The 144,179-nt window shown below is 27.9% G+C and overlaps 13 protein-coding genes and 1 long non-coding RNA gene across 18 annotated transcripts in view; 7 read left to right on the plus strand and 7 right to left on the minus strand.

The window, feature by feature from the left end:
- The window catches only part of LOC109805403 (uncharacterized), a 3,189-nt gene extending 383 nt beyond the window's left edge, over nucleotides 1-2,806 (minus strand). The window contains exons 1-5 of the mRNA XM_083073822.1: nucleotides 2,779-2,806; nucleotides 2,523-2,612; nucleotides 1,164-1,267; nucleotides 924-1,049; nucleotides 509-777 (exon numbers count right to left, since the gene is read on the minus strand). Coding sequence (XP_082929948.1) covers nucleotides 509-777; nucleotides 924-1,049; nucleotides 1,164-1,267; nucleotides 2,523-2,612; nucleotides 2,779-2,806 — 617 coding nt within the window. The remainder of the gene's footprint in view (nucleotides 1-508; nucleotides 778-923; nucleotides 1,050-1,163; nucleotides 1,268-2,522; nucleotides 2,613-2,778) is intronic.
- CRS1 (maize chloroplast splicing factor-like protein) lies at nucleotides 2,165-7,700 on the minus strand. Of its 2 annotated transcripts, none has more exons than XM_020368938.3 (9): nucleotides 6,902-7,700; nucleotides 5,692-6,187; nucleotides 5,257-5,387; nucleotides 4,010-4,354; nucleotides 3,771-3,927; nucleotides 3,218-3,510; nucleotides 3,050-3,109; nucleotides 2,713-2,882; nucleotides 2,165-2,612 (listed from the first exon to the last, which is right to left on the minus strand). In XM_020368938.3, the coding sequence occupies exons 1-8, from the start codon at nucleotides 7,607-7,609 to the stop codon at nucleotides 2,832-2,834; spliced, it is 2,241 nt and encodes a 746-aa protein (XP_020224527.2). In that variant the 5' UTR covers nucleotides 7,610-7,700; the 3' UTR covers nucleotides 2,165-2,612; nucleotides 2,713-2,831. The 2 variants fall into 2 exon arrangements, with proteins under 2 accessions (XP_020224527.2, XP_020224525.2); XM_020368936.3 differs by having other exon boundaries at nucleotides 5,227-5,387.
- An 18,239-nt stretch (nucleotides 7,701-25,939) lies between these two features.
- Nucleotides 25,940-27,771, plus strand: LOC109806467 (bidirectional sugar transporter SWEET9). The gene is made up of 6 exons (XM_020368886.3): nucleotides 25,940-26,087; nucleotides 26,327-26,363; nucleotides 26,468-26,678; nucleotides 26,876-27,037; nucleotides 27,158-27,277; nucleotides 27,381-27,771. The coding sequence occupies exons 1-6, from the start codon at nucleotides 26,039-26,041 to the stop codon at nucleotides 27,582-27,584; spliced, it is 783 nt and encodes a 260-aa protein (XP_020224475.1). The 5' UTR covers nucleotides 25,940-26,038; the 3' UTR covers nucleotides 27,585-27,771.
- A 135-nt stretch (nucleotides 27,772-27,906) lies between these two features.
- On the minus strand, nucleotides 27,907-33,867 carry LOC109806242 (Core-2/I-branching beta-1,6-N-acetylglucosaminyltransferase family protein). Its single transcript, XM_020368616.3, is given in 4 exon segments — nucleotides 27,907-29,082; nucleotides 33,331-33,429; nucleotides 33,432-33,581; nucleotides 33,745-33,867. Coding segments are annotated over 4 exon segments (1,020 nt in total). The 3' UTR covers nucleotides 27,907-28,434.
- A 6,422-nt stretch (nucleotides 33,868-40,289) lies between these two features.
- Nucleotides 40,290-46,986, minus strand: PGLCT (plastidic GLC translocator). Its single transcript, XM_020368026.3, has 13 exons — nucleotides 46,676-46,986; nucleotides 45,938-46,052; nucleotides 45,630-45,697; nucleotides 44,835-44,967; nucleotides 44,657-44,756; nucleotides 44,458-44,570; nucleotides 43,859-43,952; nucleotides 43,215-43,368; nucleotides 42,602-42,748; nucleotides 42,441-42,514; nucleotides 41,433-41,521; nucleotides 41,204-41,318; nucleotides 40,290-40,644 (listed from the first exon to the last, which is right to left on the minus strand). Exons 1-13 carry the CDS (start codon nucleotides 46,803-46,805, stop codon nucleotides 40,462-40,464), a joined length of 1,515 nt encoding a protein of 504 aa, XP_020223615.1. The 5' UTR covers nucleotides 46,806-46,986; the 3' UTR covers nucleotides 40,290-40,461.
- A 5,270-nt stretch (nucleotides 46,987-52,256) lies between these two features.
- Nucleotides 52,257-53,234, plus strand: ZFP6 (zinc finger protein 6). Its single transcript, XM_020367485.3, has one exon. The coding sequence runs from the start codon at nucleotides 52,513-52,515 to the stop codon at nucleotides 53,041-53,043; it is 531 nt and encodes a 176-aa protein (XP_020223074.1). The 5' UTR covers nucleotides 52,257-52,512; the 3' UTR covers nucleotides 53,044-53,234.
- A 3,018-nt stretch (nucleotides 53,235-56,252) lies between these two features.
- LOC109805998 (Peptidyl-tRNA hydrolase family protein) lies at nucleotides 56,253-59,666 on the plus strand. Of its 2 annotated transcripts, none has more exons than XM_020368320.3 (9): nucleotides 56,253-56,528; nucleotides 57,056-57,272; nucleotides 57,350-57,434; nucleotides 57,542-57,609; nucleotides 57,853-57,903; nucleotides 57,994-58,067; nucleotides 58,710-58,768; nucleotides 58,857-58,933; nucleotides 59,155-59,666. In XM_020368320.3, exons 2-9 carry the CDS (start codon nucleotides 57,060-57,062, stop codon nucleotides 59,269-59,271), a joined length of 744 nt encoding a protein of 247 aa, XP_020223909.1. In that variant the 5' UTR covers nucleotides 56,253-56,528; nucleotides 57,056-57,059; the 3' UTR covers nucleotides 59,272-59,666. The 2 variants fall into 2 exon arrangements, with proteins under 2 accessions (XP_020223909.1, XP_020223908.1); XM_020368319.3 differs by having other exon boundaries at nucleotides 56,256-56,519.
- Nucleotides 59,667-64,039: 4,373 nt separating this feature from the next.
- On the plus strand, nucleotides 64,040-65,012 carry LOC109806552 (uncharacterized). The gene has a single exon (XM_020368994.3). The coding sequence runs from the start codon at nucleotides 64,087-64,089 to the stop codon at nucleotides 64,705-64,707; it is 621 nt and encodes a 206-aa protein (XP_020224583.1). The 5' UTR covers nucleotides 64,040-64,086; the 3' UTR covers nucleotides 64,708-65,012.
- A 346-nt stretch (nucleotides 65,013-65,358) lies between these two features.
- On the minus strand, nucleotides 65,359-71,407 carry TRM22 (DnaA initiator-associating protein). Its single transcript, XM_020368404.3, has 5 exons — nucleotides 70,638-71,407; nucleotides 70,432-70,487; nucleotides 68,535-70,325; nucleotides 66,410-66,521; nucleotides 65,359-66,279 (listed from the first exon to the last, which is right to left on the minus strand). Exons 1-5 carry the CDS (start codon nucleotides 70,786-70,788, stop codon nucleotides 65,537-65,539), a joined length of 2,853 nt encoding a protein of 950 aa, XP_020223993.1. The 5' UTR covers nucleotides 70,789-71,407; the 3' UTR covers nucleotides 65,359-65,536.
- An 11,154-nt stretch (nucleotides 71,408-82,561) lies between these two features.
- On the minus strand, nucleotides 82,562-84,221 carry LOC109806494 (uncharacterized). The gene has a single exon (XM_020368917.3). The coding sequence runs from the start codon at nucleotides 83,719-83,721 to the stop codon at nucleotides 82,915-82,917; it is 807 nt and encodes a 268-aa protein (XP_020224506.1). The 5' UTR covers nucleotides 83,722-84,221; the 3' UTR covers nucleotides 82,562-82,914.
- Nucleotides 84,222-90,509: 6,288 nt separating this feature from the next.
- Nucleotides 90,510-92,592, plus strand: LOC109806116 (small ribosomal subunit protein mL104 (rPPR9)). Its single transcript, XM_020368484.3, has one exon. The coding sequence runs from the start codon at nucleotides 90,697-90,699 to the stop codon at nucleotides 92,371-92,373; it is 1,677 nt and encodes a 558-aa protein (XP_020224073.2). The 5' UTR covers nucleotides 90,510-90,696; the 3' UTR covers nucleotides 92,374-92,592.
- Nucleotides 92,593-97,541: 4,949 nt separating this feature from the next.
- Nucleotides 97,542-101,438, plus strand: LOC109805411 (RNA-binding (RRM/RBD/RNP motifs) family protein). Of its 3 annotated transcripts, none has more exons than XM_020367467.3 (8): nucleotides 97,549-97,754; nucleotides 97,855-97,952; nucleotides 98,460-98,511; nucleotides 99,450-99,520; nucleotides 99,794-99,884; nucleotides 99,975-100,050; nucleotides 100,665-100,743; nucleotides 100,931-101,438. In XM_020367467.3, exons 1-8 carry the CDS (start codon nucleotides 97,610-97,612, stop codon nucleotides 101,276-101,278), a joined length of 960 nt encoding a protein of 319 aa, XP_020223056.1. In that variant the 5' UTR covers nucleotides 97,549-97,609; the 3' UTR covers nucleotides 101,279-101,438. The 3 variants fall into 3 exon arrangements, with proteins under 3 accessions (XP_020223059.1, XP_020223056.1, XP_020223058.1); XM_020367469.3 differs by having other exon boundaries at nucleotides 97,616-97,754; nucleotides 97,878-97,952; XM_020367470.3 differs by lacking the exon at nucleotides 100,665-100,743 and having other exon boundaries at nucleotides 97,542-97,754.
- A 3,394-nt stretch (nucleotides 101,439-104,832) lies between these two features.
- LOC109806101 (peptidase M50B-like protein) lies at nucleotides 104,833-109,359 on the plus strand. Its single transcript, XM_020368465.3, has 10 exons — nucleotides 104,833-105,128; nucleotides 106,026-106,121; nucleotides 106,984-107,068; nucleotides 107,417-107,538; nucleotides 107,648-107,672; nucleotides 107,772-107,855; nucleotides 108,303-108,332; nucleotides 108,430-108,535; nucleotides 108,830-108,894; nucleotides 109,153-109,359. The coding sequence occupies exons 1-9, from the start codon at nucleotides 105,039-105,041 to the stop codon at nucleotides 108,891-108,893; spliced, it is 702 nt and encodes a 233-aa protein (XP_020224054.2). The 5' UTR covers nucleotides 104,833-105,038; the 3' UTR covers nucleotide 108,894; nucleotides 109,153-109,359.
- Nucleotides 109,360-111,162: 1,803 nt separating this feature from the next.
- LOC114916333 (uncharacterized) lies at nucleotides 111,163-112,056 on the minus strand. The gene is made up of 2 exons (XR_003804738.2): nucleotides 111,613-112,056; nucleotides 111,163-111,436 (listed from the first exon to the last, which is right to left on the minus strand). It is a non-coding gene; the product is annotated as an uncharacterized LOC114916333 (long non-coding RNA).
- Between the last annotated feature and the right edge of the window lie 32,123 nt (nucleotides 112,057-144,179).

Here is a 144,179-nt window from a genome sequence, read left to right on the forward strand (position 1 = left end):
AATACATTCTAAGATTGAAGAAAAATGTTTTATTGTGCTACTTTAATGTTAATGTAACATTTTCTTCAGAAAAAATAGTCCAAGTTTTTTATTATTATTATTATTTAGATTATAATAGTTAAAGACAATCATGTTTAATCGAGTAGAACGAACAATAATATTCTTCCTCAGAAAATTTATTACATCTACATATCTAAGATTTGAACTCGAAACTACTAATTAAATTAGAACAATTTATATACTTGATAGTAAAAAAAATAAAATTAAGTTGATGACAAATAATAAAATATTAAGAAATGTTCTCAATGAGATAAGGCTCATAAATAGTCCAAATTAAGCAACATTCAAGGGTTTTACTTTTGTGACAAAATAGATGTAATGGCATTGACCATTTATTTAGCCACAAATGATAAGCCTAAGTTGTCATCTTATTTTATGGACCACAGATTACATCTGCTTTATTTAATAATAATCTAAAGCTCAAGCATATTACATATAATTTATGTACCCGTTGAGTTTGCAAGCAATATCTGACTCCACAAATTGCTGTGTACTTAGTAGACCTAAACATTCGCAAAGTCTGCACTGTTTCTGGAGAAAGAACTTCTGATACTGTTTCTCTGCCATGACAAATTCAGATACCAGTGGTGTGATTTTTGTCACAATCCTCTTGTTTAGCTTCATCTGCTTTCTGATCTTAGACCGTTGTGCTTGCTTCCTCTCTATTTCGGTGCAGTAGAATATGGCTGATCTTTGTTGAGTATCTATTCCAAAATTCTGCAACACTTCAATTTGTCCTCTTAATTACTCAAAAAATAAAAGAAACCAAAAATAAATAAATAACAAGGAAGACATCAAAATTAGGAAAATAAATTAAAAAAAAATGCACCGTTTGACTAAATAAGAGGATAAATGGCAATTACGAGGAACTCCTTTTTAGTAGGATCATGGGTTTCCCAGAAAAGATCACACAGGGATTGGTACGAGACTTTTCTTTTGTCATATATCACTTTCACAGCTTCAGTGAGGCCTGTTTTTCCTTCACAAACCTGTTAATTTAATTACAATGCCAATAATAATAATAATAATAATAATAATAATAAACCACAATAGTCTTTTATTTAACATGTTAGGCTCGTAAAATTTAATTTTGGATTTTTCACCTCTTTGAAAGTGGGCCTTTTCAGGGTTCCTCCACAATACCCTGTAGCTGTTCTGATTACACCATCCACTCGTCCATATGCAGCTTCAATTCCTTGGAACTTATCTGCAAAAATAAAATTATACTTATATATATACACAATCATACATACATACTAATATATATATATATATATATATATATATATATATATATATATATATATATATATATATATATGCTGTGTAACTAAAGACTATATAGAGACACCTCCTGCGAACACAGCTTCAAAGAGGAACTCAGCAGAAGTATTTGATGCGGATTCATGAATATCACCATCATCATGATAGTTTTTTAGTTGAGGAAGTAGTTTATACATTGAGTTGTAAGTTGAATTGAAATTGTACATTGGTTTGAAATTCAATACCAGTAATGGTTGGTACTCCTCAACTTCAACACCAATATTGCTTCATACACCAAAGTGATGATGGTGTGGTTTACTTTAAAATAAATTTAGAACTCAAATACGAACACATCGACATTTTGTCATTTTCCCTGTTGCCGTCTTGAATAAAATATGCAACATTTTGCAGGTTAGCTACAATAAGCACGGAACGAGAAATGTGTAAGAAAGCGACTTTCCATTTGCTTTGTTTATTTCTTCTCAAATATTTACTAAAATAAATTGTCACTTCAGCCACTACACCTTGGTTTGACTTTTGAAGATAAGAAACCATAGTTATCTAATATTATCAGTCAGCTTGTGCTTCCAGGACACTTAAGAATCAAACTTCACATTGAAATTGCAATACTATTTTTATATTTTATTTATTTATGAAGAAAAATATTAAAAGAGTGTGTTATAGTGTATATTTTTAAAGTTTAATTGACGTGTACTAGCATAAAAGTTTTTACACTATGGACAAATCAAAAATTATATTTGGTATGATTTTTAGACATTTTCTCACAAGGTAATGTGACTGCACTAACAAGTTTTAAAGAGAGTTACCACTCAATCAAATAGCACACTTGAATAAAAAATTATTTTATACTATACATTACATGTCCGTAACAATAATTATCTGTCCTGCATCTTAAGCAGCTTCTTAATTGTATGCTAAAGGCTATCAAGTTTCTCTGCTCTAAAAGTAATAGAACATTTCACGGTCGGTTCAACCTTGTACAAGTATTATGGAACTTCTACATGCAAGCTATACCTCTTCAAAGGATTCAGCTTCAATACAGAAAGATGATAGTGATTGAACATGAGTGAAAAGCACTTCACTGTCATGAAGTAAACATTTGATTTCTGCGAAAGGAAAAAAAATAAAATAAAAAATTGAATTCCACAATCTACCCAGCACAAACATCCAGGATTTACATTTGTGCATGTGACTTCCTCCATCCATGCAGAACTGCTGTGTCAAAGTTTTCCAGATCCATACTGCAGCAAAGGTGCCACTTCGATTCTCTGGAAAGGAAGTTCGCGTATAACCAATGAGTTAAACAAGGGACAGTTTGGACAACTGAACTCAAACCAATTATTCACAATACAATACTGGAAAGCTTACTTGCAAAACATGTTGCAATGATTACTAATGCTTGTTGAATTTCTCATGTGTCTTGTCCACAGTCACCGAGCAGACTAGAGAGAAGTTGCAGCATGATACGTGTCTTAGACATGCATGCATTAATTTTCAGATTCTCTCAGCTCAATTTCCTTTCTCTGCTGCAGATCAGCCTAAAATTGCAAAAAGAATACCACCAGTTATACAGTACAACGAATAAAGTTATCACATTGAAGTCTAAGTTTTCTGGTCAAATGAAAAAGACACCTTGAAAGATTTGTTATTTGTTAATATTGTTATACATGAATGCTAGTTGCAAGCATAGATTGTTGGGATTTACCAGTTTCAGCTCTAAATTGGAGATTGACTGCTCTCTCTGACGAGCAAAAAATTTCAGTGACTGAAACAATATTAAGAAAATCAGTCTTGAATGGAAAATACAAAATTCGATATGAATTTCCCAAAAGAACTAGGAGAATAATGGATGCAAAAGAAAGCAATCACTTACTCCAGCTCTTTGCATTTCAAGAGATCTACGCAATGCTTCTCTTTTGGTTAGAAGATTTTTAGCTAACTTTGTTGAAGGTCTTTTATAATTTTTTCCACGGTAAATAATAATAGCATGGCCCTCTTTTAGTTTATCAACTGAAACTAAAATTCCACCACTTTCTGTCTCCAGTAGTTTTGCAGTATACATGACTTGATTGAATAGTTTCTGCTTCGTAATGACCTTCACTACTTCTCTGTGTTTCCAATGCTGATGTAGGCCTTCCAACACACCATCAAAGACTCCACGCCTGCCTGAATTCATTTGAAAATATAAATTCTTATTAGATTAGGAAAAAGTTAATGCAGTTTTCCAACTAAAAGAGACACCAGTGAGTATTTATATATGATAGCATCATTTCAGATATTAGCAATTAGTTTTGAAATTGGAACCAAGATTGTGCTTTCCTATTAAGGGAGGTGTATTGGATTCAGATTTTGAAACAAAAAACAAATCAAACAGACAAAGGAGAGTCCGTAAATCCAATTAAAATTGGAGAAGTGGAATTTCTTACCAAGCACTAAGCAACTTGGCATCTTCAACCCTATCTTCCGTAAACATTCTCTCTCTTCATCTGTCATTATTTCCAAGTCAGTATCCTGCTCATTAGGTGTCCATGCAGCATTCAACTTTGATAATTCCCTCATTGATCTCTCTATTTTCTTGCTAAGCTGCAGAATCCAAACAATAAATTTAAGAGAGTATCAACATATGACAAATGCAAAATGAAAAATTCAATAAATCAAATCTTACAATGAATGCTCTGCGCTGTTCCTCTTTCAATTCCTTCTCCACTCTAAATATGTCTGCTTCCAGTTGAATGTTTACTTTGGCTTCTTTTGTATCCTCAAGCTTTGTTTGGATTTTCCTAAACTCTGTTAAAGTTCCACTTGTACTAGTGTCTTGTGGCACTTCATCAATAGAAGAAAAGGCTTGAATTGCTTTCATTCGTGCAACTTCTTCATGATGTTGGCAACTTCTAAGCTCCAATTCTCTCTTTTCTACCAAAGCTGCAACTCTTGTTGGAAGGAAATCATTTCCCCTATAGAGTATTATGTAAAACTTGTTGCGCAACAACAAAACTCCTCCAGTGAGACACTGCATTAAATACACCAGTTATTTACTCCTGTTTCTGGATGCATAAACCAAAACTGGTACAAGAACTATTATTCAAGTTACAAAAGAGGAGCCCAAGTGGCCGAGTCCACCAGTCTCCTATGAATGACTATTAAACATAGAGCATATATGCAAAATAATCTGGAAAACTATTGTTGATGCAACAAGCTATTTTTGCTTCCAATAGGCATTGTGGAATCTTTCCCAACCATTTTAAATTTAATTATTATAGGCCCTGATGTTTGCAGTAATTAATGCAGTCATTCTTGTATCAAGCTACATTTCAAGTGAGCACAACCAAAGTGACAAGTTCTTCCTCAAAAAGTGAGTCAGGACAATCATTCAACAGTTTCCAACTCAACACAACATGAAAAAGTCAAGCTCATTCATAATATTGTTGATAAAAGCTACATGCCTACATCCATGATTGTCAATCTCAAGTGATAACTTGTAATAACGACCGAGTTTACAAGATTGGTCAACACTACCTGTAAACTCAAAAGTAAACTCATTTTTGAGCAAGCTCGTGCAATCTCAAGCAATCTTGTCCCCTTTGTTGCTAAAGGCAAAAATTAGTCTTTTCTTAATTTTTTATTAGTTATTCCAAGAACTTGTGTCTTGTGTGAAATTTTGTATGATTTGCTACTTTAATATTGTAATTTGCTATTTTACTTTAATATGGAGTTGAAATGTTGAATTATTATGTTTTTTATAAGTATTATAACATAATTTATATATTAAGTAAACTCTTACGAGTTTACAATCCGAGTTTATAGGACCTCAATGAGATTACGTAAACTCTCAAAATTGACAATCTTGACTACACCTAAAGTCTAGGATGTCTTGCATCTTACATTCATGGATGAATTTTCTATCAAACTTGCCTTCAGTTCATTGGCCATCATTTCATTGTCAGTATTTGGAACTCCGTACTTGATAGCTATTTTTGCAATAAGACTCTTCTCCCACAACTTTAAGATAGCAGCAGCTAAGCCCTTAAGTCCTTTGTTCCTTCCTTCATAATAGAGGCAAAAATGAATTAATTAACCTCATGCATCAAACATTACAAAACAGAAACCAAAGCAGATAAAATATATATATATATATATATATATATATATATATATATATATTTATTTATTTATTTATTTATTTTATTTTTTTATTTTTTATTTTTATTATTATTAAGCTGGTTTATACTGGTAATTTTTATTTTTATTTTTTTTGTATAAATTGCACCTATTAAGGAAAAACAGGAAAAGAAATATGTATTCTCAGTCTGAAAAGATATTGAAGGATCGCACGAAGCAGGAGAGTACCAAGGACAAAATGAGTTGGTAAAGGGTAAGCAAGCTTCCTGAAGTATGTTAGCTCATAATCACTTAGTTTTGCACTAGAATGAGGTGGACAAAGCCTAAATGGAGGCTGAAATCCAGGAACCTCTTCGGGAAGTAAGTCAGCATCTACTGGAAGTGGCTTGTGCATCCACCAATCAATGAACCGAGGTCCTAAGCCATCCAATAATCTATCAGTTTCCCTCTCATACAGTGACCTATTGACCAGTTGAGTATCCATATCTTGGATGCCAGTTGGTATAGAATCCTTATGATCAGCATTCCAGGTCAGCATCTCACTCGAACTGTGGTTGGATTCAACTGCACAAAGACCCCCTTTTGTAGCTGATTCCACTCTATTCATTTCATAACGATTTGTTCTTAGACTAGGAGAACCTTTAGTGGTCAACTGATGATTGCTTCCTCGGTAAACCACATGAAAATCCTTCTTAGTCAAAACAACCAAGCCTCCAGTCTTTGTCTGTTCAAACGGGAAATGAACACTAATATAGTCATTGGATGACAGGAAGGATACCATAAAACATGTATAACATAACAGAAATAATTATCTTTTGGTCAAAAGTCAAAACAATTTGATTAATATTAGAACATTGATACAACTAATTCATATATATAGCAGTATATCTGAGTTATACAGCACAGCAGAAACAAGACACTCAATATTAGATATCAATAATTACTCAAAGTCAAACTGGCTCAAATCAACTTTCAATATTGAACATCCATAAACATACTAGCAAAATCAATTTGCTTTGAAAGCTCAACTTTAAAAGTTGGAAATTCTATTAAACCAAAACTCATGTTTAACTAACCAAAACACGCTACATTTTTTTTTTCCTGAAAGATTACAATGACGACAACAATATTTGAAATTGAATCTAACATCTTATACATACTATCCCAACCTCTTCACCGCTACCCGACACTAGTGATTCCTACAGAAAATATGTATGACATCAACATATAAAAGTAGAGTATCAGCGGGGAAGAAATAAATATATTAATATACACAGTTACACACTACATGGACATGTAACCCGTCTTTCGGTCATGTACAACTAGAAATCACTAACAAATTAAGTTAAACAAATCAATTCAAACATCCAGTAATATAACAATTGCAATGCTAGCAGTTTAACAAAATTCCACTTGAAGAATAGGAACAAGCCAAAACCTCAACAATTTCTCGAGCTCTATCCATATTGCGGCATAAAGGGATATCAAATTTGATCATCACAAGCTCATTTCTCCTCCAAGTCCGTTTAATTTGGTCCACAACATCTTGTGTAACACCAGCTTTCTTAACCTTGATCCACGTTCTCATTATTGCAGCTTCACCCCTCAACCTCCGAAGCAGCACCTTGTCAAGAGTCAATTCCGCAGCAGTGGCAACCTTTTCCCTTCTGATTTTCACAACACCAAACTTCTCATCATCCTTCACCCATGGCATTCTCCCCTTATTAGTCCTGACCTCCTCCTCGTTTTCCTCCACACTTTCAAAAACCCCACCAAAGTCTTCATTTTCAACATTGGGGGAACCAATTCGAGTCTCGGACGAAGTGCGAGTCTTGTAACGAAGCTTTTCGACCCTCTTCACGATTTTCTTCATGAACCTCTTCCCTCTGGCCTCTTTGCCCATCAAAGCTTTGTCAGAAAGTTCGTGTTTTTCGACCTTGGACTTGTTATCTTTGGGGTTGGAGAGGTCAACGAGCTCGTGGGGTTGGAGAAGAAGAGGAGCCTTCATCCATGGAGGAGTGGGGGCTTTGATGGGAATTGGAAGGGAAGTGGGGTTGTTGCGATTTGGGAGCAGTGAAGAGAAAATGCGAATGCGAGAAAATGATGAAGTTGGAGATATATGGGGATGAAGGGAAACGAAGAGCATGATTGCTGCTACCCAGAAACACCATGCGATGAGTGATGAAGCTTAGCCATAACAACTCAACATCTATTTTCTCAGTAACTCAATTGTGACTTTAGATTTTTATTTATTTATTTAGTCTTTTCGTTGCAACACTTTCACAAATTTTAGTTTTTAATTTCTATAATTAAAAATGTTTATTTTTTTTCCTTTATACTCTTTTTTCTTTTTATCGATCAAAACCAAAGGAGTTTTATGAGTTATAACTCACATATATTCAACCTAGAACATTTTGATTTTTATAATCTCCTCTAATTACAAATTTACAAGTATATTGTATTAATTTTTATAATAATTATCTTTAAAATATATATGTATCATAACTTTTAGTTATATGACAGAAAAAAATCAGCATATAAAAGTTAAATTCAACTTTTATTATTATTATTATTATTATTATTATTATTATTATTATTATTATATGAAGGTTATGATATCATTGGTGTAATTTTTACTACGTATTATATCGCTTAATAACTTTATATTAATTGTGAATTTTGTAAATTTAACTATTCAATTAAAAGTTCATATCACTCTATATGTATATCAAATTTTGTTAAAATTGAATAATAACTTGAAGATAATCAAAATGTTCATATTTTAATATATTTTATATTACGTCAATTTTGTTTTATAAGAATGAAGAATCAAATTATCTTAGATTAATATAAAATTTTATATATATAATCTAAAAATAAAGAACTTTCAATCTAACAGTTAAATTTATAAAATTTATTAAATATAAAATTATTAAGCGATGTAATACTTAGTAAAAATTACACCGATATTATTATAACCTTTCTCATAATTAATATATATATATATAGAAAAAAACCGTTTAATAACTCATATTCTATATTAAATTTCAACGATCTAACCATTCAATTTAAAAATTTTAATACATAGATTAAATTTATAAATTTTTAAAAAAAATTAAAAATTAATTAATATTTCATTACATTAATTTAAATTAATATATAAAATAATTTTATAATTATCCGTAAAAAATGCATACTTATTTGGCTTGCATATATTTTTGGATGTCCATATTTGTAAGAAATGAAATACACCTTTGAAGTTATATTTGGAGCACCCATATCCATATTTTGTGAAGATTGTGGTTTGCGGGTTCCATGGAAAGCACGTGTACACACCATCGTTAAAAAATATAATGGACCATCTTCCCTTATTTTACGCGAACACAATACACAAGAGTCTCGAATTTCAACATATATGTCAAAATAGTGAAGGTGTTTTTGATTTGGCCATTGGAAGCTGCAAAAATAACAATGTGGATGAAAAAAAAAGTTCCTATGAAAGCTAAAATTATATGCTTCTCCAACGACGAGTGCGTGAAATCCCAGATCGTCATTCTTGGATTTGCAATGCACAGTGAGATTTGTTGGTGGGTTTTGCTAAATTGTTGGTGATTAATACCGTTATTCTTGGATTAATGGGATTCACCTCACCAATATTCAACCTCAATGTAATGACAACTGTGACCAAGAGGAATGATATTATTTTTTTGGATGATAGAGCCATGGATGCAGAATGATATTCGAAAATATAAATCAGTATAGAAAGATTATAGGTAGCATTTATTGAGAAAAAGTTAAATTCTTACATCAATAAAAAATAAAATAATTAAAAGAGTATATAAGTGAGAAATAATTTTAACTTTATAAATCGATTTTTTAAAGTTGAATTATATTCAAACTTACTATTTTAAGATGATATACATCATTCTAAAATGAACATTCATTTGATACATGCATCAAGTCAAATAATATTAAGTGTGAGAGGATATATTGAAAAAAAAATTCAACTTTTACGTATTCTATATCATTAAAAAAGGTCACTTATCATTTATATTCGTGTATCAAGTTCAGTAATATTAAGCGTGAAAAGTGTATTGAAAAAAAAATCAACTATAAATAAGATGATTAAAAAATATATAAGTAGGGAACCAACAATTTTCTTATAAAACAATTTTGTAAGATTGAGTTAGATTCAAACTCATTATTATAAAAATATTTGCAAATAAAGCAAATTATATATATATATATATATATATATATATATATTATATATTCTATAAGCCGTAAACTAGTTTTCCCTTTATATGTAAATCATAAGCATTGGTCTATACGAAGTACAAAGAAACAACATTAAGAACTCACAAAATTATTTACAACTTAATAATATTTAGAAGTATCAACCAAATCAAATTGATGAATGGAATAAATTTAAGATTGAACTATATTGGATGACTTTAAAATAAAGCATTAATTCATTTATGATATATTAAAAATGTGTTAAAAAGTAATTTATCCATAACTTATTTGATAAAAAAAATCGTTTAGTCCATCTATTAATTCTTTTTAAATTTTTATCTTCTTAAAAAAAGTAATCATTTTTTATGAATGAATATCCAACTCACCCATTTAATATATATTTTATTTTATTTAAAAAATAATATATAAAATAAAGTTCAATGTTTATCTACATTCGTGTATCTAAAAAAAACTGGTATAATAAATGAATAAAATTGTAATATTATTTAAATATTTTATCATTAAATTTTACATATTTATCATGATTAATAAACAGAAGTATGTGAAATAATAATTTATAGCGATTTTTTTTTATTTGTGTTTTTATGATAAAGATTAAGCCTTTTTTTATTGAAACAAAGTCAATTCATCATTTCAAAGGAAATATGAGAAGCAATACAAGTTGGATGTAAGAAAGATATTGAGATTAGGTAGATTAATAGTCGTCCTCAGTCTCACTGGCTTATTAGCAACTATGTTTCCTTCACTCTTCAGTCTTCAGAAACACAAATTTAAAGTTTGATTTAATATGTAAAAGACTAAATTTATTTAATTTGACTAGGTTTAACAATTAATTTAACATTATATATCTTCCACACTCTTTGAATACGAAACCATTATTCTATATACCATGAAATATAAAATATTAATTACAAAACCAAATGAATTTGAATATGAATTATGATGTGTTCACATCAGAGCTAGCTAGAAAAGAAAATAGAGGGGAGAGAAAATATAAATAATGAATTAATGATATATTTTTAATTAATGAAAAAGGAAAGATCATAAGAAAGACAAAACATGAGTTAAAAATAAAAAATAAAAGTTTTTTCTTTTCTAATTTTTAATAAAATTTCATCGTGTGATTATTTAAATCAACAAAAATTAATTAGATGCATATGATTTCCCTTTGTGGATTTCGTATAGGCTAATGGTTATGATTTACACATAAAAGGAAAACTAGATTAAAGTATTGAGAATATACGGCCTGAGCTTATTCTGGTTTTTCTTTAATTAAAATTTAAACATTTTTCTCTTCTCTCTAGGTTTTTTTTCTCTCTCACTCTATTTAAAACATTTTAGGCAAATAATTGACAGGAAACTGTGTTTAACTTGTTTACGTTTTACAAATGCACACACACACACACCTGAACCCTAAATAAAACCCTTAACCTCCGTCGAGCCCTAGTGTTTTGGCATCTCGCCACTTGTGGTGAGGATGGGACCATTTATTAATCTTTTACCCACAATAGCAAGTGCCCTTGTTCAGTTGGTTTATGATTGTTTAAAGTTATTATTATTTTTAAGTGAACCTTCTCTTATTAAGTACACTTTTTCTTACTATTTGTAGTTCTTATATATAATTCAGTTCATGCTATAATTATTTTCTACCTAAAATTTACAAATCCTTGTTCTTACTAAAATATAAAAAATAAATCAGGAATTTAAGACAGATTTAAGATATATGACTATTCGAAAGATTTAGATACCAAATTATAGTAGAAACTTGAAGATCTTAGTGCAGTTATGCAAATGTTGATTCATGGTGATAGTGGTTAATTAATTTGTTTCTGTCACATAGGATTTTATTTCATATAGGTTAGAGTCTATTTGAATAATTTAAAAGGTTTTTTTTATTAAAAAATATTTTTTATTTTCAGTAAAAAATAAATGTTAAAAACATTTCTAACTTGTATCTAAACAGATTTTTAATAATATATATGTCATACATGCTTTTTTTTTTTTATGTATACAAGTAGCTAACAAGTCCAAAAACCATTAAAGAAAGAAACAACTCATAAATCAACAAATAAAAGGAAATGAATCCAGGAAGGTGGATTATTAAAAACTTGCGCACTAGTCGATAATGAGCAACCCCATTTTATCAAACTATCTACAATTTAGTTTGGTTCTCTATAGACATGGTAAGATGATATTTCATGATTATTTCTAGCCACATTTATCACTCTATTTACTAAATAATAGCATGAGTAACGCTTGAAACATCCCATTCAAGAACTTAATTTACTAATAAGGTAGAGTCTGTTTTCACGAGGATAGCACCACCAAGATTCCTATCTCGTGCAATCTTCAGACCATGCATGGTATACTGTTCAGAGTTCTGCCTCAACTACTAAACAATACTCCAAATTACACCTTGAAAAACAATTGTATTTCTCATGAACCATATAGAGTCTATATCTTGTTAGAAGAATATTTCTTATACTAGACCACAACCAAACCTGTTTGAATATGTTACAAGACTATATATCTTACTACCTGTCACTAGGCTTTTCCATGTTCTACGTGGTTAGTGGTTAATTTAATTATAAATGATAAAATATTTAATTCATTATATATTGTTTAATAATAGTTTTAAATAAATAAAAATTTATGTAGAAAATTTTAATAGCATTAAATTACATTAAAAATATTATAAAATTCAAAACACTCAATATAAAAACAAACGCTTCACACGATTATATATAACATGTATATTATCCTTTTTCGAAAAAATTATAATTAGCAATTAAAAGAAGTGAAAAAAAAAAGTTAAAATGAAAAATAAAACATACGTGCACGAAAAAAAAAATAGCTAACAAGAATTTTCAGGGAAAACAAAGCGTAAGAATTTTAATAAAATAAAATAGAGAACGAGAATTGTTAATCCCACAATAAATAAAAAATGCATCAGATAACAAGTGAGATTTAAAGTGGAATACTAAAAAAAAAAAAAAAAAAAGTTGTGCTCAAGGTTTGAGTTAACTTTTCCAATAAGAATTCATTTCTTTTATCATTTCTTTATAAGTAATAATCTAATTAAGAACTTTTATATAAATGTCTCTAATTCAACTTTTACTTATCAATAAAAATTTAAGTTAAAAATAAGTCGATTAGACTCTTTAATAAGCTAATTTAATATAATATTGTAGTATTATATATACCAAAACATATCATACAAAAGATAGACTACAGAGTTGATCATTCGGAAAGAGTAATTAATTAATAAATATTAAAAAAATAAAAATAAAAATAATAATGTTATACGTATAATAAAAGCTGTATAACAACTTATCCAATATGCAATTATTTTTGTCTCTCTCCGTCATTTCATTTATCATATAGAAAGATATTATTAGTGAAATTGTATTGATAATTAAGTATATCTTATAACAAAATCACGTTAGCAAAAGAATTTTTTTTAGATTAAATTTTATAATTAAAATTAAAAAGATGATATACCAATTCAAAACTTAGAAGACAAAAACTCTTAAATTTAAAAGAACACTTACAAATTACTTACATTTCCCAAAATTGAAGCTACATATAAAAAGAAATAGTTAAGATAGAAGATAACAAAGAATAGTTGAAATAAAAATAAATAAATAAATAAACATAAAATACATCAAAATTGATTTGTAGCAAGGAATGGGCAGTTTTTATTACTATAGATGAGTGTAATATATCATATAATCCATTTTATTAATCCGCTTAGCCAATACCTTAGACTTTAGATCCACTCAAATTTTTTTATCTTTGGATGATTTAGATCAACTTAAAATTAAACAATTACCGAAGAAAAAAAAACTCAAACTTAAACAAGGAAATTCACACACCTGTGAAACAAAATTGGATAGTTTAAGAAAAGTAATATATTATTTATAATCGTATCGATCAAGCATAGTTATTTGGCTTGCATCCATTGGATGCACATAATTGTTAGAAATGAAATAAAGATTACCCCTTCGGAGTTATATTGGGAGCACCTAAATCCTTATTTTGTGAAGATTGTGGATCCCATGGATAGCACGTGTAGACACCATCGTCATAATACATGCATGGACCATCTTTTCTTATTTTCCACGAACACCATTCACAGGAGTCTCGCGTGTGAACATATATGTCAAAATGGTGAAGGTATGTTTGATTCGGCCATTGGAAGCTGCAAAAGTATAATATTTTTGGAAAGAAAAATAAACTATGAAAGCTAAAATTGTATGTTCCTCCAACCACGAGTGTGTGAAATCCCAGGTCGTCATTCTTGGATTTGCAATGCACAGTGAGATTTGTTGGTGGGTTTGCTAAATCGTTGGAGATTGATACTGTTACGTTCGGATTAATGGAAAAGGCCTCACCAATATTCAACCTCAATGTAATGACAACTGTGACCAAGAGGAATGATATTATTTTTTTGGATGATAGAGCCATGAAAGCAGAATGATATTTGAAAATATAATTAAATTTGTGTGAGTATCATACAAAATGAGCCATGTATTTATAATAATCATATATGATGAAATTTTATTTTAAAAGTTGAAAAGAAACAACATTTAAAAAAAAAAAAAGCGTATGAATTCTCAAAATTATTTACACCTTGATAATATTTAGGAGTGTCAATCAAATAGATGAATTGAATAAAATTTAGATTGAATTGTATTGGATGGCTTAAAAATAAAGCATTAATCCATTTAATATATGTTAAAGATGTGTTATAAAAATATAGTTTTTTCCATTACTCTTTTGATTAAAAAATCATTAAGTCCATTTATTAATATATTAAGTTTTTATTTTTTTATCTTTTTCAAAAAGAAATTAATCATTTTTTTACTAAACGATTAATACTCTTCCATTTAGAGTATATTATATTTTATTCAAAAAAATTATTTTATAAAAATAAATTCAATGTTTATATACATTATTGTATCTAAAAAACTGGTATAGTATATCAATAAAATTGTAATATAGTTTAAATATTTTATCGTTGAAATTTGAAAATTTTTAAAAATGAAATACGTAAAATAATTAATAAATTTTAGATAAATTTTCTAATTTATGTTTTTATGATAAATATTAAACTTTTTTCTATCGAAACAAACAAAATTCATTTCAATAGAAATTTGAGAAAAATTACAAGTTGGGTGTAGAAAGATATTGAGAGTTGGTAGTTTAATAGTAGCTCTCACAAACTCAAATTAAGTTTAAATTTAATATGTAAAGGACAAAATTTATTGTAAAAAATATTATATATAATGACATACAGAAAATATTACTATAGATATAATATATATAGGCACTGACATATAAATACTTAGGCACAATTTTAATTATTTTGAATGAAATTCAACAATATAAGTTGTGTCACTATAGTCTTTTTTTATCACCAAGACTGCCAAAGCCGAAAAAGTATCACTATAGTTTATAATTACACTTTTTAACAATATATTGACATATATTATACTTATAATGTATGTAAAAATAATTTTTAGTAACAAGTAATATGTCACTATAGGATGTGTGTCGCTGCATTACATTTTCTTTTTGTAGTGGCAAGTAATGTGTCACTATATGTGTATGTATGTATGTATATATGTATGTATGTATGTATATATATATATATATATAGAGAGAGAGAGAGAGAGAAAGAGAGGGAGAGATCAACTTACTTCAATAGTAAATCTACCTAAGTTTGTTTCACTTAATAACTCATGTTCTACATCAAATTTTAGTGGTCGACTAATCGTTAACTTAAAAATTCTTGATGCATAAATCAAATTTGCATATTTTCAAAAAATTTAAAAATTAGTTAATACTTCATTTCATAAATTCTAATTGACGAATAATTTTAAAAATATTTTATACATTGATTTAAATTTATATAATAAAGTATCAAACAATTTTCAAATTTTACAAAAAATGTAGACATGGTTTATGTATTAAAAGCTTTTAATTTAACATTTGAATTAAATTTGATGTAAAACATGAGTTATTAAATAAAATAAATTTAAGTATATTTACTCTTAAAATAAATTGGTCCCTCCATATATATATATATATATATTTGAAGTTTAGGGTTTAAGATTTGTGATTTAAGAGTGTATTCCAACAAACAATTGTACTTATAATCTACTAACTTATTCCAACAAACAAGTGAGGGTGTAGGAGTGTATTTTAAAAATAATTGTAGTTGTAAGACTAATAACCAAGTGAGGACTAGGGATGTAAGTTAGCATATATTCATAAAAGTAAAAAAAAAAATAATCTATATAACATATACTATATGTTAATTTGGATCTATATATCAAAATATTATATAACTTTTACTTTATGTAAAAATTTGTATATTTGATTTATTCATTAATTTTTTTTAATTTAATAATTAAATTATTAAAATTTAATGTCAACCACAAGTTATTAAGTAAAGTAACTTTATAAAAACTTCCTCTTAGAATAAGCAATCCATATATATATATATATATATAGTTGTTAACATCCTCTCATCTATTTTTAGTTGGAATATGTAGTAACTTACACCAAAATTTTAGGATAACAAAACTACTCATTTCTTTTGATTTGATTAATTTGTATAAATATTATTATAATAATTTAATTTAATTTTTAAAATAAAATAGAAGCATTTTCTCTCTCCTGTTAAATTAATTCTCCAACTTAAATTAAATTAAATTACTATAATATCTTTTATATAAATTATTCAAATCAAAAGAAATGAGTAGTTTTCTTACCCTAAAATTTTGGTGTAGATTGTTAACATACTCTAACTAAAAAATAGGTGAAAGTATGTTAACAATATACATGCATATAAATAAATAAATAAATAAATATATATATATATATATATATATATATATATATATATATATATATATATGTGTGTGTGTGTGTGTGTGTGTATAAATATATATGCTAAATTATACTTTTGGTCTTTTGTCTTCTTTTTAAAATATATTTTGATCATTTATCTATTAAAATGTTCATTTTGGTCTTTTATCTTTTATTGAGTCAATTTGGCTATTTTAAAACAATGATTATTTTCAATTTTACAACATAATTTTGAATAATTTTTACTTGTTCAAAATGTGAAACTTGTAGAATTATATTCATCAATAAAAAAAATTATAAAATACAATTGACGTTTGAATCTAAAAGGGTTATGAACATAGAATCTTGTAAAAGATATATCTCATGGACAACTAGAAAACAATATGAGGTTATATATATATTTTTTAATTTTTAATTTTTGTCAAAAATTTGGTTTGAACTTCAATTGTATCATATAAATGAATCTTATGAGACAAGTTTTTTAAATCCTGAATTAGTTAAAAAATGATTAAAAATGACTAAATTGATCTAAATTTAAAAGATAAAGAACCAAAATGGACATTTTAAAAGATAAATGACCAAAATAAATCTAAAAAATAAGAAAAAAGACTAAAAGTATAATTTATCTTATATATACACACACATATAGAGAGATCATTTATTTTAAGCGTAACTATTTGATAGAGTTATTCTACTCGATAACTCATATATTACATTGATTTTCAACGATCAAACTGTTAAATTAAAAGTTCTTAGTAAGTAGATAAATTGTACAAAATTTTACAAATATTAAAAATTATTTGATACTTTGTTATATAGATTTTAAATTAACATATAATATGATTTTATAAATAAATATTGATTTGAATCAATGAAATAAAAAATCAAATAATTAACAAATTTTGTAAAAAATGTAATTAATCTACCTAATAAGAGTATTTAATTTAATAATTGAATTATTAAAATTTAATGTAATATATGAATTATTGTGTGAAAATAACTATATCAAGAGTTATTCTTAGAGTAAGTGAATATAATATAATATATATATATATATATATATATATATATATATATTAAAAAGAAATTAAGTCAAATTACTTTATATATAAAAAATTATTTTAATATTCTTAAAAAGTGGATATGTGTAGATAACATTTATCATATTCCTTTTATTTTTAAGTGAATACCTATTTAATTATTTATTTATGATCTATAACAGATATTATCTGTAGATCTATATGTATAATAAGGAGATCTGTCAAATGGGTATAGTTTACCCTCTAAAGCCCAATCCCACGTGGGTAAGGACCAAAAGTTTCACAAGGTTAAAAAGCCTATAAAGCCCTTAGGACTAGAGCTAGTCTATGGGTTTTTTTTTTCTTCATAAAATAATAAATTAACTATTAAAAATTTATCATAGTGCATCATGTAAATTAACTTATTCCATGTACTAATTAGTCTATTTAGTGAATTAACTTCTAATTTTTAATTTTTTTAAAACAAATCTTTAAATTATATTTTATGGACTAACTTTTAATTTTAATTTTTAAAATAAAACTTTAAATTAAGATAAATTATTTAAAAATAGAAATAATATTTAACCAACATTAATATTTTAAAAAATGAAATAAATTAATATTTTAACAAAAAATAAGATTACCACATTTTTTATAAACTTAAGATAAAATATCAATTAACAAAGAATAATCACCAATTAATTAATAATTACATTTAGTATTGTGTAAGGACCAAAATTGTACGATTAACTAATATAGTTTATACCAATTAAACATATCAAAAAATTAGAGAATGTTTAAGATTGACATGTAACGTTGACTCATGATCTTGCATATCAATTAGTTATATTATTTTAAATAATAAGTATAATTTTTAAATTTTTGTAAAATTTCATTACATTTAAAAACCTCGTAAAATTTCTTAGTTTAATAGTTGGGAGATGAAAAACATATATGATAGTTTGTAAAACAAACTTAACTATTTATATAATGTTAATGTAAAAAAATTTATACCATCGATTAAAAATTATTTCAAATAATAATATGTTTTTAAAATAATTTTTATTAAAATAAATAATTTTATCGTGAATATGATCGAATGAATGAATATATATATATAACTTATTTAAATTTTTATAAAATTGTATTGCATTTCAAAATCTTGTATTTTATTTTTAGTTGTTAATTTTGTTAAGGTGCATTGTATCATGTACCATCATATAAATATTATTTATTCCATATAAAAAAAATGATTTAAATTAAAACTAATAATATACTATTTTATTATTTATACATAAAATAAAAAAGATAATGTTAAAGTCTAATTTTTTTACTTTTAGTTTTTTTCTATTCTTAAAAATAAAACAAACAAAATTTCATGTAACGAAATAAAATAAAAATATCTAAATCAAACATATTTTGAGAATAAAATAAAAATGTATGAACATGAAAAATTAAATTAGAAATTATGTCAAAAAGTAAAAATCACTACTATATGATGGAAAGAAAAAAGTTTAATATTTGGTTATGTCGTGCCACCAGATTATTCTAATTCATTTGCACAATCATTGGAACATAATCATACTAAATTACTGAATCATAAACTAGTGTTTAATTTTGTTTAATGGTCCATTCAATTTTGAAAATATTGTAAAAAATAATATAAATTCATAATTAAAAAATTGTATAACATCATACATTATTTGTAAACTTTTACAGATTAAATTAAATTATTATATGAAATAAAAAAAAAATAGGTTAGCATGATTTTTCTTGATATTTTTCGTTAATTTTTTTTTATTTTAAAAATAATGTAACAAGTAGGGGAAATCTCCTTGGGACCTTGTCCTAACTTCTTTTTATTTAGAGTTGGGTGGGATGGGAGTTTTAAACCCCTCCTCCATTAAGTGAGACTAAAATGAATAAAACTATGAGTCAAATTGACACTTTTAGTATTTTTTTTTTATTTGTCCTTGGAATATCACCGCCGGTAGCAGTAACTAATCTTCTCGTTACGTTGAAGACACTTTAAAGGGTAAGATAATAATTGACACATTTAGTATGTGTGTGTTATAAGAACAAATGTGTTATAAAATGTTTTTTTTAATATAATTATATGTTTTAAATTATTTATTTTTAGTTTTATTTTTAACATTTTTATTTAAGACTTTACGTTTTAATTAATAAATATTAATGGATACTTACAAATATATATTAAAAGAATTCATGAATGGACACCTGCATTGGAGATATATTATTTAAGAAGGGGATTATATATTATTGTGCATACCGAGGATACAAACCGTTATTTCATGCTATGAAATATATAATGTTAATTACGGGACCAAATGAATTAGAATACATATGCATTATGATGTCTTCGTATGAGAGAAAAGGAAATAGAGGGGAGAGAAAATAAAAATAATGAATCAATGAAAATTGAAAATATAGGATAAAACATGACTTTAAAATAGAAGAAAAAAAAACTTTAAACCCACATAAATTAATTAGATGCATATGATTTCCCTTTTTGGATTTCGTAAAGGCTAATGGTTACAATTTATATATATATAAAAAGGAAAACTAGATTAAAGTTTTGAGAATATACGGCCCTTGACCTTCTTCTTTTTCTTTAATTCAAATTTAAACATTTTTCTTTTCTCTTCAATTCTCTCTCTCTCTTTCAATCATTTAAGGTAAATGATTGATAGAAAATGTAAAAAAAAAAAAAATGAATTAGATGTACCAACATAATTGATAGAAAACCGTGTTAAACTTGTTTACGTTTACAAAAGCAAACCACAATAAATTCCGTAAGAGCTTCATTTCTACAGCCACATTCTTATGCTGATAATTTATCTATTTACATATTTTTCTTATCATATTTTTTTAAAGAATTCAAATAATTTTATTCGTCAAATAAAATGACTATAAAAGAATACTAAAAATAATAAAAGTATCGTTTTTAATATTAAAATTAGTAATTAAGGTGGTAATAAGTTTGTAGACATATGTTAAGGTGGTATGGTGGTATTGATATTTGATGGATTGGTCGACTAGAATGAATATGTATTTTGTTATATGGATTAGGAAAGTGAATAAAAGCAAGGATGAAAAGGGTAATAAGATGAAGATACGTAGGTGTGTTATAAAGAGGGAGTGTGTGTGTGTAAGTGGTGATGACGAAATGACTGAAAATTGAGCTAAAAACAACCAAGACAGTTTCCAACGCCGTAAAGCTGCGACCACGTGCCCCATTCACGCAAATATATGTTAACTACCAACGCTGTTTGTTTCCATCATTCATATTTTTTTTTTTTTTTTTTAAGTTTAGGATATTCTTTTATCAACGGTGGAATACTAATCCCTTTTAAAATATATAAATTTTAATGAGATGAGTTTCTTTTTTCTCTCATGATAAAGGTTTTTTTCTTTTATACATACAAAATAATCAAATTTCTATTTACATACTTAAACAACTCAACTATCTTTTAATTGGGTTGAGCCTTGTTAGTCATTTGAAAAAAAAATTCATATTAATGAATATATAAAAACAAATTTATCTAAACTTACTCAACTTAATAATTTATATTTTAAATCAAATTTCAAGATTTAACCGTTGAATTATAAATTCTTAATACATAGGTTAAGTTTAAAAATAAAAAAAAAGATATTATGCTTTATTAATTTAAATTAACATATAAAATATTTTTATGACTATCCATTAATAGTATAATTTTCAAAATTTTAAAATATTTACAAATTTGACCTATGTATTAAGAATTTTTAATTCACTGGTTAAAATATTAAAATTTAATATAGAACATGAGTTATGTAAGTTTACAAAAACTTATTCTTTGAATAAATAAATTATTCCTCATATATGAGTGCATAAAGCTAAAATAGTTGATTTATAAGAGAAAGATGATTTTATCTCATAAAACAATTTTGTAGAGTTGAGTTAAATATAAATTCATATTCTAGTATGATATTAGAGTCAAAATAGTATATAAATAAGGGACTATCCTTACTTTATAAATCAATTTTATAAAATTAAAATTTTAACATAAACTCATATTATGAGATGTACCAAAGTTTATCTTAGATTTATTAAAAAGTCAAATAAAGTATATAAGTATAAAATTATCTTTACTTTACAAAATTTTGTATCATTGAATTAGGCATATACTCACATTATAAAATGATACCAAAGTTTATCATAAATTTATAAATAAATAAATAAATAAAAGAGAACTCATCATGTGATATATTGAAGAAAAAAAATTCAATATCACATTAATATAAAATAAGATTAAAATAAAATATAAGTAAAGTGAATAATGAACAAATAGGATAAAAAAGAATTAAATGTTACATCAATCATAAAAGACTAAGTGTTTGTTTAGAATCAAATAAAAAATACATATTTAAGACTTTCTATATTCAACAAAAGTAATAGAGTAGTTTTACCATGAATTAAACATACCGTAAGTTATATCTAAAGTCACCCTTTAAGATTAGTTTTCTATTATTGAGATGATACGTGTCTTTGTTGAGTGAATAATGGATTCTGACGATTTGTTTCATGTGTGTGCATAGATCGAATCGAAGTGTCTTTGTTAAGAAAGTGGTGGTGCTGACATGTTTGGCAGCAGCACAAGTCGTGTCCAAGATTGTGTTTTGTCACGTCAAGGGTAGTGTATCATGTGGTCGATGCTGAGTGCTTTTGATTTCTAGATGCATGTTAATGATGAATGATAATCATCTTCCACGTACGTTTGCCACAAACAACAAAGCCGAAAGCAAATGGGGAAAAGGATAAAAAGCAATTTTAATTGGATGAAATTGGTCTTGCCCTTAGATTACCCTCTCCCACGCTGCCACGTGCATGCGATTCGCCTGTTGCTCACATGCATGCTAATTCTTCATCTTTCTTTAACAAATACGTTAATTTTTAAAACGGAGAAATTAACAAAACAAAATTCGTCCACCATTAATTAGTTCAAGGTAAATTTAAATATAATAATACACGTTAAATACTTGCTACAAGAATTTCACTGTCAATAAAACAACATTTGTCTACTATAGAACAACTTATTTATTCAAGGATGCTATTGTACTAAGGTATGAATTTGCTTCCCACTTATATAATTTTGACTAATTAACAAGTCACTGAATTTAATTCTCATAAGTAAGATATTCAGTTCAAAATTTTGTGTAAAAAAAAAATGTGATTAAAAGAAGAAATTATATTAAAAGTAATCAATCAAATTTTTTGACAAAAAATTATTAATTGATAAAACCAAGAAATGCTTTATAATAACAAAATATAGTTAAAAAAATATAATTTTGAGTATATGACTAAATGAGATTTTTGCTTAGTGGATGAATTTTATTGATAGAAGAATCGAGAATAATAATAGGAAAAAAGGGTAAAAGGTAAAAAAGTATGTTGGGAAATCATGATGAATTTCGTGCATTGTTTGGTAGGACTAGAAATAGGGAAGCAGTTGGGAACGCCCTGAGAAGGAAGCCAATCCATTAGCCGCGGTAGGAATGTTAGTGTTGTCGCTTTTGCTTTGCTTTTGGTATTTGCTTTAAGAGTTAATTCCCTATTTATTATTAGTGTAAATTTATTTATATTAATAATTAATTATATCTTTTAATAGTGTCATGTTAATTATTTATTTAATAAAATAAAATAAAATAAAATAATTTAAAAGATTTGGTTGATTATCAGTGTAAAAAATTTTATACTGACAGTGTATAAATGATTACCTCTTGCTTTAATCATTCACGGAACCAACGTACGTCTTGCTGCTCATGTTCCCTATTTGGTGTAACTCTTTCGGACTCCCATCAAACCCAATGCAAAAAATAACCCTAATTTCTCCTTTCAATATTCACTTCAAAAATCGCCTTTATATCAGTAATTTTTCTGGATTCTGTTTAAACTTTAAAGATTTTTAACCCCTCACAAATCGAACTCGTCCAAACACCATACCCAGATTAGGATTTATGGGCCTTGTTTAATTTTTATAATCTTTATCCATTCAATTTACATTTTTAAAAAAAATTATTAATCAAAAATAGTCAAATACTTAATATGACAAAAAATAAATGTTTTGGTCCAAACCGACTAAATTTGTCCATTAAAATCCGTAACCTAACCCACTTAAACTGAAGCTGCATTCTGGCAGATTTTCATAAAAAAAAATTAAATAGTGAGGACTCGTTCAGATTAGAGTTTTTAGATCCAAACTTGCCGGATGTTTACCCCTACCTTTTTGGGCAGGTAAAGACTAGTGGTTCCTTAAAGATTAAAGTTTAATTTTTAAGTCAGATATAGATTTATAATCAAAATATTCCTTTAAGTTAATCATCCATATCCTCTCTAGTATAAATTTTTTTATATTAATAACTAATCATATTTTTTAAATTATTTTATTTTATTATTATTTTATTAATAAGTAATTGACAGTATATAAGTAATTACTTTACTCATTAAATATATTGACTTAGTAGTTGAAAATTATACTTTTTAATTATTAAAAAAATTTAATTTTTTTAACATTTTTAAATTAGGATAAATGTAGTTAATTATATAATATCAATTAAGTTTAATTTTATATTTACACTAACATACATTAATAAATAGTTTTTAATTATACTTTTAATAATAAACGAGTTGTGTTGAACTAATTTGTTAAATATATTTGTGAATAAAAATTACTTTTCTTTTTCTTTTCCAAATTTAAGGATAAAAAATGAATTTTGAATTAAAAAATTAAAAATATATTTGCTTTGTATATAATTGACTAAAAACACATTTAACAAGAAAAGAAAAGACAATAATACTACTCTATTAGCGTGTAGGCTGAAAGACCGAATAGTCTAGCATATGCTTAACATATTATTGTGGGATTAATTAATATATGCGGTGTCAAAAAAAAATTAATATATGTCAAACGGGAATGTTATTAATTAGTACGGACATATTATGAACTGCTAGATATTATGAAAGATAACAGTACGAATTGATTAGAAAATAACGTGATCATTGCTATTTTCATCTGTGCTTATTTATTATTTTTTTTAAGGTTGTTTGTGCTTATTTATGAAAAGCACCACCCATGTTTTTTAATAAATAACAATATGATTATTCATGTTGAAAGTTCTTGCAATAATGATTGCAATGCTCTTAATATATTTTACAAAATAATACATACACACAAAGTTCTTATGTTTTATTACACTTTATCATTTATCAAACTCATTCAACATTGTTGAAGGAATGAAGATTTATATTTCATTGTGTAACTTATTCACAGGAAATAAATTTTTAAAATAACAATTATGGATACAAGTGATATTAGATTCGATTTTTTGAAATAATATTTTAATTTGAATTTTATGTATAAAAAAAATGTAATTAGAAGAAAAGGACAAAAAATAATCAATCAAGTTTCATGATAAAGATAAGTGAGTGATCGAAATATCATTAAATATTTTATATTAAATATCATCAAAAAAAATTATTTTATATTAATAATATAATTAAAAAAAATTAATTAGCAAGCGTCTAAAAGTTGTTTGTATCCCCACGATTTGTTGTAGTTGCTTGGGTCCCTTGCTTTTTTGTCTTAGAATAATCATTTTAAAACAACTTTTGGGTCAGGTCATTTTGTAGCTAGAACTTTAATCATGAAGAACAAGCTTGACACATTTTTTAAAAATATATTATACTACATCCCACCTGCATGAACTTGCCCCTAATCCTCTCAATTACAAGGCACAAAGTAGATCCACTATTGTGACTATTTTGTCATTATATATGGACCACTACATTAAAAACCACATATTCATTTGCCCCTCTTCAGAGGTAAAAGATTTACTCCATACTGTTCTGCTATTGCATGAAATTGTGCCACAAAATGGATAGACACAATCGTAACTTTATCATGTCATAATCTTTAACTACTATCAATCATGTAGCAGACTAGCAGTTGTGAATGCTCTATGTATACACGGAAAAAGAGTAACGTTTTCACATTGCACTCAAATTAGTTAATACCTAAGCTTTCATTTCTGGTTATTTAACCTCTAAAACTTCAATTATGTGGCTGATAATTCATCATTGCTCTCTAAAGGAGGGTATGAGAAAAGAAAAAAACTAGGCACACCTGAGATGATGCAGAATGTTAGAAGTTAGCAACCTGATATTTGGTTGGCTTTTTTTATTGATAATTTGTTAGTGCTCTAAAAAGTTGGAGTGTACACGTGTCGGACAATGTTACAAGTTATCCAATATATATATGGAAGCTGGCAAGCTTGGTTGAAGTGCACATTGTGATTGTCCTACTCATACCTCACAAGGCAAAGCTTCTCCCAAGACTTATCTAGCAAAAACCTCTATAGCTAAAATGATTTCTTTTTCTGATCATGAGATGATCTTGATCTTTGGTCTCCTAGGTATTAATTAAACTTATAGTACAACTCTCCTTTTTCAACTTTGATGTCATCATGAAAATAATTTATATTTAGTTAGTCTTTAGCCATCTTTTTTTGAACTTTTTCATATAATCTCATTAATTAAGCTTTTTCATCACACGATGAGTGCAATGCATGTAACAACATTGCTTTCAGTTTTATCTACTTTTGTCTTTATATCCTTCGCTGATGCTCTCTGTTCTCTTCCTGTCTGTCTATAGGTAACATCGTGTCATTCTTGGTGTTCTTAGCACCCTTGTAAGTCCTGTCTGAAGCAAAAATAGTAATATAATTTGGAATGAATTCCATTTACTCTCACTTGAGATGCTGAAAAACTTTTGTCCATCTTTCTAATCTCGCAGGCCAACCTTCTATACAATTTACAAGAACAAATCATCTGAGGGGTTTCAATCAATTCCATATGTGGTTGCACTTCTTAGTGCACTGTTGCTTCTATATTATGGCTTCATAAAGACCAATGCTACATTGATTATCACCATCAACTGTATTGGATGTGCTATAGAAGTTTCATACCTAACAATGTACATTATATATGCTCCCAAGAAGCAGAAGGTGAAACCAACATGCTGAACTCTTTTCCATTTTGTTCTAGATAAACGATATTTAATTAAAGTAACTGCACAAAATTCTTCAATTTGAAACCAGCTTTACTGCTGTTAACAGTGTTCTAAATTGTAACTTGGTAAGGTAAGCTTAAGTTATTACCTAAAGGATGAACAAGGATGATTGACTTGTGATGGATATTGCAGATTTCCACTATGGTATTGATACTCATTTGTGACGTTGGAGGTTTTGGCTTAACCATGTTGATCTCCACCTTCGCTGTGAAGGGCATTAACCGTGTTCATGCTGTTGGATGGATTTGCGCCATTTTTAACATAGCAGTGTTCGCTGCTCCCTTAAGCATAATGGTATATTCTATATTTAAATAACATAGATCTTGTTGAGTTTGAAATGCAATCTGATTTATTGGCATCTTCTTGTATATATGAATAAAAAAAAGACATGTAAGATCTCTATGTTAATTGCAGAGGAGGGTCATAAAAACCAAAAGTGTAGAGTACATGCCATTTTCGTTGTCCTTGTTTCTCACCCTCTGTGCTACCATGTGGTTTTTCTACGGATTCTTCGACAAGGATTACTTCATTATGGTGAGAAATAACATATATATAATCTAACACTCATCCAACTAATGCTTTTCTCTTGTATGTTTGAAGCAAAACTGATGAATCTGTTGTTTTGATGCATCATCAGCTGCCAAATGTGCTAGGATTTCTTTTTGGCATCTCTCAAATGATCTTATACATGATTTACAAGAAGGCTGGGAAGAATATAAAAACCAATTGTACACAGCAGCAAGAAAGGGAGGGCACAGAGAACTCCAAGCAGCACAGCTGCGATGGCTATAAAATCGATATCCCTTCACTGGTGGAAATGAAAGAGAACCAACTCAACTAAGTTTGATGCTATTATGTTAATAAGTATCCAAGGTCTAGCGTTGATGAAGGACTATATATAGGCTTAGGATGAATGCTGAATAACTAATGTCTCGTTTCTAATTATACTATTGTAGTAATAACAACTATTGCCACTTGGCATGCATTGACTATGTAATAGATTAATGATTATAGTTCTTGTTAAAGTATATGCTTTGATTCTGATTCTGAATGAAATCCCAAAAGTTCTACATGTTTAAAGCAACACTAAAGTCTAAAGGCTCAATAATAAAAGTTGTTTCTCTAGATAAATAAAACTAAAAGGGAACAAAAACTGGTACTGATGGTAGGTAACATACTCTACATGATTTGATAGGGTGCAATATTTTTAAGTATGCAACACTTTTCTCAATTATGATATAATGGCCTGAGGTGTGTGGGGTTGATTTGTCTTAAATTGGTTATTATGGATGGCGTAAACAACAGGTTAGCCCCTTTTATTAATCAAAACAAAAGCAAACAAGTGGAGATGAGTATAAATTTGATAATGATGGCAGAAAAGATTTGTCTAAACTATGGTAGCTTCCTTAAAGTATATATTCTTAATGAATCAGATCTGTTCATTGTTGATCAATGAGGGTATAACAGTCCCATTGTAGTTTCCACCTATGACCCACTAGGGCCATTACCTGATGTTGACAATTCCAAAATCAAGATCCTTATTATTATAAAGCAGGATTATACATTGGTAAGCCAAAATAATTGCTCACATGAAGAGAAAAGTACAAAAGAATTGGTAGATGATTTTTCTCTCGTATGAGAGATTATTGATTCTCTAACAACACAAGTCACAAACCCTGTAACTGTAAGATCTAACTACCAAGCAACATGGGAGACAGTCTTAATAGAGGCTTCAATGTGTCAGGATGAAACTTTCTTGCAAAAAGGAAGCACATGTTGGTGGTGTTCCCTTCATAAACACATGTTGATCGAAAGCGAACGAGGTTCAGAAAGTCCTTTGAAATATCATTGCACACAAATGTTCGAGGATGAGCACCAGGCCATGACCAATCCACCCAAGTGACGCTACGATTGGAGCTTAAGTGAGGGTACTTCATATGCACCAAAGTTTGTTTGTAATGCTCTTCCAAAAATAAAATTGAAGTACTAAAACTTAGTTGCCGAAATATGGGGAAGTATTTGGTGTCAGACACAATGTGAATGGCAAGCTCACGATGCATTTCAAACCATTGAGACCCTTTTCTCCAATCGGTTATGTTAACCATAGGCCACAAAATTTCTGGCATGTATCTTCCTCTGCCATCTTTTCCTGGATCATCATAGGAGCTTAAGAAGCTAGTGTTTGAGTTCATGAGATAGTCATACACAGTTCTGAAGCCAAATAATGGGATGCAGGATTCTGAAAGCAACACAAAACGTTGATTGGACAAGTCCATTAGTGCATTTCCCAGAAGACGCCTCTCAGCCTCCATCATTGTTTCTCTGCCCCAGGTCACTATCTGCCATTAACAAAAAAGGATTTGATTCATTCATAAACATTCAACTTCATCCATTCACAATGTCCAGCATAATAAGCACAATGTCCACAACTGCACAACCAATCCAAAGAACTTAATATTTCGTCAAATTACATAATTCCCTGCTATTTTAATATTTACGATAACCTCTTTTATAAGAGAATTTATGGTAATATTGTTTAAATAATTAAGAAAAATTTGAATAATATATAAAAAAAACTATTAGTGTAATATTTTTTAAACAATTAATGAGATTAGCATAGGGATAAAAAGAAAAAGAAAAAAAAGTAAGAGCTTAACATGCAATTTGACAAAACATTTAGTAATGTCAGCGGTGACAAATCTAGTACTTTGAGTCAATCGGGTTAGTTAATTTAAAATAAAATAAATAGTAATTATTATTATATTTAAATATATTTTTAGTCTTAACAAAATAACAAATTTTCCTGTAAGAAAAATATTTTCAATCTCTTTAAAAGTTGAAACTATGTTTTTAGTCTATATTATTATGTGATCATTTTTAACTACTTCCATTATACCTATATATAAATAAAAAAATACTTAATTTTTTTGGACTAATATAAATAAATTTTAATTAAGCCAATGTTATTTAATGCTCTCAATAAAAAATACTTCTAAGACAATAAATAAGACTATAAGAGCACTAACTATCATAGATGTAATTAAAAATATTTTAATAAATGTAATATGTATTTTATGTGAAATCATGAAAATCAATACATTTAATAATTATTTATTTCGTGTGAAATTGGTTTTTTTACTTATAGATAAGTCCAAATGGAATACTTATATGTTACCAAGTGGTAATCATAAGTGGTACTCACAATTGGATGTGATACTTTGCTATGACACATCTAATTTTTTTTTATAAATTTTTGAAACAAATGTTATTTATATACCTTACAATGATCATTAGGGATAAAAATAGGAAGTTTAGATTTTAGGATGAGTAAAAATCAAAGAAAAATATTTGACAAAAATCAAAATCATTTTTTACTCATTTTATAAGGATAATAAACAATGTATATAAATTTTAAAATGATAAAAAAAATTTAGACCAAAATCAAACTCGCTTATTTAATATAGACTTAAAAATGTATTTAAATTTAATTATTATATATGTATATGAAAATAAAGACAAAAATATTAAAAAAAATAGAAAAACACTAATTATGAATGAAAAGTTAGCTCAAACGGATAAAAACTAAGAAAGAAACCATCTAATAAAAGAAAAATTTAATAATAATTAAGAAATTAGAGACAATGAATTCAAATTATAAATTTAGAAGAGTTAAAAAATTTATGATTCAAGCTTTAAGATCTTGAATTCAAATTTTGATTTAATAAAAAAAATAATATTAAAAAAATAACTTTAATGTAATTAATAGGTTGAGAGAGACTAGTTTCAGAAAAACAGAAAAATACTCTTGCAAAAAAAAAAAAAAAGGTTAAAGAGTACAAATGCATCCCTTTCATTTACATGTAGGTCCACCATTGAATGATGGTGTAATTTACTCATAATGCATGGAAGTAACAATTAAGTTTGCATTAAAATTTGTGCTAAAGTCATTTTAATATTTATCTCGAGCTTTCAATTAAGTGTTTAATTTCTCAGTAAAACATAAAATAAAATTATGGTATCCGATGGTCAGAAATTATAGTAGATATATATGATTTTTAAGATGGTTATATTTGAAATTTAACGACTTAGTTTAGATATCAGTTTGCAATTGAATGGCATACTATATCGGTGGATACATTATTAGAAAACTGTTTTTTTTTTTTAAATTATAAAAAAATATTTGCAGAAATTTTTTTGTAAATTTTCTTGCAAAATTAATTTTTCAAATTTTTTTTATGAATTTATTTGTGAAAAATAATTTATAAATATTTTTTTATAATTTTTTATATGAAAAGTAATCTACAAGAAATTTTTGCAAATTTTGTTACAATTTTAATGATCATAAAAATTATTTTCCATGGTAAAAATTTGCAAAAAATGTTATAGGAATTTTATTTTGTTTCTTGCAGATTTTCTTGTAAAAATAAATTCGTAGGTAATGTTTACTAAATAGTAAAAAAATTTCACAAGTAACTTTTTCCTTGTAGATTTTCTTGTCAATTTTATTCTGTAGGAAAAGTAAAAAAAAAAACGTTTAAATTTATAAGTTTAAGAATTAAAAGATTTTTAATTAAAAAATGTTATTTTACTAAATTATTTATAAATATATCAATATAATTAATTTTAATTTTCACTAAATTAAATATATAAAATTTTATAAATATGATAAATTAATGATAATGAGTTTTAATTTAATGATTATTTATAAAAAATTTAAAATTAAAAGTATTTACTTAATAAAATATTATTTTACTCAATTATTTATAGATATTTCATAAATAAAAAAATATATATTTTTATTTTAATTAAATGTATAAATTAATGATGATGAGTTTTAATTTAATGATAGTTTTTAAAATAAAATTATTTAATAAAAAAACTAATTTTTAGAATATTGAATATTTTAAAAGTTAAAATAATTTATAATAATATAATTTTGTTGTTCAATATAGTGAATTAATCATTTTTCTAAAGACATAATCTAATTAATATTTAAAAGAAAATTTCAAGTCTCACATCGATTAGAAATAAAATAATTAAAGAGTATATAAGTTAGGGCAACACTTACTTTATAAGTTGATTTGTATGATTGAGTGTTAGATTTATAATGTATAATTTAAGAGTTTAAAAAGTTATATATCACATGTTGAAAGAGTGGAAGCATTTAAAAGTTGATTAATTATTAATAAAATTCGTAGTAATTTCTTTATTTTTTTATAAGAAATTTTCCTGTAGAATTTCTTGCGAAAAATTTGTAGGAAATTTTCTTGCAGATTCTTTTCGTAGGAAGCTTTTCTTGAAAAAAAATTTCGTAGAAAAAATTCGCAGGAAATTTTTTTTTGCAAGAAACTTTGTAGAAAAATTTCTTGCAAATTTTAAAATCATATTATCCATGAAGGTATTACTTGGAGAGAAAGTTTTGCAGAAAAATTTGCAAGAATAATGTTTACTGCAAATTTTTACATAAAATTTACATAAAAAACCGCATATAATAAAAAAAATTTTAATAGTGATAACATATGTACTATTTAGGATTATTTAATTTTATTTAATTTGATGGTCATAATATAAGATATGATACCAAAGTAAAATATGAATGAGAGTAAAATAGAATAAAAATAAGATATATAAAAGCATAATAATTAAATGTTTGATCCACATTGAAATAATAAATCAAATACCAAGTCAAATAATATTATTTTATTTATATGTCTTGTATTTATTATAGACTATTAAAATATGATACAAATTATGTCAAAATAAAAAAAATCATTGTTTCATTAAAATTATATATAATTATATATAAAATTAACTTTTAATTTAATTGTTTAAATTTATAAGTTATAAATATGATTTTAACTATATTATACAAAATTAATTTTTATATATGTAGTTAATTTTCTATTAAAAAATATATACTATAATTTTAAAATTATAATTATTATTTAAATATTTTTTAAAATTTATTTGTATAAGCATTTTTAACATTTTAATTAATAATATACCTTAAATTAACATTTCAAAATTATTATAATTATATATATGATAAAATGCTGAATACAATTTTCAAATGTGTGTGTTGTTATAATTATATTTTATGTATATATATATATATATATATATATATTAGTTTATATAATAATACAAAATATATGCATAATATTAATTTATATAGTATTATGTAATATATTATATAATACTACATAAATTAATATTATATAATATACTTTCTATATATTTTATTATTTTGTGTAATATATATATAATATATTAATGTAATGTAGAGAGAGAAAGGAGAAAAAGGGAGAGTTAAAGAGTTTATCTATCCGGTTATTTTCTACTCAACTCTCTCTTTATGAAGAAAATACAGAAGATCAATATAATAGAATAAGAAACAGGACAAAACTATTCTGCATAAGAAACAAATGATGACATTTATCTTATTATATCCTAGCCAGCAAAGGAGTGTTTAGTTAGTCTGGACTGTAAGAGCTAATTAAGCACTTTATTCAGACGTTGTATGGATTAATTAGAGTGTGCTAGTGATAGAGTTGAAGAGAAATGAATATAGGCAATAAGAAGCAAACCTGGCTAGGAATGTTTCTTGCATAGAATACAGAATGTTTTGGCACGGTAGCATTGAAAGAAGGATGTCGGTGCACGTAAATGGAGTAAAATTGGTGATGGTGTGGCCATTGAAGAATTTCTCCCACAAGGGTGCTAGGGGCAGTGCACCTCTAGTCAAGAACATGAAGGCCACTTTTGGAACAACCTTCTTGCTAGCTAGGAAACTCTTGAATTCCTGAAAGCATGGATACTCTGAGGAACAACTCTTGGTCTGTCATGTTGTGCATGAGAGATGTCTCTGTGTTCCATGCTGGTGGCAGCATTGTTGTCATTGGAGTATTCACCGGATGCCTAAAGGCCTGTAAACTGGAAGATAGGCTATTAAAGCATAAAATTCCTACTATTCCTAATGATACACTAATTATAAAGAAGACCAACTGATACTCTTTTTTAATGTTTCTATACAAGAAACCTAAGAATAGCATAGCCAGCAATAAAGCAAAGGCAAAGTCAATGTTCATGGCATATGAGATCCCAATTTCTCCAAAGGTTGCCATTGCAGAAACCTCAATACAAGAGTCTGGAGAGAGAGAAGATGGGGTGTGAAAGAGGAAGAGAATTCAATAGAAGAATGAGAAGAGAAAGAATAATTGATCATTCTTGGTACGTATTTCAAATTCTTTATTGCAGGATGGAAAAAGATCCGAGTTCTTTAATTTGCTGTTATTTGACTTTATTGACCATGAATTAATTGGCTTAATTTTAAAATTGGAATTGAGTTTGTTCGATTGTACGTGATGAGTAACAACGCACTTTGCAAGTAGGGGGATTCATGTGCTAATTAGCAGGAAAGGATTAAGAGAGAGTGAGAAAAGGTGGTGTTATTTTCCGTTCTTGCTTTCATGGAGTTTGGCCTCCCCCTCTCTCTCTCTCTATATATATATAGGGGAATGCTAATGTACTCCCACCTATTTTTTAGTAGGAGTATGTTAGCAACTTACATCAAAATTTTAAGACAAAAAAAACACTCATTTATTTTGATTTGATTAATTTGTATAAAAGATATTATAGTAATTTAATTTAATTTTAAATGAAAATAAAATATTTTCTTTCTCTTATTAACTTCATTCTCCAATTTATTTATTTTTTTTAATTAATTAATTTTTATTTGTTCAGAGAAAAATGGGAGAGATATCATGAGAGATGAGAGAGAAGTGAGTTAAAAGAAAGAATTTAATAGGAGAGAGATAAATATGTTAGAGAAAGAATTTAATAGGAAAGAGAAATGAGTAGGAGAAGGATTTTTTTTTTTTTTTTTGGTTCATGTAGGAGAAGGAATTTAATAAGAGAGATAAATGACTTAGAGTGAAGTTAATAAGAGAGAGAAAATATTTTATTTTTATTTAAAATTAAATTAAATTACTATAATATCCTTTATACAAATAAACCAAATCAAAAGAAATGAGTAGTTTTTTTGTCCTAAAATTTTGGTGTAATCCCACTAAAAAATAGGTGAGAGTACATTAACATTCCCCGTATATATATATATAGAGAGAGAGAGAAAGAGAGAGAAAGAGAGATAGATAAATATATATATATATATATATATATATATATATATATATATATATATGCTCAACATCATTTAATGGTTTTAGTTAAATATAATATATGAACAATTTTTTAAAAATATATACTGCGTGAAATTTAATGCATGTAATAAATATTATTGAATGACAATATTTTATATGTGTTATAAACTAAATTGTATTTTTAGTCTTTTTATAATTTTATTAATATGTAATTTTAATTTTCTTGTTTTTAAAAAATTATTTAATCTCTTTAAATTTAAGAATATAAATTTTTAATCTTTTTATCAAATTAACATCTATTAATCATTAAATTTCAAAATCACATTTAATAATATAATATTAAGAAATTAAAAAATATGTAAATAAGATTTTTATTAATAAAATAAATAACAGTCATTCATCAAAATATATAAATAAAAATCTTTTGTATCTTATTTTTTAATTTTAATTTTTATATATTACATCACCATGTCACTAAATATCACATTACTTAAATGATAATCAATAAAAAAATATCAAATTAACAGTAGAATCACATTTATATTTTAAAAAATAAGAAAATTAAAGATCTCTATTTTAAAATAAAAAGGACAAAATTACATATATATAAAAAATAAAAAAAAAGTAATCAAAAGTGTAATTTGACTTAAATTATACAAAGTAATGGTTTTAATTTATATACATTGTTGGTATTAAATATTATTATATATATATATATATATTTCAAATGAGAACACTTTTTAATTAAAAATAAAAGTAACTAATAATAATTCTTATATATTAATTTTATTTATAATTTTTTAATCTAAGTTATATATTTTAATATAAAGTTAATTATTATTGCAATTATTAAATTTGGACTAATTGAACTAAGAACCTGACGTGTAATATAACCACTACACCAACAAACAATCAATTTAGTTGGTACGCAAATTTTTATTTATATAAAAAAAATTTCAATATAAAATTTAAGTATTTATAAACACCAATTAATGTATAGTTCAGCTAGTGATATTTCTGTATATTTATAATATAAAAATTAAATTGTTTTGTATTATGTGGACATTAGTAAAAATGTTTGTGTTATTCTAAAGTGCCTCTTTTATTTTAATATATATCTTTAGAACCATAAATTATATATCTCTATAGCTACAAATCATAAATATTAGGATTAAGGAACTCTATGCCATCATTCTTTTTCACTTACAATGACCCATCTCTTTCGTTGTTCCATTACCATCATTCTCTCTTGGAGTGAAAATCAATGGTTGCACCTCGGTCACATACGCGCAATTGTCCAATGGCCACACTTCTGTCACATACACACCACAATTATACCCAATTCAATTGGCTTCACCATTGAAGCAAAAATCGTGATGGTCGTTCCTTCATCACATACGCACAACAATTGCACCAACTAGCTTCTCCATTGAAGTGAAAATTGTGATGACTATGTCCCACCCCTTCCATGGCCATCCCTCAAATCCTCCAAATTTTCACTTTCACTGGTCGTGGCTCTGTCAAAGCCAAATCTTCCACAAATCTTAAGGGTTGGAGTAAATTTAAAAGTTTTGGTTTTGAATTTGGATACTAATATATTTTTGTATTGATGGAATGTTGCATTGAATTTGAAGGATGAAGACCAAAGATCATGTGTTAGGAGTGTACCTGATACTACGCCTTCGTCAAAACCCTTTAATCCACATAAATAGTAAAAAAGATTGGAGAATGTCAATGAAGAATGAAAGATAGTTCAATTTGTTAAAAAAACATTCACTTAATTTTCATAAGAATATTTCACGATAATATGTGTAGTTTCTTCTAATACCTTATAATAATCTTTTAGTTAAGATAGAAAATTCATTAACATAACAAACTAAAATTTAATCAACTTTTTTTTACTCAATTTGCTAAATGAAACCTCTTTGTTAGATTTATCATATAATTTTAGATTTTACATCTCTTCATATTGTTCCTCATCATCATTTTAGTATATTGATTTTTTATATATATTTATATTATAGTGTTAAGAGCACTCAATGATGACACTCCGATATAGAATGACATTGAAATTGAGGTTGTAATCTTCTTGGATATGATTAATTTAAACCTATGATATTTTTTTATTTTAGTTTCATTCTATTTTATGTTAGGTTTTCATTTAGTCACAAGACTTATAATTCAACTTTATTTTGTAGTTGTGTTTTCAGTAGTGTTACTTTTATGGTAGGTCCAAATTTACAATTTCTATCACTCAATCATGACAATTTTTATTAGGATTTGAAAGTGGTAAATGCATACCAAAATTATAATTCTTTTTTATTATCTTAATTTTGTTATTTTACATATTCTTCATAAATTTCAAATATATTTTTTTCATATTTAAATATAAAATCATATTTGATTAAAATTAATAGTAATATAATATGCATATGAAATTCATAATTAATGCTAATTAATTATGATCAAATTATATATTATCTAACCTAAAATAATTATTTAATATCTTTTTTATACTAAAATTGTATTTTTTTAAAATAGAGAAAATAATTACTTTCATAATATTTGTCTGTAGAAGGATTCTTAATTCTGATAGAAGAAGTTGTTTCTTAATTAAACCTTATTATATATTATATATATATATATATATATATATATATATATATATATATATAAAAGATGCACAATTAGATTATATATTATTTAAGATAAAATAATTATTTAATTATCAAATGTAAATAAAAAAATTGTCATGAAAAGTTGATTATTTGGCATGGCTTAATGTTTTGACAATAACAAAATCAAATAGAACATAATGATTGATTCTTGATTCTAGCTTTCAATTTTTAGTTTTTTAATTTGAAGGCCTCAAACAAAACATAACAGCTAGAACTTAAAAAATTGGTCACGGCCTCAGACTGAGCAGTGTTGTCATTAATACAATATAATAATTTAGAATTATTAATTTATCATTATGTACTTTTTATATTTTATAACAAATTAATAAATAATAATAATTTATTATTTATTATTTATTATAAATAACATTTTAACTAGATTATATTTCTTAATTACGAATTAATATTTTATTTAAAATATGTAAATATCAATTAAATATAAAATAAAATTATCAGTTTGTTAATATTAATTGTACTAAACTATAATAACATAATTATATTTTATAAAAATCTAATTGAAATAAAACTATAAATTTATATGTGCTTTATATAAAATGAAAACATAATTTAATTGATGCTCTAGTTTACCTTAATTAATTGAAAAAATTAAATAATAAAAATATATATCTTAACTCATGAAGAATAACTTATATATATATATATATATATATATATATATATATATATATATATATGAATGAGTGATGCAAGAAAAATAAATTTGTAAAATTCTATACATAATTTTTAATTAAAATTAAAATTTAATTATAATCTAATAAGTAGATTATGTTCAAGTGTATTTCACGAGAGTAAAATTTAAAAGATCATTAAATGGATCATGATCATGTTGGTGTTCCTCATTGATTCTGACAAGTAGGGTGATTTTATTTTCATTGCATTATTGATCTTTTCAGAGTTGTTGCTTTTGTATTGAGTTTTCCTCCATTAGAGTGAGTCAATGGTCAATCAAGTGATCAACTCAAAGTCTTAGATAAGTACTTGACAATGGGAGGGAGTGGATCCAAGCGTAAGATCTCTTGTGTTAAAAGTCTTCTTAGTGACATTGAGGCTAGATAGCGTGTTTTGTTGATTCGAACTAACGACAATGCAAATATCCTGAGTTAACAAGTGTGGCTAAAACTCTAAGGGTTACTATACTCGTAGATGAAACAAAGGTTTTTGTTAAATGGAGGTTAAATCATGGTCTTTTGTTTGAGGGGAGGTTAGATAGATACAAACAAAGTCCCACTTCATTGGACTATGAGGAGAAACAAAAGTTTATAAATTACATATAATCTCTATTGATATGAGACCTTTAAGGAGATAACCAAAAGCAAAATTGTGAGAGTTTAGATCTAAAGTGAACAATATTATACTAATGTGAAGACATGTGTATGAATCATGAGCACCCAACAAATCATGCTTAAAAACCTTCCATGGTGAAGAAGGGTTAAGGAAATAGGCTACAATTAAAGATCATGTTAATCCTTTATATTAATGATGTAGAGATATGTATGTGAATTCTAATCGCTCAACAAATCAGGCTTAAAAACCTTCCATGGTGAAGAAGGGTTAAGGAGATAGGCTTCAATTGAACATCATGTTAATCCTTTATAACAAAAAAATTGATCATGTTTTAAATAAAAAAAATGAAAATTATTTAGCTAAAATGAGGTTGTTAGAGGGAAGAGCATCCAACAAATGCTTTAAGAATCAACTTTATTTTTTTGGTATCAACAAAAATTCACCAACAAATAAAATTAAGTTAATATCATTCATTTAGAAATAATATAAATTAATTAACTAATTAATAGGCTTAAAAATTGAAATATAGAAAAATAATAGTTACAATGTTACTAAATTTTGATATATATATATATATATATATATATATATATATTAAAATATAACATAAAAATTACAAAATTTTGATAAATCATGTAACTCACAAGTTCATGTCTAATTAGTTTAATCACCGACTCACTAATTTAGAACTTGACTGAGCCTGATCTAGTTTTAATAACACTCTTTAGCTGGTTTACATTCTTTATAATAAAGTGTTTTCATTTGAAACGTGCAAGTGTTATTAATGCCTATTCTAAAGTTAACATTCCATTCGATTTTCATAAATAAAATAAAAATATTTTTAATTACTAATTCTTAACTGATGCACTTCATTTTATTTATATTAATAATCGAAGACTCTATTGGTAGCCAACCGACTACGACTTACCAATCTAATATTAAGCAATTTAATTTCAAATATGACTAACTTTTAATTTATATTTTTTAATTTATAATATATTTCCCTTAATTTATAGTTATGTGTTTATTGAGCCAAATGTAATTTTGCAGTAAATAATTATGAAACAATATTTTTTATTGCCAAAAAAGTAAAAATATTACAATAAAATTTCGTAGAAGTTTTCTACGGAAAAAATTTGCTTGAGAATCCATAAAAAAAATTGCTGCAAAATTACTTACAAATTTTCATGAGAATTTAAATCTAGAGGAAACGTAAAACATTTTTGGAAACTATCTTGTGGATTATACTCTGCAAAAGAAAATTATATCATAAACATATCAGCAGAAAAATTCACAGCAAATTCATGCAGATTTTTTATTCAAGAACATTTTTAAAAAGTGAGGAATATTGTCATCCAAGCTTATATTTATTCCGTGTAGTCAACTAAACAAGTATACAAATAGTGCAGGAATTACGCTTATATGTTAAATTATTAAATTCTCTATAGTTTCACCAAATTTTGAATAAAACTGTAGTTTAATTTTTTCTAAAAATATAAATACATAAATCCTTTCTCATTTACATTCATTCTAAGAGCAACATTAGAATTAAGAAGCCATGCAATTGTGAAGTGTTTTAAGTTGCAGGACTAAGTGCACATTCTATTTCTTCCAGTGAGCGACCTTTTGTTTCCACAACATTACCAGCTATGTACATGACAGCAAGAAGACACACAGTTGAGAAACCCAAGTACACAGTACTGATGCCAAACATGTTTACCACACTCAGGAAATAGAGTCCAATGACAAAGTTGGATATCTGATAAGAATTCCAAAAAAATGAAAAAAAATCCACATTTCATCATTAGTAATATAATAAGAGAAAGAACAAAACTTAGATACACTACATTGTTGTTCTCTATTCAGTAAAATTTTACCTCAACAATATACATAACAAAAAATCCCATTGAAAGTCAATGCATATTATTGAGATAAAATTTTAATTATGATAAAAGAACAATACCAGTAGTATCATATGTAAATTTTAACGTAAGAGAAAATAAGATATGCACTGACAGTATAAAGTGTTTTTATATTGTCATCTAATTACAAATTATTATGTATGATAAGTTTATTACCTTTGATAATAATTACCTAAAATATCATACCAAATATGATTTGTATTTGATTGACAGTGTAAAAACTTTTACATGGACAATGCATATCCATTAAACTCCTATATTAATTACATAAAAAATAATTTGAATTATAATGAAATGTGTTTGTTGTTTGTGAGAACCCCTTGAACCACCACTACATTACTTGATTTAAAATTTACACAGCATCATAGAGGCAGTAATTAGAGTGAATTCACTTACCCAGTGCGTGCCTAATGACAAAGAAATTGCTTTTGCTCTGATTCTAGATGCAAATATCTCTGGGAGAAGAAGAGCAGGGACAGGACCAGCACCAAGAGAGAAGGACAAGACATAGCTGTTTAAAATTCATAGACCAAAGTCAAAAGAGATGTCGAAAACAAATAAAACAAGCTAGCCTCGCCCTTTCAGTGTATGGTATAACTTCTACTGACAAAATTAAATGACTTACAGGACAGTCCCAAGGACTGCAAGGGTGCCAGAGTATGGTGCAAGGGCCTTCCAAGTAAAAGACACAGAAAGAAGCAACATTGAAGCAGCCTGGAAAAGACAGAAAAATATAGGGGGTTAAGAAAATGAGTAGGTTATATTCAACAAGAAACAATGTTAAGCTGTTTAACCACTAAGGTCGGCCAAGTGGTGAGAGTTGAAGTAGTAAGCAAAGGCTCCTTAGTTTGAACCCTGATGCTATTACTGTGATAACTATGGATAAAAAAAAGGTCAAGCTGTTGAGATGAAAATTTGTTTTAATTATACCAAGAAAGAAAAATAGAAAGAGATGTCATGTAATGCAGAAGGGAAAAGTTTTGAATTAGATAGATTTATAGCTAGGAATAGCTATATAGCTATCAGCCAAATTATTCCTTCTCTAACGTGTAAGCATAAAATAATAATTAAACATCCCAATTCACAAGTCTTGAAAGTATCATTCTTGACAAAGAACTTGAACAACTTTTTTTTTTCCTTCATTCAAAAATCAACACTCAGAACAGGAAAAAAGAAATTATTCCGTGGTTAGACCACTCAAAATTGTCTTGTAATTTCCTATTTTTAAACATTATATAGTGGTATCTGCACAACCTTCCAATCCCAAGTAGTGACCAGAAAAGGGTATAACTATTAACTCTTTATGCAAATCTAACAAGTTTTTAATTTTGGATTTTCATCTCCCCTCAAAGGTATTAAACCAACAAAAATAAGTAAATATTACAAGCTTAACAAGAACTTATATTTACAATCAGTCATCGCACAGAGGAATAGAAATTACAAAAGTAATTACAAACCCTAAATCCTAAAGCTACAATTACAAAAGTAATGATGGCCAGCCCTTCATTGATGCACATTTGCATGAAAGCTACACACACAGAAAACAAGCAATTGAGACCAAAAGAATCCAAATCAAATGCTCAGACATTTTGCTTTAGGCCTTAGAAAAATGTGAGTTGAAAGTAGTTATTACCATCCCACTAAAGCTTGTGATAAGGAGGCTTTTCCTCCCTTGTTTGTCCATCAAGGACGAAGCAACAATTGTGCCTGAAAGAAAATCGAACATCAGTCAGAAATAATATCATGTTTGTGCAAATTGTGCGATATCAAAATTTTAGGATGAAAAATACTAACCAAAAACATTTGATGCACCAACCAGTGCACTTGCTGCAACATCAGAAGCAATTCCAGCACTGCGGAAAACAGAAGTTGAATAATAGACCACAGCATTTATTCCAGCCAACTGCTGCAATAAAAAAAGTGCTGCCCCTACACTAACAACTGCAACAAGGAATATTTTATAGAAATGCTACACCAATTCACTAAGCATTAATCCAGAACAAACTAAAAAATTGGCATCAGTTGCGAAACCAAACATTAATTGTGATGAAATTAAGATATATCTTCATAACTTACATCAAAGGGAAAAGGAAAAGAAAAGAAAAATGCATTAACAAGTTGAATTCCACAGTTCCATGAATATTAACAATGATTATGGTATTTATGTTGGATCCTACTGTACATAAACACTCACATAAGATAATTAATAATATAATTGCACCAAAACCAAACCATCAAATGCTACATGTTTGCACTTAGCACCGAATACTGATAGTAACAAACATACAGAATTAACTGATGAAGGCATAATAAATATCCGTTCTTTGCTATGGAAATTCTGCTTTAATACACTAGAAACCTTAACCTTTGTTAGTCAAACATGGAATTAGGGTAAAGTTTGGAATACCTTTCCTATATCGACTACTAAACAGATCAAACCATCCTGCTTCAGGTTCAGAAGAACCTTGACTTGCTGCTGCCAAGTCATGCATAACCAAAGCAACTCTTTCTTTTCCATAAAGTGTTTTAACAGCCTTTTCAGCTTCAGATGTTTTTCCTTGCTGTAAAATAATAAATGTAATTTTGTCAAAAAATATACAGGAAAATTATTGCAATTGTACTAAACCCTTAATTATATACTTCAAAAGAAACTAAACATCATACACACACACACACATATAGATATATGACTGTTCTGTTGTTTTAAGATAACACATGACTTCTCAACAAAAAAAATAAAAATAAAAATAACACATGGCTACCATAACTCTACAATTTAACTCAATTAAAAGCTTTAACGATGCCACCACTAGTGTCTCTAGAGATTTTAAACATTAGCTCTTTTCTTTAAATAAGCTAATCGTTTATTTGCAAAGTAGTCACCATAGGATATTACAATCCAATGTATAGGTTTCTGAAATTAATACATAACAGAAAGTTCTTCAAGTGTTTAAAAGTAGCAAGTCACACTCCTTGTTTAGGAAAATGTGGTTTCCTTGTCATATAAATGTATTGTTCCATGATGAAAGACAGTTAGTATTGCAGGACAACCTGAAAAAGCCACCTAGGACTTTCTGGAGAGATAGTCATTCCAAGCGCCAACAGAATAGATGGGACTATTGTAATTCCAAACATTGTCCGCCACCTGATAAAATTGAAATACAAATTACATGAAGGAGAAGAGGATGCAAGTTAACGAACATACATGCACAACCAATTATGTATTCACACCACAAATGCAAGGTTTTTACCACCTACAGTACAAGTACAGCAAATTAATAAGTAACTAACAAACAAGTCTTCCAGATCCTCCAAGTAAAAACCATGCGGATAGTACTGGAGATAATGGCCGTCTATCAAAATTCTATTGGAATACTAGTAACAGAAGGAATTACTTAGCAAAATTTTCTTCTAGGATAAAGCTTTCCTTTGCCACTTTACTTATTACTCATTCATGAAAGACATGTATCTCCACTTTTTTTCACATGGATTGCTAACAATTGAAGGAATTTTTTCACTTCTAAAATTTTCAAACCAAATATGGTCGTTTCCAATTTTCCATCACAAATATATATGCTTTCTGGAAGATATCCTCAAAAAGAAATAACAGCTGACAAGATGGTAAAATCTAACAACTCAATAGTCAATACCATATGGGATTTCCCACCAAAGGCAAACCAGCCAGTAGTGCTGCAAGAATCCCGATACATATAAAAAGTTGATTAACAGATCCAAGTGCACCACGAATTTCAGTTGGAGAAATCTGTCCATTAGAAGGAATCACCATGTGGTCCATATAACATACATAAACATGATCATGAAGGTTAAAATAATTTATAAAGGTATCACCTCAGATATGTAAAGTGGTACAATTGCAGATGCTACACCAATTCCTATACCAGCCAACAAGCGGCCAGCAATCATTGTCTCAACACTCTGAGCAGTAGCACTGTAAATGCATTATAATTTAACCCATCAGTTTAAAAAATAAAAGATAAAACCTTAAACTCTAGGTAGATTGACTGACCAGAGGAATCCTCCAATTGTTAGAGGGATTGAATCCAACTGAAAAGTCCTAGTTCTGCCAAATTTGTCAGCCAATGCTCCACCGGTAAATGAACCAACAGTAGCACCAGCAAGCAGTGCACTAACAATCCAACCTGTTCATGGATTACATCTCATGAAAAATATGAAAAACCAAGATGAATAATTCGTGTCAAATTAGAATTTTGAGATACAAACTTTTCACAAACAAAAATACTCTTCACAAACTGCTAAAGTAATAAATAAGTTCAATTAAATTTTTCATGCCATAAACCTTAAGTTTTTTACCTTCTAAATAAAGAAGTAAAATTAACAATTGCAAAATCATGTTTGAATATATGCTGAAGACATGCCTTGTACAAAATAAAAATTAAAGAGCTAAAGAATAAAAAAGAGTATTTGCATTAAAATAACATCTTCTGATAATCAATCAAACAATGTAATTTAGTATGCAACAACAATTAACAAAAGGAAAAAGATGTACTATCAGAAAAATGACAGAAAAATATGAGGAGGAAACAGAATACTGAAAATGAGATTGTATTGCTCTCCCATAACTGGTACGCACAGAAACAAGACTTATATAGACAGCCAAAGAAAAGTAAAATGACACCTAGCCTAACCAATTCTGATATGAGAATCAGTAAAACCACTAGTTTATGTACAGCTGTCCAAAATTGCAAAACGGAATGCATAGAGAATATTGTACAATGCATAGAGAATATTGTACAGCTAGCTTCCTTCTAGAATACGGGCATCTGTATCCCCTGATATGTACCTTGTAGAACAGTATTATGGGTGATTCCAAGATCCTTCGCAAGGTACTCAAGAGCACCATTTACCACCCTATACCAAAGAGGGTATTGTCAGAGTTTCCTACCTAAAAATAATAATCGAAGAAAATCAGTACAATAACAAGGAAGATTCAATATCAATATAGGACTCCGGTAAGTTTTTTTCCGCCAATAACTTAAGACAGCAAGAAGTGGCTTAAGTCATTCAATTTAAATTACAGTACACATAATATAATATGCCGCATTATAAGTCCATTTTGATATATGTACCAAATGAAGATGAAATCCATACCCAAGATGATAACCAAATAACATGGCTCCAAGGCAAGCAACACCAACATAGGGCAGAACAGTTCCAGAAGGTTTGCCTGGAATATTTGTGGGAACAAGATCCTCAACATCATCATCTGCAACGCAATTTTAGTAAGAAGCATCTGAGGGGCATAAGCACATTCATAACATTCACATTACTGATGCAATGTTAAGATCCATCAATGGATAAAATAAAAGAAAGCTGTAAAGGATAATACAATTAGAATGCAAGTTTCAACCCAACAATCCGCAATAAAGGTTTGCATTAAAGGTCAGCATAGCATAGATAACAACACTCAAATCAGCTAGCAAATTGCATCTACATTTTGTCCTACAATAAGCTCTAACTAAGGAGATTCCAAAACAAACTAACAATGTCTACCACAATTTGTATTTCAACATGTCGACAAGGGTTCAATTCTCTGACCGTGCATATGGATAAAAATGTCATTTTAGTGATTTTCACACTTCGAAAGGAAATAATTTCTGACCATTGGTCGAGGAATATCCTTACTACAAACCAAAAAAGTAGGAAATTCCAAAACATTTAGATGAAATTTGGTGTTGGTATATTAAAACAATTATCAAATAAGCCAGGCAGGCATCCAGCAAACAAGAAATCAAGCACAAATGAAAAACATGTGTTTGGTAAGCATTAAAAATAGATCCTACTGAGAATCGGAAACAAAGAAACAAACTAAACAGAAGAGAAAGAAACCAGGAGGTTGAAGCCTGAGTGATCTAGGCTTAACCGAGGAACCAAAAATGCCACCGAAAGCCCTTCCTCTAATAGTCAACTCAGTTTCCATATTGAAGGAAGCAGGCCTCAAACCGCACCAGCTACTCATGCTCTTGCACACTCACTTTTCGATTCACATCTATCTCACTCAAAATTCCAATACCCCAAAAGTCAAGAACACCTGTAACTGGGAAGGGAACCGAATCTAGGACACTCGCCTGTGTCAGAAAATCATGTAACGGAAATTATATTTCTGAAAATATATTTATGTTCATGCATCATAAGTATCTTGAAATATTGAAAATTTCACTCAGAAATATATAATGGTAACATAAAAATATTTTTATCAAAAAAAATATTTCTAAGAAAATCAATTTTATTTTCAAGAGTATGTCATTATAATCACTAATGAGAGGGGAAAAAAAACTTTGTTTTTTGAGATATTTTTATCCTATAATTACATGTGTTAGTAAATAATTTTAAAGCGATATTTTTATTTTTTAAATAAAAATTAAGAAGAGATGAATTAAAAAAAAATCTGGTCTGAAACAGTAAAAATCCCCCAAATTATATTACTTACACGTGGGGTGCGTTACTTTTCTATGCTACGTTTCTAGATCGGGTGAAAGACTTTACTTTTTTTCATTTGACTTTTTTTTTTAATTTAAGAGAAACATTAAATATATTTTTAGTTTTTCTAAATATAAAAATATTTAATTTAATATTTATAAAAAACTTTATACTCTCAATCAATTAAAAATTATTGTTTATATGATTTTAAAAAGAATTTATCTCCTTATTTTTAGTGGATTTTCTTCTTCCAATTATATTTTTCAATATTCAATAATTAAATTTGAGAATTAATTTAAAGAATCGAATTCAGTATTGCTAACATTGGATAAATATGATATAGTTTGGATCTTTCTTTTAATATAAATATGTTAATGATTATGCAAAATGACTTTTTTTATCTTTTATTAATTATTATCATATAATTTATGCATTTTTTTAAAAGGTTAAAATTATCAATATAATGTATGCATTAAAATAAAATAAAACTCGTCTTTGTATAGATAATCACTATCACCCTATCAGTATATAAATAAATAAATAAATAAATATATATATATATATATATATACAAGGCCCGTCACTTTCAAAAAAAAGTATATATAGAAGGCCCATTAATACTAGTCCTATTTCAAGACTGAAGAGAGACCGGTCTCTTGGTTGGGCCAACTAAACATGGCCTTCTTAGCTCAAATGAGCATCTTCCTACTTAATGAATAATAGACAAAATTTTCAAGGCATAGAGATAAATACTAAAGAATAAATTCTTTCCAACAAAGTTTATTTTATATACATAATCTCAATTGGATTCAAAACCTCAAATATCTAAAAGTTCAATAACACATTAGTTAAACCAATGAATTGATCTCCATTAATTTATAAATTTTTTTCTATAATAATATAATTAATTTCCTCATTGCAAAAATGATTCTATATCCTTAACATAAGAAATTAACAAAATTATCAATATATTTTATGCACAAACAACAATTTATCCCCTCTAAATTCACACGTGCATCACGTGATCCCATGGTCTAGTTATTAGTAAGAAAACAAATAATGTCACTACAAATTAATAACTCATAAAAATATTGTTCACCATTGACAAACCTTGATAAAATATTTTGAGGGGACCAAAATATTTAAATACATATAATTTAAATACATATAATTTTGGCCATTTGGACCAGCTAAAAAAAAAAAAAAACTCGATCTAGATTACTGGTGTTAACTTTTCGTGAGTACTAATTTAAGAAAATTAAAAACAAGTGAGCCCTTATAATGAGTTCGATCACTAACTAGCTAGGTAGGTAGGAACTAGAGAAGATAGATTGTATAATATAATATGAATCATTAAGATAGATGGAAAGGAATAGGAAAGTTTTTGTTCTCTTCCTGGTTCCTATTCTTTTCACTTGAATTTCATGCATGAAATGATGTATAACAAACATCATTTGCCCATGTGCTTTTGAACAATACTTTCTCCACCTAACCTTCTTTCACATGGAAATTTCGTTAAGGACAATCAATATATAGGTTCTGACCCTTCTTTCTTTTATTTATATTTTTATAAAAAGATTATGATTTTGTACTTTACTAATCAGTTAAAGCCTTTTCTCTTTTATCTATCTTTTTATTGTTTTAGATTCGATTCAAAGCACGCAGAAATTGTTTTGGGACAAAAAGATAGTTTTGCGAGGACAATATTTACATGTATAGTCCATTTATGATGCAAAATATAGTAATAGTTGGACGACAAACTTAATTACTTAAACATATATAGATTGTGAAGAGAGAGACATGTTATATAATGATTCATGAAGGGACTGCATTTAGGTTTAGGTTGTTGAACAAAACATATATAAGGTCCCAGCAAAATATCCTAAACATTGTCAGTGGCCTCTGTGCTAGCTAATTTTGTTGTCATTATGGACAATATGAAAGTGGGACAAGCTGAGTTGAGTCCGACAAAAAATGTTTCTACAACAAATGAGAAATACTATTATGCACGATCTTTTCCCACCACTTGAACATAGATTAAAATTGATATAAAGTATTAAAAATTACGACATTTAATACAAATACAAAAATTTAATAAATGGGTTATTTTCTAATATTTTATTAGTCTTTAATTGTGTTGATGAGAGGATGAGGATTTAATTTCCAACTAAAAATAATTATTGAGAGAAACAAAACTTTAATAATTTCTATGTCTTGAAAAAATTTAATTAATTAATTTTTTAAAAAATAATTAAACTTCGCCTCTGATTTCTACATCTCATTGAAAGAACTTGGGGTTAAATATGTATTTTATCCTCCAAAAATTAATTCTATTTGATTTTAGTTCCTAAAAAAAATTATTGATTTTAATTCTTCAAATTTATATAATATTTTTTTAATTATTTTTTAAATACCGTTAATTTTTGTTGTTAAAATATGTTATATCAATATCTAAATTACTTTTAGTTTTATTGGCATGGAATTTTTTTGATTTAAAATATTAATTATTTTAGGATAAAGTTAAAATTTAGAATAAAAATTAATTTTACACTTAAATTTTTTTGCTATTCACTCACCTAAACATGATGGTTAGAAGTGCTTTATTTTGTTTATTTTATTTCTCTTTGTTATCATATCAGTAGAGAAAGTCAAGAATCTCTCTTTTTTAAAGGGAACACCTTGAAGTTTGAAGAAGAAAAAGAATAAATGTTGTTTAAAATAGTTAATGTGTTGAAGGTTTCAAGAGTTTAGAAGATTGTCAACAAAGACGTAAAACTGAATGTTTATGAACATAGTAATAATGACAGTAGAGAAAATAAATCTTGCTTTGAGTTTGTAAATTTTTTTATTAGAATTTGGTGGGAGTTTATTCAAGTAAAAATAAAAATGAAAACTAAACCCTAAACTTTCATACATGTATCTGTGAGTAAATAGTGAAAAAAATTTAGTGGTTTATTTTAATACTTAACTTAACCATAAAATAATTAATATGTTAACTTAAAAAGAATTCATGTTAATAAAATTTATGATAATTTGGATATTGAGATGATCTATTTTAATAGTAAAAATTAACATTGTTTAAAAATAATTATTATATAAATTTAGAGGATTAAAATCAATAAATTTTTTTAAAGACTAAAAATAAATAAAATCAATTTTTTGGAATATTTGAGCTAAGAAGTTAATTTAGTTAATTGAAGAATAGTATACGCTTAAACAAATCAGCCACTAGGACTAAGATTAACTAAAACACTAGCAGAATTTCTCTTATTACATGCGGCTTTTCTTGCGAATTTTTCATAAAAATTTACAGGAAACGTTGTTCCTGCAAATTTTTTTGCGAAATTTTATTTGTAGGTAATACCTTCGTGAATAATATATTTTTGCGAATTTTAAAATTCGCAGAAAATTTTCCTGCGCAATTTCTTGCGAAAAAAATTCACAGAAAAGTTTCCTGCAAAAAAAAATTTGCAGGAAATTTTCCTGCAAAAAAAAGTTCGCAAGAAACTTTCCTACGAATTTTTTCGCAAGAAATTCTGCAGAAATATTTTTTATGAAATTTTTTTTAAAAAAATTACTATAAATTCTATATTTTAAGAATTTATAATCTTTTATTTTCATGCCTCATACATAATCTTTTAAATTCTAAGATTGTAGATTATAAGCCTAACACTCAACCATACAATTCAACTTGTAAGGTAAGCGTTACTCCAACTTATATACTCTTTAATTGTTTTATTTTCAATCGATGTGGGACTTGAAGATTTTTTAAAATATTAAACTTATGAATTTAAATATATTTTTTTATTTTTCCTGCGAATTAAAATTTGCAGGAAAATCCGCAGGAAAAGTTACCTGCAAAATTTTTCTACCATTTAGTAAACATTACTTGCGAATTTACTTTTGTAAGAAAATTTGCAATAAACAAAATAAAATTCTTACAATATTTTCTGCAAATTTTTACCATGGAAATTTTTTTTACATGATTATTAAAATTGTAGCAAAATTTGTAAGAAATATCTGTAAATTATTTTTTGCAGGAAAATTGACAAAAAAATTCTACGAATATTTTTTTGCAAGAAAATTTACAAAAAATTTCTGCAAATATTTTTTTGCAGGAAAATTCGCAAAAACTTCCTACGAATATTTTTTTGCAAGAAAATTTGCAAAAAAAAATAATATTTTTCTAGTAGTGAAAGGTTGAATTTATAATTATTTGTGCGATTCAAATATTAATTATTTTCGTGTGGTGTACTTGTGATCACGTGCATGACAGTGTTGTCAACCATGTACTTCATTAAACATGTCTAGTGCTTATATCATCTTAATACATTGAACCCAACTGATGGAAGTTAGTAAGATTCTTAGAGATTTTGTCCCTATAATTAATGGCTAACTCAACGTCAATCACGCAAACATGCTTCACATACATAGCAATATAGCATTCATGATTCCAATAATCTCATTACTTTATCTTTCAATGTTTGACTTCCTCAACTAACTACGGAGTGATTTGTTCTATGTTTCTCATCTTGCAAGATTGCTTGTTTCCTTTTTGTATAATACTTGTTGAATATGACAAATAACTATTATAAGAATTAAAATAACGTATCTAGCGTTAGCTTAGCAGCCATGAAGTAGATACCCTTTTGTTTTATGTGCCCAAACCTACCTCACTCAATCATTAAACTTTTAATTTAATTATCTAATACGATTTCCGTGGCTTACAACCGAATAATATTTTAAGTTTGGGACGTAAACTAACTTTTAGTTGAGTTATTAAGTGGAAGACATTTTTTCTTTGTTCTATATTTTTGTCATTCACTTAAGTCAAACCTAACTTATTTAAGCCAAACGATACTTCTAACTCTTGAATTAACTAATGTTATTAACGTGGGTGTAGGAACTAGAGCCTATACATATGAAAACAATATGATGTATCATAATATATAAAAAAAATTAAATCTGACACTTACTTGCGTAATATAAGTATATACTATCACACATTGTTTGGTCTATGATAAGAAATATGCTGCTCTGGTTTCGTGTCATACGTTGAAAAATTTTCACAACAAACACAACCTCTCGTCCTCTTTTTCTTTTGACAAATGATTATGCTTTCCTGTTTCCGAACATGCACTTCAACTCTTTTATAAAAGCCTCTCATATAGTTTGTAGTTCACACATGTATACACATTATATTTTGGTGCATATCTTTAGCACTCAGTTTAATTTCTGTCGACATCATGGCTGAAATTGAATACCATGCAAGATCCAGTTCTAGCACTCCACCGCCTCTAAAGCTGTTCGGCATCAACATTAACAAGTCCCCAAAAGAGGACACTGATGAATCATCACGTTCAAATAGAAAATATGAGTGCCAGTACTGCTGCAGAGAATTCGCAAACTCACAAGCCCTAGGAGGTCACCAAAACGCGCACAAGAAAGAGAGACAACTCTTGAAACGTGCTCAAATGCAAGCTGCTAGTGGCTTTGTTGCTTCACACATCCAAAACGCGATCATGTCATCAGGCTTCTCATCACCATATCACCAACCTTTGTCATGGTTATGCACGACACATGCTGGTGTTGGTTCTGGTGTTGATCCTAATATTTCAGGAGCCTTTGTGGCTCCTGAAAGACATGTTGTCTATGCTGCGGCTGCTACTGTTTTCACTGATGGCCGCGGCCACGGTCACCCTCTACCAGGGTTTGGTGACTTCAAGAGTGGTGGCGGTGAACGAGGGTTAGGCTTGGATTTGCATCTTAGCCTATGAGTTATCGTGAGTTAGATTTTTCAATTCAGCACTATGTCATTCATGTGTAGCTACTTTTGTATTCCGACTTGTATGCCAATGTAAATTTTGTTTAAATACTGCATTGATTACAACTACTGAAATAGCATATGAATCAGAGATAATTCTTATATTGTAAGTCGATTTTGAATTAAATTAAGCCTAGATCTAAATTATAAGAAGTTATCAGAGTTAATTTGTTGGTCGACACTGACAATCGGATTATCAACAAATGTAATATTATAAATTTGACAGTTGAGATGTACAAATTCTTGAGGTGAAAGAAATGTTGGAGATCCATGTCTGCTAACAATTACATCCATATTCAAATTTTAGGGATAAAAGATTTTTAATTAATAATTTTTCATACGGATCTAATAAGAATTTTCTTTCTAATGAACTTTTAAATTTAATCCGTTTCAAATAAATATCACGGGTTATTGACATTGAGAATAATAATTACGAGTTCCAACTTTGCTAATATCAGAAGGAGAGGGGTGGTTAAAAACTTATCATATAATATTTTAGTCTTAATCCAAGACCACAAAATCTAATCGTAATTAAATCTGTAATTTCTATCGCATATTTAGTTCCCGAGTTAGAAAGTAAATGGTTTATTGTCTGCCACTAGATGATGGCATACCATAATTAGAGCCGATAAAGTGAATTATAGTCCGTGGATAAATTTAGTCTATCATGAAAACAAGTAGAACTGGACAAAAAAAAATCAAGAATTTTATAATTGATCGAAAAAAATGAACTCAATTTATTTGAGCTGAATCCGTGATAAGTTGGGTTGTCACCTAACAAATCTAATTATATCTCTCATTAATTCAACTTACTAATAACTTATTTAATTATTTATTATTGTTATATATGTATTATTTTAATAAAGTATTATTTAGATAAAAATAAAATTAATATTAAACATATGAAATTAGTCTAAATTTATCTACTCAAGCCTCCAATAAAATTTAATATTGATGGACAACTATTCCAATGACAAGAATTTTTTTATTTTTTTGTTTTGATTATTTAAAATTATATTTTTTTAATTAAATTTAATGTTGTATGCATGATGCTTAATTTGATAATATTTTATTTTAGATTAGAGGATATTTTAGATTAAATTTTATTTAAAATTAGTGTTTTTTTATAAAAATAAATAAATTAGATGGGTTGATGGACCTACCCATTTAGCTCACCAACCCATGATAAGTCAAGCCAGATTGAAAAAATATTAAACATTAACGCAAGTGGGCCAAGATTGGGACAATTACTTATAAAGTGGGTTGAGGTGAGATAGACAAAATGGATCGAACTTGAAAACTCTAATCATAGTACTTGCACACTTTTCTAGTTGAATTACAATCTATCATTCAATATTATTTAGTCAAGAAACAAAATTTGAATGATTAAATGTAATAGAGGTCTACCATTTAATATTATTGAGTGTTATTCCTAACATGTTATTATTTTTTTTTTTATTGAATTACATGAAAACAATTGAGAACCTAAGACTTTGTATATAATACTTTAACCTTTATCATTAAGTTCACTTTAATAATTTTTTTACTTATTTTACACAATTTGATATTATTGTCATAATAAAATAAAGGTTAAATTACATTTTTAGTCCTTCTATTTTTTGTTAATTCACAATTTTTGTCCCTATATTTTAAAATATAAATATTTGGTCCCTCTAATTTTAAAAATATAAAGTTTTGGTCCTCCCATTAAATTAACATCTACTAATCATTAAGTTTTAACATTTTTAATGGACTTTTATTTATAATAATCATGTAAGAATTAATTTTCAATATTTTTAAAATAAATTAGCAATAAATAAAATAATATTGTGTTACAATATAAATTATTTATCATAAATTTAAAATATAATTTATAAATTTAAAATTATTTAATTATAGAGATGATAAGTAAACTTGTACTCGTGGATATTGCTTAAACCCATCTTAACTTTGATAAGGAATATTCAATTTGACCAGACACGTGTATGGATAGTACTCAATTTATATTTATTAAATCAGGTACGAGGATTGAGATAAATATATACTCACTTGTCTTGTGCCCACTTTAAATTTATAGAAACTTAATTTTTTAAAAAAAATATTTGATATTTATATAATTCTAACTTTATTTTAACTTTATGTCAAATGAAACTTAATTAATATAATTTTGTAATTACTATTTTATGTTGAATTTTTTTTTTATTTTTTAAAAAATATTAAGTTAATTTCTAGGTAGGTGTCGATATATCTAAAACTTGACGAATACAAGAATGAAAACACAAATTTCATTCATGTCATATATGAGGACATGGTCGAGGTTAAGATATGTCAATGGGGATGGGATATACTGAAACTCGTACTCACCTGCCCTATTGTCATCCTTGTCTTTTTATATAAATTTTAAATATGATTTATATGTTCAAACTAATATTTATTTGTATATATAATTTATTATAAATTTTAATATAATATGATAGATATTTAACTTATGCATTATATATGTTAAAATACTAGTTAAAAGAATTGTTAAAAATATTCCTGAGAAGTAATCCATAAAAACGTTGTCACATAAGATAATTATTTATATTTAATATATAAAAATTAATTATTAATAAATATAATAAATGTTTTAATAAAAAAATACATAAAAAATAATGTTATACAATTGGTTATATTTAAGTATCATTTTTCTATATGCAAACTTACTCTAAAGATGATCCAGGTGATCCTAATTTCATTAAAAATTCTCAATAAAAGTTAGTGATCGGTTATATAATCTTATATGAGATCTTGTCTTATTCTAATCTAATTTTTTTTAACAAAATAACTTATAAGTATGATTTTTCTTATTCTTATTTTTATAATTTTAAAAATAAAAGTGCATACAAGAAATCATCTCCAAATTTTGACAAGTATAAAAAAGGATTTATAAAATGATGGAGTTTATTTAATTTAACATTTTTAGAACACATAAATCAATACAACTATGCGAAAAATATATTTTTCTTATAACTAAAATCAACAAATTTTTATAAACTATCTGATTTCACTACTTGCCATTTTTCTCCTCCTTTCAGCATCTATGACAGGGTTAACCTGAAAATAAATTGATCCAACGGTTGAAATTTGGTGTGGGTTATTCATAACATTCTATTTCCTTCACCCAAAAATCTTTGAAGCCTCATCACCTCTTTGTTATTTATCCATTGGGTGCAGCGGAATCTCATCTTCTATGTATTTTGTTTGCTCAGTTCAAATAAAAGCTTCCAGATAAAAAAAAAAAAAACCTTTTTTTCTACCACTCTCACCTAAACCCATTCAATCAAACTAAACCCAAATTGCTTCAGTCACCCTCGGTAGTAGTTGCTGCCTTCTCGGTGGGTCTGTGAAGGCGTAAAAGAGTTCAAGTTTGCGTTTTTCGAAAAATCGGTAATTTAGGTGTTTATTGTTCTTTGAAATTTCAACTTGTTTGATTTGTTCTTTGAATACTGGTTGTGGGTACTGAAAGCTTAATGTTTAAACTTTAAAGCATGCTATTTGCTTCTTGAAATTCTAAAACTAATGGTTATTACTATCCTCTGTTTGAATTGTTATCAATTAGAAGGGGGAAATCACGCTGAAAATTTTGTTGGGTTGCCCTTTACGTGTTTGTGAATATTTACGTTGTGTAATGCAGAGGTTCTAAGAGCATGTTTGGGTAACCTTCTCTAACAGTATTTCTTTGGAAGAAAATAATAAGAAAAAATGAAATATTTATGTATAAGTTACATTTAGCTTATAGAGAAGTTAGCGTAATTTTTCTTTCTTATTTTCTTCGCCTAAAAATATTTATGGAAAAGTTTATCCGAATTAGTCTTAAGTGATTTTACTAAAATTTGGGTTTGCTGAAATCTCCTAGTTATTATTGCCAAATATATGATGAAATGTTTTTATACTGATTGCATATCCTTTTCTTTTATTGACAGAACAATGTTGCATGTTGCATCTGCCCCAGGCTTTTGCTTAACATATCCCGGGAACCTTCATTATCCTCGTCATTTAAAAAATCCTTCAGCGAAAACAAGTTTTTCTGTTTGTTGTTCAGTATCACAGACAAACAATAGAGCTAAAATGGAATATACTCCTTGGCTCATTGTTGGCTTGGGTAATCCTGGAAACAAATACCACGGCACAAGGCACAATGTAATTATTCAGTTATTTGTGAAAGTGCTTGAATACACCTCTATTTGTAGTGAATCTTATGGTTTTCTCTATATTAGGTTGGATTTGAAATAATTGATAGCATTTCTCGAGCAGAAGGGGTGCAGATGAACACAATACAGTCAAAGGCCTTAATTGGAATAGGTGCATCATCCTCTAGACACTATTTTTTTTTATTACTTTTCCCCTCCTATTTACATATTTCATGCTAATTCTACATTAACTTATAATTTCTCCTGTGGTATGTATAGGTTCTATCGGAGAAGTACCAATTTTGCTGGCAAAGCCCCAAACATACATGAATTTTTGTGGGGAATCGGTTAGTTTTTACCATACACAATGGATAGATTTTGTATAAGACACACACGTACTTTAGTTTTCATCATACATAATAGCTGGAAAAATACTTATTGAAATTGATTACGGATCAACTATCTGATTCAATTCTTATTTGGACATGTTATGAATATTTATTTCATCAAAAAAATTATGATCGATGTTCTATCACCTTTTGTTTTACTTTTCTGTTACTGATTTTATCTTATATTTAATATTTTTTAAGGTTGGGCCACTTGCTGCATATTATCAAGTACCCTTGCGTCATATTCTACTAGTATGTATTTCTTACCTTCTGTTTTAATGACAATTTACATGTTTGTGGAAATTTTCTTTTAGCCATAAGTTTCTGGGAATTTTTACTTAGGTCTATGATGAAACAAGCCTACCAAATGGTGTTTTAAGGCTTCAACCTAAAGGTGGACATGGTCATCACAATGGGTAATGCTTGTTGTATTCATTAAGATTTTTTATGTATCACTATCAGAACAAAACATGATTTCAAAAGTTGGAATTATTAATTTAGGGAATCCACTTTACTAAAAGTGAGACAGTAAACAGACTTTCTACAAACTTGTTGGCATAAGACAGAAATTAAAATATCAAAAGTTAAGGTTATGGTTTTAGAATGCATAAATGGTGGCATACAAACTGAATAGAAAACCTACTGAAATTTCTTACCTCTTAATGATGAGATGGTTTATCGGCATAGCTTTATCACAAGCTGCTTCAACTCCAAAGTAGAAAACTCTTCTGCTTGAATTTTAACTTGATTGACTCTTATTATGGTCTAACCTGGATTCTCCATATTTTTTGAACCAAGATAATGATTTGAATCCTATCATTGGTAACTTATTCCTTATTGTAGCTCTTTCTTTTAATTTTTTTAAAAACTTTTACCTCAATACAGTTTAATGTTGAAGATTTGTTATAAATTATCTCAACTCAGATGATTTTATGGATAAGACACCAAGACTCATCGTAATATTGCAAACCTTTTTTTTATATAACTTATTTGGATACTGCTACATTTCTCTGTACTGGAAAATCATAAATTCTATAACTGGTGTTACATTGTTACAGATTGAAAAATGTGATGGGCCACTTGGACGGTTGCAGTGCCTTTCCTCGACTTGCTGTCGGTTAGTTCATTGCCTTCCATCACTTTATTAATTGTTATGGTCTCCTCAGTTGTTCCAGAAGTACTATATTTCAAATTTATGGTCGTAGGAATTGGAAACCCTCCTGGATCTATGGATTTAAGAGCTTTTCTTCTACAAAAATTCAGCTCAGTGGAACGAAAGCAGGTTACATCTACTCTTTTACCGAGCATGATTTGGTTTTAGTTCGTTTGTAATAGCATACCACTTTAATGTTCATACTAATTGCAATTTAAAGTCTTGTGTTATGACTTATGATAGGCCATAGATTATATTAGGAGTGTAAAAGCAATTTAGTATTTATGTAGGCATAATTTTATGTTTATGTGCATATTTGTTTTATTATAATTTCCTTTCTTAAATGACAGATTGATGCTTCATTGGAGCAAGGAGTTACGGCTGTTAGGACCCTAGTGCTCAATGGTTTTGACAACCATGTCAATAGATTCAATTTAGGGCAAAAATACAAGTACCATAAAGTTTAATTTCCACTCCAATTTGGCATAGATGAAATCCACGGTTAAATTGTTGTTTATGTTAGCAATTATATCTCACAAACTTGTCATGAGTCATGACCGATGCATTTTTAAAGCACGCCAATGGTCATATTCGGGTTCTGGCTAATAGTTGCTTCATGGTGCGAGAAATATAAGTTAATTGCTTTGACAAGTCCGCGAAAATGGTAGTTAGTGTGGAAGCAATCTTTGCTCTTGTGCTCCTCTGATAATAAGAGATGAACAAGTGAGCTCAAAACAAGCATCACAATACTTGTAAATTTGTTAGCCACACCATTATGGTACAAGTGTTGTTGATTTGGAACTTGTGACTATTGAAAATAGTTGACATTAGATGAAATAGAAGTCATTATTATTCACATAAACTATCATTAGTAACTATTATTCTTTATTTTGTCTAAATTATTTTTGGCTGTAGGATTTGAAGATGTTGGATCAGTTATTTGGAAAATAAAATACTCAAATAATAGTCTTTGATATAAGGTTCTTTTGTTAAAAAATAAATAATAAATTTAACAAAATGGGATCTTGCCCTGTTGGCTTCTTAGTGTGATGTTATCTAATAACTGTTATTCATCATCTCATAAGTTGAGTAATAAATTTTGATGAACAGTGGTGTGTCGATAAAAATGTATTAAGGAATATAACTTCAACAATAAAACTATCTAAAGCAGATGGGGATGCATTAATTTTTGCTGACAATTTTTTTTCCGGCTGCGGCTGTTATGGGTAGTTTTGATCCACTAACTAATATGGATAGCTGCTATTACTCAAACACTAAATTATTGGTAGTCTCTATTTTTTTTAAAAAAAAACTATACTTTTATTCTTTACATATATTAAAATATTCATTTTATCATTTATCTTTTTAAATTTGAATTAATTTGATCATTTAAAAAAAAATGAACATTTTTAATTTTATAACATGATTTTGAATTTTTTTATTGATCCAAGACTTAAAACTTGTAACATTAGATTTACTTATATAAAAATTATGAAATATAATTGATATTTAATTTTAAAAAATTATAAATACAGTAAAAATTGAGAGAAAATTAAATTTCATGAATAAGTAGAAAATATTATGAAACTAAATTTTTAAAAAAAAATTATTTTTACTATATTTATAACACATTTGATTTGAACTTCAATTGCATTCACTAGTTTCATATAAGTGAATTTTATGAGACAAGTCTTAAGTTTTCAATAAATTCAAAAGGACCAAATTGATCTAAATTTAAAAAATAAATGACCAAAATTGTAACGTAGTTGAAAAAAAAAAAGATTCAGTAGCCAGAACGAGCCGTTCCCAAATTGGAACGGGCCGTTCCAAACTACTGATTTGGCCTTACAAAAATGTAGGAGAACGGGCCATTCCGGAAAGGAGAACGGGCCGTTTCGGAGGGAGAACGGGCCGTTCCAGAGGGAGCACGGGCCGTTCTGGATGAGTCCCGGAACGGGCCGTTCTGGGGAAATCCGAAAGTCTATAAATAGGAGTTGGGGGCCTTCAGGAAAATGAGAGTTTTTAGAGAGAAGTTTTAGAGAGAAGGTCTCTGGGTCAGTGAGCTCCTTTCTCTCCCAAATTTCTCTGTTTGACTCCTTTTCTCCTCTAGATCACTAACTCCTTCTGACTTTTCTTGAAATTCAGATTAGAAAGCTTTCTTTGGGAGGATTGAAGTTCTGGGTTGAGCTTTGGAAGGGAATTCTATTTCGTCACAATTGTTGGCTTTTTGAGCCGATCTTCAGGTAAGGGAAGCTAGAATGTGTGTTATTTAAGTTGCATGTGAGATTAGAAATTCAATTGATGCATCAGATGGGTGCATGTAGATTTGGAAGTGTGTTTTTGTGTTTGCATGTGACTAGATTTGTTGGTTTGGATGAGAGTTTCGGAACTCTCTGACTGGGATTAGGCTAGGCGCAGGTTGAGCGCCCCAGGCGTGGAAGAGCTTAGGGCTCTCGGATTGAATGTTGGGTCAGGCGTGATTTGGTTGCGTTAGGCGTGGAGACCCGTAGGAGTCTCTGTCTCAAGGATACCAAGCGTGAGTTGAACGCGCTGGGCGTGGATGAGTTTTAGGACTCTCAGGTTGGGATTAGGCTGTGCGAGCTCAGGCTACGCCGAGCGTAAATATGTTTATAAATAATTATTTTAAATTGATGCTTATGCATGTTTAAAGTTAAAATGTTAGATCATATATGTGTGATATATGATGTATGGTGCGATGTGATTCATATGTATGCTTTGTGATGATACGTATGAATGTTCGAATATGATATGACATGTGTATATGTTCATATGAGTATGCTTATTGATCATAATGGTGGGTAGACCATGTATGATGTATGATGCATTATTGTATGTGATGTCTTATGACATGTGTATGATTGTTGATCATTATGGTGGGCAGACCATATATGATGTATGATGCATGATTGCATGTGATGCCTTATGGCATGAGTCTAGCCTAGGACTTGAGGAGAGGAAAAATATTTTCGAACTGGAAGAGCTCACATAGAGTCTCTTGAGAGTGGTGCTTGGATAGGCCAATGATATATGAGAGTGGTGCTTTGGGAGGCCACTGGTTTTGGGAGAGTGGTGCTCAGATAGGCCACTGGGTTGGGTGAGTCTCCTCTAAGTCCTTAACTAGTGTTGGAGCGGGGTATGAGGTCGAGGATTATTCTCTTAACCAAGTACTCGAGAAGGTGCGTGGATCCTTGCGGATAGTCGGTGGGCGAACTCCACAATTGACTTGGTTAATGCATGCCAAGGTCGTGGTAAGCCCGTACCCAGCTATGCTATACTTGATGGTGGATCTAGACTTCCAAGTGTGTAAGTGACATCATCCGAGTAAACCCGAGTGAGGATTATATATCCTGTTTAGTCGTGATCGAGCGGGCGCATTGGGCGTGAAAACGGTTGGGGTGGTTTCGGTAGGATGGAATGTCACTTATACAGCTCTATTGTTACGGAAATCTCCTAGGTGTATGCGTGACGACGCATTAGATTATTGATATGCATTGATATCTGTCATGAGATGCATTTATTGCATGATTATTAATATGATGAAGTGTGGTGTTTGACTTCATGATTTGTGGATTGTACTTTATATATGAGTAGTATTGGATAGAGTGTATGGTGTGACTCTATGATAGTTGGATGATTGTGTAGTATAGATTATTGTTCTATACTTGTATGACTGATTTGTGAATTCTAGCTTACCCTTCTGTTTTCCATGTGGTGGAACTGCGATGATCATACTTGGTATGGGAGCAGGTCAGGACTAGCTTGGAGTTGAGGTGTCCGCTGCGAGACGGGGAGTTTTGATCCTCGTGTTAGAGTTACCATTTTAGGTAACGGTTTTGTCTGTGCTTGACCGACACTAGGAAATATTATTTATGGGATGACTGTACATATATGGCGTTTTATTTTGTATTTAAGAAATTTAGTTATTTTATTTTTATCTATACCTGTATGTATGAGTTATCCAACTTATTATTTCTTCTAGTTCACTAGTAGTAGTGCGATTCCACTAAGTATAGAGACAATGGCGGGTCGTTACAAAAATAAACATTTAAGAAGATATAGGATTAAAATGAATTTAAAAAGTAAGATAAAGGATCAAAAATATAATTTTATCTTTTATATATATATTAAGGTCAAAATACTTTGTATTTTTAACACTTACACATAAAAAATATTAGATGATTGTGGATTAGTTATTCAAAGAAGATATGATTTTTTTTTAACATTTAAAAGATATAATGATCCATTAAAAGTAAGACAAAAAATAATTATATACTATAATATCTCATTTATAATAGGTATAAATAATATCTTTATTATTTTTTTATTATATTTTTTATATATAACATTTTTGTTGTATTTCACAAATAGGACTTTTATTTATATTCCATTTAAAAAAAAAATGGAAGTCGTGTTATCAAACCCAATTTTTTTTTTTTTTTACAATGGCAAAGTAGTGATTCCGATCCAGAACTTGGCTTTTTTTTTTTTTAATGTAAAGTGAAAATTAAAAAAAAAAAATTGTTTTAGTATCATGATATGATATTGCTAAAAGGATTTACCGACTTATTCAGATACTAGTCTCCCTCCCAAGACTAAGTATTTCATAAAACTCAAACTCAAAATTTAATGTTTGAAAACCAACCGCAATAATGTTGGTAGAAAAAAAAATTCATGTTTGAAAACACTGCTTCCACTTAAAATAAATAAATAAATACAAGAAGGTAAAAGGCGTATTTTACAAATATAATTTACCCATTTTAATTTTTTTTTAAATTACCCATTTCTATCTCTTCCGGGTAAAAACCCACTTGCTTTTAGTCTTCAATATTCTTTAAGATACAAGACAAACAGTGTACTCTTTTTATAATCTTTGTAATTGGAGTAAATCAGTGAATAGTATATATATTAGCTGTATAATTTTACAGTTATTTTACCATAAATATTTGTAATAACTATCTTATCTTTATTTTTAATTATTTAGTTGACAATAAGAATTTATTTTTATTCACAGCATAAATATTGAAATCTTAAAAATAAATATTTCAAGAATTTCAATTAAGAATTATTAAATATATACATGTCATATTAAATATTAAAGCAGTGGTTAATGTAAAAATCCAAGTGTACAATAGAACTTGAGATTCTTTGACTGAGTGGGACCCTCCCCATTTAGGAACGTTGGAGTTAGATTTATTAGCCGTTACAAACTCAAAGAAACACTATTTCACAAAGCAAAACACTGAAAAGTTAAGATAAGTCCGATGAATGAACACAACGTCTCTCTGCAACAACAAAGAAACCCCACACTGGACACCATCTCCTTCATCACTCTCTCCTCCATGCAACCCTTCCTCACCATGGATCTCGAGAGAGGCCCTAAGTACGAGGAGTACGCTCAGTTGAGGGAAGCAAAGCTTCGCATGAAGTACCTAAGACAACAACAATTCGATCAAGAAATGGAAGCAGAAACGAAAGCTGCGACCCCACCAAGGAAAAAGCAAGTCAAGTTCCAAGGTGGTGTGGTTTCTGGGAGAAAAGGGTCTTCTCTGGTGGCTCAGTCTGTGCCGGATTTTAGTGCTGCGTTGAGGAAGGAGAATCGAAAGCCGAACGTGTTACCTTCTTTGATGGAGTTGACGCCTCCGTCGAAGAGTGTTTGTGGCAGTGCAAATGCAAGAGGGAGCAAGTCAGCGAGTGCTGGTGAGAAGAGAAGGGGTGGTGGTGGGGTTCTCATGCCGAGGAAAAGCTATGCCAGCATTGATGAACTCAAGAGTTTGTCTTCTGCTACTGCAAATGCTATCAATGGTGAGTGTAGAGGAGGAGTAAGAAGTAGCAGGGTCATGGCAACAAGAAAAACTGTTTTAGGCTACAGACATTTGATTTGAGGAGTGTGGTGTTTGGAGTCGCTCAATGGAGTTTTCCTTAAACCTTTCATTTGTTTGTTTATTTTGGTGATATATGTCTTCACTGCTCATTTATTACTTTTCATTCTTTATAAGTACAATTTGCATTTTTTTTCTTTTGTATTTGGGAGGAACTTACAGTTCTATGTAGGTGCAAAGCTAGTATCTATTACCATGACACTGTTGTAGAGAGAATAGTTTTAGTATTCCTCTATTTATTGGAAGGACTTTTCTTGTGTTTTCGAATGAAGTATATCTTATGAAAATAGGCTAAATCTTCCGAATAAGGAGCTTGCTTGTCCTTTGTAAACTGTATATGTAAATTGTACATTATTTTCAAACTTGTTGAAGTAAAGCTAAAATTAGCTTATGATCCATTGATAAGTTTAATATCATAAACTAGTTCTCCAACACCAAAATACAAGCCTTTTATGTAGATTCTACAAGATGTTAAACTTGAATAAATCTTAAGTAGATTTTACAAAACACACCGTCCATTTTTATTTTTCTGGGATTCCAACATGGAGTTCACTTCAATCAACTAATTTTGGGTCTCTTTAGTTTATCAAGACATTAACTGATATGTTGGTGGCCATTTTACGCAAATCACAGGCATATAAAATTGAAAAAATATAAAACAAAAAACTTGGTCACTGGACTTTATTTTGTCCACTAATTCAAAGAGCCAAAAGGAAGCCTACATCAGAAATTCCATAATCCTATTTGTACAAAAAAAATTACACTTGTTAGATCAGAACATCTAGCCAGAGAAATAACTGGTGAGCTGTCGCATGACCAGCAGAAAGGAATTTTAGAAGGAAATGGAGCCCTGCTTGCAACCTACTACAATTTCTTCAACAACTTCATCAACCAACGTTTGAAGTAAATCCCCATCTATATCAACACCTGTTTCAAATGCTTCAATATCAAAGTCAGTCCATTTCCCAGAGGAGTGGCTCATTTCCCATTCTATTATTTCATCAGGTACCATCCCAACCATAGATAACCACTTGTTGATCTCCCTCTTGACCTCTTGAGCTAACATCTCAGCCTTCATGCATAATGGCAGCTTTGTCCATGCCTTGAATCCACAGTTAAAATATTGGCAGCAGTTTGATTCTATATATTCTATAACACAATCAAGGAGAAACCCCTTCAGCTCCTTTCTCTGTCTAGAATCCTCACAACCCAAAACAAAACCATTAAAATCTGTCCACATAGCTTCACCCACCATCGCATCCAGATCATCAACAAGAAACCGGTAAATTAGAAGTTGTGGCCCTTCATCCTCTCTGCGGACTGCTGTGATTCCAAGCAGTAACTCAGCATGCAAGAGAATATCCTTCATATGGTTGAGCTTGATTCTTGTCAATTCTGTCCCAAAAGAGCATAAAATCTCTAATGCCCTGGGAATTTGGTTGACAAGATCACTCAGTTTCTCACCTATCCTCTCCTTGTTAAAGGATGTTGCAGAATCTGAAAGTTTGGTATCATGTTCCAATTGTTCCAGTTGACCACAAGAGTAATTCAATGAGTCAGGGTGAAAACCATGCCCTGGAATTAAATCAAGGAACACAGACATAAACAAGAGAACTTGGCCCCAAAACCAAAGGGATTGAATAAATTGTATTTAGAAATCACTTTTACATAAATCACTTTTTTTTTTTTTTAAATTCCACTTCACCTGAGCTTTCATCAAGACTACTGGAAGAAAAGGAAGCTTCCAAAACAGATCCAGGACTCAGATGATTAGCATTGCAAGAGGTTCCTAATAACCTTTCTTGTTTTGCCGCATACTGACAAGAAACATAACGAAAGATAATATCAGGTATTTGTCAGAATTCCAATTTCCCATCAATCAGAGTACAAATTTTAATACAATGGGACAAGTGTATTTGGGAATTACAATACAAACTTCAGTATAATCACATTACAATTAAATATAATTGTTTCAGGAAACATTTTATTAAAGGCAAATAATGATAGTCAGCATACAGCATCCGAAATATGGAAATTTACAAGATTAATTGAACATTGTAAAGTTATTTTAAAAATTAATTATGTAAATGGGATCATTTTAAAACTATTTACACCCTTAGAGTTGTTTACTGTATAGTTGCTATGGGACTCTAGTATCACGTGTCCTTTTTTATTCTTTTATTTTTTTTAAGAAGCCTTGAGAGTCATGAAGCAAAATTCGCACATATAGTGACTTATTTTTTTATTTTCTTGAATTCGCTACATTTTATAGCGACTAAAATAATTTCTTTTTTAAATCCTACAAATCAATTTTTTTTTATATTTAAAAAGGTCATTATAAGTCATAACAACACTATTTAATATCTTTTTTATATAAAAAATAATTTATTTAATTTTTTAACATATAACATTTTAAAAAAATTTAAATATTTTTTATGGCTAACATTGTTTCTTAAAAATATAGTAAAAAATAAATTCAATTTTTCAATATAAAATATATAATTAATATATATATATATATATATGTGTGTGAATATAAATTTAAACTTAATAATGTAGGTTAAATTATTTTTATTTATTTAACTAAAATAAAAATTAACAAATTATTAAATAAATAAAAATATTAAATAAATATTTTTTAATATTTCAAGGAGTCACTATGGAGAATAGCTACTCCCTTTTAATTTTTTTTCAAAAAAAATTATTTCATTTAATTTTTTAACATATTAACATTTTAAAAATATTAATTTATTTATAAATTTCTTAGGATAATATAGTTTGTTGAAAAATAAAATCAAAATAAAATTCATTTTTTTTATGAATTTAATTTTACAATATAGTATATATATATATGTGTGTGTGTGTGCATAACAAATATAAATATAAATTTAAGAATGGAGATTAAACTTTTTATTTATTTGAACTGAAATAAAAATTTAACAAATTATTAAATTTTGTTTTTTTCACAGTGAGATACTATAAGCCCTAACGACTTAAAATCACTATAGCCCACAGTGACCCACTTTTTTTTTCCGTTCTTTTTTTTTTTAAATTTTGTTGTCACAATTAATCGTTATGGACCAGTCAGTGACGACTTTAAGCCATTATGATTTATATGACCCATAGCAACCCGCTTTTTTTTTAACTGAATTTTTTATGTTAATTTTTTTTGAAAAAAAGTATTTTATTTTTAGTTATTGGTGATCTGTTATGGATTATTTTTATTGCATTTAAGTTTTTTTAGTCCAATTTTTTTTTAAAAAAATATTTTTGGTTGAAGCTTTTCTTAAAAGAAATACTTTTTTTGAATTTTAAATTTTTATTTTTTAATTAATTCACTTTATTTTTTCTTTTACACGTTCATGTTTTTTTTATTAAAATTGAACCATTTGACAGATGGGAACGGTCGACAGTGATACTATTAAAGTTGCTATCCACTATACCAACTTTAACATAACAAAATTGAAACCATCATTCAAAGAAACAAAAAAAAAAGACATGTAGTAGTAGAGTTGCTGTGTTTGGGGGGTTTAAGGTTTAAATAGTTTCAAAACATCCTATTTACGTAATTAAATTTTAAAATAACTCCACAATGGTCGATCAACCAATTTACCAATTATATACAAGAAGTCAACCAAACCATGAACATGTGAGAATTATGTGTTTGGGGGGAGTTGGTTCTTGGCAACTTTCATCATCCAAACACTAGCAAAATGGTTATTATTAACATATAACTAATAACAAAAGCAAAATGATCAGAGAAACTATTAGGCCCATTTCGCAAATCTAAATTTGAGAGCAGATAAAAAATATAGAAAGAGAAGACTTACATGAAAACCAGCATTTTCATTAAACATGTGACGACCATCATGACATATCAGATGCTCTGAACTTAGAGCAGATATCAGCTCTTGAAGAATCATGGCACTTGATTTTTTAGGCAGAGCACCTGTAGCCAACTCCTCTTCTCTTTGAGAGGTTAATTCCTTCAATTTTTGTTCTAGAATGGCACCTAAAGCATCTCTCAATGTCAAAGGCCTTTGGAAAGACGGCATACTCTCATTGTCACTACTTGCCTCTTCCTTCTCGATACGAATTCCTATCTTTTGCTTCAGGGGAGAACTAAATGCAAACGACACCACATCATTGATCTTATTGTCATTAATCTTATCCTTTTCTCCAAGACAAACTTGTTTATTTTTCACAATAGAATTGTTCAAGGAGGAAGCATTCAGGTCCCTCCTTTTGCCACCTAGCCCAGCAGAATGAAGATTTCTCTGTTTTGCACCAACTGAATAAACAGAAACCGTGCCTTCTAGTTGTGTGACATTCGGTATCCTTCTTTTTCTCTCTAATGTTCTTACATGACATAAGGAATTATGCTGTCTATTACAAGGTTTTTTCTCTAGGTCAAATTTAGAACTATCCACTTTGGTAGGTGACCTCGTCCTTGTTCGACCACTTAGGCTTCTGTTCATAGCAACAAAGTCTTTACTCCCATTCATAGTGCTCATAGATGACGATACCCTTTTTACTTGCATATCACTCATTGTAGACCCAGATGAATATCTTTCACGGCTTAACATATGTTCTTGTGTTTGAGTTTTGTGTTTCAAGGCAGAAGAAGATGCATCACCCTCTAGGGCCTTTGATGGTTGGCATGACGAATTCCATTTAGCTGGAGTTTCATGGGGCATTGGCATTCTTCTGGCAGTGGGTTCACTCCATGACTGATGTGAATTATTTTTTCCTTCTTGTTCAGTAACAAGAGATATGTGCTTTTCCTGACATCTCAGAAGAACTACATCCCTTTCTTGCCCAGGAGAGGGAGCGAATGACTTTCCCTTCTTCTCCAATGATACCATAGAAGTAGCAGTGATCACATCTGAAACAACAGGTGGAGGAACACCCCCAACCTCAAACTTGCAGTCAACAACATCAAGCAAATTACCACAATTTTTGCAAGAGGTCTGCCCCATCAATTGCTTGGTTGAACAGGCATCATAACAACATTGATTTTGCACAATTGCTGACCGATCTTCAACACCATTTGTCACGATGTCAGTCTTAGCAGGATACATGGAAGCAGGATATGTAATAGAACACTCAGCTCTACTTCTGCTATGCAGTCCAGGTTCCAAAATTTTAGCAGCTGCGCCTATTAACCTAGAGCTTCGAGAACCACCCTTTCCCGAAGGAATTCTCGGGCTCTTCAATGAAGAAGCAAGCTTTGGGTGATGATGATGGTGGTGATTATACTTTCTTGCTCGGGACAAAACACTCTTAATTTGCAGGGCCTCAGCTCCAAACCTAGTCACCGCCCTTCTCTCATACGCTGTGGTTTTCTGAAGCTTCTGAGGCCTTGAATCATGCTTTGCAACTCCCATTTCCAAATCCATGCCTTGCCTATCCAACTCACAATGTTCACCTAAATACTCCTTCTTCCCATCAGCACACAAGGATTTCTTGGACTTATCTCGCTGTGCCGCCGGAATAGTTTCTAGACCCATCAACCTAGCCACAAGACTCGGAACTCGCATTTCACTCTTTTGATCTACATCTACACCATGATTCCCACCTTTTTTGCCACTTGGGAAACCCCCACTATTCTCATTAGCAATCTACAATAGAAACACGTCCACAATACCCAACTAAAAGAGTAAATGCTAAGCATTAAAGAAAAATAAATAAAAAGATTAACACAATCAGTCAAGCAAAAAACCTCACCAAGTGAAGCTTGGAATTTGGCATTTTCTCATCTCCCTTAAACTTTTTTGCACGAGCTGATACACATTCAACAACAAAAGATCAATACAAACATACATCAGTCTCCACAAACCAGGAAAACCCTCATGTCTTTGTGTGTGACATTTCAATATTGCATAACATTGAATTATCATTATAAGAGAATAGAAAGATTTAGAAAAACTAACCAGGAGGAAGAAGTTTCTTGGAGAATAGCTTCTTCTTGGAGAGTTTCCTCTTCCAATCAATGAGCTGAAAGAAAATGCCAACACAACCACCAGGCTTGTGCTGCACCTTCTTCTCCGTGATAGCCAAATTCTTCACCGTGGAGTCATTCATTTATGCAACACTCCCCAAGACAACCGACACTCCAAAAACCCCAAAAGTCAAAACCACCTTCCTCAACAAAGGGCTCCTCTCTACATTGCAAAAACCCAAAAACACATTCAACTCCTACCACACTCACACTCTGTCTCTCTTTCACTGCTAAAAAAAATACTAACTTGACATTCCCTCACCAAAAAAATCAAAAAAAAAAAAAAAAAAAGAGGAAGAAAAAATGCAGCTTTATCATCCCTTGGAAGAGCCATTTGCAACCTTACTCACACTTAAGGAAACGAGGTACAATAATGTTATCCACAAAAGGCATGGGAACAAGACTGCAAAACCTCAGCGGCAGCCATGACAGACTGAGGAAGAAAGCAACTGTTGATGCAAGAAAGCGACCCCGTGGAAGAAAACAATCACATAGCAACGTTTGTAAATGACAGGCATGAGATGCAAAAGCTGCAAAGTGCGAAGCTAAGGTTGTGGTGGTGAGGAGCGCGTGGAGATAAGGGGAGTGAGACAAATGGGACACCCACGCGCATGGGAGCATCACCCCAAAATATTAATATTCGTGTCATCGGGACAACAACCGGAAACAGAGGTTGGTTTTGTTGGGTAACGTTGGGTCTACGTCTCTCTTCTATTCTGCGCTGTGGGCTGTCAAATTCATCTCTTTTCACGCGCCGTCTTTACACCTCTTTCTAACATACACATTCCTCTCATTCTTACATGTATACAAAATAACTTTATGCGTTACTTCTTAAAATTAAGAATTATAAACAAAATTTATTACAATTAAAAAGTTAAACTCACATTTTTATTATTTTCAATTATTAGTGTCCGATAAAAGTCATTTTGGATTATCAATAACGGAAACTGTGTTAAAAAAAGCACATATTAAAGGAACAATTCTCTTTTGTAACAATGTACCGAAACACCAAAATGACTGGTGCCAATGAACTGCATAACACAATGCAATGGCATAAAGCTCGAAAAGGATATGATTAATCATGCTAAACTTTTTCCCTTCTTTCCCGTTATTATTGCCTATTATTACTTACTCGTTGGCATCAAGAAAAGGGTCATAGATAATTCACAGTGGGATATGCTCCACCTTTTTGGGGTTAAAAATCTTTTTAAACATTCCATTTCATCTGTAGTTTTTGTACATACACTTTATAATATTCTTTTGCTAATGAATTTATTAATGTTAAAATTATATTATTAATCAATCAAAAATTATAATAGAAATATTTTTAAAATAATTATTATAAAATCTTATCAACTCATAATATGTAATTTAATACTAGATGATAGTATAAAATCTCTTTATATAATTAATACATAAAGTATTTTCTCTTTATTAATTTGTTTTTTTTATGCGATGGTGATAATAAAATCCAAACATCCGAATAATTATCCAAATTTTATTCTAGTATGTTAATTTATTTCACCATAATTTTTTAACCGGTAATAATTAAAATAGATTTGTTTATTGTTTATATATTAAAAGGAAGAAAGTTAAAGTTACACGTGAGTTTTGGTGGACCCATCTGAAATAGTAACCTAGGTTAAAAAGATGTGAACATCAATGTATAGTGAAAAGAGCTATGGTCACATGATGCGAGGTGAGAGCGTGTTAGAAAGTGAAGGTTTTTAGACTTGACCAATCAATCATCGTTCTAAACACTGTTTCAAACTTTCAATATACAAATAGGATTAGCACCTTTTCAGAACTATTGTTAAAAGGATTAGATTGTATTGTATACAACCAAAGACAAATCTAGTGGAAGTTGACATCCGATTTTGATGCATTTTCGTCATTTCGTGTTTGGAGAAAAGAAAACAAGGACAATCCATGACATAGAAAGAGGAAATTTATCTCAAGTATAAAGACAAAAAGTGAAAATATAGTTGATGGCTGGGCTTCAGTATCATACGCGACACATATCTAAATCTAAATTTTAAGGTATGTTTGCATTAAATATCTTATATACGTGTGTTAGAGAGAGAGAGAGAGAAATACTGCATGATTCATTTTATATATTAGTGTTTTGTTTTGAGGACAGAGGAAAAATGAATGAGAAAGAAATAAAATTGATAGGAGTAAAAAGAATAGAATGAAAAAATAAGTGCAAGAAGAAGCCAACAAGGAAAAGAATGTTAAAACAATGATATATACCATTAGAGATCTCATATTATAATAACTATACGATAATATATATAAATCAAAATAATTTTTATTTTACAAATGAATTTGTAAAGTTGAATTAAATATAAATTTATTTTTTAATGATATTAGAGTTTGATTATATCGAGCATTATTAAAATATTTGTAAATGTTCGATCTTTGATATAAAAGAAGTGTGATGAAGAGTCTCACATCAACTAGAAATAAAATCATAATAGTATATATAAGTGAGAAAAATTATCACTTTATAAGTAAGTTTTGAAAATTTGAATTAGATTTTTAACTCATTTTCTTAAAGTGATATCATAACCCATATTCTAATAATTATCGATTATTAATGGATTTATCATTTATCAAATTATCCACAATTATTCCCATTAATTGACAACTCACAGATGTTCAATCTTGTAAACTTGACGCTCCATGTGTTAAATTCTTAGTATGAAAGAGTATTAATGATCTTACATTATTTAAAACTAAAGTTATAATATATATAAATAAAGAATAATTCTTATTTTACAAATAGATTTTATAAGATGAAGACTTATTTTTTTAAGACCAACTATTATCTACCGTTCATTATACTTATTTAGTGAATTTAAAAATAATATGAAGAATATGTGAGACTAGGTGTCGTAATTAATTTGTATACTTAGGGGGGTGTATTGGTTTAGGATTTCGTAGGATTTTAAAAGACTTTTTTTGAGTAAAAAAGTCCATTGGTATTCAATCAGGATTTTATGTCACTTAAAAACAATCCAGTGGTATTCAATCTGGATTTTCAAGATTTTTTAAAGAGTCTATTAAAATCCACTGGTATTCATTTGAGATTTTTTACAACTTAAAAACAATTCATTGGTATTCAAAAATATAAGGATTTTAAAGGATTGTTGTGTGAGAGGGATTTTGAAGGACTTTCTATTGTTATCTATAAATACCAGATTCATAAAACAATCTCATCCAAACCCAACGGATTTTGAAGGATTGTTTGAAGTGATTTTTCAAGTGTTACAATATTTTTCAAGTGAGTTTTTCATCTTTTTTTTCTATGCTCCTGTCTTCTCCATTTTTTCTCTACTAATAATATTATACTATTATTCATTGCTCATATATAATATTGTAGTACTGTTCTCATCCCATTCTCCTATTTTGTGAAACTCTGATATGTAAATGATAGTGTCATTGACTTGCTCTATTTTTCTGTTCGTTCTCTTTAATTAATTTGCTTTATTTTATTCTATATAGTTGAATTTGTTCCTTTATATAACAAAAAAAATGCTTGAAATTTCAACTTTTAAGTGGTAATTTTTTTTATAACATACGTCAAGAAGAAAAAAAAGGTGAAAGATGAAATTGATATCATAATCTCTAATATATATATATATATATATATATATATATATAAGATGAATTTGTTAGGGTTTCTGTGAGTAGAATGAGATGAAAATGGATCATAGTTGAGGGAAGAACCCTCTCAGCATAAAAACTGCGAACTCTCTCATTTCCTTGAATTTGTTACTCTTATCCCTCCTTTTATGACTCAACAATTATTTTATTTTTTTTACTATGAATTTTTCTTTTTATTTTTATATTGTGAATTTAAGATTTTTTTTTATATTTTTAAAAAAGAAAATTAACATAAGACATTGCAGTATCTAATTTTTTAGGGTTTAGGATTTATGTCTTCATTAGCTTATTTTTTAAAAAATAAAACATTGTTAAAATATTTGTTAGAATAATTTAAATTTATAAATATCGTTAAAAATTATCATATAATATATAACTAAAATAAATAAATATATATATATATATATATATATATATTCTCTATATCTAAATACTCTCATTTATATAAAAAGATTATATATCTAAATATTTTCTCAATATCGAATATACTAATTTTTTTTATATAAAAAATTATCTTTTGTTTCTATATTTTCGTTTTTACATTTTTTTATAATGATTGAGATATTTGATCCATTTGGATAGCCAAGATATATTCGATCTTGTATAATTGGTGTGCTTCTAAAAATAATAATATAATTTTATTGATTTTGTCTCTTATCCATAATTATTTATATAACTGGTTTTCAACATATATTATTTTAGTAATTCAAATGGGAGATTCACATGGAAATAATAAAGAAAAAGGAAAAGAGAAAGAAAACTATGAAACTTGGACCAAGGAGGATTCCGATGAATTGTTACAATTGATAGTGGATGCTATAAAAAGATGATAGAATATTATGGAGAATTATTATTATTATTTATCTAGACATTATTGTTTTTTTTAATTATTTTATCTTTGACTCTTTTTAAATTTGAATGTATGAATTTTTTTTTAAATCTTATCAAATGTCAAAACTCTACAAAATCCCACACAATCCATTAAAATCCTGATTTAAAAGTCTTGTAGAATCCATTAAAACCCTGATTTTAAATCTTGTAAAATCCTGCAAAATCTTAAAAGTCATGAAAATCCTGCAAAGTCTTTTAAAATCCGCAGGATTTTTTTTCACTAAAAAAGTCCTTTAAAATCTTAATCCAATACACCCCCCTTAATTTAGTGAATTTGAAAACAATTAATTAAGAATATGTGAGACTAGGTGTCTAATTAATTAATGCAATGGTATAGATCTAAAGCAGACATATTTGAGAAAGGAAGCGGTCATGATGAAAGATGGACGATGAACATTTGTACACATCACGTCCCAATTTCACGACAAAGCAAATTTTTCTTCAATTTTTTTTTTTTTACAGTAACATAGATGAGTTTCATAAACTTTATTTAGATTATAATAGATAAATAAAATAAATTATTAATTTACTTGTTATTTACTAAAAATATTTTTAAAAAAATGCCCAATTCATTTACAATGTATTTTATAACATTTATATAAATGAAGTGATATTTTTCAATTTGTAATTTCGTCTCCAAGTAAACAAAAATATCGAATATTATGCGACACAAATACATAAAAGTGTAGAACACGTCATCATCAAAAGCAAGAAAACAAAACACTACACGGTTAGTTTACCATTTTTTTATATAGAAATTCTAAGGTATCCTTTAAAATTTAAAGAGTTCTGAAATTATTTTTACTTATAAAAATGTATACATTTGATATTTTATAATAATTTGATTATATTTATTAGTTTTTTTTAAATTTTAATATATATATATATATATATATATTACATGAAACGTTTGGATTTATTGAGGATATTTTTTTTAAAATATTATGAATTATTATAAATTGAGGTTTTCATAATTGTATGTAAATTTTAAGAAATAAATTGAATTAAAAAATCACAAAATCTTCCTCTACTTCAACAAATAAAATTTTATTATTATTTTTTTAAGTTATTCTGATTTTTACAAAATAATTTAAAATAATTAAATTAATATTTAGTGAAAAAATAATAATAAGTTAATTACTTAAATTTTCTGTTTGTCCATAACACATTACTTAATGTAGAGGGAGAGAAAAGTAAAAGAGAAAAAAAAAAAAAATACTTTAAATTATTTTTATTGATTTTAAAAATTGACTCTAGCAAAATACTGTCATTTAAGCGTTTGAAATTGTAATGGTTTTGCTTGTGTTTTGAATCTTATGCACCTTTCAAATCTGAGAGTTCACAATTGTTTGCATTTGTGGTATTATTTTTTTGTTTCAATCTTAGAAACACCTCAAAGAGATTTTATTAAAAAAAATGTATTGGAAATCTACAATAAGACTGTTTAGAGTTTAGACGTCATTAAATTTAGAGTTTTGTTCTTGCTCTCAAATAGGTTAATATAGGCCTTCAACACCGATTTAAAACTCTAATTGTTCGTAATAAATTCGTAACTCTTCAATATCAAAATACCATTGTAAAATCCTCTAATAAATAATATATTCATCTTCTAGACCTTTAGATGGCTCGTAGAAGAACTTTTACATCAATTAAAATGTATTTGTGTCTTTATTATTGGAAAGAAAAGTTAAAAGATCTTTCATAAATATATTTTTCAAAACGTTTCTACTAGCGAACGTGTAGATGAATTAGTATAAGATTATTTTAGCCTAATCAATGGTCATTTTGTCACTTATAATTATTTGATTAAGTTTAAATATGATTATCTCTCATAAATTATACCTTAAGCCTAATTAAAAAAAATAATCAAAACGACAATATCCGATTCAATACCTTCTTGACGTAAAAAAAAACATCCCTATTACCTAATTTTACATTTATCGACCATAAAAATTTAAAATATTTTTATTATCATCCTTTCTCTTCATAAATAAATTATTCTGCTCGTTTAAAACTTAAGTAGGATTATTTATTTATTGTTTTTGGGGGACATTTAAATAGGATTATTAAACACACTAAATTCTTTTTATTATTTTGGTATGGAGGACAACTACTAGAAAGATCTAGTTACCATCTAGATAAAAACATTCAATGAGTATCAAAAACTTTCTAGACCTAATTTTCATTTATACCAATATGACATTATAAACACAAATTTCATGTTTCTTGTTACAATTTGGTAAATCATGTCATAATTGTCATTAATAAATTTATAAATATTGGTATTTATGGTCATTATCTTTCTCATTCTCAAAATCATGAGATTCTATTATTGGTTATTTAAATACTCGATCATCCTTCATATAAAAGAGATAGTCGAGCTATAAAAAATTATGAGATATAGATAAGTCTTTTATAGAATTAATATCAGTTATCAGTTGATAAATATACTCAATATATAAGAGAATAATACAATATACTTATCAAATTCTAATTCGACTATAGTTTTATAATAGAATTATAAAACTAGATCAACTAATTATATTATGATAAAATTAAAGTTCTCAAACAAAATGAAGACGATTTTTTTTCTTCTAAATTGCATAACATATTGTTAATGAAGGTTATTTAATGTTATGAAAAAGAATCTATACATTTGCCGTAATTTAGTTGAAGAACTTGATCAATATGACAAAGAGAATTTATTGTGTTTTGTGACTATTATTATGGTTATTAGTATGACATTAATGTATTTGGTTTATGATAATGTAGAGATACATTAATAGTGGGACAGAAGAGAGTGTATGCGATGTACTTGCATATGAACAAGGGTCACGTGGTGTTGGTCGTGGAGTTGGTAACAGAGTATATGAAGTGTTTGCATCAAGGAATTGGATTGCTGCTACTTGGCCAACCATGTCTTACTCTAAAACCTTTTCAGTTGCTTTCAACAAATAATTCAAGATTCACCAACTGTCAAAGGGTTTCCATTTCCACCACCATACGGCACTGGAAACACATGCGTTTGCCAACTCTGCTACTGTCAAACTTAACAACACACTGTTTGCATCTTTTTTTATTACATAAGGATATACCATAATCTATAGTCCATGCTAGTTGTGTTTGAGATGTAAAAATGACTCAAGTAAATTTTGTCCCTTTAAATAAAGTTCATTTTTCTATAATGAACCACTAAAGAATTAGACACATGTTAATATCTTTAAAGAATATAATTATCTCTCAACAATATTAGATTTTATTGATACAATAATATTTAATAATCATATTATTGATATAATATATATTAATTTTGTTGATGAATATTTGATTTATTATTTTTAATGAGATTTTTTCTTTTAACTATATATTTTCTCTACAAGACTATCCAACTTATTTAAAGGGATTAAGTTTAATATATCAATGATTTGTTTTTTATGACTTATTTTAATATATATTTTTTTATAAGTATTAATACGAGACGACATAATAAAGTAAGTATATTTAAAATTATTTTTTAATAAGTTAATATGAAAAAAATCTACAAATTAATTCATACAAAAAAATTGTTTTATTTTTCTTATTCTTTTATCAAAAAATATATATGAACAATACTATAAGAAAGTTGATTGTATTGGTTACAATTTTCTTTATATAATGAATTTTGTTTTCTTAGTGCTCGAACTGAGAATGATATACGTACAGAAGTTACAAAAAATATCCATGAGATGAGATCAATCCTATTGGTTAAATACTTAAATCATACATCTTATAATCTATCTTTTTGAAATTCAGTGATAGTATATGACTATATGCTGAGTTTGTGAAAGAAGATCAGAGTTTGATTCCCACACAATACATTTTTGTTGAAAGATGAGAAACTTAACTGAGCTCAAATAAATAACAATCTCAACCATAATAATATTAGAAAGAAAGGCCCTAGTCACTGTAAAATTAGCTTCGAGTTATCATTATTTTTACTTTTAAAAACACCTGGTAAAAAAATTAACTTTTATAATAAAGTGAATTATCATTAATTTTATTTGACTTAAAATTCTTTTTAAAAAAGGTATTCAAAATGTTCATAAATTGAATCATTTAAATTAATTTAAATCGATTAAAATAAATTTTTAATTCCTTATCTGACTTTCTGATTTCGCTTTAATTTCACAGGTTTAAAAATATTAGATACAATTGGTCATTATCAAAACTTGACCACATTTTGATGATACAATTGGTCATTATTTTTGTATTAGATTATATCAGGACAACTTTGCTGGTTAGTGGTTACCCTCAGTAAAAATGTCTTTATAACTATATTTTTTGGTTCACCAAATTCGTGTTCAAGACTTTATTAAAGAAAACGAAATTCAATTTTAATTAAATCAACAACTTGGTTCAACATGTAGTCTATTCATTTATTCACATCTACCCCTTTATGTATAAAAAAAATACTCTATTCACATATATCATTTTACGTTATTTACCATATAAAATTTTTTATTTCATTTTCAATTAATTATTGTTTTAAGGTTTTCATATTATTTGATCAGTTTTTTATTTTCTATTTAAATAACTTCATGTGAGTAAAAAGTTTAATAATATTTTATCTATATTAACATTTATAAAAATCATATAAAATTATCTGAAGAAAAGACAGAAGTATTTTAAAATAAGATTGTACTATGTACGGAAAATATACAAATAAGAATATATTTATTATAATTCAATTAAAATGTAGCATAATGAATAAGTCAATCCAACATATTTTATAAAATTGAAAATCAAATTATATTACTGTTTACATACTTTATATACGACTTCATTTTAAAGAACTGTGTTTTCCAATAAGATATGTCTGGTTGTATTTTTTTTAAGGTTTAAAATTATTTTAAAAATTAATTTTTAAAAAGGAAACATTCAAAAACAAAAAGTACAAGAAATATTAACTAAATGATTCTGTATCAAATATTAAAAAAAAATCAAAAATAACTTCTAGCTCGTGCAATTAATTAAGATGTCATTTCCAGTTTCCACCGTCCTTCCTTTGTCACAGCGTTATCAATCAATTAAAATCTTCGGTTGTTGGCAACAAAGTTTGTGCAATTGACATCTATTTATGTTTTACTTTTTTGACGATGGACATGACTTCTACCTTGCACTGCCAGTGAAAGATTTCAGAAGTTTCAAAAACTTCAACAAGAAAATGCTTAAATTTTGTACCATTTATAATAATTCACTGTTTACACAATCTTTTTAGCTCTTTATTATAAAATATCAAGAAAATAATCATTTATTAAAAAAAGTAAAAAAAGAAACATTATCTTTGAAAAGTGTAGGGGACCATGGACTATGATGAATATATCTGAAGAGACTTGTAAATAAATGATGGAGCTATTTGATTGAAAGCATAGCACATAAAGAGGGTTGAGTTGAATTAAGTTTGGAGCAGTGAAGAAGAATGATGGGCATTCACATGTTGTCTCTTTGGTTGGGTTATTAGAGTGCATTCATCTTTCAACCTTTTTAACACCTTGAATTGGCTTTTCCTACTTGTGCCTCAACAAAATGAATAAGATAGAGACATGACAGTACGGTAACAAGTTGAGTGTGAGTGACAGATGAATTCATCCAAATTGCGCTCAACCAACCACTTATGTCTAATACAATACTTCACCTCCCTTCTCCCTTGTACCAACCATTGCATAATTTATGGGGACGCAGATTTTGGTATCTAACAAATAATAACTCATCTCATATTAATAACTTCTTCAATTTCATTTCCTTTAACCAACGTAAATATGTACCAGTAATTAATAACTTAAAACTCTAAACCGTTTTGAGAAATTATTTTAAGGGTGTGAAATATTTTAAAAAATAAATTTACGAAGAAGAAGAGAAAAAAATAAAAATTAGATTAAAAAATATGTATGAAAAATGTTTTGAAAGTTGAGGAACAAAACGGTCTAATAGAATGTACACAAAAAAATTAAACAAATCTACCTATATCTCGAGTCATTATTTCTACAGTAAATCTTTGCTTAGCATTTTCTTTTATCTTTTTTTCTGTTTATCGCACCATTAATTAGTTCACACTTCACCCTTTCCTTTTCATCTTTTTTATGTACATAAAAGAAATACAAAATTGACATATAAATATAAGGGCTTGATAGTGGCATCTAAGCAATTTGTAGTTCACGTCATCATCCATGCTGGATTATAAGATTTTAAGTCTGAAGCGTGAAAAATACTATTTTCAAGAACTTTCTATTTTAAATTTTTTTTCCTCGACGGTGTATTTAATAGGATGAAAAGAAGTAAATAAAAAAATTAAAGTGGATAAAAAAAAAAGAGAAATAAATAAATAAATAAGAGTAAAAGTAAGAGTGTTTAATTTATTTGAGAAAAAAAAAACAAAACTAATTTTTGAATTAAATAATTGATTATCGTTCAATTTCCACACCTCCTCTCCCCTTCTATTTTCTTTTTTCTTTTCTATCTTGTTGCAACCAAAAAGGAACCGAAAAAGAGTTGAAGATTTGTTGCAAGAATGTTTGTTTAGTTGCTTCAAGTTCAAGGCATTACTTTCCTACAAAGGAGACTTCCTTTTATTTAATGGGAATTGAAGTTGACAAACATTGCTTAGATTAGATTTTTCTTCTTCAATTTACTTATTTGAAGCCACCCAAAAACCATCCCCACAGGGAATTAGTCATCTTAAAATAGTTTTTCAAATGCTTTAAAGTTTACCCTTTAAATGAGAACAAATAAATGCTACTACATGTTAGGCCAAACCTCCATTTCTTAGACTCGAAATAGAGCAACGTTGAATTCCGTTTTTCGAAATCACACTCCAAGGGGGAAAAGCTTTATACACCAACTAAGTTTATTCAATGTTAGATTCTTCAAAGAGAATATAGTGGTCACAGTTCAAGGGAACACTAGAACTCAGTGCCATTGGAACTTCACAAGACAATTGTTTCATGATTATGCATAATCTAGTAGTTTAAAACTGGTTTATGGTTTGTATAAATTGTCAAATTAACGAAAGTGCTGCCTTCATAATCCTTCACCCAAAAGCAGATGCACGCAGATCATGACCAAATCTGCTGAGCACCAAATTAATGAAGTGCAAGTTAATATTAAAATTCAACACAAAACTTTTTATCCAATACAATAGTTAATTAAACCTGCTTCAATTCAAAATCAACTTTAGACTTTTGACATAAAATCTAACGTGAACCAACAGGCATGTATAATCAACTTGTTGTTCATTTAGCCTGAAATTCAATCCAGAGAGAAATCAAGAAAGAGATACTATCATTCTATGGAAAGTCAATGTATTTACACATAGTTCAAAGAGCAAATGCAGAGGAACAAAAACAAACTAAGGTACAGCAACGAAAACAACAGTTACCTGTCATTTTGTGCCCCAAAACATGTGCTTGCATTATATCATTCTTCTCCATCACCTTCACACACATATCTCTTTGTACCATTTTATCTTCATCATGATGCAAACCATTCACATTCACCTTTCAAAATTTTCACCTATACCTAATTTTTCTAGTTCACATGGTAAGTAAACCCAACACAAGTACATAGAAATAAAAAAAAATAAAAGACACAGACCCCACTGGTTTGCTGGTGAACTAAAACTGCCTCTTGCTCTTGTCTCTATTGTTGGAGAAGATCGAAGCCAAACCAAATAGGTTTGCAGGAGGGACATTCAGCACAGGATTGACCCTAACACTGTTACCATAAGATCCATGATGACTCTTGTAATTCAATGGAGGCTTTTGATGATGATAACCGTTTGGCACAAAGGAGTGAGAGTGAGTTAACCTTGTGGAAGAAGAATGTTTCTGTGAATTTGGCTTAATGTTGTTAACACTAACACTAACACCCTCCTTTGAAATTGAGTTCCTCTTGACACTTGGTGTTGATGATCCAGTTGAATTGCTTCTCGATAGAAGTGGCAAAGGGCAAAAGCTCCTTCTGTGTCCACTTCCACAGCTGCTACTTCTCTTGAAGCTCCAAAAGGACTTGGAACTTTGCTTCTCATATACTTCATCATGCAAGTACTTGGTCTCCTTATGGCTCTCTTTCTTCAAGTTTTTTGTTGTGGAAGCACCAGCATGGGGAGGAGGCAATAGAGACTTTGGTGCTAATGGAGCACTTGTTTGCTTTGTGGGAACACTCTTTCTCTTGACCTCAGTTGGAAGGATCCTCCCTTGAGAGAAAAGCTCATCAGCTGAAGATGACTCAAGCTCAAAGCTCTCACTGACACAAAAATCAAAGTCAATGGTGGAATTATTCAAGCCAGAAGAGTTTGATCTGAAAGGGAGTTGCTCAACCGGAATGACATCAGATTGGGAGAAGTCATGTGAGAATGAGATTCTTGGACTCACAGAAGAGGAAGAAACCCCACAGTTTTCTGAGCAGAGATCAACTGCCATCTCATTCAACCCTTTGAGGAAACTGTGGAATCCCCAGAGAGCCTTAAACAGCAAAAAAAAAGAAAATGGGGTTTGATAGGAGAAAGAGGAGAGTACAGCAGGGGGTTTAAATGGGGCCAAAAGTTAGAGGACCAGTCAAATTGATTGATTCAAACCTAACAAAGAATGCAATAAAAGAAGCATCTAAGTCTCAAATAAAAAAAAGTATATGCCAGAGTCTTTGGTTTTTTCAATACTACACGAGACAATCCTGTTAATTTTTTTAAAAAAAAGGGAATACGTAATTACTCAAAACTTAAACACAAGATTATTAGTTAAATTGTGACAATATAATAAAGGGAATATAGAGTGTCTGAATTATTAAAAAAGTAGGGAGATGTTGAGTTTGCAACTTTATTGAGAGTGGTCCAAAGTGGGGAAAAGGGATATGCCTTGTGGGTTATGTTTGAAGTTGAGAATTGGAAAGAAAAAAGGGTTAGTTTGTTGAGGGGTGATAAGGGACGTGGAGAGAGTGTTGAGGGCTAAAAGCCGGCTTGGGTGGAAATGGTTAAGCACTTATAAATGAGAAATTAAGTAGAGGAAGTGGAAAGAGTAAATAATTATGTATGCACTGTGCAGAGCATAGCGTGCCGCAGTTACAAAGAGACAAAACCAGAAAGATGCCAACGCCTCTGCTTGTACTCCGTTTGGTACTCAATCATGGACATGGACTCACTCGCCTATCTTATTATGCAGGCAAAATATGCATCTTATTCAATACACAACTTTTAATGCTCTCAAAAGCAAATCTATATTACTCCAAATTACATTTATCTTTATATCACAATACTGTCGCTGTCACGTGTCAAAATTCTACTCCACTAAAAGCAGTTAATTAATTATCAATAAAATTAATAATATTTTGCATAAACAACGTGTTCACACAAAACCCTCCACTTTCCCTTCATACATCAATTATCAATCATATTTTTATATTTTAATTGAAATAATATCATGAAAGTATAATTTTGTTACTCATAATCTTTTCGATGAATATAATTACTTTCAATAGAAAATATGTAATATAAACAAAATAAATAAAAATATAGTAGTATATTACTTAATGTTTTTTTTTCTTTTAGTGTATATTGTAGTTGGTATGTTTCGTTGTAATCGCATAGTTGGAGGAGTTGCAAGACAAGTCCATTAGTTTAGTAACGGTCTTGTGGGATGTAGTTACCGGTGAGACCACTTGAGAGGATGAGAAGCAGTGCAAAAGTCAGTACTCATATTTATTCTCACGTAAGTTGATTTTTGGGACGGAAATTCTTATTTGTTGGATGAAATTATAACATTGTAAGTGTTAGAGAGTAGTGACTATATTATTTATACGTTGATTTTCGTGTTAAGAAACTTTGGGATCCAAGGACTCCTCATGAGTTTTAGTAGCTAGCAGGGTTTCTTTAGACAAGGATCCTGTTTAACTTCGAGGAAAAGAGCACATGAAGTTTTTATTTAGTATAAAGCCTCAAAAACTCAAGTTCTCGTAATCTTAGAGAGAAGAATTATAGAAAGAAGAACTATGGTCTATGAGTTCTTGCTACGCTAAATCTTCTCTTCTTCCTTCTTCGATTCTCGTTGTATTGTGTTGTTATTGAATTTAGGTCAATAGGAGGTCTTTAAATTTTTTGTTGATTTGAGTTAAGGGAGGCATGAAACTTAGGAACCCTTTCTTCTTCCTCCTCAATTAATTTTGAATTCGAGGTAAGGGAAGCTAGAATTATTGTGTTTTGGATGAGTTGCTAGCTAGTGATTGATTTTTGAGTTGCATGTTATCGAAAATCCAAAGATTCGTGGTTATGTTGGTGAATTCAAAGTGGAAAACATAAGGCTCTTTATCTTGTCACGTTGGATGCATGATTAGTGGCATCAGACGTGGGGGAGAGACTTGTCTCAGATTGGGATAACATCGATCGTGATTGCCCTAGAAGATTTCTAACTTGATAACGTCAAGCCCCATCAAGTGGCATTCAGCTTGGTCAAGCCAAAGCTCTCTACTCGAACTATGTTGAGTGTAAATGTGGAAATATTAAGCATGAGTCAAGCAAAAACTCTCTATCTAAAATGAGGTCAGGAAATTAATTAAAATAAATAAAAATAAAAAATTTTAAATTAAGAAGATTAATTAGTGAAACCTTGACTCTCAAAATGAAACATAAATAAAAATTTCAAAATGACACACTGATATTTACTATATTAAATTTAAAATATAAATAGTTGGTTTGGTTCATATGTCAAAAGTGTATATTTAATAATATCCAAATCAATTAACATAAGATTTCAATTGTTTTTGGACAAAACTTAGATACTTCTTCTAGATTTATATATAAGCAAAAAGTATTTAAATTTTTTAAATTAAAATATAAGTAAACTTCAACTAACTTAACTTTTTAATATTTCAATAAAAATAAAATATCTCTAAAACAATAAATAAGAGAACTAATTATTATAAGTGTAATTAAAAATATTTAAAAAATATAATGTGTATTTTATGTGAAATCGTAAAAATTAAATACATTTAATTAACTTTTAAAATCTATATGATTTTTTTTCCTCTTATATATAAATCTAGAGGGAGCATAATTTTATAGTTATGGTTAATTTTGTTCTCTATCAGACTAAGAGTTTTATTATAATAATATACATTTATATTTAATGTAAACCTAATTAATATATATTAATGCATATTAATAAAATGAAAATTTCATCCTAATTGAAAAATAACATCATATATATCTATAAAGTTATACCTAAATTTTATGGATTAGTTTGAGTCCAACCCAAACTTAAAAAAAATAAATTAATTTAATTAGTTTGATTGTTATATCATGGAGTTTATTGTGTTGATCCAAAACGATGAATACTCCCTTTCTCCGCAACTCTTTCCACCACCGTTTCTATCTGTTCCTCTACTTTTTCAATTACATCAAAGAGAAAGTACAACCATAAACACGGAAAGTATTTTATCTTTAAATGAGTGAAACAAAATTTTAATATGTTCAAATGTGTGTAGATTTGTTAAGTTAAAAGGATTGGATATTCGCATCTAAAATTCTAATGCGATGAAATCAAATAATACTATTATTATTTTTAACATTTTACTCCACACATCTTTGTGATATGTGCTATGTTACATACAAGTGATACACAAATGTTTTCCGTTAGTTGAAGTTGCTGTCACAATAGCGAATTTTTTTAATCAATGTCGGGTTTCAACGTTTTATAAATAGAGTTGAAACTTGAGATATTTCTTTATGGCTAATTCAACGAGAGAAAGTGATACCTCTTTACTATATTAAACTTAAAAGTTATCATTACAATTAAATTAAATGCTACATAGTCACCTGTTATGGCTCTTTCTTATTAGATTTTCCATGGATTAATTTCCCGTGCTTTGTGGAATTAGACATGCTAGAAGTAATGTAATGTCTTTCGTATCTTCTACAAAATCTCTCAAAAACAAGAAAAAGGAAACAAACATATTAAAGGATATTTAATTGATATACTCACATTTTTTTTCTTTCATAATTTAAGATATCACTACAAAATAATTAATGTTATGAGAAGTCCTTGATTGACTTCATATCATTTCAATTGACTTATTGATAACCATTTCGACACAGCCATTTGAAGATCCACATGATTATATATGATGATCAGAGAATCACAATAAAGACTAAACCCTTTTTTTTAATTAAAAGAAACCTAGTTCATTTTGATAGAAATATAAAAAGCAATATACAAGGTGGATGTTTGAAAGATATTGATACTATGATATAATTAAACCGAAGAAATTGAGACCATTATAGGAAGGAAGAGGTAGATCATTAATTGTTTAGGTTGGTAGCTAGTATATCATTATAGCTGGAGAAGGAAGAGAAGAACAAAAAATCTGATAACGAAAGTATAACGTATTATTATAAAAGTTAAAAGCATCATATCATTCAAGTGGTACTACCTATAAAAATAGTTCATGATAACATTAATACTAATATAAACTAATATTTCATAATCAATATTTATTGCAAACAATATTAATATGATAAATAAATCTCTTACTCAAAACATAATTAACATTTTATTATACGAACTAAATTTATACATCTTATCTTTGGTCATTTTGAAAATATAAATTAACTTTTGATTATCAATTTTAAAATATTGTGTAGATTATTTTTATGAAATATATATACATTAAGGACAAGTAATCTGGTTATATAAATATTTGGTAAGTTGATAGGTCCAAAAATCTGCAACTAAATCCATGCTTTCTTTTACTCTTCTGGCTGATATGTAATGTCACTTTCATCCCCTCTACTGCTCTCTTCGGTGAGTCTTTTTTATGTCTACTTTAGATTATGATTAGGTTCTTTGGTATAAGGTGCATTATTCTGAATTGTTTTATCATAAAATCCAAACGAGATTAAGTAATTGGAGTCTACGTTTATTAATGGTTCTGGTAAGCTCATTAATTAGTTTGGTTGTGATTGTGAAGGCTACCCTTCTAATTATAGAGTAGATTATTCAAATGAGTGTTCACCCTTGACAAAAATGAAAATGCCTCTCTTTGAGCTTTGAGGGCTGCCACACGCTAATAACCCCTTTACCACTTCAATATCACAAAAATTTCTTACTTTTAAACCATTCCACGCTTGCTTGAGACACTTAATTTATTGAGGTAGTTGATCTGAATTCTGACTATTAGAAAGTTAGATTGGATGATTTTCTATCATCTTTTATTGCCCCATTCTTTCGGTTGTGTTACACTGTAATTTATTAGACAACAACAACAAAAAATAAACCAATTGTGATATATATATATATATATATATATATATATATATATATATATATTATAAAAGCAGTAAATACTTTTCGTATGAATAATATAATTGTAAAAAGTATATAGTTTATATAAAACAGTTAAAAACAATAATTATCTACATTCATATATTTTAAATAAGATCTTGAAATTTGAGTCTTGTAAATAAAGAAAATATAATTGAGAAGGGAACACCATTAACAATGATGAACCAAATTTTTTGACAAAATAATATTATTAAAACTGGAGAATATTTTGCATTGATAGTGCGATGACTTGAAAAAAATTATACACCATGAGAAAATTCAAGCTGCCATTTGGAGAATCTTCCAAATCAATAAATACAAATGAATAGGCAGCTGGGTGGTCTAGTGTATATAAATGTAACGGTCTTAATTACGATCTATTTTGTTTTCTTTGGTTATACTTACACTTGTATTAAGTTTTATTTATTTATTATTATTTAGGAGTATTTTTTTTATTGAAGACGATAATAAAAATAAATATTAAATAAATGAACATATTTTCTCGATTTGAATATTTTTTATGTGAGTCTCGTGTCAGTTATACTAATCTAAAATGATTAAGTTTAATCAATTTTCTTTGATTATAGGATTCATGTTATTTCTTTGTTTATATAAATGAATGGACCCCAAAATGAGTGTAATCAATTTCGTTTATTTTTATAAATAATTAAATATAAAATGAAACTCATATGGTATATACTTATCCTTTTCTAATATACCTAACAAAGATTAATTTCAGGAAATCAGTAAACGGCCCAATATTTTTCCTCTTTCTTCAGATGAAAAAGGCAGCAGACTCAAACAATTTCATACATTATCTAACCAAAAAGTAAACAATTTCATATATCGTAAAATACGATTCTTATATTAGATTTCTATTTCATAACGACGTGTTGTTGTGTCCCGTAAAAAAAAAAAAAAAACAAAAGAGGTGTTGTATTATTTGTTAATTTATTTTTATGTGTTAGTTGCTTTTGACCGTCCTTTAGACTCTATTTATTATTTATATTAGTGTGGTTCAGATATTTTATGTAACTATATGTTTTATTTAAATAAAAAAATACAATATATCACCTTTTTTTTCATCAATTTCATTTTTCCCTAAATTATATACTAGAAAGATGGTATTGAAAATTTGAGATAAACATTTGGGTGAACTCATGGTATATATTCTTTAGTGGGGAGTTAAAGATTAATTTTTTTTTAAAGTATTCAAATCAATTTAAGGAGTTTGACATTTTGTAACAAATATTTTTTATAAAAAAAATAGATATATATGAGACTAGTGACCACAAGTTTAAGATAGAATGCATGTTAATGTAAGTCATACATATATCTAACTTATATAAAAGTTGATCATATGTAAAAAATTCTGGTTTAGTATATTATTATTATACGTAAAATAAAAAGTTTCTTTGTTGCTGTGTCTGATTTATGGAGTGATAACAGAGAGAGATACAGGCCCAGCTTCATGATTTGGTTGGTGACGTTGCCACTGTGACTGCCAAATGTCAATGTCATGCTTGCACAACACAAGTGAAAACCTCTCTATCATCTCATTCTCATCTTAAAATAATAAAATCCACACCTTATCTTACATTGCTCAACACCACACCAGTATATGATTTTCTGCTTTCACTTATTGATAGCTTGTGACATGACATGCCCATACACTTGGCTTAAGAAATCGAAAAGTTTTTCATGAGAAAGAGCATCAACATTCATGGATACACAGAAGACAGTAGTGACAGTCTACATGCATGTTTGAGGTGTCAACAGCTATATATGCTGTCAAATCGCTCGCTTCTAAGACTTTGATTCACAATAATTTTCATATTTTATTTGATTAACTTACAACATGTCCTATATATATATATGGCCCAATAACAAGCCCAAGTGAGAATACCAAAGGTCCAATTGAAGAGCTAAAGGTATATTTTTAAAAAATAAAACAAGTAGGATACTGTTAAAAAGGTGGTGGTGGTGGCCATGTCCTAACTCTGACTAGTAACTAACGTAAATGTTTCATAAGGAAGAAGAAGAAACGCAGGAATCGAATCAACCAACTAACTTGTCTTTCAAATTGTAATGCTTTGCAGGACTCGAAACGGTGCCGTTTTCTCTCTTCACGCACGCTTTCTCCATTCCCATTCTTCCCAAACTCACCCTAATTTCTCAAATTCCTTCTCTCCCCCAATCCCACGGAACGCAACCCCTCCCCATGTCCTTCACCCTTCCTCGTTGCTCTCCGACCTCGTATCCTGCGCCACCCACGGCGCCGACATGGCTCGCGTTTTGTCCCGTCACGAGCGACACCTAACCTCGCAACTCGTGCTTCGCGTTTTGACGCGCTACAAGCACTTGGGTAGGGCCAAAACCCTTAAATTCTTCTCCTTGGCAGGGACCCACATGGGGTTTCGCTTCGACGACAATGTCGTCGAGTTCATGACCGATTTCTTCGGTCGGAGGAAGCTCTTCGACGACATCAAGTGCTTGTTCGCTACAGTGGCGTTTCACAACGGTCGAGTGTCGTCTAGGGCATTGTCCACTTGCATCAGGTTTTTGGGTAGACAAGGGAGAATCAATGAAGCATTGCAACTGTTTGATGAAATGGAAACTGCGTTTAGGTGTAAGCCTGATAATCTTGTCTTCAATAACATGCTTTATGTGCTTTGCAAGAGGCAATCATCTTTGGAGATGGTTCACCTTGCACTTTCAATTTTTCGCAGAATTGAAGCCCCCGATACGTATTCCTGCAGTAACATGATTGTTGGTTTGTGTAAGCTCGGGATATTAGAAACAGCCCTTGAAATTTTTTACCAAATGGAGAAGATTAGGGTTGTTCCTACACGTTCTGCTGTTAACATGCTCATTGGGGAGCTCTGTTTGTTGTGTGCAAAAGAAGGTTCTGTTGAGAAGGTGAGAGTGAGGAATACTAGGAGACCGTGTACTATATTAGTTCCTAACATTGGAGGAAATCGTGGTGCAATTCAGCCTGCAGTTCAAGTGTTTTGGGCGGTTTGTAACTCTGGTTTGTTGCCTAGTGCTTTTGTTGTGGTTAAGCTTATGTCTGAGCTTTGTCGCTTGGGCGATACCGAAGAAGCTGTTCGAGTTTTGAGGATTGTTGAGGGAAGGAAAATGACTTGTGTTCATGAGGGATACTCTATGGTTATAACGGCATTCTGCGAATGCCGGCGGGTGGAGGAAGCTAGTGAGTTGTTTGGGAGGATGTTGGCTTGTGGCTTGAAGCCAAAGGTGGTTGTTTATAATTCTGTGATAACCATGCTGTGTAAATTGGGGAAATTGAAGGATGCTATTAGGGTCTTGGAGATTATGAATAAGAAGAGATGTCTTCCTCATGGTTTCACCTACACTCCTCTGATCCTTGCTCATTGTGAGGGTAAGAACTGGAAGGTTGCGTATGACTTGTTGATGGAAATGTTGGGATTAGGATTGATTCCACATTTTCACACTTACAATTTGGTGGAGTGTCTTTTGAGAGAACATGACCGGTTGGATCTGTGTGTTAAATTGGAAAGAAAATTGGAGAACCAGAAGTTGCAGAAGCTGTGTAAAGGAGGTCAAATAGATGCTGCTTATGAGAAAGCAATGTCAATGCTTGAGAAGGGTATTCCTTTTTCAGCTTATGCTAGAGACATATTTGAGCATGAGTTTCAGAAGTGTGGAAAATTAAAAATAGCACGGCAGTTACTGGAGAGGAAGACTGAAAGAGTTCAGGAGCCTCAGGAGATCAACAAAACTTAATTATTTAGAACAACAAAGAAAATCCTTTGTTGTTGGAACAATTTTGGGTTTTATAGTTGGCATTTATATTTTACCACATTTTTTTCCCCATCCTTGTAGTTTCAGTTTTAGTTTGTATTGTATCTTCTGAAAGTCTTGCATTGTCCGGTAAAAAATCTTCCAAATTTATCACTGTAAATTGAATAAATAAATGAAAAGATTTTGCTCTTCATTTTTTAACTTGCCCTGTGAATGTGATATCTGTTGAATTACTAAAAAGCTATTATATTCTGATCGTGCTTTTGCCGAACTTGAAGTACTGTGGTAGAACATTCTCTATCAGAGTATTTCAATATATATTTTTTGTTTGTTGATTTGATTAGCACTAATTTTAACCCCGTTTATTATCTCGTAGAATTCCCTTTGTCTTTTAATTGCAGGAGTTTGTATACAACTTAGTTGTTTCTGGTGGATAATGTATTGTAGATTCATTCCATTTAATTCTTTGTTTTTGTGATAATCCTTCTTTTTTTAAATTAAGTTTTGATGTTTAAAATAACAATCCATCTAACCAATCTCACTTGGTAGGATAAGACTTTTGTTATTGTTGTTTTTATTGTGTAGGAAAATTGTTCTGGTTTAGCAAAGGGTGGTTCTTAGTTCTTACTTGCAGTTGGCGTGCCAAAAAAATTTGCAGCCGATATTGGTTTATTATGTAAACATGGCTAAATTTTTTCTTCTTGAACCCCTGAAGCAATGTGTGTAGCTATGCATACTTATTTGCTTTCATTTAAAAAGAAGTAGGACGGGGAGTCCAACAGATAATCTTCATGTTCATGATTGTTAGACTTGTTCCTAGGATACGTGTATGACATTGACATTTTAAGTGTTCACTTGGGTAGAATCTTCATATTTGAAATTAAATCACTTAAGTTTACTTTTTTTTAATTAAAAGTTTATATTAAGACATATTATTAAAGTGAACCATCAACATTTTTTTGGTTATCTCATTCTTAATATAAGAGTGTATAAAAGAATATAAAAGAAAGTAGATTTGATTTCAAGTCCTAACTTATAAGAATAAAAAGACTTAATTAATTATATCATTCTTACAAGACAATTAAGGTTATTTTACCAAGAGTAAAATCACTTAAGGTTAAACAAAAAATTAAAGTTATATAGGTTATCACGTTTGGTTAGTCATTAGGATTGAGTAAAGGAGTGCAACAAATAAATTTATTCACATCTTTATTTGATTTGATTTTTCGATTTGACCATTTTTCTAAATTTAACTTAATTCAATTAAGATTCAAATTATGTTCGACAAATTTGAATCAATTCAGACTTTTGGTTTAACATATTAATATTAATAGTATGTATAGTCAAATTATACAATAAAAGAAATATGAAATTTCAATTAAGTTATATTTTACAATATATTTTTAAATATTAAAATATTATTTTTTACATTTTAAATATATTATCATATTATAAAGAATAAAAATATTAAATTAATATTTTTATATTTTAATACATCATTGTTTAAAAGTTATATTTTTGAAGAGAATATAAGACACGAAATTATGTTGTAGATTACTTGAGACATAATTCTTCCTCAAAATACATTTAAATTTAAATTCAAGACCTTAGCTTATCAAAATCAACATCATGACAAGTTAGATTAGTGGGTTGAGTTTGATCATATTAGCTTCTGTTGTCTTACCAACGATGAGGATAGAATTCAGTCTTCTAGTATTAATAATATAATTAAAATAGAGTGTATCAACGAAAATAATAAATAAGTATTAGAAATTTAAAACAAAATTCTATTTATGTGCATAGAATGTTATTCTTAAAATTAGTATTAACGTCCCACATTAAATTTATCATTTATGAGATAAATATTAAAAAGTTAATTAAATTATGCTTTTAGTCCTTTATTTTATTTTTAAGATTCATTTTGATCCTTTATTTTTTTTAAATATCTATTTTGATCATTTATCTTATAAGTTTGAGTCGATTTGATCTTCTTAAAATAATCATTATTTTCAATTTCGTAATATAATTTTAAATATTTATTTGATTGATTTGTGACATAAAACTTGTCCTATTAGATTTATTTATATAAAAACTATGAAATTCAATTGATATTCAACTCAAAAAAAGTGATAAACATAGTTTAAATCACATGAAAAATATATCACACAAACAATTAGAAGATAATTTTAAATTAGATTATATATATATATATATTTTTAGTTGTTACTTGGACTCCGTTTCACACAATTTTTATTGTGTATATGATTCTTTTTTATTCAAATATATGTCACATTCTATAATTTTCATATAAATGAATCTAATAAAATAATTTCTAGGTTTTAAATTAGTCAAAAAATGATTCAAAATCGTGTCTCAAAATTGAAATCAATCATGATTTCAAAAGGACTAAATCAACTTTAATTTAAAAGATAAAAGATCAAAATTAACATTTTAAAACATAAATGATCAAAAATAATCTTAAAAATAATATAGATGACCAAAAATATATTTTAGTGTAAAAAATTAATAGGAGCAACAAGTTAGTTCAATCTAATACATGTTATTGAAAATTAAGTCACAACTATTTTGGCACTCCTTGATATAATTAGGTTAGATCAAAATAACATGTACACATATAAATAGAGTACTCTCTTTGAACTTATATATAAGTACAAAAATTAATTTCACATATATTAAGAAAGTTGATTAAAATATCTTTAATCACATTTATCATGGATAGTGTTCATGTTTCCTCATATTAGATATATTTTTAGTTTAAAAATAATAAATAAAATTCTTTTTTTAGAAATAAATTTGACTTAGTTAAAACTTATTTATGTTTTAGTCTAAAAAATTTACCCTTTGTTTGGTTACTAAAAAATAAGAAGGAAGGAGTAAAAATAAGATGATAAAAATGAAATAGGTAGTTTAATTAATGAGACATGAAGGGATAGGAAATTAAAAGGTGATGAGTCTCACCTCATTTTATTTATGTGCAAGACTTAGTGAAAATAAGGTTAAAAAGTCCGGTTCACATTTTGTGACAAGTGACAACTTCTAATTGTCAATTTTTTTTTCTATTTAAATTTTACCAAATACACAATTGTTGTCGCAATCATGTTAAAAGTGAAATTTATATTAACCTTTCCTAAAATTTATCCAAATGACACCAATCATCCCTATTTTTGAAAAACCCTAAACCCTAAAACCCTAAACCCTAAACCCTAAACCCTAAACCCTAAACCTCTTCAAATGTGAATTCTATTTAACTTCTTAAATTATAAATAAATTAAAAAATTGTCTAGGTAAAAAATGATAAACTTTTAATGTGTGTAACTTTGCTCCTTCTTTCATTAACAAGCTCTCTATTTGCTACTATCTATTCTTTTCAAGGTATATAGCAACTTTTTTTTTTCAGGTTGTCTTTAATTTTTATTTATGCAAACAAAATTAAAGTTTTTGTAAAGGTTGCATAATATTTTTTTTGTGTGTGGTTTTGATATTTGATAGAAAAAATATTATTAGGACTATAAAGTCACATCATTAATGAGTACATCTAGAGTTATTTAAGTTTTTTAAACTTAAATATAGGAGATCAATATCATTGATATGACTTTTAGATGAGAGTAATTAATCTCTTGTGCCTTTGTGTAGTCCACTAATAAATGATTTTTTTTTAATATTTGTACTATGTTACAATAAAATAAAACTAAGAGTATAATTACGTATTGATAATTCTATGCATTTTTTCAATTGTAGAAAAAAGTTCAACTAGGTAAAGAGAATAAGTTTCAACATGTAAATGAATTAACATTATGAAAAAATGTAGTATGTGAAACCTAAATCATAAAATAAGAGAGATAATTGTCAACTAATAAAATAGAGGGAGATCTATGTCATTTTATCAAATATCAAAAGAGATTATGACAATTTCTTCTATTTAAAACATTTTTTACACTTGAATGATTACCGACAATTTAACCACCAATTTTTTTCTATTTAAGTTTTATCAAATAGACAATTGTTGGACAACCACAATCATTCATTCATATATATATATATATATATATATATATATATATGTATATATATATATTACACTTAATTAGTTGTCTATAAACAATCACAATATGATAATTTGATTAGAAAAATACATAATAAAATAATAAATTGTACATAAAAAAATTTAATTATAATATTATTTATTTATATTTCTTTTCTATTTTTCTTAAACCAAACAATTAAATTCACATGATTTTAAGTTTATACTTTGATGCCGTTATTGTAATTTTAATAGATAAAAAAATTAAATTAAAACTTTTAATTTATTTCTCATCTATTTTTACTCATATATATATATATAATTTTATTTTCTATTTCTTTCACTCAATTTCTCTCAATTTTTTCTCTCGTTATCAAATACACCTCAAACCTTAAGCCCTAATAACAAAGTTTAGAGTTAAAATACATTTTTAATCTTTATAGTTTTACATACTTTATCTTTTAGTCTCTATAGTTTATTTTTTTTAATAATTTTTTATATTTATATTCCTCTTTAATCCCTATAGTTTGAATAGATTTTTTTAGTTTTTATACTTACAATTTTGTAATCATTTTAATCTCTATTGTTAGTTTTTTTTAATGTTCTATTTTATATCAATATGGTACAATCTTCAATCCGGTAAGACTAAATTTAAAATGAATCTCAATCTTTATATGTGAGATTTCAAAATAGATATGAGTGTCAATAAAGACTTAATTTAAAATAGCTCTAATAAAATAAATTCAATATCAAATATAAAAAAATTGAATTAATAAATTTATGTCAACACAAAAGAGATAATGTTAAAAAAACAATAAAAACTAAAAAAATTAAAAATTTTAAGTATAAGAACTAAAAACATCTATTTTAAAATATAGAAAATGAAAAATAAAATAAATAAAACTACATAGATTAAAAATATATCTTAAAAGATTAAACTAAATTTTCAATAACTTTTTTACTTATTTTTTACTCACATATATATATATATATATATATATATATATATATATATTAATATATTTTTTCTTCTATTTCTCTTCCGTCGATTTCTCACAAATTTTTTTCACCTCAAAGTTTTGATTTTATATCTAGTTACAGTCAAAGGACCTATTATAGTTTTCGTTGCAATTTAAAAAGAATTATAAACCATTGTAGAGTGAAGAGTGAAGAGCAATGAGTGTTAGGTCCAAAAATTTGAACTCTGTATTCTATGCAGATGCCTATCATCCCATTCAAGCTGGCAGCATCGACGGCACCGATGTTGTTCCTCACGACAACGCTGTTTATCGTGCTCAACTCTGTTCCTCCATTGGCCTCTGTCTGTTTCTTTTTTTCCTTTTTTTATTTTTTTTCCTTTTTCCCTTTTCGAAAATTTCCAATTTTCATTCCATTTTAAGCTTAAAAATTGAATTTTGCAGATGACCCATTTGGTGATCCTAAGGCCACCGGAGACCCTTATTGCACTCTCTTCGTGGCTCGCCTCTCTCGCCTCACCACTGAAGATACTATCCGCAAGGTACAATTTTTTTCTCTATATGGTGCAAATAGGATATGTTAATGTAATATTAGCTTGATTCTATGATAAATTAGAGTATCTAGAAAATTCTTTCATATATATATATATATATATATATATATATATATATTAACTTAGTTAATGTAGGTTTATTTTTTCGGAAGAAGGTAGTCAAGGTACATAAGAATAAGAAGTTAGGTTACTGGTAAATGGATGGGGTTCGATTTTGACCCTTCTTGTCTCTGCATAAACAATGATCAGCAACAGTGTGAAAGGAACATGTAGCTTATACGTTTGGAACCCGATTATATTCCTTGAAGCTTATGAGTTTCTTCCAGGAAAAATGGGAGTTGATATTAAAGTGGCAACTTTGTCAAATTGATGGAGGATATTGACCACTCTCCTGACTCATGTTTATGGCACTGTCATCTCTTTCGCTGCCTCATTTTAAGAGAGCATAATTTACTTGTCTGGTTGCTTATGGAAGGTGTGGCTTCTAACTTTCAGGTTATGAGTAAGTATGGTCGGGTGAAGAACTTACGCCTGGTCAGGGACATTGGTATCAATTTTTTATCTATCTTATTTCTCTACCCTTATTTGATTGTCAGTTTGTATTGGTTATTTCTCTGCCCTGATCTATGTAGATCTATTTTGCATTTCCACATTGTGTGTGATAGGGTTCAAGTTGACGAGAGCTAGGGCTACACTAATATTAACTAAAAGATAAGCTAATTCAGGAAAAATTTTCTCTCCCTTTTCATTCAAACAGAAAATACATATATAGCTCCATAGAAAAGATCTGATGGATGCTAGTCTTGCAAGTATAAGGCTGGAAATTATTCTATTGAAAAAAAACAACTGAAACATCTACTTGGGCCTAACATTTAGATGTAATCTTTCATCCAAATTGGTGGTCTATTGTCTCTTATGGGCCTATCAGTGTGCTTTTGCAAAACATCCAAGTGGGTTTCTGATTGACTATTGAGCATGCAGGATTGCAGGTCAATATGATTGAGCACTTGCTGATTGCTTACTTGTATAATGCTCTGCATTTGATTGTGTTTTATTGTATTTAAGCCATTTTAAGGATTGTGAAACATTCTAGTTCCTCAGGAATCTTGATACTGCTCTTTTTGTATTATTTTACTTCTACAATTTGTTTTCCATGTTATGGAGATAATATGATGCTCGTAAATTTATGCGTACCTTGGAACAATGTTTTTATTATTAAGTTGTTTTATGGTTTGCCCAAGTACTGGAAAAAGATCTTTATCAAGTCTCTGTAAATATTCATTTACCAACAGATGTAGCATTTACCATTGGGTTATTTGTATGGCTTCTTGTATACCCATATTTTTGTGTTAAACCCTTACCAATGGTTTGGCGACTTTATGTGTTTGTTCCCTTGAATGATATGTAAATACTAATTCTTATAGCCATATTATTGTCAAGGTGTGGGATTTAAGTTTTTACATTGGATTTTTTTTTTGGTTGCAGTGACAGGAGCTTCTCGTGGTTATGCTTTTGTTGAATATGAAACTGAAAGGGAGATGCGACGGGCATATATGGTGCTACAACATGTTAAAACTTTGCTTAATTTTTAGCTTAGAAAAGCAAAGCTTTATGACTCAACAAAAATTAAAACCCTATCACGCCTCTTATGCACACAACACACACACACACCAGTCATGTTTTAATAATTGAATTTTGACAAAACTCAGCTGATCTTACAGCCACATGTCTAGTAGCAAATGCAATCATCTGGATTTCAGCTGGCTTGAAATATGTCTTTCTATTAAATGTTAGTGTTATGGAAATTTATTGACTTTTCTCATTTGCAGGAAGCTCATCATTTAATTGTTGATGATTGTGAAATCATAGTGGATTACAACAGACAGCAGTTGATGCCTGGATGGATACCTAGAAGATTAGGTCAGTTCAAGACTTCAACTGAATCATTCTTGAAGTTACATGTCTACTTTGAGGCAGAGCCATCTGATTGCTTTCTGTTCTTTCCTACAGGTGGTGGTCTAAGTGGAAAAAAGGAATCCGGACAACTTCGGTTCGGGGGAAGAGAAAAACCATTTCGTGCACCCCTGTAAATTTCAGCCCATTTATATCTGAAAACTTTATTTTTCCTTTTATGAAATATCTTGTTACCTTTTCCTATTTTTTGATGATGTGCGATAAGATCTGGTTTGTTGAATAAAAATGAATATTGAACCTTAATGCCAATTGGTTGATTATTAGAGTAAGGTTATATTGACCTCCCCTGAAAGTTGTCTCATACTAGTATCATGTGGAAGGGATGTAAAAGGGGGAGTAAAATTATATTGTAGTTTATTTTGTATTTTGTTCTTGAACTAGTTGATCTAAAATGAATAAGTTGATAGTGGTTCAAATTTAAAATAGAAGACAGATAAGAGTGAGAGTAAGACAGAGTCTGGTGACTACACGTGTATTGAAGTTTATGGCTCTGTAAGATGTTTGGTTTCCTAAGTGGTTGTGGTGAACTTTGTGTTGCGAAAAGCTTTCTATATAATCCTCGATTTTTAAAGCTCTGTGAATAGGGATAAATCTTTAGTGCAGTGTGCACAAAAACATGATGTCATTTACTATTTGGGTAGATATTATTGCAGGGTTTAAGAGAGCTGCTTGAATGAGATAAATTGTTTCTATATTGATTCTGTATTCTCTCTACTGTTTGAGTAGGAAACCAATTCCACATGAGGAGCTGAAGAAGCTCGGCATACCACCTCCGCCTGAGGGAAGATACATGTCTCGCTTTCAGGTGGTGTTATTTTAACTTTTGGAGCATATCTGATTTGGATATCTGATTTGTGTTAAATATTTTAAGATATTGAAATGGCAAACAAATTTGCATTTGATCTAGGATTTTTCATACTTCGTAGTGATTCTTGACACGTTACATCTATTTGCTTGTTAATTTGTTTTTGTTTTTGTCAATACATGTACAGGTGCCATCACCTCCTAGAAGAGAAAGGAATCTTTCAGACAGAGAAGAAGAGTCTCATAGTCATAGAAGAAGGGGTTCTAATGATAGGATTAGGAAAGAAGATGCCCCCAGAAGTTCAGTGGACATTGAGGAAGGACACCACAGAAGGAGTTCAAGTCACCGAGATGACCACTCTCACTCTCGTGGAAGGAGCTCGTCGGAGAGGAGTGGTCATTACCATGACAGAAGTTCATCTGAGAAAGAATACAGGCACAGAAATTCTACCGACACTAACAAACATTCTAGGAAGAGAAAAGAAAGAGATGATCGGCGGGAAAAATATAGTCGCCATTCCCCTCATGACAACTAAAAAGCTCTACATCTCATTATTACCCTTTTGATATGCCAATGGTATATATGTATGGGAGAAATGAGAATGGCAAGTGACAATTCTCAAACACTTCTCGTTTAACATGAGATGCATGTATACTATAGTTCAATGATAATCGTGCCTTTTGTTTATATCTTCATAGGGGTGTAGAGTACTCAGTCTTATTCTTACAAGACACGGTTTGCTGTATTAGATTTTTCATAATAGCTTATGTGAAAGTAGAGACCCTGAAAGCTAACATAAACAGACGGGCATTGTAACAAATGTTTCAAAAATCAAAATGATTTAACAGAACATTGAATAAAATAATGTGCAAGTAGTTTAAACTTTCAATACAAGTAAGCATGTTAATGCTTCCTGTTTTTATCAACCATTTCGACGTTTGCACTGAGACACTAGAATTAATATATGTATATTTATTTTTCATCAAACTGAATGTGACTAGGTCTATACCTAGAGGTAAACAAAGAATGTAAAATGCAAGTACGTGGATAAAAAGGACAGATGAAAGTGATTTCTACATCAATTTTATTTAACAATAAAGTGTGTTAGAACAAAATATGTTTTTCTATTGTTTGATAACTAACTATAAAACTAAAGTTTATCTTCAATTAAGTTTCATATTCAAAATCGGGTTGAACAAAATATGTTAGCATTTGTTTTATTATTCAACTTAGTTATATATTTTAGATGGATAAACTTTTTTAAAAATATATTTTGCATTTTACAAGATTCAATTGTTTTTTTTCTTTTATATTTTATTTTGTTATTATAATTACTTATATTTATCGTGCTTATTGTTATAAGTTGAAAACAATCATTATAAAATCAAATCAATGAATTGTTATAGTATTACAATTATATCTATTTTATTATTACTATTAGGATTCAAAAATTTTGTATTTCTATATTTTATTTAATAAGAATATTTTATCTTTTTTTATTTTTTTTATTCAATTTGTTTTACTCACTCGAAGAAAAATAAAAAATGTAAAAATATTAGACTAATCAAATTACTATGAGAATTCTACAACAAGTTTTAAGAGAGAGGATGAGACATTTATTATAGTTTTTAAAATAATATATAATCATAATTGTTTGGTGAAGTGTCTTTAATCTCATCTTATTTGTTTATTTTATATTATTTAACTATTATTAGTATATTATTTAACCATTTTTATTTTCTTTATCATCTTACATGCTTATATCTTCTTTAATTCATTTTAGTATGTTAATTTTTATTTGCAAATACTTTATTTAAATTTTTTCTTCTAATTAAACAAAATAATATCAAGTTTATTTAGGTTATTTCTTATGTATTGGTTGTTTATACATATATGATTATAAATTTTTTTATGTCTTTACTTATAACTAATATTTTAGTATGTGTAATGCACATACATGTTTATTATTGTGATATAATTAAACTTTATAATAAATCATATATAAAAAATATCATATTTGAATATATTTATTATATTTAAAATAAGTATACATAAATATTTGTAAACATATAAATTATATTTTAGATTTATGATAAATAATTTGTATCATAAATTTTTTATTTATTATAAAATAGTTGGAATAAAAATATTAGGAGTGACTTGTAAAAAATTATATCTATTATGAAAATAATAAGCTCATTTTTTCTTTTAACTCAATGTACCTAGTATTATAAAGTATTTTATTTAATTAGGTTTATATGATAATTAGGACATTATTTTTTAAGAATAAATAAATATAGTTCATTAATTATAATAGGGTGTTACATTTATATATATGCCTTTAATTAAAATAAGGTGTTATAATGAGAATAAGCTAAACTTTAAATATGGGTCGACCTAACTTGTTTAAATTCTGACCTAAGGTCAGATTTATATTTTAAAAAGTTATTCATTTAAAAACGTTAGATTTAGACTTATGAAAAAGTTTTTTTAGGCTTTATAGATCAATTTATTCATTTATATTATATAATAAAAAATATAGATATTATATTATTAATAATATAATTAAACAAAAATAATTTAATATAAAAAAAATCAAATTATCAATATTTTTGACATTTTCACTACATTTAAACGTTTTATATTATTTATTAACATGAAATCAAAAAATCGAAAGTAAAAACTCTAAAAGTTGCATCTTTATCTATTTTTTTCTTTGATATTCATAGTTGATTATTTAGAATATTCTAAATGGAATATAGATAATATTTTAAAATATTTTTATAAGATTATTTTTTTTCATTATAGCTTGTGTGAATGTACGATGGTGTACATGAGTGTATGAATTGTCCTTGTTACATTAGTTTTTATTTTTTATTTTTTTTATTTTGAACATTATATTTAATAATAATATAATAAATTATTTTTTTTATCAAATAAAAAAAGACTTGCATATGTATTCAAAATAAATTTGTTGAATTATTTAAAATTAAATTTATTAACCTATTTAACATTATTAATGTAAAATTAATTTATAAATAGGTCATGCTAAACTTTTAAAAAGTCAGACCTATAAAAAGTTTATAATATATAATTAGTCAGACTTAATTTTAATTTTAAATAAGTTATGTCAAACTTTCAAAAACCTATAAAGAATTTACGATAGATAATAAGTTAAACTTAACCTTTAATTTTATAAAACATACTTTACTTGTATATTTAAATTTTAGTCTTACCTAATTTATTTTCATCCTTACTTATAAAAGAGAAAAAGTTTATCACATTATATCTTAAAGAATATTTAGGACATAATTTTTTAATTATTTTTTTACTTTATTGAGAATGGAATGTTAATTTCTACCTTTAATTTGTTATTTAAATATTTATAGGATACATTATTTATTTATTGAAAATACTTTTCTCATGGTGATCAACTTATATTCTTGAATTAAAAATAAAGTTTTTTTCTTATTTAATGCAGTATAAATTTTTGATTCTGAGATACTCTATTTAAATTCATATATAAATTTTTTTTTACATAAATTAAGAAAATTAATATATTTAATTTTTTTACAATTTCACATAAAATATATACTACATTTCTTAAAATATCCTTAATCACACTTTTAATAAATAATGTTCTCATTTATTGTTTTTGAAATATTTTTATATTAAAATTTACTTTTATTTTAATTCAAAAATTTAAATATTTTTATTTATATATAAATTCAAAGAACATAATTATTTATAAATCTTTTTAAAATTATTTATGACCAATCAAATAAATTAATTATAATTTTCATTATATAAAATTTCTATGAACCATGTTTTATAATATGAAAAAATTTACTCTGTATCAAACGTCTCTTTAATTACATTGGACTTTGTGGGAAAATTGAATCGGACTTACCTAGGTTGTTGAGATAATTTAGAAATTCAAAATTTAAAACTCAGGAAAATCTGAAATCCAGGAACACGTAAGAAATGAACGGATACGTTGATTGGAGCATTGACGTGGTTGACTTTATTTACGCGTTGGCCCAACATCCTATCTGGCTACGCAAAATACTAAGTACTTTGTCTTCCTTCTTTCTAAAATTAAATTCCAAATTTGTAAAAAAATTATCTTTTTTTCATACTTTCTCTCTCTCAGTTTTGGATTCCCCCACACCCACCAAACTAAAACGCTTCTTTTTAATCAGAAGATTCAAAACAAAACCCATCACCACCATTCATCAAAGTTTGATCTTTTTCACTTCAATTCGTCATTTTCGTTTCGTTTAAGCACAAAAGCTATGCCGAACTGGGAGCTCAAGAACTGTTGTGACCAAGACCAGAAGGTCTTCATTGCTTGTGTTGCTGCCTTCACCGTTGTAATCCTCGTGGTACACTACTAATCTTTCTTCTTCTCATAAAGGAAAATACATCCTGTTAAGGAATTGTAGTTCTAGGCTCTTTTGGTTGAGAGACAGAGAGAGAATGTTTTAAAATTTAAATTAAAGAGAAAATGAAGCAAATGATCTCAGAGTTGAAGCTTTTGGATGATAAGTAATTTATGATAATTAATATTAATGATTACTTCTCTCTCTCTAATGTAACTACACATATTTGCAGGTAATTAATTGTGCTATTGTAATGCATCCTATAATTTACTTTATTTGATTTCAATGGATTTATAGGATTAAAACAAACCTACTTGATTAATGGCATGAAAGAGATGCTCACAGAAAATAATTATCTTCAAATGTTGCTAAATGAGTAATGAGTAATGAGAAAAGGGATTGTTAATTGTAACACTTGAGAATTTTGAGCAGCACAAATGATGTTTCCATGGAAATTTTTTCTGGCTGGAATTTTTTTTTTAATATATATATATATATATATATATATATTTTTTTTTTTTAAAGAATATAAGGACAACATTATTTGTCATTTTTGCCTGACTTATTCCCAAATTAGTTGTACCTTGAGACTGGATCAAAGTTTGGTATGTGGTTGTGTAAGCTGAACAACTTGGTAGTCTTGACATTAGACCTTTTCAAAAAGAGGTCCTTAGTTTATTATCTTGTATTATACATTTATATGCTACACCATATTTGACCTGTTGTTGGTTAATCAGGGAAATTTGTAGATATTTATTTGTATATAATAACCATGGATAAATATTCTACACCACATGTCATGTAGATTTTTTTAGTATGCAATATCATGTATATATTTATTTTGGTCTGTGGCTGTACAACTGATCTGCTTGTTCAAATACTTTGTTGTGGTGGTTATAGCTATGGAGGACTTTTCTACTTACACCCTTTAAGCTCATCACTGTGTTTCTGCATGAAGCGAGTCATGCAATTGCTTGCTGGCTCACTTGTGGCAAGGTAAAACTTTAAATGTTGTACTTAATGCTCTTTATGATAGATGTAGATTGTAGACCACTTTTGGAGATTTTTTTTTTCCTTTACAATGAGTTAGAGGTTTAAGCTTGTATTCTATGCCCTGAATTATATGAAATCCTAGAACTTCTGGTGCCAACAATGGCTCTTATTGTTATATATCATCAAATATGTAGTCACTAGCAACTTATTTATGGAGAAGTAGGATAGCTTCGAAGTTCATCTAATATTAATGGTCTATTTTGTTTTGTCGCATTTCCAACACCGAAGAGTTTTTTATTTCACCAACTAAAAGTCATTAGCAGTTAGCAGGCTGATTTAAGATGGTAATTTTAGTTCACTAAATGAGATGCTTATCGAAGATGAGTTTAATGTTTAACTTCAATGCTCCTAGGTAGAATGTAAGCACAAGGGTATTGCCAAATCATTAGTCAATTAAGAATGGTTTGAGTCACTATAAGAACACATTTCTAATACCGAGAACTTAAAAGAATATAATAAAATGAAATACCCAGTAGTCATACTTCAATATAGATTGGTTTAATCTTCGCATCATGAAAAAGGAAAAACTAGTTAGACTTTTAGCGTAAAATTGTCATAGAACCCTCTTTCTCATATTATGATTGGTCTTGTCATGTTTGTGGAATATAGAAACATGAAAATAGCAACAAACTATTAAACTGTCCACTAATCTTTTGTTTCAAGCAAGAGCCAAACATAATTCTGGTTTTGAAAGGCAGAGGTTATAGAAGCAACTACTTTAATATTTTTAACTGCTGGCAGGCTGTAAGCTTCTTTATACTTATATCTTCTGCATACTGAATCATTGTTAGTCTGATGTCAATAGGTGGAGGGAATTCAGGTTCACGCAAATGAGGGTGGGGTAACCCAGACACGTGGTGGCATATACTGGATTATCTTGCCTGCTGGATGTAATGCACTTTTCTCCCTTAATTTTTAGTTAACTCGTTAATTATTATTTTCATGCTACACAATGTTTTTAATTATATGATATATATAAAAATTTACGCAATGGGGGTAAAATGTTTAAGTTAATTTAGAATCAGGGACTTATGGATAGCAGTTTTATAAACTAACATCACCACATGTGCTATGGCCTATGGGTTTGACGTGAAATTGTGTACATGCAAAATGGCAGCAAATCACGAGATTCATAGATATGTTGATATTCTATATTTTGAATAGACACATATGCTTTGAATTTGTCATGAGCACTTTTCAGTTGCATTTACCATTTTTCTGATTGGTTTTTCCTCCAGATCTTGGTTCATCATTTTGGGGTATGGCTTTGATACTTGCATCCACAAAACTTCTCACTGCAAAAATAGCTGCTGGTTGCTTTATTGCTGCTCTGATTATTGTGCTCTTTCTCGCAAAAAATGTAAGATGGGTTATAGATGCAGTTGTTTTCTATCAAATATATCAAAGCTATTTGGGTCCTGACTTTTCTCTGTTTTCTTCTGATTTGCTACATGCTTTTGTCCAAAAAGTGGACACTACGAGGACTCTGTATTGGTGAGTGATTTTATGATCTTCTCAAGTAAAATGGAAAAAAAAAACGGAAAGAAGATATTGACATTTCTCACATTATTCTTCTTGATCAATGATTATCAGGGTTTATTGTTTTTATTGCTGTAATTTGGCTTCTGCAAGAGAAAACAACGGTCCATATCCTTCGCTATGTCATTCTCTTTATTGGTATGTTCCTCTTCATCCATTTTCTATAAATTATTTGAATTTGTTTCTGGTAGACAATTGTGTCATGTCTTGTGAAATATATATGGTTAATGAATTTAATGCAAGCAGTAAGGTGGAACAAGTCAGGGACCAACTATTAGGCTCAAATCATAGGAAACTAGGATTTGGAAAATCTATATGCATAAGAAAAAAGAAAGGTTTAGGGGGGAGATAATTAGTTTCAATTACTTGAGTTGGCAAGTTTGTTAGGCCATGCAGCATAGTTTTCTCTGAGGAGGAGGTTAGTCATTTTGGTTGTTGGTAGAGAAATAGTTTTCTCTGAGGAACTTAGGCTCAGGTGGTTCCTTGTAAGAGCACAAACTCTTTCTATTTTCATTGATAATATTCTCTTATTTTATGGTTTTCTACCATATATAGACAACTAACTAATTATGATTTGATTTTCAGGTGTGATGAACAGTTTGTTTTCAGTTTATGGTATACTTTCAAGAACCTTTTAAATGGTTTATTTTACCTTCGATAATAAAACTTGTGATATCACTTACATCACATGATTAAAATTTGCATGATGTAGATATTTACGACGATTTAATATCTCGAAGAGTCCACTCTAGTGATGCTGAAAAGTTTGCAGAAGTTTGCCCATGCCCCTGTAATGGTGTAGGATGGGGAGTTATTTGGTGAGTTTTGCCATAGAGAAACACACATGAAAGCAAAGATGTCTGTTTTATTTTGGGCTGAAAGTTTCTAGTTTTATAGGATTGGAATTTAGAGTATTTTTGTCACAATTTATACTCTAATAAATAATAATTCGTTGTTTATGAACCTTGTTTTCATTTTGCTACACTGTTTTAGTTTCTATTAGATTTAACTGAAAATTAAGTTCTTCAAGCTTTACAAAAATCGATAATTAAGATGGTCAAATAATGTCAGTTGTCACTAATATTCCTTTCTGCAATGCGTTCCACTTTCAGGGGGTTGATATCATTTGCATTTCTTTGCGGATCTTTGTACCTTGGCCTGGTCATATTATCATGAGGTAAATAAACATTTTCTATTAAATATCTCAAGGAGTTAACCAATCAGTTGGATGCATTCCTCCCACATTAAATTGAGCATGAAAAATTATTCTGATTCAATGTCAACTGAAAAAAATATTCACTTATGATCGAAATACTTCTATATTAATTCATTCATATGCCAACATACAGATGTAAAAAGGAAAATTCTTTTGATGGTATTTTAAGAATTTGATAAATTGTTATGATGACACATATCTTATTCTTTTTGTTTGCAGGTTGAGAAAGTTGTATCCAAGCTGTTTGGTACTGCAAAGAGCTTGACTCTTTCTAATTTGATGTTTTGTATTCTGATTTTTCTATTTTATTTTTCTGGTGGGAATTGTTACTCCGATGCCTTCATTCTTTGCAGCCTATTTTGGGTTGCTTGATAAATGATTGCTTTTGTATAGAAACTTAGTGAAATACAGGTGAGTACTTCCATAGATAGATGCCTTTGGCACTTTGCTGCTATTACTCTATCAAGCTTTTTCCTCCAAAAGTTTCAACTACATTTAAAACATAGGGGCATTTGAACCCTAAAATTTAAGCTTTTTGAGATATAAAATTAATTATTAAATTTGTATAGTTATGTTTAAAAATTAAATCTTTTTAATTGATAATAAAATAGTTAAATTATGTAATATTTCTTGAGACATATTTGAAATGCAAATAAGATTTTATTAATTTTAATTTTAAAATACTGTACTCTAGAATAGTATAATTAATAGTATTTTATAAATTGTCCACGTGATTAAAAAATTGACTTTTAAAAATGCTAATTAATGCAGGATACAGATTATGAAATGAAAGGTCATTTTTTTTATAAAACTGAAAATTCAGAAGTTTTGATCCCTACTATTATTTGACATATGTTTGCAGGATTATGTCGCAGTATCATTAACATGTAATATTTTTTTTTTTTTTTAAGATACTTAAAAAATGATATTTAAACCAAACACTGCAGGCTAAATTTAGCGATTTCATATTTTGAAAGAATGAAAATCATAATATATTTTTTTTATAAGAATCAAAACATTTTTTTATAGATACTAAAAATCTGTTTGGAGTGCGTAGCCTTTAGCAGGAAGATATTCATGGAAAAAGAGTCAAATTTCTTTATTGCAAAATATAACATTCAATATCGTCAATGCATTAATTTCAGTAATATAATATTAATAAAAGCTTTCTAAATTAATGTAGTCATGATCTTTCCATTTTGGGGGTAGCTAGGGTAGAGCAAAATGTATTGGACATATTTTAAATAAGAAAAACAAGTTTTGTTTAAATATAACTCATTGTTCTTTTGTATTACTAATTAACTTCATTTGTTAATGTATTAAGATTGGATATTTTAGCAAAATTTTTTCTCTTAACGCATGGAATTATAATATTTCTAAGTTATTTTCTATTTTGTTATTAAGTAAGGTTTTAATAACTTTTATTGTAGAAAAACTTGACTCTTGTAAATGTCGAAATTGGAAGTATAATTAACACAAGATGTATCAATCTATCAATAAGTGAAAATGTCTATGCTTTTTCACTTCCTACTAACCATTGGTAAAGTTAAAAAAAAAAAATAGTTATTTTCTTTATATAAGGATCCCGAAAAACATCAGAATTGAATAATACTGCGATAGACGTTTTGTCACTTTGTATTCAATTTTATATTTTGATGATTTTTTCAAGTATAATAAATATTTATTTTAAATTTATAGATACACTTAAACCTTGTGAAAGCGATTTTAGATTATCATGTTAAACTATTGTTGATCAACTAAATTTTTTGTTAACCTTTTGACATTAAAATTTCTTTGAAAACACTGTTATCAGTTACCGAGTTATAAATGTTAAAAATCTGAAGAATAATTAAGAGAACCTAATCTAAAAAGGTGAAACCGTAAAACAAATGTAGACATCCAATCCATAATTACATATTTATGTAATATGATTATAAATTGTTCAACAGTGAACACAGAGAGCTATATCTTCCAAATGCCAATTAACTCCGTGAGGCTGCAACCAGTGTTGAGAGCAAAATGGTGGTGGCCACATGGATGCAAGGCCTTTTAAACAGTGACAAGAAAGATAAAGTTTGTTATTTCGTTGATAGTTTGTTACGATTTCTTTTATATCATGTGTGTTAGTTTGATCATATTGGTCAGAACATGTATCAAAAGTTAATAGTTCAAATAGTTTTACATGTGTGTTTTTTAACTAAAAAATTAAAATTTGATCTCTAAATTGAATATCAAATCAAAAATAAAAGTATTACTTATTTTTATAGTAACCGATCCAATGAAAAAGAGTTATGCATCTTCAATAAAAGAAAAATATCAGCTATAACATAACCAGATCGATCAAGTCGTGATTAGGTCATCTTGGAAGAGACAATATCGACTATGCCATGACCAAGCATGTTGGTTACTTGTGAAGTAGAGATACCGAGGCTCTAACTTCTCTAGAACATATATCAATCTACAACATGCATATATCACCCTTTTGGTTCCTGTAACGTGTTCCCTTCAAAATCAAGCAAACAAAAAGTTGAATTAACACATGGTTTTCCTCAGTATAGACACACAAGTACAAAAATGAAATAAGTGATGAATATATATAAAAGAAAAGGCTACTACTCAGCTTTTGCTGAAAAAAGATGTTTTGGAGATAGGTTTTTTGCTTAGTATTCAGCTCCTTACCTTCCATTAGGGAAACGAAAATTTTGTTGGAAGTGCTGTATGGTTTTCCGATACTTATCACAAGTGTAGAAGTATGCTTTCAAGTTCCTTTCAAAGACTTCCAGCATTCATGTAAGCAAGTTAATTATGACATGAATACTGGAAGCCTTTGAGGGAACACGAAGAGTTCTTCTGTGTTAACCTCACCTCACTAGCTAGCTATGGTTATATGTGTGTGTTGATGTTAGCAAAATACCTTAGGGTTCGTATTTATAGGCAACAATGGTTGGCCCTTGCTATCAGAAGGAGGCTAATTCGAATCCAATGCAAGGTCATATAGCTTATTCGCTTTATTATTCGGTTCTCCATCTTTTTTATTTTTATATATACGACAACCAAGCTTATCTCTACATCGTTATATGTAAAGAATGATAATATAAAAGGAGGAATAAGCCAAATGTTTGTATTCCACTAACAAATATTGTGACATTAAATGAAGTTCTAGAATTCATGTGACAAGCACTATACTATACTATATTGGATGAGCCTCCTTTGCTATACTTTTTTGGTGACACCCTCCTTGCTATATACATAATGTGCTTTCTAACTTTGTAAATTTAAAAAATATATATACAAGTTATTACAAAAGTGAATAAATTTATTATGATAATTTATAATTGAATAACGGTGTAATCTTTTTATTTTTTATTTTTTTATTATTATTATTTTTTTACATTAATATCAATACATATACTATTCATCATATATTTAACTAAATATTTAATAATGGTACAAATTATATAACGATGAAATACTTGTGACCTTATTATTTTGTGGAAAAGTTAATGTTTTAAAGGAAACAATATATCAAAGTAATAACTGATACAAAGATCACATTTGATGTTACTTTATAATTTAAAATATATATTTTAAATTTATACATGTTAGTTAAATTTAAAATACATATTAACATAATAATATATTAAATTAAATAATGGTAAAGATTTCAAATTCAAATTTTATATATATATAAAATGGTTGAGAAAGAAAATCTCACTTAAAATAATCAATCAAATTTTTTTAATAAAAATTAATCATCAACAAAATCAGTGAATATTATGCATCAATAACGTGACTATTAAAAAAATTAAACTATAGTCATTAGATTATATTTCACACTTCAAGCAAAAACTAAAAAGAAAAAAGTCACAGATATGTGCAGGTTGATAAAATTGAATGAAATTAGAAAAATAAAGAGGTTGGAGGAATATAATATGTGCAGGTTGTCACGGATAACTTATTCCAAATGGAAAAAGTCACCAAAGGCCAAAGTGATATCCGATCTGTTTTTGGATACTGCATGCATGCATATTAGAATGTCAACGCACCAATTAGCAACTATAATTGCACTCACATTTCTTCCATATATGTTCTGTGCCTTTCACTTTGAAATATCCATGGCCACAATTAATTGCTAATTATAGATAATTAGACACAGAATGCCTGCATAATCTGTGTGCTAGCTAGCTCAATACTCAATCTCAGTAATTAGTTACTGCATCATGCATTTTCATGCATACATTAGCTGTTTAATATATAGACTTATTGATTTAGTTAAAATCACTAAAATGCATAAGGTAATTTAGTGAAAATTTGTTGATATGATTTTCAAATTGTGCCATATATGTTTGTAATTAAAGATTTTTTTTTATCTGACAAAAAGGAAACCACAAACAGCCAAGTTCAGTGGGAACAAATTCTAACCATTTGTGATCAATAAAGTAACCTTATCTAAAATACGGTGAATCAAACTCTAAGCTAAGAAAAAAAACATGTCCATGCAAGGTGTCTTAATTATTTGAAGTAATTGTGGGGTGAGAGAATCATTCTGTATCAGCTAGCTGTGTATAAATAGGTATTGGTTGTTTGTAATATTATCATCAGCAGCATGTGCATTTAAAAGGAGAAAGTCTTCTGTAACCCTCAAAGGCTTCCGTTGCACCATATATGTTACCGTCAAATCAATCGTTGATTAGAAATAACTATGATGTTACGGAAGTAATTTGGGGGTTCACCGAAGTCTTTAAACCTATCTTCTCATCGATCGGTTTAATGAAATCAGTGACTTTAAACACTTTATTTGCACGACAACTTTAGCTTATTGATTTTCATTCATCATCATCTAGTAGAACAAATTGGTTTGTCTTCAAATTTCTTGAATTTTCTCATTAAACTTTTTGTTTACGTAAACCAATTAATCTAGTAGAGCATTTAGCAATAAAGTACAAACATTCCATGATAATAACCACCTTTGAGTGAGACACATTTGTCTCAAAAGCATCACAGACAAGATTAATTTTTGCATGGCTTGCAACTAGTTTAAAATGCTGGTTATAGGAAATTAGTTTGGGAGACCAACTCTTTAATAGCTTATAAATTAATTTCTAGATGGTTTTTCTTCTTGGCATCCTTGTGCATCCATTAACATTATGATGATTGACTATTCAAATATATATGGTTTATCTTTTGATAGTTTATTTGTATTGTGTGACCTCTTAATCCTTTAATTTTAACTAACACTGTAAGTGTAACCTTTGTAAGTTCTTAGTTTTTGTCTTAAAATTTTTGAATGATAAAAAAAATGCATTATGGACGTTTGTAATACTTTTTCAGATTTAACTTGATTCATAATTTTTAAAGTTTTATTAATATGTAAATAAAATATTTCATTATAATATAATGAATTATGTTATTTTAATTTAAAATTTGAATCATTAATTTTACTTGTTATATTATAATCATGTAGTGTCCATTCTTAATATTTTATATTTGTTGATCTATTTCAAATGAATTAGAGTCAACTTGTAACATTGGTAGGTAAGGTTGTTTCCTTAATGATTAGCTAGATTGGTTGATTATCAATTAGTTTAGAAAAATAATAAATGGGAATATAAAATATATTTACAAGTTTCCTTAGCTTAATTCATTGAAAATGAAAGATCAAATTGTTGAAGCTTAAACAAATATCAAACAAATAAAAGTTGGAGAAGTTCAAATATGAGATGTTTAATTGGGGTTAAGTTTCACTATTTGTACCTTTTAGTGATCTTGAAATTATATGTGTGTGTTAATCACTCTTCATTATTTTGATTAGAATTAAATTCACTTAATATACTAATTTCTTGATAAAGAGATTTTAAGATTTCTCCATTGAATATGAATTCCTTGTATATTTAAGAGTGAAAATTGTATTAAGAAAAATCATTTTTAAACTAGGGATCTAAGCGTGCTCTATTTCTAACAACTTGGATCAAGGTGGTTTATTTCAAGTTTAGAAAGCATTTTCCGATTGAATTTTAAATTTAAAATCAATTAACGAATGATTAATACATAAAAGCTTTTAAAAGAAAAATGAAGTCACAATATAATGAAGAAATCACAATATAATGAAGAGATCACAATAAATAAATAAATAAATAAATAAATAAATATATATATATATATATATATATATATATATATATATATATATATATATATATATATATATCAAGAGTAATAGATCATATAAAAAAAAAAGATCAGTTACTCATTTCTACAAAGAGCCAACTAGGAAGATGATGAAGAAGAAGAATTTAATTAGAATGTTGTTATTTTGTCCTCAAATGTCAAAATTGTCTCTAAGATCTTTAACTTCAATAGTCTTTGATGGTGAAGTGAGACGGGACGACATGAATGAGAGAATTATTTTCCACCTTAAGTAGGCTGTGATTTTCAAAATAGAATAAACCTTGTTTCAAAGAGAAGAAACGAAATTTACTTGAGCTTTTGTTCAAATATTTGAGCATTGAAATTTCACTTGAACTAAAATCTTGTAGAAAATGATTTTAAGTTTCTGTCTCAAATTCATTCAAACTTTTGTTCCAATATTTGAGCGAATTTGAGAAAGCTAGAGTAAATTTGAGACTGAGATTGCATGCATTTTTATCAAATTTATTTAAGCTTGTTTCAATGTTTGGACGAATTTTTTACTATTTCATTTTCATTCTTCTTTCTTCCGAATTTGTTCAAAAATCTCCAGTTCTCTTCTTCCTCTCTTTATCTAATTTTCTCTTTATTTGTCTTACAAAATAACACCCACAATAAATAATGAAAAGTATATAATAATTACAATAGATTAAATTAAAATGAGATAAATATAAATATTTTGTTATTGATTACAATTTTTTTTAAAAGAGAAAAGTTATTCTAATTTACAACTAAAACATGCATAATAGTCTAGTAAACTTGATAACAATAATTTTTAATCAATGTGAAGAAATTAAACTCATCAAAAAGTTCTTTGGAGTGTATCGGAAACCTACATCAGGAATATAATTCCATTCTCACCTAAGGAGAATCATTTTGTTATATTAGCCGATCAGACAATTAATACATATGGTCACATTCAAAAAAAAAAAAAAAAAAAAAAAAAAAAAAATATATATATATATATATATATATATATATATTATTTGTAGAAAAAAGTATTTTTTATATATATAACAATGAGATATTAACACACAGTAAATTAAATCTATTCAAGAAACACTCTTTATATATACACAGGTAAAGTGAATTTTTGCATTTCAAATAGATGCAAACACTTTAATTACAATGTACAAATATATTTTGTACCTTTTAATTAATGTCAAGAAATTAAAGTCATTAAATGACCTTTTTTTTTTGGAAGAAAACTGTCTTTCTTGAACTTTGTTTAAAACATAACGATTATTCGGATATTGATAAGTTTAAATTATTTTTAGACCTAAAATTGTTAAAAGAAATTACACAAGTGAAAAATACTATTTCTACTTCATAAAAAAAGTGGAAAGTAATATATTAATTGTCTTTTCTTTTCATGCATTTTCTGTTAAAAAGAATGACCTATTCAATTATATAAGATGACTTTTTTTTTCCTTCTTCTAAATGAAAATATTACTTATAGAATAATGTTAATAATTTCAACAAGTATTGTTTTGATTAAAAACAAATATAAGATCGATAAGATTTAAATAAAAGTAACATAATTTTAACGGAAGTCTTATTTTATTAAAAAAGAATATTATAATTTTAATTATAGATATAAGTTATATATGGCTTCTATTTTTACATTTTTTTTGTTTAGTTTCAGTTGCGCTTTCAAAGTTTTAGAATTATTATTTTTATATAGTTTCAATTTTTAATTTCTACACAATGATGAGAAAAATTCTCTCGTACATATCACAGTAATTTCATTTTTTGTTTTATTTTATAAAAATTCCGGTTTACGTTACTTTATCTAACAAGTGTCCACTAACAAAGATTGATTTGGTTAGTAAAGATTCGACTCATATAAGAAAAATGTAAGTTTGATTTCCGTTATCAATATGAAAATTTTGTTGATAAATAATACGTAAGTACTTATATAAATTCTCATAGAATTTGAAACATGTTCTGACTTTGGTAAGTCCTTAAAATCTAACTCAAATTTTTAGTTAAAAAAATATAGCTAATGTCCTAATTAAAACGAAGTTACAATTGTTTTAAAACCGCCCGATTCTAACGTCCAATTTATATAATAATAATTATATATTTCTTATATAATATTTTCGCAAATATATCGTTAACAATATTTTTTTTATAGATAAAGATAAAGAAACAGAATATTTTGTGAATTTAATACATAACATATCGTTCTAAAGTATTTATAATAATGTATTATTATACACAATATTTCTTTCTTTCACTTCTATTACAAACTTTACATTGATAATAGAAATAAATTTACAATAACAATTATAATAGATTCATCAAATAGCCTCCACATTCCAATTTCTTCCAAGAAAGACAACAACTATAATCACTGTAAAATGCTCTGAAATCCCAAGTAGATCCATCTATTTTATAATATATTTAATTTAAAAAAATAAAGAAAAGAGAGGAGTAAGAACAATATCCAATAAATACAATAATTCAAAAGAATATAAAGAATTATTTATAATCAATATTAAACATATATATATATATATAATATATATATATATATAATATATATATATATATATACAGATCATATATTAGATTTTCATGATACAATAAAATTTGAATTATACTTGTAGTGACTAGTCAGGATAAATGAGCATCATCATAATATCAACCAATAAAAAGATATTTCACCTTAACCAACAATAAGATATTTCACCTTCATTTCTTTACTCATTTAAATCCCCAAGGTCAAACCTCCAGCTACAAATAATTCAAACTTTATCTTCTATGACTATAGAACAATATTTATCTTCATAAATATGTGAAGAAATAACAAAATGAGTCCAAGATATCACAACTATATCATAGTTGATTATAAATATATTTACAATAAATATATTTACGTAAAAATAATATATTAAAAGTACCAATGATATAAATAAAAATGACAATAATTATAAAATAATGAAATAATATAAAATATGAACACCTTAATAATTATTATAGACAAAAATAATCAAAGGTTAAGCAAATAAATGAGGTTAGGGACACCCCACTAAATAAATATACATAAAAAATAACATAAATAAATAAACATAGTAGTATATAAAATTTTAAAGAGATAAGGTTCTCCTTCCCCTTACCTGAATAAGCAGGAACTAAAACTTGACAGAACCTCCTCCTCTAGATTCCCTCTTTCTTTCCCTCTCTTTCTTTCTCTCTCTAAAATTTTCACCTTCTCCCTCAGTTATAATTTTTTCTTCACCCCCTGCCTCCTATTTATAGGCATTCTGGCGTACCCGGAACGACTCATACTGATTTCGGAACGGCCCGTTCCGGAACGTTCAAATATGCGTAAAATTCTCAACTGGAACGGTCCGTTCTAATATCGGAACGGCCCGTTTTCAAAAAGCAGAACAGCCCGTTCTAAAATTAGAACGCCCGTTCTAGAGTTCCAATTTACACTAATTGACCATTATCGGAACAGCCCGTTTCTAACATAGATTTTTAGGCATTTTTAAAATTATGGAACGGCCCGTTTCCCTTTGGGAACGGCCCGTTCTAGAAAAATCAAAATGGGCCATTTTACAAATTTGGAACGGCCCGTTCCACTTTTTGGAACGGCCCGTTCTGAGCCCAGACATATTATTTTATTATTTTTAATTAAAAAATCTCTTTAATAATCCTATAAATATTTAAAATACATAAAATAAAAAGAACCTTTTTTTTATTTATTATTAATATTGTATAAAATTTGGGATGTTACAACTTTAAAATCTTATGTTAAAGCTATTTTTTCCACAATAATAAAAAATATTTTTGTATGAAGTTTAGATGAATCGATAAAACTATAATATTTCCCTTTGTTTTCTGAAAGGTAAAATAAAATCAAATGAAAATCTTCCTTTTATATAACGGCATTGCATTAACTTAACTAACATGACTCATAAGTTATAATCAGATGGTTCTTGCGAACATTCAATATAATAAGAATTCTTAATTCCTCAAAAATATATAATTAAAAGGGAAAATTACATAAACATCTCCTAAAGTCTATCTAAATGATATAAACTACTCCTCTAATTTTTATAAATAAAAGACCTCCCTTAATATTAATTCTATTTAATTTTAGTTAAATTATAAATGAAACTAAAAAATTGTCTAGGTAAAAAATAATAAATTTTTAATGTGTATGACTTTTCTCTTTTGTTCATTAATAAACTTTCTTTTTGTTACCATTTCTTCTTTTTAGTACTTCTATTTTTTTTTATTTACTGGTGTCTCTATTCAAACAACTCTTTTAAGGTTGACTCCTTTTTAATTATACAAACAAGAACATAGTTTTGTAAATGTTGCACAATTGCCCTTTTAGTGGTTCTAATATTTTATAGAGGAGCATACTATTGGAAATATAAAGTCATATGCTTAATTCATACATTTAGAATTATTTAAATTTTTTGAACTTAATTGTGAATGATTAAATATTATTGATAATATTTTTAAATGAAAATAATTTATCGTTTATGTCTTTGTGAAGTTCACCGACAAATGACATTCCTTTTATATTTGTGCTGTTATAATCTTATGAAATTAATAGCAAAAATATAACATTAATGATCCTTACACTTTTTCAAATGTAGGAAAAAGTTTAAATAATGAAAAAGAATGAATTTTACCACGTTTCATACAAATAAATTAACATTATAAAAATGGGTGATATGTAAAAATTAAATTATAAAATAAAAAAAATGGATTTCAACTAATTAATAAAATAGAAGGGAAGTGAATGCTATTTTTACAAACCTCAATAAAAATTATAGCAATTTCCCCTAATTAAAAACAAACATCAGGCATCTGTATATTAAGCAAATTTGGACTGATTGTTAAATCAAGAAAAAATATCTATATCTACAATTTTTTTTAATTACAAACATAATAATGTCTAAAACTAAAAATTATATCTACAGATATTACTTACAAATTTCTGATTTTTAACAATATTTTTTTAGAGTTAATCACTTATAACTGTTAGTGTAAAGATTTTTTACACTGACAACCAATTATATCCTTTAATTGTGTCATGTCACTGTTAAAAGTAAATATGTTTATAGTGACATGACACAATTAAAGGATATAATTAGTTGTCAATGTAAAAAAACTTTACACTGTCAGTGTATAGGTGATTAACTCTTTTTTTTTTTATATTTTTTTTTATCTATCACTACAAGTGAATGTGAAATGTTTTTCGGGGGAGAGTGGTAAAGCAATAATTTTTAGGCAGAAAGGGGATGTTTTTAGTTTTTAGTTTTAGACACCGGGACGAGTAATCTTTGAATATTTATCGTATGAAATGTGTGTTTGATTGTATTTTGTTTAGTTTTCAAAATTATTTTATAAAATAGTTTTTGAAAATAGTATTTTAGAAAATAGAAGTGAGGGAAGATGAGAAAATGTGAAATTAAAACTTGAAGTTATTTAGAGATGTTTTGGTTTTTCGATATTAAAAATTAAAAAAGAAATAATAGTTTTGCAAAAATAATTTTAAAAAAATTACTGTTATAGATTAAACATTTTTTTTAATTTTTAAAACAGAAGTTAATTTTATAAAAAAAATAAAAAACAAAGTCCCTAACTGTGTATGACTCTAACTGAGTTATGCTGATTAATTCTTTTTTTTTCTTTTCTTTTTCTTGACGATGTACCATTTTGAATGCACCAAGTTCGTTTTTGTTAAAAACAAAATATCAATCCTTTTCATTTTGAGAAAGGATGATTAGTAAAGTGATATAGTCTCTCTTAATAAATTAAAGGCACGTAAACGATATATACGTATACCTCATTTTAGGATATGTGGTGGTTGAAGAAAAAAAAAATAGAAAAAAAAATTGATATACATAACATGCAGATAGAGAATCCAGAATTTCAACTGATCGATATAATTCTTGATGTTAGCATGAGAGAAGGAAGAATAAAAGAGCTCGATCGTAGGTTTGAGGAGAATAGTTTGCACAAAGTTGAGAGATTGAGATAAAGAGGACATATGTGAAGGCTAGGAGAAATTATTAAGAGATTCACTACTATTATGAATTCATGATCTAAATCAATTATTATATAACATGCGTTTAAATTTAAGAAGAAAATTTAATGACACTTTTATTTTTTTGAAAAGGGAAAGAAAACCTGTTGTTGAGTATTCTGAAATAAATGAAACTGTAGCAGATCATAACAAGTTAACACAATTAACTAGCAAAAGGAAACAGGGAATAATGATGAGAAGCTCAACTTCATTAACTTCAATTCGCTTGTGTTTGTGGATTCAGTGAGGGAATAAAGGCTTCACCAGGCCTCAAAGTTCCACTCCTCCATATTCAGTATTCACTGCCATGGATTCGATTCAAATATGGAGTAGTGGAAGACTTTGAGGGCTGCTAAAGACTTTCTCCTGATGAATTGCAACCTAATTAAGCACAAATTAACCATCCATATATATAGGGTTAGAGAATAAACAGTGAACACATGAGTTTGACAACTAGAGTTAAGATTCTCTTCTTGTAACTTTTTTTGTTATTGGTATTCTAGAGTTACATTCAATTGCAGTTAATTTAAAAGGGTAAAGGTCTTTTAATGTTTATTTTCATTTTCTGTTCATGAGAGTTGAAACTAATACATCATTAACAAATTAAAAGAATCAAGTCCTTATCATTTAAACCAAATATTCATTCTCAGTGCATGCAGGGTTGATTCCGTCGATCGTTTTAGATAAGATTACTTTTTTCTAATATAGAAAAGAATAAATTAAATGCATAATTAATGAGTCTAGAAGGAATGTTTGTGACTGTGCTGCTCAGCTGCTGTTGTTTTCATCAATAGAAAAAAACTGTTTTTATTTCTACTTCAATTATATGAAAGCTTGAAAAAGATAGAGGTGGTTAATAAATAACAGGCCTTATATTATATATTCTTAACACGAAAAACAACTTGCTCTAAATCACTTGTTAAATCATATGATAAAAAAACCTTTAAATTAATATGGCATCTACATAAACTCTTTGTTTTTTCAGTGTACATCACCACCTGTTAGATAGCACTTCAGAAGCACAACATGATTCCATGACGAGTTGGACCTCTTACGTAAATTGCATACCCAAGTGTTGAGTCTCTCATTCTCAAAAGAGGATGGATAAAGAGTACTCTTTATACAAAAATCAATTAAATAATACAAGCTTAAACTCTCACTAAATTTATTTCTTTTCAATAACTATATATATATATATATATAAATTTTTTTATTGATTTAATCATTTAATTAAAAGTTTTTCTTCAATAAGTTAAAAATACAATGTTTATAATTTTCTAAAATTATTTATTATTTCAATAAATAAATTTAATTTAATGTATAATATAATATTTAAAATACAAGTAAGTATTAATTATAAGATTATGTAACTATATATCAATGTCTATCTAAAATTAGTGTGCATAATTATTGACTTAATATTAAAATGTTTCATAGTCAGATTAATAAAACATAATATGCGCAAAATGTTATTAGAGACTTGCAGTAACTTTATCAAAAGTTGATCCTTGATTAATAAAATTTAATTAACAATAGTGGGTTTCAAATTTTGATTCACACGTTATTTTTTACACTTGATTCACAGGTTATGCAACACTTTTTTTTTAATGACAGCAATAAAAATTAAACTTAAGTCATCATAGTTTTATCTCAACTAGGTGAATTCTAGTACGTACTATACATCATTTATAAGACATGTTAATTCAATATGATAAATACTTTAAAAAGGTGTCATTAAGATACCATAAATAATTAAATAACTGGATTTATAGTTAAAATTTAAATCATTGCTTTAATTTTAGAAACTAAAATTTACTAACAGTAAGGAATAAGTCACCATGATTGTCGTTATAAAAGATAATATATTTGTCTGGTGAAATCAAAGCATTTTTGCTTTATGCACATCAATTTCTACCTTTTCTTGAAGGTGAAAATTGTTTAGATAATTACTAGCCAAAAAAAGTTTGAGAAAAAAGTTGTTTGTGATTATTGGAATGTTATGCGTGCCAGAAACTTGATTGGTTGTCCACATTCCTAGATCAAACATTTCCATCGATATTCCATTGACTTTTACATACATCTTTAATTGTCTTCTATCTTCCAAAGTAGTATCTTGGTCTTGGGCACTCATATTTGGAATCTTGAATATCATACATAAATTAACCCTACTTTTGATAACCAAATAAAACTTTCGACAACGCAAAAACACAAAGATACGCTTTTGAGTTTTGATTTCAAATATGACTTATTCTTGGTGTCAAGAGCCAAAGCATAATTACCCACAAAGTGACGATTATAAACTTACGCCGCATTCCTTACAAAACGACCTTAGTTGACTCTGTGTATCCATCCCTCTTACTATTTTAGAATGTCAAATGCATAAATCGTTAATTATTGCAACCTTTTTCCCTTTAAACATGGGAGCATTCCTTTTGGCTTTGCATTATCTTTAATTCTCATAGTGGAAACATATATAATATTTCGCATCTTGCTTCAAATAAATGGCTCAATATCGATCAGCAGATTAATTTAATCCTCCTTAGTTGCTCGTGCTCAATTTATTCGATTAACTTTTTTAAACCAAAGAAAAAAAAACGTAATATTCTTCTTTCGCTTCTATAAGACGTTTATTTAGTTGGCACCATATATTTTAGCCTGATTCGAATATCAGCTGCACCTGAAAAACCAAGGAAAAAACGTGAACTTTTAAATTTTTTTTATACATTTTAAAAACATATATGAGGAAAACTTTACCATATATAATACGTGTTGATTGCTAATAGTATGTCTTGGATGGAGTGATTTACTAGTGGTATTTGCTAAAGAGGATTTGCTCTATGTTCCTTTGTAATAATTTTGGTTTTGTATGGGTTGGGTACCTTGTTCTTTTTATTCTTTCTTTTAGTATATATTTTTTTTCTGGTATAAAAAAATAATGCATGTGGAATTCTTATACCATATATTAATAGATTTATACATAAAAATATCACTGTTTATTTAGTTTAAAGTTTAGTAAAATTATTTTTAAATAATTAAATGTTATTGATATATGCATGTCCAGATTAATTTCAATAATTTTATATTGAAATGTGTGTCACACTGTGTAAAATTGATTTTTGAGGAAAAAAAACAGGCACTTAAGTGACGTCAATGATATATTAAATAATTTTCGATCAATGTAAAAATTTTATAAAAAATTAATTAGAACATGGGAATATGGTGCAAATATTTTTTAACTTATCATTCAATTATGATTTTCATATAATTAGTAAAATTTGTTGAATTTTGTAATAATTTCATTAGAAATTATATGTAATATTGGTTTGTAATTAGTTTTTTGATAAATAATTTTTTCATATAAGTTAAATTTCTTTTTTATCCCTCTATTTTTATCAATCCATAATTTTGATTTCTCTATTTTAAAATAGAGATATTTAATTATCTAATTTTAAAATACAAAATTTTGCGTTAAATTAACATCTAATAATTACTAAATTTTAACGTTTACTCATATTTAGATAATATGACATTTAGTAACATGATATTTAAAAATAAAAAATTGAAAAAAAACCATACAAATAAAATTTTTATTAATAAAATAAATATCAATTATTCGTAAAAATAGATATAAATAAAAAAATTTATATGTTATTTTTAATTTTTATCTATGTATACCATTTACTAAATATCAAATTACTTAAATAATGAAAAATTATTAAATAATGTTAAAAATTTAATGATCAACAAATATTAAATTGATAAAATAATTAAAATTTTAAATTTTATAAAATAAAGAGACTAAATATCTTTATTTTAAAATAATAAACAAAAGTATAAATAAAAATAAAAATACTAAAAGGATAATTTATTCTTTTATTCATTAATATACAACGATATCAACATATATAATATATATTACTATAAAATATGCTCAAGTTGGGACTTGATAAAACAGTTACAATTTAGCAAACCCTTTCTCAAGTATAATTAACATAATTAATGAAAACATGATAGCATATATAATATAACAAGCTTATGCCACATGCTTCTACAACTTACAGTCACCTAGACATGACAATCCCCGTCACCATCACACACTAGCTTGTGCATATTAGCAAGATATATACACTCCAAAGGGTTAATATACCAGTCCGACAATAATTAACTCAAAATTATCGTTGTTTTTGTGGTGGAGTGACCTTTCTCCATGTTTATCATAATTCCTTGGATTAATTATTATTCTTCTTATCTTTTGGACATACACATGTTATTGGAATCGATAAAATTTTCTATATCACTATGCATGCGAGTCTACGACCGTCAATAGACACACTAGTATAAAAGAGGTATTTCACGTCGATTATTTTGAGTTTTTTATGTTGGAAAAATACTGACGTCAATGCGGGAGACGTAAATCTATGTTGGCTCTATAAAACCGACGTAAATTTACGTCGGACATTACCAAGGTCCGACATAAAAAAATAGTAAAAAAAAAATATATAACGAGTGCAAGTAGAATGACTCGTTTTGCTTGCAGAACGGCCCGTTCTTCAAGCAGAACCGGCTGTTCTGCTTCGTAGAACAACCCAAAAGAAAAGGTCAACGACCTATACAAATAGAACAATCAAAAAATCGAATAGAACAGATAGCCACAATAGCAATGTGAAGCAAAAAGGTGTTAACGAAACTTTGATTCATACCTGATGAGCTGCAACAGTGTGCGAATGAGTAACAAAGAGTTCACCCCACTCTGCAAAAGACAAAAAAATGATTCAGTAACAAAGGAGAGGGAGAGGATTTACAGAGAAAAAAACGAAAAGTGATGAAGAGTGAATGCGCGCGGTGTGCCTCGCACTCTCTTATTCAATTTCGCGTCTTTTTTTACGTCGGACCTGGTAAGGTCCGACGTAAAATGTCAAATCTACGTCGGACACAACATACATCCGACGTAGATTTGACATTTTACGTTGGACCCTATCAGGTCCGACGTAAAAAAGTTTGCAAAAATTACAAAAATATTATCGCATCTTTTTTATGTCAGATTTTAGTATGTCTGACATTAAAGAGGTGACGTAATATACTAATTTTCCATTAATGACAAATCATTTTTATACACGGCCTAGGATATATATATATATATTTTTTCTCAAAGAAAACTTGATTATAATTTTTGTGTGTATGAAAGGAATCAACGTGAAAGGAAAATTATTGTATTAATGTGAAACATGTATATCATTTGTTTTTTACTTTTCACCAATATTTAAAGTTTTACCTTAAGTTAATTTGTTTCGATAAAAAATAAGTAAATCTATTCAGTAATTTTTTCTATTAAAGATTAAACTCAAATAATTAGATCTTAGATTTAGTATATTAATTATTTCTATTCAATTTCTTAATTATATGTTTTGTTTAAGAATCAATAGATAGTGGGGAACATATATAATTACTAAAGTGTCTATGAGTTAATAATAACAATAATATAAGGTTAGGAAAACACACATGTGATTTAACGTGGTGGTATGAAAGGGGTCATATATAATGTCATGATATAGATCTACACTTACACATTTATAGTTGTGATCATATCAATATATAAAGTTATTAATGATATGGTCATTGGTGATTTACATGTTAAATAATTTAACCTTCCACTTATGGCTCTTAGAATGGATTTTTGTTGGTTAAAATGATAATTTTTTTATGTAGTAATTATTATCAGGTTTGTTAGTATTAACAAAGTCATTCAACTTGAGAGACATTTTAAAAATAAATTAAACCAATCAATATTATTTATTTGTAAGAGTGACATAAGTTATTTTTTTTTTATCTTAACTTTATTAATTGGTATTATTTAATTAATTTTATAAAAAATGAGTTGAATTGATATGGATTTGGAAATTATTGTATATTGTATACATGTTTATTGAGATAAAACTTAATTAGTAACCACGCCAAAAAAATGGTGTTGGGTGAAACAATCTTGGACTTGTGATGGGTTAAACCCAAAGTTACTATAAGGCTAGGATTCCACTTTTAGTCTTAACATTTTGATTGTGTAATCTTTTCATCGAGTGACTTATTTATAAGAGATGGAGTAAGAAAAACCATGTTCATGTATATATACACCCGAAATTGATGAGACTATATTTCTTAAAGAATGTCTTTAAGACGTGCATGCAGCATATATAATTACTATAATTTTATTAATCTGTTAAATCAATTAATCTTTACAATCAATCCTACAAATAAACTCACTAGCGTTGTCTTATATTTAAACATTACAATTAAACCCACTAGCGTTGTCTTATATTTAAATATTATTATGTTACTGTACAAAAAAAAATTCAATCAATTATATATTTAATAATGTTAATATTAATAATAAAGACCTACAAGTTATAGGTTATAAAAAAACATAAAGTTAATTAGTTATAGGATCGGATTTGATTCCATATACAACTAATTAATTAAATTCAAGTGACTTTACTGGGCACCAGCACACAAAGTTTTTTGTCTGATTATATGGATTCCATCCTCCATTAATATTTATTGTAATTTATCATCTGTCATTTTCACATGGAAAAACAACATATAAGATAGTAAAATCCAACAATTAATGTTTAAATTGATTCTTAATTAAATTAACATTTTCATAGCATAAATAAGAACAGGAATTTCTATTAAAAGAGGAGTTAAAGATTTAAGCAGTAGTTCTCAAGAGAATATATACTACTATATACTAGGGATATGAAAGCACTACGTCCCTAACTTGATAATTAATAGTAATAAATCTATGTTTTATTGATATTAATTAAGCACTCTAACCTAACTGATGTTGCCTATCATTTTTAAATTCCTTTGTGTTTAATGGGGGATTTGTCAATTCTGTAAAGTGTTAGTAATTTTTTCTGTACAAATACGTGCATGTATTAATTTACCAATTACCATCGTTTCTTATGAAAAGAGAATCAATATTATATATTCTTTTTGTTTTTTTTATATTTAAGATTTTTGCACAAAAATAAAAAAAATTAATATTTTAATTTTTTAAAATATTTATTATTTATTTTTCTATTATATCTTTTAGTTGATTGAAAAAGAAATAAATATATTAAAATAAATAAATATATTATTTAATAAACAGGCATTAATTATTAAAAATAAAAATAAAAATAATTAATAAATTATTGATTTTAAAAAAATAATAATAACAGAATAAAAAATAATATCAAAATAACTATAAAAAAAACAGAAGAAATATACAAGATAAGTGTGAAACGTTGTGCAAGTTTAAATTTAATTAAGCAATAAGCACAAAATAAGTGAAAACAAAACGTCGTGATAAATGTGATACGTCCCAAACAAAAGTAAAGTATAATAAATGGATGTTCCTTTTGCGATGGTAATATGGTATGATATTTAAGCATGGGAAAACGTGTACTTATTTCTGACAAGTGAGTGAAAACGTTTATCTCCTCATGATGATATTGTGTTGATCATTGTCAAGCGCCTTTATATGTCCATTATTAACTATGACTACTTAAAAGATGTGAAACTAAAAAAACAAAAAATATTGAGCTTTTATAATTATTCAACAGTACACACCATAGAAAATATATAATAATCTCATCTTATTAAGTTAATCTTTTATAGTAAAAAATAATGAGACTTTACATGCAAATATGGAATAAAGTTAAAGGATATTTCATGTTTATAAGTTTTTAATAAATATAAAGTTAAAGGATCTTTTGGTTATAATAAATAAAAATTTATTGAAATAAATTAATTAAAAAATAAATTATTAAAATAAATTATTTTGGCCACATAAGATGGTATAGATGAAGAAAGTATTATCCTATATGACATTTTGTACATAGAGAGAGAAACTCATCCCATTTGACGTTTTTTTGCATAAAAACATTTAACGTTTTTTGCATGGCTTTCAAGGGTTTACAAAACTAAAAACATCACCTTATATGTCGTTCGTCATCTTATATGACATTTTGTGCATGGGTGTAGGAACTTAAAAATGTCACCCTATATGACGTATTGTGCATGGGTGTAAGAACTTAAAAATGTTATCTAATATGATGTTTTGTGCATGGATTCATGGAGCCAATAACCTTAAAAATTTCATCAGGGTTGACGTTTTGCATGTGGTAGAAAATGTCACATTGATTGATGTTTTGCAAGCATCTTTGTCCGTGAAGCTTGAATCCCATCAAGTTGTAGTCCCATGAATGTTTAGTCTCATCTGGTTGGCCCCCTTGAACTCCCATTGCATAACACCATTTATTATTTATAGACGTATGAGATATTCAATCTTCATATCATATTTGTATCCCAACTCTCCATTCTTCTTCATATCTCCATCTCATCTCTTAACATTTTTGTTTTGGTTTTCGTGGATCATTAGTAAAGTCTATTTTTATTTTCAAAAATGTCTTTCATTTGCTTACTTTATTATAATGGTAGTAGAATTAACAGTGATCAAAGTTATATTTTTATAGGTGACACAAAAATAATGTGTAAATCGTGGATTAGATTTTGAATCATTAAAGAAAAAGATTCATGCAAAGTTGAAATTGCATCATAATCAAATTATTTCTATCATCACTATTAGATATTTGCATTCTCTTAATCCCGTTTTTTATCTAGGTGGAGAATTTGCAAACGATGAAGATGTTGCGTGTATGCTTGATAGTTTTGAACAGTAGGGTCATATGATCATCAATATGGTAGAATTATATATTAATGTTGATATTGTTGGCACATCTTCTTTTTCTTTACAAGATTTAATGACAATAGAAAAAGCGCATTAATCCCCAGTTTTAACACATTCAAATGTAATGATTAGTCACCATTGGTTTGAGCAAATAATTTTGCCAACAAATCATCCTAATTCAAACATTGATTGTACAACAAACTTTAAGTGACGATGATGATATCAATGTTGAACAAAATGATGAAATTACAAATTATAGCTCATCAGACGAAGGTAACATTGATAGCAATAATAATCATATGATAAACGTGCAATCACCATTTGAAGTTGAGCCTCCCAGAATGAATGAAACAGGTAATTACAATTTTTTTCTACCACCATTTTGATTTTAAAATATTTATTATCGATATTATGTCTCTTGTTACCGTGTAGGTCCATCACAACCTCCACTTTGAAGCAATACTCCACATTATAGTTATATCGATTGGTCTCATCCAGATCAAGATATGTGGTAATAATGAGTTAGATGGTTCCAATTCTTGTCGCGTTGGGGATGAGTTATATGTTGGGCTACGTTTTCATACGAAAGCTGATGTTCAAATGACTGCTAAACACTACTCTATGAATGTTCACTAGACATTGTAGTTGTTGAGTAGATTGAAGGTTTTGTATGTAAGATTCCCTGATAATAATGAAGGTTGCCCTTTGAAACTAAGGGCTATTATGTCCACTAAGTTCAATAACAAGTGGGTCATAAAGAAATGAGGTGGCCAACAATAAATTGGACTCCGAATTCATTTACTATTGCATATTAGGTACTTTAACTGTACATACTTTTTCAAATATTTTAAAATAAAGGTTATTTATAACTACTAATAATATGCTTAAAATTTCATTTTAGGAATGGTAAGGGAAGATGCTTCTATGTCAATTTCATTAATTCAAGAAATAATAAGTGGACAATTTAATTATAAGATTTTGTACAGAAAGACGTGAAAAGAAAACAAAAAGTCATTTTAAGAGTTTTTTGTGATTGAGAAGATTCATACGACTTTTTGTCAAGGTAGTTGGATAGGATGTTAGAATGTTGTCCCGGATTTGTTTATAGACTTGAGATAATAAATTATATGCACATGCATGAAAACATCAAAAAAATATTAATCAACCCAACTCATCTTCAGCCTTTCGATCCACTATTCAACTAATGCTGAAATTAACTGGTGGTCAATAGGAAAGTATGACATTTTTGTCACTCCTAACATCCCTGCTCGTGCAAGATAAGGTCTAACTTCAACAGGAATTGACTCATCTCAATGACTAATTTTGATAGCTCTTTTAATACAAAGAACTCTATCAAGCTCACCATTCCATATGTGCTCAGAGATGTGTATTGAATACATATATTCAGCAACGAATCATCAATAGGTCCCAAATTAATTCTTTAACGAGGCATTTTTGAAATTATACAAAATCAAGAAATGCACACGTAAAATTGAAATAATCAATTAAATCCTAAACAAAATAATTTTATACTACTACATCAAAATTATATAATTAAAACCATAGAAAATTAATTTCATATAAATTAAATTTTATAATACAAAACAAAATTAATTAAAAAAAATATAACTAATCACTCTTCTATCCCTCAACATCAAAATCAAAATTAAAACCCTAAACCACAATTATTCACTCTTCTATTTATAAATACTTAAAAAAATATAAACTCTACAAATTTAAATTATCAACAACATCAACAAATATTTCACATAACCAAAAAATTATAATTAAACGTAAAAAATTTTAAACCCTAACCAAAAAAATCTTATTCTATTACATCAAAACTATATATATAATTAAAACCATAGAAACAAAAATTTTAATACTTTATTTTAATTAAAAAAAATTTATTTTCACATTTATTAAATTTTAATCATCAATCAATTTCCCACATATAAAAATTTATAAATTATAAAAAACAAAATATACATGAAAATAAAAAAAATATAATTCTTTTAAAATATTTAAAAAAAACTTACATTTTTAAACTTTATTTTGATTAACAAAATAACTAATCTCATATAAATTTTATTTTATAACAAAAACACAAAATTAGTTAAAATAAACTATAACTAATAACTCTTCTATACCTCAACATCAAAATCAAAATCTAAAGTATAAACCACAATTATTCATTCTTCTATTTCTAAATACTAAAAAAAATCCAAACTCCTAGAAATTTAAATCATTAACAATATCAACAAATATTTCACATAAACAAATCTATAACCTAAAAATATAAATGCAAATTTCCCATATACTAAATTTAAAAATATTTTCACATATACTAAATTTTAATCATCAACAAATTTTCCACAAATATATTTTTAAAACTACAAAATATACATAAAAAAAAACATAGTATAATTCTTTAAAGTATTAAAAAAATATTTTAAACTTACCTCTTCTCCTCATTTTTCCTTCTCTTTCTCTTCTCTTTACTTCTTCACTCTTCTCCTTCTCCCTCGGCTCACAGCACTCTCCTCTCCTCACCCTCACCCTTAGCTTAAAAGGGAAGACATGAGAGATTCTGCTCCTTTTGTGGGACGAGATCACAAAAGCATGCAAGATGTCACATGCTCTGAAGCCATGCCACCATGTTGACCGGCCAAAACTAGAAGGGTGAAATTTTCTTCTTCTTTCTCTGCTTCATTCTATTCATGCTGCAAGGCGATTGGACATGTTTAGGAGGCATCAACACCCCTGACATTTTCTGCTTTTGAGGGTGGCCACCTTTACATGCATGCAAAAGCAACAATAGGGATCATTTCTTTAACTCGTCATTTTCAATGGCGTTTTCTTAATCTTACATGTCTAAAATAATTTATTTCAATAATTTATTTTTTAAAAAAAAATATTTTACAAAATAGTTTTTTTTTTATATATAAATTATTTAGGTTAAAAAGCCAAGTTAAAGAGATTTGTGCATAAGAAATCAGTCATTTAGGATCAATAATGGGTAAGAAAGTAATATTATTTTCCAGTATTTTATAGAGACCGTGTTTGCATACAGACAATAGATTATGCTAATATAAATTATGAGAATCACATTTTACCTCATTGTTATAATATTATAACTTTCAAGGTCTTAATAATGTAAATCATAAGGGTAATTTAATCTAAGAAAATTAGTTCAAATTACTTTTCATTTATATATATTTTATTAGTTTTATTTTAGTCGATATAAAATTTAAATTCTTCTCTTTCTTATATTCAGTATTATTTGGTATCCAATATTATTTGGTATATATGTAAATAAATGATAAATAATCTTTTTAATGATCTAGGAAAAGTTATTAGATTTAAAATGTTCTTCAATATACTTTCTTAGATATAATACTATTAAGCTTGATATGTATATAAATGGTAAGTGACTATTTTTTAAATGGATCTAACATTTTTTTTAATTTGTGAAGTAATTTCATTTGAAAATTTTCTTTCAGGTTTCTTAAAAAATAACTTATTAAATTATATATTATTATATATAATTCATTTCATTTAATATTTTCTTTTTAATCATCAGATGCTTTAATTTCATATATATATATATATATATATATATATATATATATATATATATATATATATATATATATATATATATCGAAAGAGAATCCAAATTTTCAATAAAATGAGTAAGATAAACATTTCATGTTAATTAGGAAAACATAGAATATAACATTTTAGATATTTAGCATATAGGATTTATATTGCAATACTATAAAATGCTCTAATCTTTTATAATAATAATCTTTAAATAAACTTATTCTTCGAATAAGTGAGTCTTTCTTCTCTCTTTTCTCTCTTTCTTTCTCTCTCTATATATAAATATAATTAATAACATGAAAGGAAGAAAAAATTAAAATCAATAAATAATTATTATACAAAAGTGCGTTAAAAATTTTATGAGAGATTCAATCATAATATTCACATAAATTTAATAGATTTTGAAACAATCAATTTTTAAATTAATAATAATTAATTCTTTATTTTATTTTTTGTCATGTTATAATTTTGTACTTGTGTTAAATAGTTGGCTAGAAATATTTGAATATTTGAAACTGGTAAAAAAAAAATAGAAATTAGGTCTTTCACTTTTTATTGAATTAAATTAGTATTACAAATATTTTTTCATTCTACATTTCATAAGTCTTAAAATTATATTTTCATATTTTAATGGAATAACTAATATAGCACAAGAAAGTGATTAAAATATGAAAAAAAAATTATACAAATGTAAAGCATATAACTCAATGGAGAAAAAATTTGTATCAAAACACCTTAATTTAATTATTAAGGTAGTGTAGTAACATCCAAATTTTATTTGTTGTTAAAGACTTTTTCGAATTAATCTCAAACAGGATCGGTTCTTGCACTAAATTTCCCAACTAACATAAGTTAGACATAATTTTTAATATTTAAAGAAATAGCACCTGATTATATATATATATATATATATATATATATATATATATATATATATATATTAATTAGATTAATAACAAAATTTTCAATATTTAAGGAAATAGAATCGATCAACTGATCACGAGTTAATCATATATATATCCCTGTTCCCCTTATATGATTCAAAGTTTCAAACATCAAGTAAGTAAAAATACAATTAACGTATATAACTTTAAGAGTTAAGAAAAAGCAATCAAATTAAATAGTCAAATGCATTCCAAAGTTTTAAGTTTGTACAAAGACTACCGATACTGTTCGCAGTATTGGAAGCCTTTGAACGAACTCTGAAACTTCAATTAATCACCAATTATAATTGTTTTCACTTTCTGATGAGAAACTAGAGTTTCATTGCCTTTTTATAGGACTCATTCCCTAGCTTCTCCAACGACATCTATTCTAGCTAGTTGGCCTACATGTTTTCAGATTCGATTCTCCATTAATTTCAATGTATATATCTTGTGAAAACTAGAATAAAATTAGTTGGTGACTTTCCTGCGGATAGTAACCACTCACAATAATTAAGAATGAAATGAACTTTCTATTGTTTTTTTTTTTTGAGAGAATGAACACACAAGTTTCCACAAAAATAAGCAGAAAAGAAGATAAAACCATTTGATAGCGAATTCACGATACAAGTCAACTGCGATTCAAGCAAACATAACCTACAATATCGGGAATATTTGAATTCTTGAAAGTGTTCGTGAAAAACCAATATTTGATAATCTTTTGACAAATGTACAGAATCTACGGTGAAATTTTGCAATAGTAGAAGACTATATTAAATACCTTTTACAAATTAAATATTCTGTGAAATCCTTTTTGAGAAATAAGAGAATTAGGACATCTCCAATGGAAGCAACTCATTTGAGTTATTTCATGCATTGAAAAATGAAAAAAATGGTTCTCAGTGTGCCATGTCAGCATTAAGCAACTCAAATACAAATTTACTCCAATAGTAAGAAACTTTAAGAAATTCAACTTTTAGAATTTTTTTTCTAATCATTTATGTATCAAATTTAAATTTTTATTAAAAGGATAATTGCACTACAATAAAAGAAAATAAATTACGAGAAAAAATACACAATAAGTAGATATTAAAAATAAAATAAAGTAATAGTAAATACAGAAATATTATACAAAATTAATTTTCATCATTATTATTTCTGAAACGTTTCCAAATATGTTCAATAAGATCTACTTGAAATTTGGTAAGGAACGATTACTTGAAGAAACAACTCTCTCTCTTCTTCAAGCAACTTATGTTACCACGGCAGAGTTTTTAATGACAAAACCAGAACTTGAGTTATTTCATGGAATAAACAACTCCTATTGGAGTTGCTCTTAGGCATCATATATAAAATCAATAATATATTAACTTGGCATCCAGCAAAATCGACAACTACGTACATTCATAGATAAAAAGGAAATAAAGAAAAATTCCCCTTCAGTCTCAACACTCCATCTAATGAAAATCTCAAAAGCCCGCATAACTCACTATTAATTAGTGACACTTGGCCTCTTTAATTGCCAAATTGATCACCACACTCTTTACTTCATGTGAGACAAAATAGTAATTCTACTTTTCTAGTAGTTGATAGGTGTCATTAGCCAATTTATTCTGAAATTTGTATGGGGTGTTGACAGGCTTTAATTTTTCATATTTGTATGATCAGAAAGAAACTCTTCACTCGCTGTAGCGTACCTTATGCTAAGGTCATCTTATCTTTGATTGAAATTTATTTTTGCCTGTAAAAGAAAAATCAGCAAACACTTCATTCAACAGGTGGAATTAGAATTATTACAGTTCAGAATCGTAATTCAATTCTAATTTGATTTGAAATTGGTATCAGAATGACAATTCTTACGCTTGATTTGTATAAAAGATTAAGAATGAGTTATCAGATTAGTCTTTTGAAATTGTAATAGTAGGTTAAGTTTATCCTTTAAATCAATAAAATAGTAAAATAATAATTCTTGAAATTTTATATTAATTACCAATTAATCTGGTCCCTAAAATTGTAATAGGCATTCAAATTGGTCAATAAAATAAATAAAATGATTCCTAAAATTGTATTAATTGGTTCCTAAAATTAATAAAAAAAACTTAATTATACTTTTAACTTCCTAATTACTTTAAAATTTATCAATTTATTTTTACATTTTGACCATAAACTTATATAATTTCGAAAATATTGTCCTACCTAACCCACACATTTTGTCCCTACTTTCAATTATATATATATATATATATATATATATATATATATATATATATATTTTTTTTTTTTGTATTTTGACTCTAAAGTACAATTATATCTTTAGAAAATTGTAAAAATTAAAGATGTGATTTGAACGCACAATTCTTTCCTTCTCCACAACAACCAAAAGCACCAAGTCATTTGAATTGCTTAATTTATATACATGAACAAACCATTATTACATTCATTAATTTAACTTTTAGTTTCCAAAGCGTATGTGTAGGGTTCATTACATTCATATTGTCACGTTAACCGTCACATCAATGACATGTAGGTTTAGGATCAAAATGTGCGAGAGAGAAAAGATTAAGGAGACGGTCTTTTTAATTTTAGAAACCAATTTGACTAATTATTATACTTTAAGGATTAAATTGATTGATAAGTTACAATTTTAGGTACCATTTTGTTATTTTATTTATTTCGATGATCAATTTCACTATCCATTATAATATCAGAGACTAAATTATATGATAATATATACAATGTTAAGGATTATTAAATTATTTATTAATTTTAGATACTAATTTGTATAACTTTCCTTTCCAAGTGCTGGCTATATATTGACTTGTAAATAGGCATGGCAACGGGGCGGGGAGGGCGGGTTTTACGTTCCCCGCCTCCGCCCCTGCCCCTGCAAATTTAAACCGCCCCCGCCCCCGCCGGAGATAAAATCTAGGTCCTCATCCCCATTTCTGGCAGGGTTCGGGTTTTCCCGCCCCGCCCCCGCCCCCTCTTTTATTTTTTTTCTTCTTTTTTTCTTTTAAATAAATATGAACAATTTAAAAAAAAAATAAAAGAAAAATAAAATAATATAAATTTTTACATATAAATATTTATAATTTTGGTTTATATATATAAACATAATTTTTTAATTATATTATTAAGCGGGGCGGGGGACGGGTATGGGGACGGGGCGGGGTGGGTATTAACATCCCCACCCCCGCCCCCGCCTCCGATTTTATCAATCGGGAAAAACCCGAACCCGATAAACACGGGTTTTCCCCATCCAAATCGGGGCGGGTTTGGGCGGGTACCCACGGAGCGGGTTAGATTGTCATGCCTACTTGTAAAAGTAGTTAAATTGCATGACGTAACTCAAACGCGAAGTAAATAATTGGAAATATAAAATTAAATACTCAGAAGCAATGGAGATAGTGATTCGAATTACTCAAAAAGTAAATATAAAAAATGTAAGTATTTTTTGACATGCAAATGATCTTCAGAAGTCTTTTTTTACTACACATTGGTGGGCTATATGGCAAAAAGTAAAACTTTACGTTTTTTTTTTTTTTGAACAGCAGATAAAACTTTACGTGATTGTTTACATGGTATGCAACAATTTGGTCATATGGTTGTATACAGTGGAATAATATAATTTTTAAAAACCAGGAGCCCAATATTAAATAATTATTGGATCTATTTAAATTCAGAAGTTGATCTTGATTCTGTAATAGAATGCAAGGATTTTCTCAGTTTTTATGAATGTCAAATACATTACAATGCTTGAGGAGCTTGTAGATGGAGTGGGATGAAAAATGGGTGCTAGAAATTTGAAGGAATTATGGAAACAATTTTAAAGATGTGTATGGATAAATATAGGAGTTGAATATATATATATATATAGATTGGGTTAATAAGTAATAACTTTATGCATAGAAATGAGTTTAAATGTTGTGTCATGTAATTAATTGACTTTTGATATAAGGGATTAGTCAATTTAGTAAAAGGATTGGATATCCGAGTACTCCATAAATTCATATTATTAAATAAATACGTTTACTTGGCTCATCAAAATAATAATAAATGTAAAGTGCTAAAAATTAAATCTGAAAGCAAAGTAAATTACACAAAATGTAAAGGGATTTTTTTAAATGATATATACTTGAATCGTCAAGCTATTAGATTGATGTGAGATATAATGGATATTTTTACAAAGTACTCCCTATGTCCTATAAGAGACCGGAATATTTAAAAAATATTTTAAAATAAATGATATTTTTACCTTTTAATGTAGTATCAATTAATTTTTTTTTCTTTATAAATTACTCAACTTTCACAATTAAAATTGATGCATCTTTTAAGTGAATGAGCTATTTTAATAAAATTATATAAAAATAATATATTTATTATTCTTAATTTAATTGAAATATTAAATTACAATTATTGTGGGACATAAGTAGTAACATTATAAATAAGTGTTTTAACAACTTAAAATGAAATACAATTTTTGTATTTATATATGACTTTTCATCTCTAACGGTCGGAAAAATCTTAGATGATAATTGCAAATAACTTCCTTTGTAACTTGAACCCTAGCATCAATTTTGAAACTTCGCTATTTTGACATTTTCAAATATGAATTTTTTGAAACTTAGTTATTTTGTCATTTTCAAGTATGAGTTTCTTGATTTGAATTTCGAACTTAGTCTCGAAATTTTGCACATCCCCTAAGAAATTGTTGAAATATAGACTTCAGACTTCATGCTCAAAGCATAGTCTTCGAAAATGAAAATACACTTAAATTTTTTTTTTCTAAGTTGATACCGTTACAACAATAACTAAGTATTATCTCACTAATTAAGTTAATTTAGTTAACTACACAGATCACACAAGGTTTACTCGACTAGGTGATGACTTCCTCCAAAGTCTTTCTTGGCCTCTCCCCCCTTTCTTTTACCTACAAGAATAAAAATAATGCATCCACTGATATCATGACCTTTGTGGTACGTGTCAAAAAATCGACAGCACTAGTATCATAAGAAAAATCCCCATTTAATTGGTTTGGTTATAATTCAGCTCCCAGAAAAGAGTGTTTATTATTGTGTAGTTCTCTTTAAACTAAAACCCTACCAAGCAAGTCTATGTGGTTGAATGAAGTTTTAATTGTTGAGAAAAGGAGATATATACGAGTGTACGTACTCAATTTCTTTGACATTAATTATTGGCAGCTAGTTAACTAACAACTAACTCACAAGAAAATTATTGACAACGAACATAGTTGAATGTGCCATTCATATGTTAGTACATTTAGTGGGGGTGACTTTCTTTGGGTCTTTAGAAACTGCTAGAAAATGCAATAATTCTGACAAATATATTAACTGCTACAAACGATTAGGTTAGCTGGCGGTTTAAGTTAATTTTCACGGTTATGAAACTGCCACAATATTTTAAATATTCTTTATTAATTTTTTTTCAATGGACCATGATGTGGCAAGTTAGCGTCTACCATCTCCCCGCCAGTAACTTAATACATTTTTTTAATTAAAAATAAAAAATAAAAAATAAAAAAAAAGATATAAACAAGGATTTAAAACATATATGAGAGAACACTTTCCCTCATTCAAAAATCAAAATGTAGGGCGGTTCCAACACCTCCAGAATTTTTTTTTCTAGTCTCATTACCAGAATTTAGAAAAGTTTTGCAATAAACTGATTTTTGTGTGTCTGTAAATCTGACGCTTATTTTAATTGTAAGTAGAGATTTTTAACAGAAAGAAAGTGAAATTTTAACTGCTAAAAATAATGTTATTTTTAGTAGTGCATATATAACTAAGAATGCAATAAGTTATAGGTATGGTTAATTTGATTTAAGAATCTACAGAGGGTAAAGTGTACTATTCTTAATAGCCACAAAATCTTGTACATGGGATATGGTACCCCTTGTACCAATATTATATACATTTTACTTCTTTTGCTGTTCAAAAAAAAAAATAGGTAGAGTACTAGGGTATATGTAGATTGACTAACATAGTGTTATTCCAATTAAATAAGTTATTTCAAATTCAAATCTTAAATATAGAATTGTATTAAATGTGGAATGCTGATCAGAAAACATATATGATCTATAAAAAAAAATGCATTAAACAATGCGACAAAGCTAAATAGTAAACAGGAACACAACACTTTTGAAAAATATGAATCTTGCAGGGCGATTAATAGAGGAATCATCTTAATTTAAAGTCATCCGATTGGTATTATATTAAGACCTCTGAATTTTGGAGTTGAACAAAACTATTTGGCTCCCAGAAACATGTCTGCAACTGCAAGGATCGGATTTAACCTTCAAAAGTTCAAATCATCTACGTAATTAATACTCACCCACTTTGAACATGCATATATATATATAGAGAGAGAGAGAGAGGTGTCGATAAACCATAGAAACTTTGTTGTTTTTAGGATGATGTCTCTGATTGATGAAATTAACTATCCAAATACAAAGAATAGAGCCTTCAGCAACCCTCTCCGTCTACCGCTACTCCATGTTTCTTCGTATTAATTCAATCGATTTGAAACACAGTGTAGCGGAAGCCTTTGAGGGTCTCAGAAGACACTTTCTCTACAATATTCGTCCATTGGAACAGACAACTTAGAAACTTCTTCCTTAGGAACCATTCATATCATTTGTTACCACTCTACGCTATAATGAAAACTAAGGTTTAGTGGCTTATATATGGTGAGGATTTGTTCCTTCGCCACATGATATTAAAGACATAAAAAAAATTAATATTTTCCGACATAGATTAGTGAGTGGTGTGTGGAATGAATTATGTCTAACACTAGCATAAAAAGAAATTCCTTATTTTTCAGATAAGGTTCTTCGCTAATCCTAGAAGTAGCAAAACAAAAGTTGTACATGCATTTGAAAAAAAGCATAATTAACAGTGTTTTTAATTAGGGGGATCGAGACTATGCATTTGTAGATTTGTTTGCTTCGCGGAATTAAGTTCTCGCTTGTTGACATGGTTGAGAAATGGAGAATATAGAAAAGATATGATGGAATCTATATCAAAGATAAATATAGTTCTTCCAGAATTTCCAAATTATGTTGTGGAAAATTAACTAGCCGCCAGGATATTGAATGTTTGCATTACAATTAGAATCTCTCAATAGAGAGCATTTGTAATATAATAGGACAATCTTCACTTTAGAGAGAGGACTCGAAAGAGTCAAATTCAAAAAATATCAGTTACTTTCACTATAGATTTATGATCTGCCTAATGTTTTGGTGTATTCATATGGCCTTTCATTAAACGAGGAGTCTAACTCATGTTATTTGAATAGGGTGTGTCAACATCTTAGTATCGATTTTAAATTTTTAATAGATGAAAAAAATAGTCATTTATTATTACCAAAACTAAAATTTATTACCATTGTTATAATAAGTTAGATTTTCAATAAATTACTTTACTTTTGTTTTTATCAATTTTTAAAATTATTTTAGATAGATTGTGAACTTTTGAATAATATATATTAGATAAAATAGTCTACGTGTATGATATTAATTAACATATAAAATTTTATATTTTAATTATAATTTTAGTTATTATAACTTTATAAAATTATAGTTATTTAAATAGTTATTTTATATGTGTGTTAATTCGATTTTAATACGAGATAGTTTTAAATGTAGTCTTCCTACTTATAACTGTCTGTTTTCATATTCATTTCAGCATTTTGTTATAACTTTATTATAAAAACCTAAATAAAATAAGTATCATGTATAGGAAAAAAAAACAATTTAATCCTTATACAATACATATATAAAATTTAATCCTTATGTTTTACTATATTTTATAGTACTCTAATAAATAATATTTTGGCTGAATAAAAAGATTAACCGTACCAAAAATAGGACTGGTCTATGATTCATTAAGTTATAAATACTAGTGGCAAGACTTAAAAAAATAGTTTTTATATAAATAAATTTAATGAGATAAATTTTTCGTCTTAAATTACTTAAAAAATATTTCAAAATTGTTCTTACAAAGGTGAAAACAATCACTGTTTTAAGTTAAATGGATAACATCAAACAAGTTTAAAAGTTAAAAGATCAAAATTATTCCTTTAAAAAAATAAAAGACTAAAACTACTTTTTATATAGGATAAGGAACAAAAATATATTTTATTCTAATATATAGGGGTGAAGAATGGGTTGGGACAAGTTTATTATATTCTTTATCCAACTAGAAAATGTGGTTGAATTATTAATTTGAATTCAAACCTAATCCGATTAAAGCTTAAAATATATGAGACAAGATTGGACCAACTAAATATTTTAATATAATATATTAATATTAATATTATGTATAATTAAATTATAAGATAAAAATATATAAACTTTCAATTAAAGTATATTTCACAATAAATATATATATATATATATATATATATAATGTGATTATAAATATCATATTATATTATACAAAGTATCATGTATTAAACAAGTTTTATTATTAATACATTCTAAGAATTTATACTTCTTAAAATATATATACAACAGGTTGGGACAACACAACAAAGCTTAAATTTGTCTTATAAAATTATATTGGATCTAGTTTTAACACCAAAATTCAAACTCAAATTAACAATGTACTAAGTTGAGTCAATAGCCTCACTGTTTCTTGCTCACACTCATATTATTTTATATATAGAAAGGTGTATTAATGTAGTTGCTTAATTAATTTTTGGTACGTCTAATACGTGCTAAGTTGATTGTTACATATTTGCTAAACATAAATTGGATAGAAATTTTAAGTCATTGATTTCCCAGGAATTTGTGTTATAATCATTTAAATTTTTTTTTTTGGTATTAAACAAATGAATGAACAAAAATTAAGAATTGTTCAACGTTAAATATAACAAAAGTATAAAGCATTCAATAAACTAATCAAAAATTTGAATTTATATAATGAAAATTGTTAGAAATTAATTTCACTAATTTTCTCCATATATAAATCCTCTTAAATTTTCATTCAATATTAGGAATCATAAAGTTAATTCAACTATTACAATTATATTTAAATCATAATTTTTTAGGCGAGAAATTTTAGATTGTTTAAGAAAAAAAATTAGTTTCTTAATAATTTTTGTTAAACAACGTGCATTAAGGTTAGGAATCAAAAATTGAGTGATAAGACTTATCTTATTATTATTAATAAGTGCTATTAGTGTTTTACTTAGATTATAATTTTAAAAGGATTTCCTAATCTTAGTTGAAATTATAGAATCATAAATAGATTGATTAGGTCACAATACACATTAAGTATAAAGTAAAATAATTAACTAAATAAACACATTTTATTGAATGAAAACATAGAGAATTATATGAGTATAGTAGTTATCTCAATATCCAAAAATACATATTTAATCGCTCATAACTAAAGATTACACAAGAACAGAGGAATCTTTGAATGATTCGTGATTACAAAAATGTTTCCTCACAAAACTCTCCCTAAAATTATGCTCGTAAAAAGTAAGATACTAAAGACCTCCTAAAAATCTTAATTTATAGTATTTTTAAATAGGTTTTTGTTCATAGCACCCAAGTGTCTAAATTTAAGCAAGCTTGTTTGATCTTTTCAGAGGTGGTTATTAACTTGACTTGTTCAAAGTGTTTATCATGGTTACTCTAAGCGAATTTCATCTTGTTAAAAGCCAGTATTTTACGTACCCTTAAGTGACTAGAATCCTCTTCTAGTAAGAGTCTTTTTGACTTGAT

The sequence above is a fragment of the Cajanus cajan genome, chromosome 4 (genome assembly GCF_000230855.2).
Source record: "Cajanus cajan strain Asha chromosome 4, NIPB_CcT2T_4, whole genome shotgun sequence".
Classification (NCBI taxonomy): domain Eukaryota; kingdom Viridiplantae; phylum Streptophyta; class Magnoliopsida; order Fabales; family Fabaceae; genus Cajanus; species Cajanus cajan.

Coding starts and splice junctions, on each gene's coding strand:
- LOC109806494 (XM_020368917.3), bottom strand. CDS start 83,721: ATGGCAGTTGATCTCTGCTCAGAAAACTGTGGGGTTTCTTCCTCTTCT.
- LOC109806101 (XM_020368465.3), top strand. CDS start 105,039: ATGCCGAACTGGGAGCTCAAGAACTGTTGTGACCAAGACCAGAAGGTC. Junction 105,129..106,025: donor TCACCGTTGTAATCCTCGTG/GTACACTACTAA, acceptor TGGTGGTTATAG/CTATGGAGGACTTTTCTACT. Junction 108,536..108,829: donor GTAGGATGGGGAGTTATTTG/GTGAGTTTTGCC, acceptor TTCCACTTTCAG/GGGGTTGATATCATTTGCAT.
- PGLCT (XM_020368026.3), bottom strand. CDS start 46,805: ATGAGTAGCTGGTGCGGTTTGAGGCCTGCTTCCTTCAATATGGAAACT. Junction 45,698..45,937: donor TTATTTGGTTATCATCTTGG/GTATGGATTTCA, acceptor TCTTTGGTATAG/GGTGGTAAATGGTGCTCTTG. Junction 41,522..42,440: donor TCACAAGCTTTAGTGGGATG/GTAATAACTACT, acceptor TGTCTTTTCCAG/GCTGCTTCAATGTTGCTTCT.
- LOC109805998 (XM_020368320.3), top strand. CDS start 57,060: ATGTTGCATGTTGCATCTGCCCCAGGCTTTTGCTTAACATATCCCGGG. Junction 57,273..57,349: donor ACCACGGCACAAGGCACAAT/GTAATTATTCAG, acceptor TCTCTATATTAG/GTTGGATTTGAAATAATTGA. Junction 57,435..57,541: donor AAAGGCCTTAATTGGAATAG/GTGCATCATCCT, acceptor TGGTATGTATAG/GTTCTATCGGAGAAGTACCA.
- LOC109806116 (XM_020368484.3), top strand. CDS start 90,697: ATGCTTTGCAGGACTCGAAACGGTGCCGTTTTCTCTCTTCACGCACGC.
- LOC109805411 (XM_020367467.3), top strand. CDS start 97,610: ATGAGTGTTAGGTCCAAAAATTTGAACTCTGTATTCTATGCAGATGCC. Junction 99,521..99,793: donor AGATGCGACGGGCATATATG/GTGCTACAACAT, acceptor TCTCATTTGCAG/GAAGCTCATCATTTAATTGT. Junction 100,051..100,664: donor AAACCATTTCGTGCACCCCT/GTAAATTTCAGC, acceptor CTGTTTGAGTAG/GAAACCAATTCCACATGAGG.
- ZFP6 (XM_020367485.3), top strand. CDS start 52,513: ATGGCTGAAATTGAATACCATGCAAGATCCAGTTCTAGCACTCCACCG.
- TRM22 (XM_020368404.3), bottom strand. CDS start 70,788: ATGAATGACTCCACGGTGAAGAATTTGGCTATCACGGAGAAGAAGGTG. Junction 70,326..70,431: donor CAAATTCCAAGCTTCACTTG/GTGAGGTTTTTT, acceptor TTTCTATTGTAG/ATTGCTAATGAGAATAGTGG. Junction 66,280..66,409: donor TAGTCTTGATGAAAGCTCAG/GTGAAGTGGAAT, acceptor ATTTAATTCCAG/GGCATGGTTTTCACCCTGAC.
- CRS1 (XM_020368936.3), bottom strand. CDS start 7,609: ATGCTCTTCGTTTCCCTTCATCCCCATATATCTCCAACTTCATCATTT. Junction 5,388..5,691: donor ACCAACTCATTTTGTCCTTG/GTACTCTCCTGC, acceptor TCTATTATGAAG/GAAGGAACAAAGGACTTAAG. Junction 4,355..5,226: donor TAGAAAATTCATCCATGAAT/GTAAGATGCAAG, acceptor TATTTAATGCAG/TGTCTCACTGGAGGAGTTTT.
- LOC109806467 (XM_020368886.3), top strand. CDS start 26,039: ATGATTTCTTTTTCTGATCATGAGATGATCTTGATCTTTGGTCTCCTA. Junction 26,088..26,326: donor CTTGATCTTTGGTCTCCTAG/GTATTAATTAAA, acceptor GTCTGTCTATAG/GTAACATCGTGTCATTCTTG. Junction 27,278..27,380: donor ACAAGGATTACTTCATTATG/GTGAGAAATAAC, acceptor ATGCATCATCAG/CTGCCAAATGTGCTAGGATT.
- LOC109806552 (XM_020368994.3), top strand. CDS start 64,087: ATGAATGAACACAACGTCTCTCTGCAACAACAAAGAAACCCCACACTG.